This window comes from Hippichthys cyanospilos, chromosome 20 (genome assembly GCF_059441005.1).
Source record: "Hippichthys cyanospilos isolate Australia breed blue-spotted pipefish chromosome 20, RoL_Hcya_1.0, whole genome shotgun sequence".
NCBI classification, from domain to species: Eukaryota; Metazoa; Chordata; class Actinopteri; order Syngnathiformes; family Syngnathidae; genus Hippichthys; species Hippichthys cyanospilos.
In genome coordinates this window covers 15,433,709-15,555,604 of record NC_142388.1, presented here as the reverse complement: position 1 = coordinate 15,555,604, position 121,896 = coordinate 15,433,709, and the positions used below count along the sequence as shown (strand labels likewise).

General features: G+C 41.2%; 6 protein-coding genes and 1 long non-coding RNA gene across 16 annotated transcripts in view; 4 read left to right on the top strand and 3 right to left on the bottom strand.

Moving 5' to 3' along the window:
* Positions 1–448: 448 nt before the first annotated feature.
* lbr (lamin B receptor) lies at positions 449–45,944 on the top strand. 4 transcript variants are annotated; one of them, XR_015863733.1, is made up of 16 exons: positions 449–589; positions 11,198–11,365; positions 12,602–12,820; positions 14,322–14,405; positions 24,600–24,741; positions 24,831–25,027; positions 25,899–25,953; positions 28,156–28,350; positions 28,425–28,528; positions 31,169–31,198; positions 39,589–39,714; positions 39,803–39,971; positions 40,063–40,143; positions 40,843–40,965; positions 43,961–44,218; positions 44,505–44,638. XR_015863733.1 is itself a non-coding variant. In XM_088402657.1 (15 exons), exons 2-15 carry the CDS (start codon positions 11,201–11,203, stop codon positions 44,663–44,665), a joined length of 1,851 nt encoding a protein of 616 aa, XP_088258783.1. In that variant the 5' UTR covers positions 449–589; positions 11,198–11,200; the 3' UTR covers positions 44,666–45,944. The 4 variants fall into 4 exon arrangements, 3 of the variants coding, with proteins under 3 accessions (XP_088258783.1, XP_088258785.1, XP_088258784.1); XM_088402657.1 differs by lacking the exon at positions 43,961–44,218 and having other exon boundaries at positions 44,505–45,944; XM_088402658.1 differs by lacking the exons at positions 449–589; positions 43,961–44,218 and adding an exon at positions 699–1,007 and having other exon boundaries at positions 44,505–45,944.
* Positions 44,715–56,535, bottom strand: slirp (SRA stem-loop interacting RNA binding protein). The gene is made up of 4 exons (XM_088402669.1): positions 56,390–56,535; positions 47,478–47,536; positions 47,280–47,387; positions 44,715–46,650 (listed from the first exon to the last, which is right to left on the bottom strand). The coding sequence occupies exons 1-4, from the start codon at positions 56,454–56,456 to the stop codon at positions 46,585–46,587; spliced, it is 300 nt and encodes a 99-aa protein (XP_088258795.1). The 5' UTR covers positions 56,457–56,535; the 3' UTR covers positions 44,715–46,584.
* Positions 55,900–61,270, top strand: alkbh1 (alkB homolog 1, histone H2A dioxygenase). Of its 5 annotated transcripts, none has more exons than XM_088402666.1 (6): positions 55,900–56,045; positions 57,192–57,296; positions 57,442–57,563; positions 59,721–59,811; positions 60,470–60,663; positions 60,786–61,270. In XM_088402666.1, exons 2-6 carry the CDS (start codon positions 57,231–57,233, stop codon positions 61,180–61,182), a joined length of 870 nt encoding a protein of 289 aa, XP_088258792.1. In that variant the 5' UTR covers positions 55,900–56,045; positions 57,192–57,230; the 3' UTR covers positions 61,183–61,270. The 5 variants fall into 5 exon arrangements, with proteins under 5 accessions (XP_088258792.1, XP_088258791.1, XP_088258790.1 ...); XM_088402665.1 differs by lacking the exon at positions 55,900–56,045 and adding an exon at positions 56,721–56,864; XM_088402664.1 differs by lacking the exon at positions 55,900–56,045 and adding an exon at positions 56,730–56,864 and having other exon boundaries at positions 57,188–57,296.
* A 2,848-nt stretch (positions 61,271–64,118) lies between these two features.
* Positions 64,119–73,137, bottom strand: LOC148407535 (uncharacterized). Its single transcript, XR_015863737.1, has 3 exons — positions 72,551–73,137; positions 72,381–72,420; positions 64,119–64,570 (listed from the first exon to the last, which is right to left on the bottom strand). It is a non-coding gene; the product is annotated as an uncharacterized LOC148407535 (long non-coding RNA).
* gopc (golgi-associated PDZ and coiled-coil motif containing) lies at positions 72,322–107,770 on the top strand. Of its 3 annotated transcripts, none has more exons than XM_088402660.1 (9): positions 72,322–72,861; positions 74,674–74,838; positions 81,098–81,121; positions 92,455–92,630; positions 103,779–103,944; positions 104,023–104,118; positions 105,324–105,488; positions 105,554–105,725; positions 106,779–107,770. In XM_088402660.1, the coding sequence occupies exons 1-9, from the start codon at positions 72,601–72,603 to the stop codon at positions 106,895–106,897; spliced, it is 1,344 nt and encodes a 447-aa protein (XP_088258786.1). In that variant the 5' UTR covers positions 72,322–72,600; the 3' UTR covers positions 106,898–107,770. The 3 variants fall into 3 exon arrangements, with proteins under 3 accessions (XP_088258786.1, XP_088258787.1, XP_088258788.1); XM_088402661.1 differs by having other exon boundaries at positions 72,324–72,861; positions 106,782–107,770; XM_088402662.1 differs by lacking the exon at positions 81,098–81,121 and having other exon boundaries at positions 72,343–72,861.
* Positions 107,771–113,415: 5,645 nt separating this feature from the next.
* The window catches only part of rad51 (RAD51 recombinase), an 88,773-nt gene continuing 80,292 nt past the window's right edge, over positions 113,416–121,896 (bottom strand). Inside the window, exons 11-13 of the transcript XR_015863887.1 lie at positions 114,844–114,968; positions 114,686–114,769; positions 113,416–114,424 (exon numbers count right to left, since the gene is read on the bottom strand). The gene's annotated coding sequence lies outside the window, so the exon portion shown is untranslated. The remainder of the gene's footprint in view (positions 114,425–114,685; positions 114,770–114,843; positions 114,969–121,896) is intronic.
* ube2j1 (ubiquitin-conjugating enzyme E2, J1) overlaps positions 121,125–121,896 on the top strand; it is a 33,282-nt gene continuing 32,510 nt past the window's right edge. The window contains exon 1 of the mRNA XM_088403982.1: positions 121,125–121,423. Coding sequence (XP_088260108.1) covers positions 121,393–121,423 — 31 coding nt within the window. The 5' untranslated portion in view covers positions 121,125–121,392. The remainder of the gene's footprint in view (positions 121,424–121,896) is intronic.

Here is a 121,896-nt window from a genome sequence, read left to right as displayed (position 1 = left end):
TGCAGTAATGATTATCAGTGCCAAGTATGAAAGGAAGCTTCCTGCATTTTATTGGTTGTACAATGTTTCTCTGCTTGAGGGTGTGATTTACCGAGGATTGGCTGTGCATCTGCAGTTCATTTGAGTGATCACTGATTATTGTAATTTATGACTGACTTTCGATTCATTATAAACAATACGAAACTGCTGCATGATCTAAATTGTTCTTTCAAATTGTTTCTTGTAACCCAACGATTGTTGTATTTGGCGCATCATTTTCTTTTAACAATACACGCAAACATTATGTCATCAGTGCAATGCATTTTATTTGCGTGTTTGCGCGCGCGTCTCATTGCAGTTAAAATCTCGTGACAACCAATGAGATCATGCAGAACATTTGAAATGATGCGCAGCCGGCCAATCAGAGGCCTTCGCGCCATCCAGATCACCAGTGGCATTTGTTGCGAGGGAGGGAGATACACGACTATGTCAGACGTTAGCGGACTTGCGATTTCTAAATACTATATTAAGATTGATTTTGTCGCTCGTAACTTTGTTGCGGGAAGTTTTTAACCCGTTTTGCCACTTTTTGGATTTATCGCAGCAATTGGTAAGTGCATCCCTCTCTTACACACGCTTGTGACGCTTAAAATTAACTCACTTCCCGTTTCTTTTTGTTTGACTGTTGGCTTGGGTTGCAGCTAGCTTTGTGCGGAGGATAACTTAGAGGTTTAGAGACTCCGACTAGTTCCTGGAACGTTGACTTGTTTCTCGCAAGTATAACTGATGTATTCCAAGACTCCTGATTCTATTTGATGTACTGCATGGCGCTCTAGAGAGTTCTTGGTTCTCGTTGCGTTGTAACAACTTTATAACGTCACGTTAGAGTAGCGGCAACGTTTATAGACTACGTTCAGGCTATAGACACATACCATTAACAGTCACGATTATTAAAACGTTCAAATTTCGACTTGAAAAGTTCCCGCGAGTCGCCACCTACTTGGCATTGGTTTTGCTTCGACCCACACGTAAGGTTGCGTGAGAATAACATTTATTTTCACTCCCACTGTAATAATGGGTGGCTTCACAGACGAATGTTTATTTATTTATTTGTTAATTTTCGTCAGAAAATGTTAATGCATGACATTTTCCCTTCCTTGTAAGCCGAGCGGGACTACGTCTTGTTGTTATTGTTATTCTCTCGTTGAATTTCTTTGCGGTTACGAGATGTATTATAAACCATAAATGAAGTACGGATTAAACAACTCGTTTAACACGTTAAACTCGAATCAGTGGTGTATAAATGGATCTTTGTTCATGGAAGCATTTGTGTGTGTGTGTGTGTGTGTGTGTGTGTATATATATATATATATATATATATATATATATATATATATATATATATATATATATATATATATATATATATATATATATATATATATATGCACACACACAAAATTGTTATTACTATGTGGTTAAATTTGTTTGAAGTTATGAGGTGTGTTACATAGCAGCTGAAACTGACATTTTGGCTTTATCAAGTTTGAAAGTCTTGTACTGCTGCATATCCTCATGAAGTAAAGATTAACGATGCAATCTAACAATGCAATGATCAATATTCTTATTGAGTCATTCTTTAATTAACAAAAGGCTGTTGAAAAAAGTTGAAAAACAAAAACATAGCCCCTAAACATCAACACACACACAAAATAAGACAACAATGGTACATGGCTAGGGTTGTGAGTGGAATGATGGAAGCAGACAACAACAAAAATAGATGTTTCAAAATAAATTCCTCAGGAGGATATTATAATTAAAGTGGCAAGATTATGTAACTAATGCTGAAGTCTTAGAACATGCTGCTTTTGAGAGCCTAAGTGATGATATAAGTAAAAGACGTCTTGAGGAAAGAGGAAGAAAATGGCAGCATTGACGTGGGCACGAGATGGCAAAAGGAAGCATGGAAGACCAAAGACAACCTGGAGAAAAACTGTCACAAAGCAGAGGGACACGTTGGCATAGCAAACGTGGAGATAGCACAAAATGGTAGATGTCTAGATGACTAGGTTTTTTTATTTATTTATATTATTATTATTATTTAAATCTCCTTCTCACCCCTATGGGGTGGAATCCATGTCATCGCGAAGCCAGAGGCCTGAGAGTTTGAGGGTTCTGTGCAGTATCTTCGATGTTCCTAGGACTGCACTCTTCTGGACTGAGGCTTCAGATGTTGTTCCCGGGATTTGCTGGAGCCAGTCATCCAGTTTGGAGGTTACTGCCCCAAGTGCCCCCACTACCACGTAGGGCTGCACGATTTTGGCCAAAATAATAATCACAATTATTTTGGTCAATATTGCGATCACGATTATTAATCACGATTATTGATCATGTTTGGTCAAGCATGTCTATTTATTGCACTTTTTTTAATAAACATAGCTTCAAGATGAAAACAAATACAAATAATAATAAACTAAAGTAAATAATAAATATGGTAAAAATTATGGCAAAAACACAGTTCATTTACTTGCTGAGTGCAAACCAATGAAAAATATTAAGCCTACTTAGAACCAAGCACAAACTACAACCGACATGTAACAACATCTACAACAGCCTTAGTTTTTTGCAAGAAAAACAAAACAGTACAAAAGTACCAGAATCACTTGAATGGAGTATGGATTTAGCAGTCAAAAAATGACATTTTTGGTCAATTCAAACCCAATTTATTCCAATTTTTGCCAGTCATTCTCACACTGGTGCTGATGAGAGGCTGCAAAATGACCAGAATCACTCAAAGTGAGTATGGAGTGGGTCTCAATTCACAGCTAGTACGGTATACATGTATATCAAAATCCCAGCTTTCCTCACAGTCGAACAATATTTCTCCCATACAGGTAAGTGGACTCAACCAGCATTCACCCCCCCCCCCCCCCCCCCCCCCACACACACACACACACACACACACCCTCCTTTTTTTTTCGCCCCACACTGCTCACCTCTGTGATTGCCAGGAGTTGTTTACGATAGTCACCGGAGAACTCCACGATTTTTTCTGCCCGAAACATAATGAAGTCCCTTGCGTTTGGCCCCTGGTGGCAGGATGACTGAAAGTGCTTGATTTGACATACTGTACAGTACTACGTAGCCGGCTTTTTAAATGTTAATATCGCCGATTATCATCTTAAATAATCGTGGCAGCCAATATTGCGATCACAATTAAAATTCAGTTAATCATGCAGCCCTAAAACCACGGGGACCACGTCACCCATGACCTTTCACATCTGTTACAGCTGCTCTTTCAACTTTTGATACTTTCCAAGTTCCTCATGTTCCTTCTTTCTGATGTTGGCGTCAGCTGGGATCGCCACAACTATCACCACTACTCTCTGCTGTTCTTTGTCCACTGCTTTGTTCTTTGACCTGTTTGTCAGTCTGGAAGCTGAAGTCTGTGGTATGGCCCATCGGGATGTAGATACTTCTATTCCATACAGGTGTGTGTGTGGTTGTGTGTAGATTAATCCGTTCTGTGGGTGGGCTCGAAAGGCGACTTCACCTTATAGCGGGCAATCAAAACCTACGTATATATATATGATATACAGTCGGCCCCCGGTTTACAAACACCCTCTTTTACGAACATTTCGACTTACGAGCGAGTTTTTTTCCCCCACTTACACACAGACCATTCGCCTTACGAGCAAACTGACATGCCGGCCATTGTATTTGTTCATATATTTTCGCCTTACCACGTCATCAAAATCAGTAGAAAATGCTTTTCACGGCAACGAAGAACGATATTGCTCTTACAATGTCACAGTCACTGTTTCAGTCACGGTGTCAGTCACGGTCTCACTCACGGAGATGCTATTGGCCGGCGTCACGTCAATCACAGAAATGCCGATATGCTATTGACCGAACGCCTTTATCTAGCTTGATGGCACAGCTGGTCGGGACGGAAGGAAGGAGAGAAAATGAGTCAAACACGGAAGGAAGGAATGTTGTGAAGACTTTGCAAACTTTATCTGTTAAACATGACTTCTAAAATTGTAAGTGGCGGTAAAGGAAGAAGTAAGAGGATGATGACAATAGAAACCAAGCAGGAGATAATAAAAAAATACGAAGGAGGCGCGTGCATCGTTAACCTTGCTTGTGAGTATGGACGGAACCACTCGGCAATCTTCTAAGGGCAAGACTTTCCTTGCCTGGGGACGGACCTCGCTCGACAACAAAACGGAGAGGCTTCTTCTATTATGGATTAAAGAGAAGGCAATCTCCAGTGATATGTTTTAGTTTGAGAAAAGTTCTTGTTTAAGAAAATAAATAAATAAATTCTGCGGGTTGGTCTCTGCTCACCTCCGTCTCCATTCAGCTCAAGTCACGTCGCCCCAGAGGAAATTGTCATTTATACTTTGTTTATCCATGCTTGTTATATTAACTGTACAGTAGATTATGGAACTAAATTTAAATATGTGTGTAAATTAGTGATGGTTTTAACTATGAATTCGCCAAGCGTTGCCAGTCAATGTGTACGTACAATTGACCTCGCTTTGCTACATTAACGAAAGCATATGCTCATGCATGGCACGGTAACGCTGATATGCTATTGCTCTTACAATGTCACAGTCACTGTTTCAGTCACGATCTCATTCACGGAGATGCTATTGGCCGGCGTCACGTCAATCACAGAAATGCGAATATGCTATTGGCCGAACGCCTTTATCTAGCTTGATGGCACAGCTGGTCGGGACGGAAGGAAGGAGACAAAATGAGTCAAAAACGGAAGGAAGGAATGTTGTTAAGACTTTGCAAACTTTATCTGTTAGACAAGGCTTCTAAAATTGCTAGTGGCGGTAAAGGAAGAAGTAAGACGATGATGACAATAGAAACCAAGCAGGAGATAATAAAAAAAAAAAAAAATACGAAGGAGGCGCACGCATGGCTCGTAAGGAAATCACCGGTGATATGTTCTAGTTTTGAGAAAAGTTCCCGTTTAAGAAAATAAATCAATAAATTCTGCGGGTTGGTCTCTGCTTCCCTCCGCCTCCACCCAGCTCAAGTCACGTCGCCCCAAAGGTAAATGTCATTTTTCCTTTGTATATTTATGTTATTTAATTTAACTGTACATTAGGTTATGTTACTCATTTTTAATATGTGTATAAAGTCGTGATGTTTTTACCTGAGGTTTTTGCACGCGTTGCACGCATTCACGATTTAACATAGGTTTGGATTGCCCGTCATACGAGCAGTTTGAGTTACGAGCGTATCCGCTTAACGGATTAAGTTCGTAACACGGGGGCCCACTGTACATGTAAGCAATCAGAAAACATCATAAATAAAAAATAGAAAAATAATTTATTTACCTTTGAGTGGCGCTTGTTATGGCCATGTTCCCTAGTAAGGTTAGCCTAGGCTAGCTTCGTATTTCTTGATTATCCCCAGCTTCGTTTCCATATAAATCATCTTCTCTCTTTAACATCAGTAGCAATTTTGGGACCCATGGTTAACCCATTCAAGTTTAAATTAAGCAGTAAAATGCACTATAAATACGGTTTTGTAACCACTCACGATAGAACAAAGCTTTACCATTACGCCATTTTGAAACGAGTGAGGCAGACCAGCATCTCTGTGAAGAGACGCCGACCAATAGCAGACCAGCATTGTAGTGATGCGTTGCATGGAGGCATTGACCTCAACAGAAAATAAGTGCAATTACCTACAAACGCCTGCAGATGTAGACAAAACAACACAAATACAGCCAACCCCCTGGGGTCATGACGGTTGTTTTTGTTGCAAAGCGAGGGAAATTCCGTAAAGAGGAGACAAAAAAAACTCAGTATTCCCCAACATAGAAAAAACGTAAGCCAGGGACTGTAACACGGAGGTCCACTGTATACATACATATATACATACATGTGTCTGTGTGTGTGTGTGTGTGTGTATATTTTTTTTGTGTATAGATGGATGGATGGATGGATGGATGGATGGATTAATGGATGGATGGATGGATGGATGATGGATGGATGGATGGATGGATGGATGGATGGATGGATGGATGGATGGATGGAGTGGGCCCACGCGTTACGAGATTAATCCGTTCCGCAGTTGGGCTCGTAAGGCGAATTCACCGCATGGCGGGCAATCCAAACCTATGTTAAATATCCAATGTGTTTAGAACCCCAGGTAAAACTAAAAATGTACATACATATTAAAAATTATTACCAAAATAGCATAGTAAATGCTACGTATGTATAATATACATGTATACAATCAGAAAACAAACAAAAAAAAACAAAAAAAGATGCTATTGAAGTATTGATTTTGAATTGAACTTGAACTGCTATTTAACTAACAGAAATCCATTTTCTATAAATATGTTGGGGCTAAACATGCAGGCATGTTCAGTCTGTTAAAGAGATGATGTTGCTGTTGGCAGACAATTACAAAAAGCTTAAACTACTAAAAAAAAAAAAAAAAAAAAATCATCTTCATATACCATCTTTTTGCATAAAGATCTGATGTTATTACCTGCGACTTTTAGTCACTTAGTCGCTTATCCGTGACAAAAAGCGTTTTTTTGGGGGGTTTTTTTGCTCATATTTTGCTCCTACGGTTTCTATACCGGTGCACCTTATCGTCCGGAAAATACGGTACATATTTTTTCATTTTATTTATTTTTTTAACTGAAACACTTTTTTAAAATTTAATCCACAAAAAGCTAAAGGCACAAAAGACTAAAAAGACAGTTGTTAGGGTTATGGGTCTTTTATCAGATCAGATGTGAGATTTTCCAATATGATTCACATGCTGCTTTTTAAAGAAGCATACCAGGTGAAGCTTAGTACACAGGGACTGTGACTGCTGTAATACACACACACACACACACACACACACACACACACACACACACACACACACACACACACACACACACACACCTGGCCTCTGAGCCGTCTGATGGGAAAATACATTCCAAATCCTCGTGTGCCATTCCATATGGACTAGGATACAAGCCACTAGTAGGATCACAGGGACTAACTTTGGGTGAGTTCTGTTCTCTGAATTTTAGTTTGGTTAGAGCGTGTTTGTGTTTACCTGCCTGACTCTAATAATCCTGGTGGGCCAATATGTGAATATTTGTGTAAAATCTGCTCTACACTTGTGAGAGTGGTTCCATTGCTTCTGTGTCTTGGATTTCGATGCACTGTATGTAATTGTTTAACATTATTCTGAATAAAGAGGGCACTTATTGAAGGTTTCCTACCTTAGTGCATTCCTTCTATATATTTTTGTCTCACATTTGCTTTTTCCAACATCAAATTCATCCCACTGAATATAATTAAAAAAAAAAATCAATAGGTTTGAGGTTAAGTGGTTGTTTAGGGAAAGAGTCATTCGTGAAATAGATTAGCCTTAATATTGTCATTTAATGGTCCAAGGTAAAACATAATGTGGATAGTGGCTGTAAAAGCGTTGTTTCCCAGAAGTGGCTGGATAGTCCTTCCCTGAATGACACATGGCTCTGGTTAAACCTAGCAGGGACAGACCTGTCAGCAGTTCTGCACTTGTGTTGGTTTTCAACTCACTGAGCTTCACTGGTCACTAATGATTCATTATGCTGACCTTGCTTGGGCCCATCTTATTGTACCCATTGGGATATACCGTATACTATAGTGCAGGGGTCTCAAACTTTTTGGAGTCAGGGACTCCTTTTAGAAAGCAAATTTTCCAAGGACCCCTATTGCAAATGTTTGCCAAAACAAAACAACAAAAAATCTTTCAAGGCAAAGATAAGGGCCCTCTTTCTTCAGAAACATTAAATTTGACAAGAAGTATACCGTATTTTCCGCACTATAAGGCGCAATGGATTATAATGTGCACCCTCAATTAATGACATATTTTAAAACTTTTTCAATCACAATATAGTAATACTGTACTCAAAGTAATACCAATAATAACTCTAACCTCTCAAGAGCATAATAACACAATGTCAATATGACCAACCTTGTTCAACTGTAAACACACAAAAGAAACAGTAAAAGCATACTTTATCAGTTCATTCCGCCTCTACGAATCCCGATCTCAATATTGATCCATATATAAAGGCGCACCTGATTATAAGGCGCATCATCGGCCTTTTTTTTGTAAAGGAGTTTAGGTGCGCCTTATAGTGCGGAAAATACGGTATTTGTTACTTTTCAGCTATACTGAAGTTTAGAAAATAAAAATTGCATATTACACTCCTTATAACAAATCGGGTGAAATTTCCCTCAAAAAGGCTGCTGCCAATTATTTAGTCAAAAACAAAATTCTAAAGTAGAATGTCGCTTTAGCGTTGTTGGCTTCATCGCCTCGTTAGCAAGCAATTGTAGACACGAAACACATTTTGACAAATTTCAAAATGATAACATTTTAAAAAATATATTTAACTGGTTGAATTGATTGCTTTATTGAAGAGTCCTGAATACTTTCACAATGGAAAATAAAATTAGGTTAACACAAATATATATACAGTGTGCCCTTGGTTTACGAACTCCCTGTTTTACGAACTTTTCATCTTACGAACGTGGACTGCGGCGTTTTTTGTCCCCCTCTTTCGCACAAACCTTTCATGTTACGAACAATCTAACATGCCGGTAAGTGTGTCCGCACTATTTTATTCGCTTTGGTGCGTCAACAAATTAACTATTCTCGCATGACACGGAAACGCCGATATGCTATTGGTCTTATAAAGTCACAGTCACGGTCTCAGTCACGGAGATGCCGATATGCTATTGGTCGATTAAGGTTACAGTCACGATCTCAGTCACGGAGATTCCGATATGCTATTGGTCAATTAAGGTCACAGTCCCGGTCTCACTCACGGAGATGCTATTGGCTGGCGTCACGTCAATCACAGAAATGCCAATATGCTATTGGCCGAACGGCTTCATCTAGCTTGATGGCACAGCTGGTCGGTGTGTTGTGAAGACTTTGCAAACTTTATCTGTTAGACATGGCTTCTAAAATTGCAAGTGGCGGTAAAGGAAGAAGTAAGAGGATGATGACAATAGAAACCAAGCAGGAGATAATAAAAAAATACGAAGGAGGCGCACGCATAGTTAACCTTGCTCGTGAGTATGGCCGTAACCGCTCGGCAATCTTCTAAGGGCAAGACTTTCCTTGCCGGGGGACGAACCTCGGTCGACAACAAAATGGAGCGGCTTCTTCTATTATGGATTAAAGAAAAGGAAATCGCCGGTGATAGGTTCTCCTTTGAGAAAAGTTCTCGTTTAAGAAAATAAATAATAAATTCTGCGGGTTCTGCTCCCCTCCGCCTCCACCCAGCTCAAGTCACGTCGCCCCAAAGGTAAATGTAATTTTTCCTTTGTATATTTATGTTATTTAATTTAACTGTACAGTAGATTATGTTACTAATTTTTAATATGTGTATAAAGTCGTGATGTTTTTACCTAAGGTTTTTGCACGCGTTGCACGCATTCACTAATTAACATAGGTTTGGATTGCCCGTCATACGAGCAATTCGAGTTAGGAGCATAGCCGCTGAACGGATTAAGTTCGTAACACGGGGGCCCACTGTACTTTTATTAATAACCCAAATTATTTCACGGAACCCCTGCAGTCAGGCCACGGAACCCACTTTGACAACCATTGCCATAGTGGGATTTTATTACTAATAACTATATTCATACAAACCAGATTCGGTTGAAGTTGGGAAATTGTGTAAAATGTAACTAAAAACAAAATACAACAATTTGAAAATCCATCTCAGCCCATATTCAATTGAATATACTACAAAGACAACATATTTAATGGAGCATTTATGGAGCAGCCTCTAGTGGTTTTCATGGTAAATGAGGTAGTACTACAGGTTACTCGAATTCAGTTGCATATCGGCTGTCAAATCAGAATTTTTATGTGCAAGTCAGAACTGGTCATTGCTTATAGTCATCGGAGAGGAAAGTTAGAATGGCACTCAGGTCTCCTTGCATGTGACATATCTACATGGGGTCTGCACATGTGTGAAAAACACCTAAAACCTATATTAACTTTATTGGTAAGTGTTGCGTATGTATGGGGAATATCTGGCTATAATTTAACTGTTAAGCATTCAGTCAGTAGAGCCCCTCTAGACAGACTGAAAGAACTGGAAGTGCGTTGTAAGGCATATGGATATTTTTTTATTTCTAATTCTCTTTCTCTTTTACTATTTCTCTGGAGGTTGATGTAAATTATATTGTAATGCTCAAGAAAGAACTCACTTAAAAAGTAGTTTCAAACCTTGTTTGGCATCAGGTGAAAGCAATTGGGGGGGCAGCAAACAATGTTTAAAACAGGGGTGTCAAAACACATTTTCATCATGGGCCGCATTGAGGTTATAGTTTCGATGGGAGGGCTGGTATGACTGAAGTTAAAGACATTTTAATTACAGTATGATCTTTGAGCATTTACCTTGACTTAAAATCAGAGGCCTGTAAAAAAAAAAATGTTCAAAAGGGGGATTGGTAACAAAATTTGCTCGCACCCCCTTCCCCAAATGATGACTACTTGCAAATTTGCTATTTTAGTCAGAAACCTGAAGTCATAAAGTCAGAAAATGTTGTGGCAGGCCGTATCTGGCCCCCAGGCCTTGAGTTTGGCACCTGTGCATTACATGCTTGTTCAAGCTCGGGTTTCAATATTATACACCAGCGGTGTCAAAGACATTGTAATTGTGGGCCAAATTGTACTTCCAGTTTCTGTAGGAGGGCCGTTATGAATGTGATGTCAAATAAATTTCAAGTGTGGTCATCACACATTTACCTAATTTTGAAATATGAGGCCTGTAAAAACTGTTCAACGAGGGGATTGGTAATAAAAAATGCTTTTTGTTTCCTTTAAAAAAAGGTGAATACAACTGAAGTTGAATACAACTTGCAAATTAGATATTTTAATCAGAAACTTGGAAGTCATGATTAGCATTTTGTGGACCACATAAAATGATGTGGCGGGCCGGATTTGCCCCCTGGGCCTTCAATTTGACACTTGTGGTTGAAACAATGCATTTCAAGAGCCATTTGCTCCGTAAGGAAATGGTTAAAAGAGAAGGAATGAGCTTATATTTGTACAAAAAAAATATTGACAATCAACCATACATGTATTCTACTACTTGTTTAGTATGAGTTTAACTCTTCCTATGTGCTTGTTTGATATTTCTTCTCTATTATATTTCTTGTTGTCAAAGACAATGCCAAGTCTGAAGTACCACAGCGGGGACATTGTGATGGGCCGCTGGCCTGGCAGCAAACTGTACTATGAAGTGAAAGTACTTGGTTTTGAAGCTAAAAGTCAACTGTACACGGTCATCTACAAGGATGGTACTGAGCTTGAGCTGAAGGAGCATGAAATCAAGGTAAGACTACATCTTACAGTGTATTTTAAAATTTACACTGGGATGTTCCAGTGCTATTTTTTGTGTTATGGAACAAATTAAAACCAATATCAGTCATTTCAAAGGAGTTCCCATCATTCATGCGAACCCTATCCTGAACACCTTAATTCAGGGGTGTCAAATGGCCAAGGGGACCAAATTAAAAAAATACCTACAAGCCAAGGGCCTGACTGATTGAATTTTCATCAAAACAAATGAAAAAGACCACCCATAGTCCAGTGCATAGGTGTCGTACTCCAGTACTCAATGGACGCGGTATCCTTTGTTTTCTGGTTTTCTCCCCCAACAAACTTGCTTCAAATTATTAGCTTATTAGCAAGCTCTACAGGAGCTTGTAAATGATCTTAATCATTTGAATCAGGTGTGTTTGAGAGAGAAGATTCGAAAACATGCAGGATACTGGCTCTCGAGGACTGGAGTTTGACACATGCTCTAGTTCGATACCTTGAAATGAGACCTGGTATTAGCTCGTTACATACTCGCCTATCCCTACAAAAATGCTTTGCTGGTTAGAGGTCTTAAACAACATTTTCAGAGGGGTTTCATTGAAAAAGCTTGGCTTGGGTGCTAGAGTTGATGTCTTAACCTGTGGGTTTGTTCCTAAACCCTCAAGTGTTTTTTTTTTATTTTTTTTTTAATCTTTTTTTATAATCTAGTCAAATCTACTCATAACCTTCTTGTAAATTTGATTTGAATTTTTGGGTGAAAAAAGAATCTTTTTTTTAACCCAAATAACTGTTCATCAATTTTTTACTGTCTACTTTGACTTGCAAGTTGAATTAGTTCCGTGACCAAGCTTGGTGCTCAATGTCTTTGGATGTCATTATTTAATTTCAGCTGCCAAAACCCTGCTGTTTTTAATGAAGAAAAACGACACTGTCAATTTTTTCAATATTTGAACTCAATAAAGAGACTGTTAAGAAATAAACTGGTTTTATCAAGTCTAATTAAGCCGAAAATCACACACATTCGTGCTGATGTGTGCCGTTAAAGGGCCAGACCTAGTAAGTGATGTCTGGAGCTGGGTTCAGTTGGGTTGGCCACTTACAGTATCACGTTTGATATAAACGTATGCATCCCCACATGTTCCTTGCGACTGTTTTTTTTTTTGTTTGTTTTTTTATATACAATATGCGTCTGTTTCGTACAGTTTTTTTAAGCACTAAAATCGCTTTTTCTTTCCACTGTTGCATCCAGAGTTCTTTTAGTTTCCAGCCGCGGTCTCGCTCCCGCTCTCGCTCCCAATCACCAGGCCGCCGTCGCAGTCGCTCCCGTTCCCCGGCGAGGACCACCCGGCGTTCTAACCCACGCACCGCGGCATCAGCTGCTGCTGCTGCATCAATGACAGAGAGTCTACCATTATCAGGCAGGGATTCAAAGTTGAAGGAAATGGTTGAAGTTCGACTGAGTCCTCTGGTAAGAAGCCAAGCTGCTTACATTCTCTTTTTCACTAGATCAATCAACATGGTATTTAAATTACAACATTAAAAGGGACAATAACACGAATACCATATTTTCCGGACTGTAAGGCGCACCTGTATATAAGCTGCAGCAGCAAAAATTGACCAAAAAAAAAACATTTTTTGCCACGGATAAGCTGCACTGGAACTATGAGCTGCAGGTCATAACATCAGATATTTATGCAAAATGATGCTATATGAAAGTTTAAATTTGTTCTTTTTGTTTATTTTTCAAATCGTCTGGAACAACTGCAACATCCTCTCTTTAACAGCATTCTGTCTCCCATTGTTTAATTGATAGATTCATTTAGTGAACATTGCACACACTGCACATAAATAATATATACAATCAGAATATTATAAATACAATCATATATACTGTATACTGTGTATCAAACACAAACTTTTATACAAGATCTCTATGCCGTCCTCACTCCGAAGCATCGGGTTTTTCGCTAGCTTGACGGCTGGATAACGACGTTTCAAACAACCATACTGTCTTTCCTTTTGCTCTGCTTTATTTGAACAATGGCCATTGACCATTACCCTCTTTAGGTCGCCGTAAAACTAGAAAAATATAACACGTAATCAGCTAATGATACATCGCACCTCTCCTGCTAACAAACAAGTTGCACGATCAAATAATACTCTTACAGTATTTCCAATGTCTCTAACGATAAACAAAACAGATGATCGGTGTCATCATTTTGACAACTTGTTAACTTACAAACAACTCTCGTCAAAGTCAAAACAAAATAAAATCAGGAATCCTCGAACGTTAACCTGTCTACGTTAACCTGTCTCTTTGCGTGCTGCTATATTGGAGAACTGACGTCTACTGAGAAGAACAATAATTCGAAGTAACCAGAAGAGGGTGCTCTAAGTCTATGTACACATCTAAAACGTCAAAGGTGGTACTGCACTTCTGAAGGGCAGAATAATCATATTCAATTTAGACGTTTTTTAAAAATAATTTTAATAATGTATTTTAAAAATATAGTTTAACAATATATTTTAAAAAGCCATTGATTCACATCTTTGCAGTTCTATTTCACAGTTGTTTCATAAACTTACTCCTTGAGCAGATACACACATTTGCTTGACCGGTAGGGAAAAAACAGCAGATAAGCCACACTGGACTATAAGCTGCAGGGCTCAAATCATGAGGAAAAAGTCGCGGTTTGTAGTCCGAAAAATACGGTATATTTGTTGTAGTCCTCACTGTATCATATCGAGAGCATCCAGTTCAGTACAGTATAGCCAGTACAGCCTCTTAGCATGATATAGTGTTTTCCTAAACTGCTGTTATAAAGGCATGTATTTTGCATGATTATAGTTATACTCAATCATTTAAACTTTGTGTTTCAGTGATTCAGATTTTTGTTCATGCTTCTATTGTCCACATTTGTCTTTTTTGTCCCTGTGCATCTCCAATACTCTCCCTTCTTTTACAACAGAAACGCACAATGGCTGCTGAAAACAATAGCAACAATAAGCATGAAAACAAAGAGGAGAAACACACGTCAAACAAAGTAAATGAGGTGAGTTTAGTGTTATCACAAAAGCAGGGTATTTGATAGTTTAATGATCCTTTTGTCTTCTGGTATATTCAGTATTCAAATTTCTCCATGGCAAATGACCACATCACTTGGGACATTAGTTGGCAGTGTGTTCGCATCAGACATGTCCCAAGACATGTGAAGATACACGCTGTGATGGTTTCTTGCATGCCAGACAGACGACGTAACTATAAATGCACTTGCCACGGGCCCTCCTCGGACGTGGAACTACTGCAGTACACATATTTAATTAATTCTTAACTGATTAAACATTATACACTGTATAGTAAGGAAACAGTTAGCCTTTGAAGTCTCGCGCAGCTGCGGTCATATTAGCAGCAGCCCGGAAGTTGAATTAAAGTCAAATCTGGACATGATCAAACATGATAACAATGGAGAGTTTACACTTGATTGACTACCATATCATAAAAGAAATCTAGGTAAGATATTTCTGGTAAATGTCTGCTCCATTGTGTCTCTGCCTCGACAAAGTATGTGTGTACGTGTGCCTACTGCCTCAACAATGTGTGTGCCTTTACTGTGGGTGCATTTGATGAGTGTAAAAGCGGGAGTAGATTACAACTCCACAGGGACGTGTTGTGTCAATCGTGAAAGGCACCCTGGCACACATTGTTGTCAACAGGCACTAGGAAGAGGCAGGATGAGTAAAGAGGACATTCACAAGAAAAATGTGACTTGTAATCGGAGAAGTACTCTAATCCAGTGTTTCTCAACTATATTTTGCCAGGCCCCCCCCCTATTATTATTATTATTATATTATTATTATTGATGAAAATTGTTTAAGTATACCTACACATGTATCCTTTTTAACATTTACAACAACTGTGAATTATTTTTATTGAGTTTATACGGGTTACAGCATAGTCTAAAATGGAAAAAAAAGAAGCAAGTGCACCAAAGTGCCTGAAACTAAAAGGAAATGATGAAAATGATACTTTATTGCAGTTACATTCCACATGACCAAAAAAAAAGCCTTTTTCCTGGGATCACCCACATCCCCACTGGCATCACCTCGTAGTTATATTCAAAGAGGTGGTTTTTTGAGTAAATCATATACTGCTTTGTTATATACCCACTTTGTTGTGTTAAGCAAAAAATAAAAGCACTGGTTATAGACAGTATTAGCGGTGATTGAAACTTGGACTTTTTAACACGACAGTAAACTGTCAACGCAGTTATCGCACTATGCCTAGTACTGAGTAAAGTATAAGGAGCAAATAGTTGTACTGCCTAACATTTTCTCTATGTTGGAGATTACAACTATTTGCTCCTTATACTGTAAGTGGAAACTAATACATAAACATTTGAACAATCTTGATGACAAACTAGAATATGTGCAATTCCTGAAGAAATTGCGTGTGAAGGTGAAACACCTGAAGGGAGAGGTGTTGAATGATGTGGAATGGCGGGAATTGGGGGAATCAATTAAAGTTGGAACAGTCGAAATCGGATGAAGAATGGCAAGGATATAAGGGAAAAACTGAAAAAGTGGAATTGTGGGTAATTTTTGAATTCTGGGAAGAAGAAAATGGATACCACCATGGAATGCCGGGACTTGGGGGAATCGATTAAAGTTGGAACCGTCGGAATCGGATGAAGACTGGCAAAGATATAAGGGAAAAACTGAAAAAGTGGAATTGTGGGTAATTTTTGAATTGTGGGTAAAAATGGATGGGCGGGCATTGGGGGAACTGATTAAAGTTGGAACCGTCGGAATCGGATGAAGACTGGAAAAGATATAAGGGAAAAACTGAAAAAGTGGAATTGTGGGTAATTTTTGATTTGTGTGTAAAAATGAAATAGTGGGCATCGGGGGAATCGATTAAATTTGGAACGGTCGGAATTGGACGAAGACTGGCAAAGATAGAAGGGAAAAACTGAATGAGATGTCTGATCAGATATCCAAGATGGCCGCACCTGAGGGTTGATGGGAAATGGAGTCTCAGTGTATGTAGTCAAGTGTCCAAGATGCCCTGCCTGACGACCCGATGGGAAATGGAGTACTTTGTCTACCGAAACAGTAGTCCACGAAGGCCAAGCGCCCACACAATGAATGATCTTGTTGAAAATGAATTGGTTCATTAAAGGTACAGTATGTGGAATTATGGGAAAATTTTTAATTCTGGTAAGAGGTAAATGAATACACCAATGAATTGGCGGGGATGAATGGAATCGATTAAAGTTGGAACGGTAGGAATCGGATGAAGAATGGCGAAGACAGAAGGTTACAATGTTTTGGCAAAAACAATTAACTGAGGAATTATGGGTAAAAAAATGGGAAAAACTTGAAATTGTTGGTGCGAGGATGTTCTTGGCAATCTAACCCATAATGGGAAACACCTAAAGTTGGAACGATAAGTATAGGTCGGACGCAAATGGAGATATCACAAGAGGAAACATAAAAAAATCAGATTTTTTGCGAGTTTTAGGGGGCTATTACTTATGCAAAAAAGATGCATTATGGGTAAATGACACCCGGAGGTCATAGGCAGGGTCAAGATGAACGGTTAAACGCTGAATCGGACAAACACCTGTCGTCATTAAGTGAAAAAAACAACAATTTTTTGAATTTTGTTAAATATCACAAAATTTCAAAAAGTGAGAAAAAAGTACACTTAAAGTTCACATTCTGAATTTTGGGGGATTATATTTAAAAGTTTGGATGTTCAACATTAGGAGAGTGTTGTTTTTATTGTTCTGAGTTAACCAAGATGGCCGCCATCCTGGATGGAAGTCTGGCTGAGCCCTCATGAGACGTCTGATCAGATATCCAAGATGCAAGATCCAAAAAACTTTAAGAGGTAAATGAATACACCAATGAATTGGCGGGGATGAATGGAATCGTATAAAGTTGGAACGGTGGGAGTCGGATGAAGAATGGCGAAGACAGAAGGTTACAACAATTTGGCAAGAACAATTAACTAAGGAATTATGGGTAAAAAAAATGGGAAAAACTTGAAATTTTTGGTGCAAGGGTGTTCTTGGCAATCTAACCCATAATGGGAAACACCTAAATTTGGAACGATAAGTTTAGGTTGGACGCAAATGGAGATATCACAAGAGGAAACATAAAAAATCAGATTTTTCGCGAGTTTTAGGGGGCTGTTACTTATGCAAAAAGATGCATTATGGGTAAATGATAACCGGAGGTCATAGGCAGGGTCAAGATCAGGGGTGGGCAATTCCAGGCCTCGGGGGCCGGTGTCCTGCATGTTTTCCTGTTTTCTCTCTCAAACACACCTGATTCAAATGATTAGGATTATTCTCAAGCTCCAGCAGAGCTTGTTGATGAGCTAATGGTTTAAATCAAGTGTGTTAGGGAGAGAAAACTGGAAAACATGCAGGACACCGGCCCTCGAGGGCTGGAGTTGCCCACCCCTGGTCAAGATGAATAGTTAAACGCTGAATCGGACTGAATCGGACAAACACCTGTAGTCGTTGAGTGAAAAAAACAACAATTTTTTGAATTTTGTTAAATATCACTAAATTTCAAAAAGTAAGAAAAAAGTACACTTAAAGTTCAAATTCTGAATTTTGGGGGATTATATTTAATAGTTTGGATGTTCAACATTTGGAGAGAGTCGTTTTTATTGTTCTGAGTTAAACAAGATGGCCGCCATCCTGGGTGAAAGTTGGGCTGAGCGCTCATGAGATGTCTGATCAGATATCCAAGATGGCCGCCCCTGAGGGTTGATGGGAAATGGAGTCTCAGTGTATGTGGGCAAGTGTCCAAGATGGCCGCTTGACGACCCCATGGGAAATGGAGTACTTTGTCTACCTAAACAGTAGTCCACAAAGGCCAAACGCCCACACAATGAATGACCTAATTGAAAATGAATTGGTTCATTAAAGGTACAGTATGTGGAATTGTGGGAAACCTTTGAATTCTGGTAAGAGGTAAATGAATACACCAATGAATTGGCGGGGATGAATGGAATCATTTTGAGTTTAAAAGGTCGGAATCGGATGAAGAATGGCAAAGACAGAAGGTTTCAAAGTTTTGCCAAGAACAATTAACTGAGGAATTATGGGTAAAAAAAAAATGGGAAAAAACTTGAAATTTTTGGTCCGAGGGTGTTCTTGGCAATCTACCCAATTACGGGAAACACCTTAAGTTGGAACAACCAGTATAGGTCTAACACAAATGGAGAAAACGCAAGAAGTAATCTAAAATAGCTTATATTATACAGGTTAAGTGGGCGGCCATTATCGGACTTCGGAAAATGGGCTCTATTCGCTTATCGGAATGTCGGATCGTCGCGGCGTTATCATTAAAAATCCACAACGATGGTCCATGAGTTAGGTGGTTCCGCTCATTTCCACGTGAGGGTTTCCAAAAAACATTTTTTTTCCCACTTTTTTCCACTTTTGCCCATACAAAGTGAATGGGCTGGGGCGAGAGCTTGTCAAATGTCCAAGACGGCCGCCTTACAGGGGTGTATGGGAGCTGTAGTATTTGGTGTAGGTCAGAGTTCATCCAAGATGGCCACTGGGTGGGGGTACCATGGCAGAGTACAACGTGTACCTGTACCTGAACAGTAGTCCAAGAAGGTCACATGCTCACATTATGAATGACCTCATAGAAAATGAATGGATTTTTTGTGACTACAGAATGAGGAATTATGGGTAAAATTTTAAGTTCTGGGAAGCAAAAAGTGGCTACTCCTTTGGAATGCCGGGATTTGGGGGAATTCATTAAAGTTGGAACGGTGTTAATCGGAGCAGGAATGGCCAAGATAGAAGGTTACAAAGTTTTGGTGTGGAAAATGGGAATGAGGAATTATGGGTAAAATTATTATAATAGTTATGAATAACTGGAAGGTTTGAATATGTGTAATATTGAGAATGTGACATGTATTAACTGAATGATGTGAGTGTGAAGTGGAGAAGCTTCAATGAAGAAAAGTTAAATCCGCCACTGGAATTGAATTATGAGTTGTTATAGGTGAAAAATATGGAATTATGGGAAAATTTGAACAATTATGAACTATTGGAATGATGGGAATGAGCCATAAGGCAGAATGAATGAGTTAAATGTTATGAATATAATTAGGAAAGCTCAAAATGTGAAATGTTTAATCTCCCATTGGGAATGAATGGGAAGCCCTCCCATTTGAAATGAATTATGAATATTTAAAGTAGGGAAAATATGGAATTATGGGAAAATATTGAAATATATAATATTATATATATATATATATATATATATATATATATATATATATATATATATATATATATATATATATATATATATATATGTATAGCAGCTCAGTATCAGATTACATCCCGATGCATACATGATTAATCTTAACTTTTGTGCCTGGTCCTATCTGACAAAAAAGTAGTATGACTAACTTCAAATTCGTTTATTCATAGATTTGTGAAACAGCCATGTAGGGTACAAGTGAAGGATTTAATTAAATTATATTCTATTACAGCGGGCCCCCAGTTTACCAGATTAACCAGTTCTGTGGTTGGGATCGTAACGCGAATTCGCCATATGGCAGGCAATCTAAACCTATTTTAAACAGCAAATGCGTGTAAAACCCCAGGTAAAAACATAAAAATTGTATATACATATTCAATATTGGTATCAAAATAGTATAGTGCATAGGTGTCAAACTCAAGGCCCGGGGGCCAGATCCGGCCCGCCGCATCAATTTATGTGGACCGTGAATCCTGGGCAAACTTCAAATTTCTGGTTAAAATACTAAATTTGCAAGTTGTCCTCAACATTTAAAAATTTGGGGGTAAAAATAACAAACATTTTTTGTTCCCAATATCTCTTTTGAACAGTTTTTACCGGGCTCTTATTTCAAAACTAGTTAGAAGTGTGACAAACACACCTAAAATTGATTTGATTTCACAATTATACCGGCCCTCTGACAAAAATTATAACTACAATGCGGCCCCCGATAAATATGAGTTAGACATCCCTCGTATAGTGAGTGCTACTTATATACAGTGGTACCTCGGTACTCGACCATAATCCGTTCTGAGGTGGTGGTCGAGCACCGATTTGTTCGAACACCGAAAGCAATTTTCCCATAAGAAATAATGGAAAGTATGTGTGCACAAGTAAATGTGCACAAGCAGTACATGATAAAGATAAAGATAAATAAAGCATTATAAACCATTTTGTATAATTTACTTACGTTTTGGAGAGTGGTTGATGGCATACAGGAATGGATGTGGAGAGGACGGGAGGGAGGGTTACTCCTTCCATGATGATGCTAGCTAACTGCGACGCGAGGTCGGACACTCGTACACCACATTCATATTTTGCTATAATTTCCTTCTTCAATTCAATAGTGGTCCTCATTGTTTTCCTCTTTGCCTTCCCCTTATCACTGTCTTTCTTTGGACCCATTATTAAGGGCTAGAGCAACACGAAAAAGTTTAAATCCGGGAAGAAATACTCGAACAAACGTCTTACTCCGCTGGCGGTCTGAGTTGAACTGGTGCTTACCCGCTGGCCGAGAAGGGCCGAGGAGCGCGTTCGAGAACCGAAAATCTGTTCGAGGTCCGATGCATTATCTACTTGAATTTTTTGGTCGAGCACCGATTTGGTCGAGTATAGAGGCGGTCGAGTACCGAGGTACCACTGTATAATATACATGTATACAATTAAATAACATCATAAATAAAAAATATAGATAGGATTTATTTACCTTTGAGGTGATGTGAAAGCTTGTTATGATCATATTCCATAGTGAGAGTAGCTTAGCTTAGCCTTTCTTGATTATCGCCAGATTCGTTTTCATGTAAATAATTTTCTTACTACTCTCTTTATCACTAGCAATCTTGGGACTCATGGATAACCAATTCAAGTTTGAATTAAGCACTAAAATGCATGATAAATTCGATATTGAAAGCACTGTCACATGAAATCAAGTCTTTAGGCAGCCATCGTTGTGACCTCGTTCATCGACCAATAGCTGACCCGCATCTTCGTGACCCCATCACGCTGACCAATAGTAGACCAGTAGCTTAGGGAGTCGAGATGCCGACCAATAGCAGACCAGCATTTTGGTGACACGTAGCAGCGGAGGCAGTTTGACGCCAAGAGCAAATAAGAGCAATTACTTAAAAATGCCTCAAGAGGGAGGCAAAACAACAAACACAACCAACCCCACATTGGGATAAATGCCTGAAAGTGGGGACAAAAAAATCTCAGTATTCCACATTGTAATGTGAAAAAAATGTAAGCCAGGGACGTCGTAACCCAGGGGTCCACTGTAAATTCAAACAATACTAATATTACTACTAATAATAATACTAACAATACTATAATCTTCCAAGTGTTTTTAAACAGACTCCTCATCTCTCCCCAACGTGGTGCTTGCCAGGAGTTGTTTAAGGTTATTGAGATCATGGTATTCCTTTTCAGACGAAGGTGTTCACTGTTTTTACCAGTGAACTTCCATAAGCAATGGTTTGTCCGCCATGTTTTCCGCTCGTAAAAAAATTCCAGAAGGTACGTGCTGCAGAAAATCTTTTCACGGTGGAGCTCGTGAACGCGTCAAGCTTAATCCAAGCATAACACTTGATGATAGGATTAAAGTAATAATGATGAAAGATGGATGAAGCAAAGTGAAAGACATTATGTAAGAAATGAATGTAAGAATGAAAACAAATGCTTATTGTAGATTTGGCAATTTCTTTCTTTTTTCAATGTTGAATGGTTTTGTTTACAACTTCAGTCAGATTGTCGATTGCACAACCCGTGTTTTATGTTTACGTCCGAGGTTTTCTATTGTGAAAAGTCCCCTCTGTTGTGAAGAATTTCTGGCTGCAAATATGATTTTGTTGGAGAAAAGTTCTACTGTATGTAAAAAAATGATGCGTCTGATGGACACACGTTGATTTGACGAAGTATGCATTCCTGTCAACAATTATGCATCTGGCAAACGAGACCAAGGATTTATTAAAAATATTGGTTCACCAGAGTTCACATCTTTTATTCCCTAACTATATAAAACAAATTACTTAATCAAAATACAGTGTTCCCTTCTTTTTCGTGCTTAATGGGGACCGAAAAACCCTTGCGAAAAGTGAAATCTGCGAAGTAGGACGACCCCACTGCACACCCCAGGTACGGCAAATTCGCGTTACGATCCCAACTGCAGAATGGATTAATCTCGTAAACTGGGGGCCCACTGTACTAGGATTCTCTACCTCTGTTATACAGTACTGTTGTTTGTATGCTGTAGAGTCCATTTACTGCCACCTATAATATGGGAGAATATCGTCTGACTGCAGGGGAAAGTCGCTCCGAGTATTAAGCGCTGCAAAACGTGTGCCAGCACATCAAGTATAAACCAAGCTAAACATTTGACAACTTCGTCGCCCATGTTTGTTTTGATCTCACCCAAAAAAACCAAAAACAAAACTATCAATCGAGGAAAAAGGAACACAGCATTGATTATGTCGACTGCTATTCAGGATCAAGTAGTAGATTGTTGTCACGGCCTTGCTTCCCTGAGCAGCTTCAAAATAAAAGCCTCCAATCTGTTTAACCTTAGACATACTTAATCCTTTGTCTTTTTTTTTTTTTGCTCCATATTTGGGACTTCAAATGTTCCTGTTGGGACCCATAGCTTTTTGGTATTACAAGTCCCTGGCATCCAACGATTTCCAGAGGTAAAGGAAATCATTGATAAACACACCATGCAAACAATCCTAATGGCATATAGTGGAAAACGTTCATGAGCTACATGTGTGGCGGTTGGCAAAGAAATACCGTGCATTCGCCGGAAGAGGGCAGTTGTATTGAAACATAACCTAATTTTGTTCTGTTCGATTTCTATATTTTGTATTTCGGTTGAAATGGCTCCATATTATTTCTAAGTCCACTGGAGCAATAGTGTTAATTTATGGATGATTTTCAATCCGTCAGCTAGCAGAGTTTATTTAGGGTCGCGAAAGGGGCTTCCGGGAAAATCATTCACGCTGCTGTCATCAAGTCAGACGCGACGGCACGCGTATATCCGAAGACGTAAAGTGTTCCAGCTTTGTCTATGTTTAGCGGCCCAAAGTGGTATGTATGAGTTTGGTTTATGTTAAAATGCATATTATGTTGTCCGTAGCTGACATCTCTTTTGTATGTGTCAGTTCTACGGTGTGAACTGTTGCAAACAAGTGCAGTCAGTAAAGCATCAGTACGAAGAACCTTGGTGTCTCTCCCTTTTTTTGGACAAAGCCGGCATAACATGACTAAGGACTCCTACAAAGGCTCACTGAAATCTGGAGTCAGCCAATTGATGGTGCGTCAGTGTGATCAAATTTGAGATATTGTTGAAATCTGTAGTTTCGCTTATGATTTTTATAACTTCATGCTAAAAAAGAATGATAAAAAATTTGTCTCCCTATTGTGAATTTGTGCCTGTTGTATGGATCCCCTATCGGTTGATGAGAATGCATACCATCAAAAAAAGTCATATATGGCACCGGGGACATACAGTATATAAGGCAATGTCACCCGTAGTCTGTCCCTCAGAACCTGCGTGAGCAACGCAGAGACAAGGATTCTGAGTGACGAGAAACTCTGGCGGTCATCCAGGGCTCATAGACCCGCTATTACATTCATAATAGTGATGTGTCGTTTGCGAACGAACCGTCTCTTAGAGCCGGCTCTTTTAGGTAGAGGTAGGTAGGTTTAGACGGGAGCCGGCTCCTAATGGGGAGCCGCTCCTAATAGGAGCCGACTTTGTTTTTTCACCTGTTTTTTTCCCCCCTTCTGTTAAAGCCCCACGTGATTGGTCACGATCCGTGGTAGAAGAAGGAGGGAAGGGTTACACGCACACGTGCTGCAGTGAGGAGAATGGGGGGGGTTAGAGACACACACAGCCGCACATTATGAGCAGCACACGAACAGGGAGACAAGACGAGAGAGAGCTTGATAGCGCTACAGAGAATGCCAATCTTCACTAAAAACTAGCTAAAACTTTAACCTGGACGCTGCTTCTTTTACAAATTTTAATTTATAATTTGTTGTGTGGTAATTAAAGCTGAGCCAAAAGAACCGGCTCTCTATAAAGAGACAGAATTCCCAATAACTAATACGTAATTGTTGTTCTATTTCGCCCTTCCAAAACGGCAAAGGCGGTACAAAAAGCACGAAATAAGCTTTTGCGGTTCACTGTATTACAGAAAACAGAGCCTGAGAGGAACCAGAGCCGTTACAATTTGCGACGCAGGAAGGATGATAAAGAGACCAAAACGCAACAGATGAAGGATACCAGAGTGGTTACGCCAGCTGTGACCACCCAACTTGACTTTGGGGGCAAGATTGGTAGGTTCTCGGGTACACTTTTTCAAATGTATTTATTTATTTATTTTATCTCTTTATTTGTATTTTATATATTTACTCTGGTGTTACAGGGGCAATTTTCTGGCTGCTCTTCTTGCCATCCTGGGTTCTTTTTGTAATACTTCAAGTCAACTTGAAGGACCCCAGCGTAGCCAACTTGCCACCCCCTCTACCTCCTCTTACAAATTTTTGGGATGCTCAGGCCTTAGGCTTTGTCATCCTGTGGATCTTATTTCAGGCCTTCCTTTACATTCTGCCTGTGGGAAAGGTTAGTAAATAGAGATTAACCACATGAGAGCAATAGAATTTTTTTTTTTGTATATGACTCTTTGATAGACTGTAGAAGCACATGTGAACTTCTCAACTCTAAGATGCTGTCTTATTTACTGATTCATGACGGACACACGTGAATGGGCTCATGAATTTTCCCTTAATTTGGTTTAAAAGCAGGAGCAAAGAATTAAATTATAGGTCATGGGAGCAATAGTAGTAGCATTACAAGGGAAAAGGAAAACTTCTGTTCATTTTGGCCTAGAGCATTGTAGCTTTCATCTTGGCATTGATTTTCAATTAAGATTTCTTACTTGAAAGGCAAAACTCTCGAAGTACATCATTGCCAGTAGTAAACTAGTAAACATAACTTGATAGAAGTCTGAGTCGAGAATTAAAGGCAGCATTAGCCACAGTAGTCTATTTTTCACCATCAAGCTTCATTTATGTTTTTTTTTTTTTAATCCTCCGTTTTTACTTTGGATTAGTTTTAGCATTAGGTTTAGTAACATATGTCATATTTGTGAAATGCAATATAAAAAAAACGTCACTAATTGTGAAACAAAGTGTAATGGCGGTTTGACCTTCCTTTTTCTGTAGGAACATACAGCAGTACGGAAATAATTAAAGTGAAAATGAACCCCGAAATTTCATGTATGACAAAGGCAAAAATGAAGAACATTTTTACATATTTTGGAGTTAGTTTTATTATTGTGAAATACTGTTTTAGTTAGCCTTCATAATTTTATAATTGGTTTATTAAGAAAGTGTTTTTTTTTCTTCTCTAATCATTATAAAAAGTAAAAACTGCCTCTAAAATTGATGAAAGCTATCAATCCCCCCCCCCCCTATTGTTTTATACTATGCAGCTGAGTGAGGGTGTGCCACTGAGGTCTGGTGGAAAGCTGAAGTACAGAACCAATGGTGAGTATCTGTGGATTTTTATAGTGCAATGAGCTTTCACATTTGAACAAAAGGTCCGCTGTACCAATGTGGACACTTCTATTTACCAAAATACAAGCAAGTGTATTTGTATTTTGTTATTTCACTACAAAGTACCGCACTTTCCGTGCTATAAGGCGCACCCAAAAGCCTTGTTTTTTTTTTTTTTTAAAGCTGATTGTGCGCCTTATAATCCGGTGCGCCTTATATATGGATCATACCATTTGCTGACTGCATAAACTATAGTTTATGCCTACAAAATCCAATTCGAACTGACCTGGCCCGAGTGTATTACTTTAGTGCGGCCCAGCCCGATTAATTAACTTGATTTACAGGCCCAACCCGATTTTTTTATTTTATTTTATTTTATTTTATTTTTTTGAGGACTCAAGAGTGTGTGGCACCACACTCATGCTTGTCATTTCAATTTCCCTGTCTTTCATTTATTCATAACTTTTTGCTGCTCCATATCGGAATAGCAGGTCAAAAATATGTAATGCATGCCGAGGGAAAATTAAAAAGACGGCGGCACCGCGCGTTCCCCTGCGCTTGACTCTTCACTCATACCATTTCATGTTTGTTGTTTAAATATCCCCGTCTTTCATTTATTTCGAACTTCTTGCTGCTCCATATCGGAATAGCAGGTCAAAAATATGTAATGCATGCCGAGGAAAAAATTAAAAAGACAGCGGCGCCACGCATTTACCTGCGCTTGGCTCCTCACTCATACCGTTGAATGTTTGTTGTTTAAATTTCCCTGACATTCATTTATTCATAACTTCTTTGTGCTCCATATCGAAATAGCGGGTCAAAAATATATAATGCATGCCGAGGGGAAAATCAAAAGGATTTTCTGCGCCGCGCGTTCACAAGTGCATGGCCTGGATCTATTCTGCGCTCTGAAGCTCCTGTTTAGTAGTTAAATAGCAATTACCCATAACACATTTTCTGTTTTATCTGAATTTTTTTAATAACAAATATTCCTTAGTGTAATATCCATACAACGCTTATATTGTATAAATAAAATTTACAAGTAATCCCTCGTTTATCGCGGGGGTTACGTCCCAAAAATAACACGCACAAAGTGAAATCCGTGAAGTAGCCAGCTTTATTTATTTTTTATTATTTTACAATGCAGTACTAAACTAGAATAAAACCAAAAATCAAAGCCTGTTTTAAATCCCCAAATTTGTTTAAAACAATCATTTTATTATAGTAATACAAAGTTGGAAACATTTTCACTCACGTATTTCACAGTCCCATCTATGCCTCTTCGTCCTGAACCCACACATTGTTATGAGTAGTAGATGAGCTCTTTCTTTTTATGAGCAAGAAGATTTTTATAAACGGATATTTTTCTGAGCAAGAAAATTTTTATAAACGGATATGCCTGGACATCGAATTAAAGTAAAGCCTCGTATATCATAACAATACACTTGAAATTTCAATTTATTACAAAAGAAATCTAGGTAAAAGTCAGATTTCCAAAGCTGCGCATTTTTCCGTTGCTGTCTCTGTGTCTACATAGTGTGTGCTTTTGCTCTCGGCACACCTACGAGTCACGTGATTGGCTCCCAGAGACCAAGCTGTCAATCAATGTGCTTACTAGCAGGAGCTTTATTTATTTTTTACAGGAGAGACAAAAGCAAGCTTTTGGATCCTCTTGCTTTTTGTAATAAATAGACAAGTGAAAAAACAATACAGTACAGCGTCAATATTTTATTTCAAGACAACAGTAAAGCCCCTTAAGCCAATCAGGATTCAAACCACAATGCACTGTAAAAAATATCCACACTGTAAAAAAATCTATGAAGCAGCGACCCCGTGAAAGATGAACCGCGATACAGCGAGGGATTACTGTATACTCTATATACTCTCTTTGCTGATTGTTTTTAATACATTCCCTTGAGTGAAGCACCATCTAGTGGCTGCATAACACAACTCGATCTAGTAAATGCATAATGCAACCCCAGCCAGTACTATGGTTTCAACTCTATGTGTGCTTTATAATCTGGAGCGCCTTATGTTTGACATTTTTTAGAAATTTGACCATTCATTGATGGTACGCCTTATAATTCTGTGCGCTTTATAGTGCAGAAAAAGTAATTGTGATGGAATGGGTGCATGTAAAGATAAAACTGCTGTCATGTCATACCTTATTACTGTTTTTCTGTTCCCTATTAGGTTTCTTTGCCATTACGATGAGTGCTGTGGTGGTTGCGGCAGCCATCCATCATGGAATTGACCTAACTTACATTCATAGCCACTTCCTGCAACTTGCTGTGGCTACCTTCCTCGTTTCCGTCCTGCTCAGTATCTACCTGTACATCCGTTCCTGCTACGCTCCCAGAGACCAGCATTCACTTGGCGGAAGCTCAGGTAAGGCCAAGTCAAAGAAAAGCACACACTACATTGTCTCCTATTTGCCTATCCTAATTTTCATTTATTTCCAGGCAATGTGATTTATGACTTCTTCAAGGGACGTGAGCTTAATCCCCGCATTCGAAATTTTGATTTGAAATTCTTCTTTGAGATGCGTCCAGGACTAATTGGCTGGGTGAGTGAACGCGGAATCTATTTAATACATTTACTCTCATGTGAAATGTCAGTTCCTAAAATAGCCTTTTTACTATGATGTCACACCCACTTCTACAGTAAGTAGGGAGAAAATTAAAAATGTCATGATAATGGCAACACTACTCAAAAGATCCTTTGAAAAATGTTCTTTGACAAGGGTTTTGTCATCGTTTCTACATGACTTTAGAATATCAGTTATGAAAACTTACCATTTTAAGTTACCATTTTTATATTAATATTAATGTTTTCAGCTATATCAACTCAGAATGTTTAGTTTGTGTAACTACGTTTCCAGCAATATCAACTAAATGTTTAGTTTTCATCTATTATCTGTAGCTGCTTATCCTCACTAGGGTTGCTGGCTTGCTGGTTCCTATCACAGCAGTCTTTGGGCATTAGGCGGGGGACACCCTGAACTAACCAATCGCAGGACACACAGTGACAAGCAACCATTCACACCTAAGGACAATTTAGCATATCCCATGCATCTTCTATGCATGTCTTTTTTGGGATGTGGGAGGTAGCCTGCCTAAACCCATGCGGGCTCAGGGAGAACATGCAAACTCCACAAAGGAAGGCCCGAGAAAGCTGGATTTCAACTGTGACGCTGAGTTGAACGACTCCGCTACCAAGCTGCCCTTTTTTAGATTTCAATAGTAACTAAAACTTTGAAAATGAAGTTAACAGACCTTTTCTCCCATATTCCCCTGTTCTCAATGTTGTTGGTTTCGTATGTTTGTAATATTGCTTGTCATTGTATGCCCTGCGATTGGTTGGTTCAAGGTGTCCCCCGCCTGAACAGTTATGATTGTTTTTTTTTTTGTTTTGTTTTTTTTACATCGAGAAGCATTTTAGTCAGCGCTAATTTTTCTTATATATATATATATATATATATATATATATATATATATATACACACACACACACACACACAGTATATATATGAGTTAGGATACACCTGCACATCTAATAAACACTACTCAGCCCACTTGACAGGTTTACTTCAATCTTGACGTCTACATTGGTTCCTATTTATATATTTTCTTATACAGTGGGCCCCCGTGTTACGAACTTAATCTGTTCAGCGGCTACGCTCGTAACTCGAATTGCTCGTATGACGGGCAATCCAAACCTATAACATATATATAACATAAATAAACAAAGGAAAAATGACATTTACCTTTGGGGCGACGTGACTTGAGCTGGATGGAGGCAGAGGGGAGCAGAGACCAACCCGCAGAATTTATTGATTTATTTTCTTAAACGAGAACATATCACTGGCGATTTCCTAATCCATAATAGAAGAAGCCTCTCCATTTTGTTGTCGAACGAGGTCTGTCCCCCGGCAAGGAAAGTCTTGCCCTTAGAAGATTGCCGAGCGGTTACGGCCATACTCACGAGCAAGGTTAACTATGCGTGCGCCTCCTTCGTATTTTTTTATTAACTCCTGCTTGGTTTCTATTGTCATCATCCTCTTACTTCTTCCTTTACCGCCACTTGCAATTTTAGAAGCCATGTCTAACAGATAAAGTTTGCAAAGTCTTCACTACACACCGACCAGCTGTGCCATCAAGCTAGATGAAGCCGTTCGGCCAATAGCATATCGGCATTTCTGTGATTGACGTGACACCGGCAAATAGCATATCCGCATCTCCTTGAGTGAGACCGGGACTGTGACCTTAATCGACCAATAGCATATCGGTATCTCCGTGACTGACTCCGTGACATCGTGACTGAGACAGTGACTGTGACATTGTAAGAGCAATAGCGTTCAGCGTTCCCGTGACCAGCGTGAACATTTGATTTCGTTGATGCAGCAAAGCGAAAATAATTGTACGAACACATTGACCGGCATGTCGGATTGTTCGTAAGACGAAAGGTTAGTCCGTAAGAGGTGGACAAAAAAACGCTGCGGTCCACGCTCGTAAGTCGAAAAGTTCGTAAAAGAGGGAGTTCGTAAACCAGGGGCCCACTGTATAAGGTTATGTGCTTTTACATCATCGCTGATCACACTATGACCTTATTAACAGGAAACGTGCAGTAATTTTGAAGCAACAGAGATAAGTGGCCATATTAATTTTTAATATCTAATTAAATTAAGGTGTACTAAAGTTATGCTTTTAAGTTCAGCTTGCTTCAAACACAAATTGTTGAAATAAAAAAAGTACGAGTTAAAGTTACTCAAAAGTATGAACAAGTTGCACATACTCAATTCTAATATGTTAGTAGAAGTTTTGTTTGTTTGTTTTTTTAACTTTGAGTTTACACTACTCAATCTAATAAATTATTTTGAACATTCGTGTTTACAGTGTATACAAACATGCCACCCATTAAAAAAACATTCTCCTTTCAGCAGGAGATCTTTTTCCGTTTTATTTTTCATTTATTTTCAATCGGCATTAGAATACAAGTTTTGTGAAAATTTGTATTTCTGTTGGCCTTTGAGAAAATAACATAACACTCCAAAAAAATAGCTTTTGATTGCAAAATAATTTATTTGCACACAACACAAAACTTAACTGAACAGAATTGAACTGAACTACAGATTCAAAAGTTTTTTTGTCAAAGGCATAGTAATAACACGCAATGAAATTCTTATTCTGTTCACTTCCCCAGGTAGACTGCATTCCATAATCGAGCAAATAATAAGGTAGGCAATTAAATGAAAACTAAAAAACAGTAACAGAGCATAAGAGCAGTAATAATGAATAAATGACTTGAATTACATTCTGAGCATATTTCGGGGTAGATTAAGTGGAAGAACTGTGTACTGTGTACATATGAGAAAGATATGCAAAATGTGCAAAATATCATGTAGTGCAAAATATTATGTATTTAGCAGCTTTTCTGCACTGTGTGGGTAAGAGGCAGATTAGTGCGTGGGGGATTTGTTAAGAATCCAGAAGGCCTGTGGGTAGAAGCTGTTTGCCAGACTGACAGTCCTGGCCCTCAGGCTCCTGCCTGATGGCAGCAGTTCAAACAGGTTGTGTTGTGGCTGAATATTATCCCTGATGAGGTGGTGTGTCCTCCGCAGAGCCCTGGTGTGGTAAATATCCTGCAGTTAGGGGAAGGCTGCTCCACAAATATGCTGTGAAGTCTTGATCACACGCTGGAGAGCCTTCCTGTCTTGTGCTGTACAGTTGCCGTACCACTGTGAGGTGGAAAGGACACGTTGGATTGTATATCTGTGGAAATTGTTGAGAATCTTTGCTGACGTGCCAAATTTCGTTAGTCTCTGCGAATGTACAGTCTGTGTTGGGACTTCTTGATGATCTGTCGAGTGTTGTGGGACCAGGTGAGATCCCTGCTGATGTAGGTGCGAGGAATTTGAAGACTTTCCCCCTCTCCACCTCAGTCCCATTGATGAATAGTGGTGGTTTGTGTGGCTCCACCTGTCACCTTAGGTCTATGATCAGTTCTTTGGTTTTGTCCGTGTTGGGGTAGAGATTGTTGCTGCGACACCAGGCCACAGCGTCTGCCACTTCTTTCCTGTATGCTGTCTCAGCCCCACCAGTGATCAGCCCGAAGACTGTAGTGTAATCTATTTTTTTTGAGGAGGTGACACAGTCATAGGTGAAGAGTATGTAAAGGAAGGGGTTCAGCACACAGCCCTGGGGTGTCCCTGTGCTGAATGTGCAGTTGTGAACTCTGACTAATTGGGGTTAATTGTTATTAATATGCAAATATTAGAGGGTTCACAGTGTCTAGAATGGACTTTTTGATATGAGTCATGACAATTCTGTCAAAGGACTTCATTTTGATTGAGGTATAGCGCTATAGGACGGCCACAGCTTCCGTCCACATCTGAGTTTTCCTCTACCAGATGAGCCTGTAATTTACAGAAAAATGTGCGATTACAAAATATACAAATAATACAAAATATGATTATAGTTGCCACATTGTTGATTTTCCCCATCCCACACACATCACATTTGCAACTTAATTGTACTGTATATGATTGGTCGGCGATTGTTCAAGCTAATTCTTACTTCTCTGTTGTGGGGGGGACGTCTCTCGACAGCTGTCAGTGGTAGATTGTTCCCAATTATTGGACAACTCCGCATCAGGATCTGTCTCACATTTGTCATCCTTTTCGTGGTCACCAGCGTTTTTCTCTTGAGAGAGCATGAGATCCGCCAAACTTGGAATGCCCCGCGCATCGCAGAGCTAACCGGGCTGATAGTTTTGCCTCTGAGGTGCCCGGGCCACTGTTGTTTTACACTTTTTTCACCACTTGTCTCGTCATCCGAGACTCTTTTGATTCCTTTGTGAACGTTTGCTTCATGAAGCATTCCTTTAGTGTTATTTTTACTGTTTTTGGTCATTATTTTTCTCAGCTTTCTAGCTATTCCCTCTTCCTCTTAATTCTGTTCTCTTCTTTGTGTTTGCTGTCATGAGCTTTGTTGATCTCTTACCAAATGCGCTTTTGGTCACTGTTTTTATAGCTTTAAAAAGGCTTGGTGCTTTGGATGGGAGCTGCATTAAAACCCAGAGATAACTCTCATGCTAAAAAAAAAAAAAAGTATACTCTGTGGTTATACAAGAATGCATGCCAAGAAGATACTAAAAAAAAAAAAACACCTACAATTGCCATCTAATTATGGGGTCACCAATGCCACCTCTGCAAGCGCTAACCAAACTGCACCGCACTTCCATGAATGTCTCCTTGAACAAATCCTCTTAAAAATTAACGTGATAAATTTTCAAAATAACTTTAAATGTTATTCACCTGTAACCCTTAAAACTATACGGAGAGCATGTTTTTTTTTGACCAACATGAGCATAAATTTGTGTTTTGGTCAAAAATTAGCATGTACTGTATGTTTGTTATTTTTGAAGTCGTGTTTTAAAAGTCTTCTTGTGAGACCTAAAAGGGGCCCTAACCTTCCTAAGTGGCTTAAGTTGATTTCGATTGCTAAACTTTGGTCAATCATCTCCCAGATGTGGGCGACATCATCAAAACCATCTTTATTTATTCAAACACGTAAGCATGACGTTCTCCAGCCTTCTGCTTAGGTCTAAGGCACAGGTGTCAAACTCAAGGCCCGGGGGCCAAATCCGGCCCGCCACGTCATTTTATGTGGCCCGCGAGAGCAAATCATGTAGGTTTCCATGACCCTTGCTAAACTCTAGCTTGTTGTGTATAATGAAAACTAAAGTTGAGATTTTTTGGTTTGTTCTGTTACAGTAATATAAACAATAAATGAACAAACTAGAATGCTTTACTTCTGATTTCAAAACAACTAAGCCATCAATTTGTTGTGTACAGTAATAATACTATGAGATCATTTAATGACGACTTGGTTTCCTCAACATATCGGCCCAATGAAGGAAGTTCTCGCTACAAAGTGGCCCGCGACAAAAATGAGTTTGACACCCCTGGTCTAAGGGTAAACAGAAAACCCTCTTTATCCTCCATTCGTGCCAAAAAGGTTATTTAAAAAAAAAAAAAACAAGACTTTTTTTTTAGTCAACTCTGCAAGCAGTCAACCTTATTTTGCTCAGTTAAACCACCCCTTTACAAGCACATTTTTGGAGTGTGGGGGGGGGGGGGGGGGGGGAGTGACAACAGAGGGGGCTATTTAATGAAAAATACAAAATAACTGAATACATTCCTTTGATTATCTTTTTCTTTAGGCAAAAAGAGAAACGTGCTCATTACTGTTTAGACAGTACAGGGGACCCCCAGTCTATGACGTCCCTGCCTTACGGTTAATTCAACTTACGACGAGACCCACAACGTTTTTTTTGTCCCCTCTTTATGCCATTTCTTTTGCCTTGCGACACATCCAAGATGGCAGTCGGTGTGCGTACGTGACCACCATTTTGGATGTGTCCGTGCTCATACGTCTATAAACGCGTCATTACTTACTTCACTACAATGCTGGTATTCTATTGGTCGGTGTCACTGTCAAAATGGCCGCATGCTAAAAACTGGATCTTGTCTTGACTGCTCAGAATAACGTATTTATTTTGCATTTTAACGTACATTTCAGTGCTTAATTCAAACTTGAATTGGTTAACCATGGGTCCCAAGATTGCTAGTGATGTTAAAGAGAAAAGTAAGGAGATGATTAGGATTGAAAACAAAGCTGCGGATATAATGAAGAAATATGAAGAAGGTTAAGCTAGGCTATGCTATCCTCACTAGGGTATATGGCTATAACAAGCTGTTACATCATTTTGAAGGTAAATAATTTAATTGTACATGTATATATGTTATACATGTATATTATATATAAGTAGCACTTACTATACTATTTTATCCCCATTTTTAATATGTATATACAATTTTGATATATTTACCTGGGGTTTTACACGCATTAGTTGATTAACATAGGTTTGGATTGCCCGCCATGTGGCGAATTTGTGTTACGATCCCAACCGCGGAACGAATTAATTTTGTAAGCAGCGGGTCTACTGTATTAGTGGTTATTGAAACTTTGACTTAAGACAAACCGTCAACCCGGTTATTGGCTCATGCCAATTTAAGACTAGTAAGTAGGCATGGGACAAGATATAAATCCCACAAGATGAAATATCTCACAAGATTGAGTCCACAAGAACAAGATCTGACGAGATTTTTGCAACATTTTTAAAATAAAAAAAATGCAAATTTAAACTTTTCAATTTTAAAATGAATCATTTTTATTGAGCAGGCTGCAATAAATTAAAGTTTTTCTATATGCTGTTATAACAACAAAAAAAACTATCTCAGAGTAAGTAAAAATCAACTAAATAAAACACTCTTTTCACACACTGCTTCAAGAAAAGTTGCAGGTGAAGCCTTTCATAGTTGAACATGAAAAAAAATGTTTAAAGTGCCAAACATTAAGCAAAAAAACACTAATGCCAACTGAGGTCGCAGAAATGGAAAGCATGCAAAGGAATCAGTTGTGATGGCAAAGTTTCTTCATGGCATCAATGACCTCCACTTTGGTTTTCTTGTAAAGTGTTGGAACTACTGTATGATTAAAGTGATGTCAAGGAGATAAGTGGCGAGTGGTTTGATCGTTTAGGGTGTATACCGGGTACAGGTTGGTGTATCAGTAAGAATGCAGGTATAGGGATGGGTTGAGAGACTCTTCACTCAGGCAGTTTAAAGATGGTGAAATGATGACAGATGATATAGATAGACATAGGCAGATGATAGATGCAAACATACGCAGAAGATACTACTGCAGAAGATAAGATGCAGCGTCTGAAATATCAAAATAACAATAAGTATAGGCCATATTATGTAAATTATACTGTGCATATAAGTGAAATGAATAACATTAAAGCATTAACATGCCGCTGAAAACCATATGAATGAAATACATGACTGAAATGCCACTAACTTCAATAGATGGAAGTCACACTGTCACAATCAGTATTGAGATTACACTTGTGCCCACATTGAAGGCCTATTTGGCTACACTAAAATATTCCATATTTTTCGGATTATAAGTCGCTCCGGAGTAAAGTCACACCAGCCAAAAAATGCATAATTAAGAAGGAAAAAACATATATGTCGCATTGGAGTAGAAGTCACATTTTGGGGGAAAAATGTATTTGATAAAATCCAACACCAAAAACATACATGTCATCTTGAAAGGCAATTTAAAATAAAAATAAAATAGAGAACAACAGGCTGAATAAGTGTACGGTATACTAAGATTACATGACTGACATGCCCGGTAATGTAAGTCACGACGTAACATATGAGTTATTCAGATAACTAGCATAAAGAATATGCTAACAAGTTTACCAAACTATCAGTTTCACTCCAAATCACTAAATCCAATGAAATCTTCATCCTCTGTGTCACTTTTAAACAACCCCCCCAACTCTTGAGGTAGACGATGCGCCGCTTCCTCTTCTACGTCGCTTCTCCGTCAGACTCATCGGTGCCATTTTAGTTCAGCCCTTCTCGGTTGTTTTTATAAATTACCGGCAATGTTGAAATTATCAACACAGGCCTAGAGCGCCCTCTTGAAGTTTATTGTGAAAATAACATGTGAAAGATGTAATAATGTGTTAATAATTTCACGCATAAGTCACACCAGGGTCACACCACCCCCAACCAAACTATGAAAAAAAAACATGATTTATAATCCGAAAAATACGGTTTATATGGTTTATGGGGAACACCTAGGGGCCAACAATAATAGCACAAATCTCAACGTTAATGAATGCCTAATCCCGCAATTCTCTTCCAAAAATAAGGCCAATTTCACACAAATACAACAGATAACATGAAAGACTTACCTTTTGGTCATGATACCACACTTAAATTGAATTTAGGGACGTGTATGATTTGACGAGCAAACCACACGGCGAACATACACTCAATTGCACGACACTGATTTTCTGCATACACGAACATACGCAGGCATGTGACACGGAAGGCACGGCGATTGAATTGTATCTCTGATTATGCAAATAACTAAACAACACTTGTCACTCTGCTGAACAAGAACATACAACATTTTGAGCCTTTTATACAAGCCTAGTTGCCCTCCATTGCACTTCTGACTCAATGCCTCAAAAAAACTGAAAAGGAAATTAATCTCGTGGCATTCAATCTCGCGAGATCTCGTCGCATCCCTACTAATCAGTCAATTTTCATGTGAGTGAAGGTGCAGAATTCTGCTTGTTCATGCAATCATAAACATACCCATCACGTATAATCATTGAGCATTTGCCACAAACCTTTCTGACTCTTGAAATATGGGTAATGACATAAGATTCACATTCGTGGTTTTATAGTAAAATATCCAAATGGGTTTACTAGCTTACAGCCTATCAAATGTTATCAACAGCTCACACCATTTTGCATCTTAAATCTGTCAAAAACTGCTCACTGATTAGTGACTTGAAATTCATTCAATATCTAAGAAGCATGTTTTTCATGCAGAAGACAGCTTAAAAAAATCACAGCAATTGCTTAAGAATTTGTGAACAAAAATACATAATTTGCGAAGCTTTTATTACTTTTATTAAAGGGATAGTTTTTCATTAAAAAAGAATCAATTAAATGATTGTAAATTTCAAAAACTTGCAAATGAATGTGTTCTTAATGACCAACAGTATGTTTTAAAAATAATCATAGGTCTAGTTATCAATAAATTATATTACATGGGGGGTGGCGCTTCTCTGGAGGCGGCCATGTATATTATATCTACGGGCAATGGTAAATGTAGCACCTGCAGCACCTCCTGCTGCCCGTAATGAAAACTGTCTAAATCTTACACACAATCCCTTTAAGCTCCCATATTTGGAAATACATATTTACATATTTACTCAATGTTATATACTTTAGTACAATTTTTCCTTCACCTGGAGGGAACATCGAATAATAATTAAGATGGAAGACAAAAACAGCAACAAAAAAATACTTCCATTATATTGTAAATAATAATAATATGGCAACTGTTTATTATTGAATGAACCAGATCAACAAACCTTATGAAATTTTCATGAGCATAACATGCAGAGAAGCAAAAGATGCTATATATTCTAATCATTTTCATACAGACCTTTAATACACTTTGTTGAGAATGAATAGTTATTAGTTCATAGAATTTCCCCCCAAAAATGCGTTTGTCCATGATTTCAAAAACATTCAAAAATGACCTTAAAAAAATCATCACCCATGACCAGTTACAAAAAACACAGAAAAACTGTTAATAAAGGGATACAGATCATCCGTTGTACATTGCATCCATAACAATGGAAGACGACAGGTTAAAAAAAAAAAGAAAAAAACGGGGGGGGGGGGGGGGGGTTTAATTGTTTGAAATAGATGATACTACAGTTATCCCTTGTTTTTCGTGGTTAATGGGGACTGGAAACGCCCCGCAAAAAGTAAAACTTGCAAAGTAGCGCCCCCACTTTTCAAATTTAAAAAAATCTTCATGATATACATATTATTTAAGACAAATATTACTGCAGTACACAGATTTACTTAAATCTTAAATTATTAAACCTTACACAGTAACTGAACACTTCCCCTTTCCATCCTTTGACGTCTCTCACGTCATATTAGTGGCATATTAGAAGTCGAATTAAAGTCAAAGTGCAGATAACCAAACATGACGGAAATGAGAGTTTACACTTGAAATACCGTTTTATTATAAAATAAATCTAGGTAAGAGGTCTCCTAACGGTCCGGTGTTCGTCTTGTCTCCTCATGGTTGCCTTGGTCTAAAGCGGAAGTTGGGGCAGTAGATGACAACTCCTGCCAATCGCGTGTGTAAGTGCCTATCACCCTCTCGGCTCCGGTGCGACCATCGACCAATGAGGGCAGTAGGCAAGGCAAACAGCTAGGTGGCAAATTTCAATCTGAAAACACGCACACACACGTAGGCAGTGACAGGCAGAGGAGACAGACGAACACCAGGCCATTGAGAAACCTCTTACCTATATTTTTTTATAATAAACGGTATTTCAAATGTAAAGTCACATTGCTGTCGTGTTTGTCTACACTTTGACTTTAATTCGACTTCTAATATGCCACTAATATGATCGCGGCTGCGCAAGAGACGTCAAAGGATGGAAGGGGGGAAGTGTTTAGTTACTGTATAAGGTTTAATAATCTAAGATTTAAGTAAATGTAAAAGTAAAGTAAGTAAGTAAAAGTAAATGTACTGCAGTAGTTTGACATCCCTGGCAAGTGCATTTATAGTTATCTCATCTGTCTGGCATGCAGGAAACTAACACAGCGCATCTTTCTGCGATATAGCTTCTTCTTTTTTTCTCCCAAAAAAATCTGCAAAAGACCGATGGCGCGAAAATCAAAGTGCAAAGTAGCAAGGGACCTCTGTACTCGCTGTAAAAAGTATCAAGCCTGGGGCTTTGTGCAGTTTTCTAATTCTTTCAACCATACTCCCAAGTGACATAAATATAGAACTATGTTAGTGTCTGAATATTTGGCATTGAAACGGTTTGGTTTGACATTGCTGGCGTTCATATTATGTTGACATTAGAGCAATATGAAGTCCCCACCTGTAAACCGGTGTATATTTGTGTGCTAATGATGGTGGTTGTGTCTTTCAGTGCCTGATCAACTTCGCATTTGCACTGGCAGAGATGAAGCAGCAGAATTTGGAAACTCCATCCTATGCCATGATTCTTGTGAATGTCTTCCAGTTGTTCTATGTCGTCGATGGCCTTTGGAATGAGGTACATAGAAGGCTAATTGTTTACAGGCTTGCTAAAGTCCTTGCATTGATCATGAGTTGAATAACCTGTATAAACCTACCCTTTTCAGGAGGCCATCTTGACCACCATGGACTTGATGCATGATGGCTTTGGCTTCATGTTGGCCTTTGGAGATTTGGTGTGGGTGCCTTTTACCTATACTTTACAGGCCTATTATCTGGTCAGCCACCCAAATGTTTTGAGCCTCCCTGCCGTCGCTGCCATCGTCTTGCTCAAACGTAGGAAGATTCCTCTATTTGTCAATTTCCTGAGTTCAATATTGTAGGAATCCCACCCATCACATTTTCTTCATTGCATTTCTCTTTTCAGTTATTGGTTTTTACATCTTTCGAAAATCCAACTCTGAGAAAAATGCATTTAGGAGAAACCCATCAGACCCCAAACTGTCATGTGAGTATATCTTGTGTTGGGTTTACACTCTCTGATAGCAACTCATGCTGTGAGAAAACTCATGTCATTAAAATAAACACATCATAAATGGCACATTTGGCAGATTATGAATTAGAAATGTACTGTAGATCTTAGGATCTTGAGAAACTGGCAGTGAGCCTGACTGTGATTTACATTTTTTAGCAAATGATTGACATTCCCTTAAAAGTGATTGTAATGACCTGTATTGGTAGTTTAAACCTTAAACATAACTACAAACTAGATGCCGTAACACTTTAGTGGAATTTCAAACACTTAAAAACATAAAAAGAACCAGAAAGTTTTATAAAAGCCAAATGCTAACAAACCATGTAAACCACAATAGACAGATTCATAGCCACAGTGATGCAGTGTTATAAACCCTTTAAGGAAAAAAACATTGGAAAACAAACAGTGGAGCAACACAAGGAAGACATGTGGTGTAATGCTGACCGGCATGACTTCTTTACTTAAGACGAACCTAACTGTAACTCACTGTGACCGTCATCTTTTATATGTATGGCTGTTTGTATTATAGCACACCACTAACGACCAAGGCATATACACCGGGAGTCTTGCACTCACAAGGACTTAATGATGACAGAAACTGTTAACATTTATTAATATGTGCTGTTCTGTTTTCTTTTTCTTCTTCTTCTTCTTCAAAAAAAAAAACGCCAGATCTGAGAAGAATTCCCACAGCAACAGGAAAGAGTCTGCTGGTGTCGGGTTGGTGGGGGGTTGTCCGTCACCCCAACTACTTAGGAGATCTCATCATGGCTCTGGCATGGTCACTACCCTGTGGTAAGTAGTGCTCATTTTACCTATGAAAACTGTTGGGTCCTTGGGACTCGCAATACTTAAAAAAAACTATGGGTCTCGGCAGAAATGTTTGGAGTCCCAAAACTTGCACAATAAAAGGACAAAGTAAATCCAAGGTTCAAACTGCATTTACAAGACGTGAGCAAAAACCAGCAACAGATATTAACAAATGTCAAGATAAAACTTATTAAACTAGAATGAACTACTTGTAGCATCCGTCATCATCTTCTTCATACGGCAACCACTGATGAACAGTCTACTTTGGTAGAAAAGTCCAATATTTAGTTTGGATGGTAGGTTGTTTAGTTTTCAGTGTGCCTGATTTTTTTCCCCTCTAATCAGGCTTCTGAAGCATTTTGTTTTCGCTTCTTTACTTTCTTGCTCATTGTTACCTGATTGTGTATTACAGTGATCCCTCACAACTTCACACCCACCCTATTGCGCCCTCAGTGCATTGCGAATTTTTTTTTTTTTTTTTTTAATAAAAACCCTATATTGCGGAGAGATGTGCTGTAGAGGTTCCCTGCATGCCAGACAGACAAGTTTACTATAAATGCACTTGCCACAGGCACTCCTTCGATGTTCAACTGCTGCAGTACACATATTTACTTAAATCTTAAATTATTAAACATTTTACAGTACAGTAACTGTACTGTTGTCCCTTCCCGTTCTCATCTGTTTGGCTGTAGTCTCACGGAGATCCACGGTTTTATTAGTGGCGCCCGGAAATCTGATTAGAGTGACTAAACATGATAGCAATCAGAGTTTACACTTGAAATTCTAATTTATTACAAAATGGACTTGGTAAATGGACTTTCACTTATATAGCGCTTTTCTACCTTGGGTACTCAAAGTGCTTTACACTAACTAGTCATGTACCTACTGATGACGCAGCATCAGGAGCAATTAGGGGTTCAGTGTCTTGCTCAAGGACACTTCGACATTTTCATGATAGTCAGGGGATCAATCCCACAGCCTCTCGATTGGGAGACGACCATTCTACAACCGAGCCATGCCTCCCCTTATGCGCAATATTCACATACAGTGGAACCTCTACATACGAATTTCATATATTCCAGAGTGCCGTTTGCATCCTTAATCATTCTTTTTGTGAATCACATTTTACATGTAAATTGCTTAATTCGTTCGAAGCCTGAAAATAACACCACATTAAATTATATATTTGACCTTACCTATCAAGTGATGCAATGTTCAGAAGATGTCAGGCAAAAAACCACTGTAAACAGTAACTTTTAACTTCACTTCAACTTTAATTTTTAAAAAGAAATTGAAAACATTGAAATTCTCATTTTTATCAGATTTTTTTTCCATTCTCTGTTTTTTCAGATCACTTTGATTTTTATCTTGACTTGCACTTGGCCTCTGTGTAAAATAGTGAGCTAGGGAAGTTTGTTTCTGCCTATTTTTCAATATGCTCCTGAAATGACTCATGCAAATGTCATTAAACTGCGTAAGAAAATGACCAGTGTAAACCTTTTCGGGATGTTTCCTTTATATGAATTCTGCCAGGTTGTCATATGCAGCAATAATTTTCTTGATTTCTGAGGTTTTCAAAGCTGTGTCCTCCTCCTCCTCTTCAGCACCGAACTGTTCCTGAGTGATGGTTAGTTGCATGTCCTCCAAATCCTTAAGGTCTTCCGTTGAAAGCTCATCATTTTGTTCCTCAAGAAGCTCACCAATGTCCTCCTTGACAAAGACCAGCCCCATTGAATTCCCGAGTGAAACAATTTCCTCAACACAAGGTCAGGAACATCTTTAGGAACTGCTTCTGCAAAGTCTCTTGCAGGCCTCAGCTTCTTCCACGTTGACCTCAAAGTGCATCTAGAAACCTCCTGCCAAGCTTGACTGACGAGCCCAGTGCATTATATACAATGTCAAAATGGCCCTTCCAATATTCACGGAGGGTGAGGTTGGTGGTGTCAGTGATTTCAAAACATCTTTGGAAGACATGGTTTGTGTACAGCTTCTTGAAATTTGAAATCACTTGCTGATCCATGGGCTAGATGAGAGGGGTGGTATTAGGTGGAAGGAAGAGCACTTTGATGAAGGAAAATTCTGGGAGAATATCATCCTCAAGGCTTGGAGGGTGTGCAGGAGCGTTGTCCAACAGCAGAAGACATTTCAGGTGGAGGTATTGGTTCTCCTCAAGACATTTTTTCCACAGTTGGACCAAAAGTGAGATCAACCCACTCCACAAAAAACTGCCTTGTTACCCAGGCTTATGCATTGGCCCTCCACATCACCGGAAGGTTCTCTTTTAGCACTCTATGGAATTTAAAAGCTCAAGGATTGTTTGAATGGTACATGAGCTGGGGCTTCACCTTACAATCTCCACTAGCATTTCCATAGAAAGCAAGGGTGAGCCTGTCTTTCATAGGCTTATTAATACCCAGGCAACTTTTTCCCAAAAAGTCCTGTTTCATCGCAATTGAAAATTTGCTGTGGCATATAGTTTTCTCGGCGAATCAACTCGTCAAACTTTTTTACAAAGTGTTGAGCAGCACGGACATCGGCACTGGCAGCCTCCCAATGTCGCACCACAAAGTGAATACAAGCCCTCCTCTTAAATTTATTGACCCACCCCATGAAGCCCTGAAATCTAGAGGTTTGTCTCCCTGTTGGGATGTCCCTTCACCTGCGTAGTCTTCGGCTCTCGCACTCACATGATCGCGAAAAATAGCGCTGGCCTTTTGGCAGATGATCCTCTCAGTAATTGTTTCTCCAGCGATTTCTTTTTGTTTAATCCAGATGATAAGTCTCTCCATCTTGTCGTGAATGTCGCTCCTTTTGTTTGAAATGATAGTCATGGCTTTACACGCTGTTGTTGCTTTTATGGTTTCTTTTTGTCTAAGAATGGTGCATATTGTTGATGGGTTTCAGCCACAGTGTCTTGCAGTATCGGCCACCAGCATGCCACTCTCACGCTTTTTAATTATTTCCTGCTTCACTTCCATAGAAATCATTTTCTTCTTCCCTTGAAAATTCTTGGGACCCATGGATGCACTATTGTAGCACTAACACGGAAACCGAACTGAACTGAACGACGAGGAAATTGTAAACGAGCCAACTGTACTGTACAGCACAGCCAATAGGAGAGCAAGACAATGAACGTGTAGGATTCTGACCAGTTGGGGAGCAGGATACAGGTGCGGTGTTATGGAGAGTTTACTGTGAGCAGGAATTTAAACTTTTCAACCAGGACCTCTTGGAACATGTGAGTTATTGCTTGTATATCAAATTTTTCCTCATATAAAGAGGCAAAAATCGGGCTGAATTTTTTTCCTTTTAAAGGGAATATTTCGTGTACGGAAGCATTATCTCGAGATTCCACTGTATTTCTTTACCAAATAATTCCATAAAATTTTTAAATAATAAAAAGAAAACACTTGACTTTGAATGTCTTCCGCATTTGGGCTAGTATTGTACTATAGACTTACGCTAAGGTCCACACACTATAGAGCTGTGATTGCAATAAAATATGAATTCATTCCGACTTTTAGGCTTCAGTCACCTGCTGCCGTGGTACTACATGATCTACTTCATCATCCTGCTGGTACACCGGGACTCTCGGGATTTGAGCAACTGCAGAAGGAAGTACGGCTCAGCCTGGGACCAATACTGCCAAACAGTTCGCTACCGGATCATTCCACGTGTCTACTGAGGGGAAACTTCATCTGGACACTTTTTGAACCAGTATTACAGCCAGAAAAATCTTCACACACACCAATACCTTTTTTTTTCCACAATTTCTGTTATTGGTTGGATAAAAAGATAAAAACATCAAAAAAAATTGTGCTTTCATACATTTCAAGACGGGTTTTACAAAGAAACTAAAAAGGACTTTTGTTGACATAGTTTGAAACAATTGCAAAAGAATGAGGGAGAAATTTAATATTTTGCAATTTGATGCAAAGATGATGCCTTTGCAAGTAATGTAAATTTTTGTATATAGCCTTTTGTTTTTATACTTCAAAATCACTTTTATTTTTAGCTACATTTAGGACTTATTTTCATGAGTGTATTAGTAGTCTTTCCTTATGAAAAATGGAAACTAAATAAGCTGAATGCTGCATCTACAATCCTTGGGGAAAAAAATTATGGACTCACCTGTCTCAGTTTAAAAGAACAGATCACAGCACAAAACAAAAATCATTTCAAATGGCAACTTTCTGGCAAAAGGAAACACTCAAATAAGGAAACTTAGTCAGTAACACTGGTTTGATCTAAAATTGTTTGTAACCTAAATAAACATCTCCTGAGACTGGTGATTCCATTATTTTTGACAGGGTTTGTTTCACATTTTTTTTCTCAGGACCCCTAAGTATTCTAGAAATTTTCATAATAGGTTTTCCTGTACAGTCTTGAATTTTGTAGTTGCCTAGTTGTTTGAGTTGTTATCCCGCAATTTCCTTACATAATGGATTTGACAAGATTTAGAACCTCATGGTGACATGCCAAGTGTTGGAGGGGACAACCAATGTTATGATCATGACGATAAGTGTCATGTCTTAGTTCACCTGCAAATCAGAAATTTTTTTGATTTAGGCTTTAACACCATGTCACGTTCATACTGTGATAACGCTTAGACATGAGTTGCATCGCGATCATTATTTGCAGCTGGTGGTCACAACTGAAGTAGTGATGTTTTAATTTGAAGAACCTGAAAATATTTTTACTTTTTTGCTTCATGGGGAGCAAAACATGATAGACATTCTTTATGAATATTTAATGTTGCAGTTTTTTATAATGTAATCTAGGCCATTTTGTTTATAGTTAGATATGCCATAGCTAACATATTTAGCTCAGTTTATTATTATAAATGGACATTTTTATTTGTGGAAGGGGGAAAAAAGTATCTTTGCATCCGCATCACAATAACTGGTTAAAGTATCTGTATATATGTTTGCAGCCCAAATAAAGATTTGCATAATGTGTCTTAATTTCATTCCCCGTCTGTTTTATTTTTTTTAGTCATTAACTTAGGCAAGCTGACATTTGCCCTTTACATTCTGACTTCCTAATGACAAACTGAGAAAAAGATTCTTAGAGCATAATGGCTGCTAAGGCAGTGGTTCTCAACCTTTTTTCAGTGATGTAACCCCTGTGAAATATGTTTTCAGCCAAGTACCCCTTAACCAGTGCAGCGCATTTTGGGGTTAAAAATAAAAAACTTCAATATGCCATCAGTGTCTGATTTCATAAACTTGAGACTTTCAAACTTCGTTTGTCCTGGTCCACAAAAAAAATCAATCATCCTAAAGTGCTGTCTTTTGGATCATAGAAATCTGTTAACAAAAAACGTATATTTTTCCACAAATAATAGTGTCAGACCTGTTCTCAGAAATAAATATTTGTCCACAGGAAAAAATATGAACTATAAAGCATCCCCTTTTGGGATTCATTTTGCCAATGTACATAGGAAAAATGAAAAAAAAAAAAAAAAAAACATTGTTAAGAGTTTCAAAACTAGTTTACTGATTTTAGAGATGTTCATGGTCACATAGGATCAGTACAATACACAAATGTTAACACACACAAAAATTATTTTTTTCAGGTGATCTCTTGGACTCAATTGGAGCTTCAGTCATTTTCATTTCTATTTAATTTTCGTCCAGAAAATGGTCGCCGGTTCTTCTGAACTTGAAGCTGTGAAAACACAGTTTTCAGGTTAAAAAAAATAAAATAAAAATTAACTGCAAAATAGAAGTTCAGAAGAATAAGAGAGCATACAGTGTCGAAGAGAGACACAATTTTTCATCAGTGCTACTGGATTTGATTTGTAAAGCCAAAATTAAACATGGACAAAACATGCATCTGTTACTCTTTTTTTTTTTAATTGAACCAATCTACATCATAGCATCTTAATATATTTCATTTTCCAAAATATATTTCTGTATGCATGCATAAAAGATCCATCCAGCCTTTAACAACAAAGGGTTTGAACAATTCATAAATACTGTACTGGGATATTTTTTTTTCCACCATTAAGGAATCCCAAACATAAAAATGACCAATGGCGCAGAACTGCTGAAGAAGAAAACGCGCCACCGCCAGTTGCCCAACCCTGCCTAGGATTATTAAACAGTCTGTTTTATGCCGTTTGTGGAATCATTTTCTGTCGCCGTTTCTCCTCACACGGCTCGCAGGCTTGCTGGTGCCTATCCCAGCTGGCTTTGGGCAGTAGGCGGGGGACACCCTCAACTGGTTGCCAGCCAATCGCAAGGCATATGCATAGATTTTAGCTGCACTAAAGTATTTTATATGACGCAATCTACCTTAGCTCCCTCTAGAAAGTGCAGCTCTTTCTGCAGTGCGTTGTTCAGTCCTTCTTCTGTACTGAATCCAACCCAACAGAATCCTCTGTGGAAGCCACTTTCTTTATCCTGAAACAAAAAAAGGAGATCACATAGAACAAATAATGCTGAAACAGTAAAAAAATGAAGGGGGCTTCTTGAGATTGCAGAGTTACTTACAAAGGGAAGTAGGCACTTTTTGACTTGTCCAAACTGTCCAAAGTATTCCCTCATCTCCTCTGAAAGACAAGTCAAATGCATACATAATGATTATCGAACCATTACATTTGGATCAGGCAACAGCATGAGTGCACTTTTAATAGAATGTGACATTTCGAAAGGAGAGGTTGAAGTCAGTGAATACGTATAACAAGTCATCTCTGTGCTTAAGTTAGTTTCAAATTGTAACCCGTGACAAAATAAATGAAAGACATTTTTGTTCATATGTTAGGAAACTGATACAATGTGTTAACCCTTTAAGGTCCGCACTAAGAAAAAAACTAGAAAAGTTATCTCTCTGCATTTTTTATTTCCTTGGGGCAATAACAACAATATCCCCCAAAAAATAATTTAACAGACCACACAATTTATCAATTATAAGCCTCTACCAAACATTTGAGATGGTTCTTCATGGTAAAAGTCAGAATACATTTGAAAATATCAAAAACATTTTGAAAAGTAAAATAAAATGCCATTCTTTAGCAGAAATAAATCCTAATTGGCCATCTGTGTGGTGGAGCAAACACTCAAATGTGTTTTTTGGGAATTTTACCCACTTTACTTTTCATGGTATGCTATCAAGCACTGTTGGTTTGCGTTCAAACACAGGAAAACATTGCATTTCTGGCATTTCCATCTTGACACCCCCTTTGGACAGAGGTTACACAGTTTGTCACAGTGAAGTGGCAAATGTCCACAGTTGTCAAAAGTCACATCCAGTTGCGGTTGTGAGGGTCTTGGGGTGTAGCGTTTCTTCTGCGATGACGTGGGGTGGAGAGAGGATGGTGGTCGGCCAACTTTGGATGCTGGCTTGACTTTCTTCAGACTGTGGGCAACTGCCAGTCGGAACCTTTTCAGAGGCATTGTTTTATCTTTCAATAGGTCACAGTCCCTCTTGTAGACCAGCCAGGCATTTGAGATGCAGAGATTAAGGATGTATCCAAACAGGGGACAGTACCATCGCATTGACTTGGCTGGGGACTTGTACAAGTATACCAGCATGTCAGAAAGATCAACGCCTCCCATATTTTGATTATATGCAGGAATCAGTGATGAGTGTCATCAGTGAAGAGTGTCTTGAAATACTGGAAGGGTGTCTTCGCACCTTCAGGGGGTTCAAATCTTGCATCAGGCACTTGGGTTGCCTCAATGTCTTCATGCTTTCAGATTCTCCTAGTGCCTTTTTTGGGCCTGAGGGTGGACTAGTGTCAGGAGTGTCCTCTGGCTCTTCCAAGGAAACAGTTTTTAGGCTGTTTTTACCTTTTCTCCTCTTGTTATGGAGTGGCGGTTTAGAGGATAAAGTTGTTGAGGGAACCTCCTCCTCATCCATAGATTCAAAAGATGTGCCCCACTGTCTTCTGCTTGTATTGGCTGATAATCAGGATCATCAATTTGGTCATCGTCATCACTCATATCAGCATCAGAGTCTTGAGGATTTTCTGGTACAAGGGCCAGAAGCGTGTGTGACCTTGCACCATAAAATGTTTAAGTATCCATCTATTATTTTTAAAACAGAAAGGAAAAATCAAAATTATTAATTATGTACAGCTCTAATGCTATTAATATGTTAGTATAACAACATACAGTGGGGCAAATAAGTATTTAGTCAACCACTAATTGTGCAAGTTCTCCAACTTGGAAAGATTAGAGAGGCCTGATATTGTCAACATAGGTAAACCTCAACCATGAGAGACAGAATGTGGAAAAAAAACAGAAAGTCACATTGTTTGATTTTTAAAGAATTTATTTGCAAATTGTGGTGGAAAATAAGTATTTAGTCACCAACAAACAAGCAAGATTTATGGCTGTCAAAGAGGTCTAACTTCTTCTAATGAGGTCTAACAAGGTCTAATGATGCTTCACTCGTAACCTGTATTAATGGCACCTGTTTTAACTCATTATCGGTATAAAAGACACGTGTCCACAACCTAAGTCAGTCACACTCCAAACTCCACTATGGCCAAGACCAAAGAGCTGTCGAAGGACACCAGAGACAAAATTGTGGACCTGCACCAGTCTGGGAAGACTGAATCTGCAATAGGTAAAACGCTTGGTGTAAAAAAATCAACTGTGGGAGCAATTATTAGAAAATGGAAGACATACAAGACCACTGATAATCTCCCTCGATCTGGCGCTCCATGCAATATCTCACCCTGTGGTGTCAAAATGATAACAAGAACGGTGAGCAAAAATCCCAGAGCCACGCGGGGGGACCTAGTGAGTGACCTACAGAGAGCTTGGACCACAGGAACAAAGGCTACTATCAGTAACACAAGGCACCACCAGGGACTCAAATCCTGCACTGCCAGACGTGTCCCCCTGCTTAAGCCAGTACACGTCCAGGACCATCTGCGGTTCACTAGAGAGCATTTGGATGATCCAGAAGAGGACTGAGAGAATGTGTTACGGTCAGATGAAACCAAAATAGAACTTTTTGGTAGAAATGCAGGTTCTCGTGTTTGGAGGAGAAAGAATACGGAATTGCATCCCAAGAACACCATACCCACTGTGAAGCATGGGGGTGGAAACATCATGCTTTGGGGTTGTTTTTTTGCAAAGGGACCAGGACGGTTGATCTGTGTAAAGGGTAGAATGAATGGGGCCATGTATCGAGAGATTTTGAGTGAAAATCTCCTTCCATCAGCAAAGGCATTGAAGATGAGACGTGGCTGGGTCTTTCAGCATGACAATGATCCCAAACACACAGCCAGGGCAACAAAGGAGTGGCTTCATAAGAAGCATTTCAAGGTCCTGGAGTGGCCTAGCCAGTCTCCAGATCTCAACCCTATAGAAAATCTGTGGAGGGAGTTCAAAGTCTGTGTTGCCCAACGACAGCTCCAAAACATCACTGCTCTTTGAGGAGATCTGCATGGAGGAATGGGCCAAAATACCAGGAACAGTGTGTGAAAACCTTGTGAAGAGTTACAGAAAACGTTTGGCCTCCGTTATTGCCAACAAAGGTTACATAAAGTATTGAGATGAACTTTTGGTATTGACCAAATACTTATTTTCCACCACAATTTGCAAATAAATTCTTTAAAAATCAAACAATGTGACTTTCTGGGTTTTTTTTCCACATTCTCTCTCTCATGGTTGAGGTTTACCCATGTTGACAATTTCAGGCCTCTCTAATCTTTCCAAGTTGGAGAACTTGCACAATTAGTGGTTGACTAAATACTTAATTTGCCCCAGTGTACAGCAATTTGTTAACATGAAATTAACAGTATGAAAAGTACTAGTAATACATCCGCGTATTCTCGAAAGTTATATTTATGGAACTATGAAAACATCTAAAAAATTGTGAAAAATTATACTAATATAATTTTTTCATCAAATATATAATGCAGTAATATTAAATGTATGCCATTAACAAGAGTGACTGTTCATCAGGCTTTTTATTACAAAGAAATTGTACATTTTCTATCTTGGTGATAGCATTATCACTAAATGACAATTGAACTGTTTGGTCAAGCATGCTTTTAGACAATAAATACTAAATATAAATATATACTAAATAATAAATATAAATAATGGAATAACTGTGGGTGAGTGCCATATTACAACTGTGCCATATTACCAACAATAAATAATCGGAATTATTTTTTATTTCATAGCAAATTCTCAATTTTCATTGCATTAGCTTAGCTTCGGTACCTTTACCATGAAATGCTAAATCAACCATTTGGAAGAGCAAGTTTTTTAAAAAAAATTTGACCCTCATTACACTTTTTTTTTGTTGCAACAAGTTACATAATTCTGTTCACTAGAACCTTTGGTACCATAATATGTAAAAAAAAAAAAATATATGCTTACCTTCGAAATTTTCACCAAAAAGAGGCCACATGTCAGGAGTGATTTTGTAGTTGATGACTTCCCGTCAGAAAGAGAAATGTAAAGGCATACTGTTTAAAGACACAGTGACACCTAGGGGATTTTTTAGCATTACACACGTAATCCGAGCAGTAGAGTTGGCTCAATCAGGTTGAGTTAAATACAACACATTTTTCAATGAGATACGGGGACTCAAAATGTGCTCTACCAAATGGTAGACACATCAGACATCACTAAAAGATCGTGTGTGAAATAATGTTCTCAAATATGCATTATATGAGAAATTTCAATGCTTCATTTCGAACACAAAGGCAAGCTATGTTTCTGCTAATCAATGCATCACCACAGGACCTAATTTGGGCAATTTCTTATCAATTCATTAAAAAAAAAAATTATAGGACCGCAGAATTTCTTGAAAAAAAATATCTAGTATTAAGACACACTTGTTGATAGGAAAAGTCAAAGATATTAGATCACAAGTGTCTATCGTTTTTTTCCATTAACAATCATTGAATTAAAGGTACTTGAGGTGTTTTTTGGCATCATAAAAAGCCATCAATCTATGCAACCATTTTCTTAAACGCTTGTCCTCACAAGACTCCCGGGCTTGCTGGTGCCTATCCCAGCTGTATTTAAGCAGCAGGTGCAGTACACCCTGAAGTGGTTGCCAGCCAATTGCAGGGACGGAACAACCATTCACTCACCCAATCACAACTAAGGACAATTTAGAATGTCCAATACCCCTGCCATGAATGTTTTTGGAATAAGGGAGGAAACCGGAGTATCCGGAGAAAACCCATGTGGCACGGGGATACAGTGGCTGATGAAATGTTTATTTAATAGACTTAAAGGGACAGTGTGTAAGATTTAGACCGTTTTTCATTAAAAAATAATTGATTGTAAATTTCAAAAACTTGCTAATTAATGTATTCTTAGAGACCAACAGTATGTTTTAAATATAACCATAGGTCTAGTTATCATTAAATTACATGGTGGTTGCACTTCCCGAGAGGCGGCCATGTTTGTTATAGCTAAGGACAATGGTAAATGCAGCACCTGCAGCACCTCCTGAAGTCCATAATGAAAAACGGTCTAACTCTTACACACTATCCCTTGACCTAATTTTTTAATTAAAAACTATTGTTTTTGTTTTTTTACATTTTTATTTACACAAACAACAAATACAACAATGACAGACTCATATAAAAAAAGTATCAAAGTCTCATGCATCAAAGTCTCACACTTACAGACTACAAACTGCAAGCTAACAGCTTACAATGCTGGAGTATATCACAATATATAACATGTTTCACGAACAAACAGAAGAATAACAATATAAGAATAGGATCACAAAGTTAACAATAACCCAGTTAAAAGAAAAAAAAAGACAAACAAAAACAAGAGGTTTTTGATAGGTTAAGTTCCACTAAATATGTACAGAATTGATTTGCTTGGGTATTATTTGTTTTAAACATTTTATTTTAAAGGAAAATTCGTTCTTAAGATTGAGCCACGGTGGGGTAGATTTGTCATATCGACACTTGTGTATGAAAACTTTTGGAATAATACTTGTATTATTAACAAAAACTGTTTAAGGTTTCTAACGGTTGCATACGTTTTGGTATTAAGGTTACTCAGGATGTTGGTTATGGAGCTTGGTGTGACGTGGCCAAAAATAATGACTTCAGTTTTACTGTCATTGAGGTTGAGAAAATTAGCCTGCATCCTGGCTTTGAGCTCGAACAGTCAAATGAAGACTGCAACGTGCCCTGGGTGGCGGTTCTTATGGGCAGATAGATTTTTACAGCATCTGCAAAACAGTGGAAGGGAATGTTGTGCTTGGAAAAAATAGAGCCAAGTGGTAAGAAGTACAGCAAGAAAGAGGGGGCAAAGAATAGAACCTTGGGGAACTCCGCAAGTAAGAGGGGCTGGAGAGGAGGAGAAAGCCCCTAAGTTGACTGAAACTGATCTGCCTTGACAGGTAGGATTTAAACCATGTAAGAGCAGTGCCTGTAAATGTGAAAGGAATCATATACAGTCGGCCCCCGGTTTACGAACACCCTCTTTTACGAACATTTCGACTTACGAGCGTGGACCACGGAGTTTTTTGTCCCCCACTTACGTGCAAACCTTTCGTCTTACGAACAATCTGACATACCGGCCATTGTATTAGTTCAGATATTTTCGCTCTGCTGCGTCAACAAAATCAATAGACGACGCTAGTCACGGCAACGTTGAACGCTATTGCTCTTACAATGTCACAGTCACTGTCTCAGTCACGGTGTCAGTCACGGAGTCAGTCACGGAGATGCCGATATGCTATTGGTCGATTAAGGTCACGGTCGGTCTGACTCACTGAGATGCTATTGGCCGGTGTCATGTCAATCACAGAAATGCCGATATGCTATTGGCCGAACGCCTTTATCTAGCTTGATGGCACAGCTGGTCAGGATGGAAGGAAGGAGAGAAAATGAGTGAAAAACGGAAGGAAGGAATGTTGTGAAGACTTTGCAAACTTTATCTGTTAGACATGGCTTCTAAAATTGCAAGTGGCGGTAAAGGAAGAAGTAAGAGGATGATGACAATAGAAACCAAGCAGGAGATAATAAAAAAATACGAAGGAGGCACACGCATAGTTAACCTTGCTCGTGAGTATGGACGGAACCGCTCGGCAATCTTCTAAGGGCAAGACTTTCCTTGCCGGGGGACGGACCTCGCTCGACAACAAAACGGAGAGGCTTCTTCTATTATGGATTAAAGAGAAGGAAATCGCCAGTGATATGTTTTAGTTTGAGAAAAGTTCCCGTTTAAGAAAATAAATAAATTCTGCGGGTTGGTCTCCTCTCCCCTCCGCCTCCACCCAGCTCAAGTCACGTCGCCCCAAAGGTAAATGTCATTTTTCCTTTGTATATGTTATTTAATTTAACTGTACGGTAGATTGTTACTCATTTTTAATATGTGTATAAAGTCGTGATGTTTTTACCTAAGGTTTTTGCACGCGTTGCACGCATTCACTAATTAACATAGGTTTGGATTGCCCGTCATACGAGCAGTTCAAGTTACGAGCGTAGCCGCTGAACAGATTAAGTTCGTAACACGGGGGCCCACTGTATAATGTTTTTTATCATTATGTATTTATTTCTTGTCTAGAATAGGGTGCATTGCTATCCATCTATGCAGTAGTAGTTTATGTCGCCCCAGTCCTTAGATAAAGCTGTTGACACAGGAAAGTGTAAATTGGGACCTTGGCCCAGCTGTTGGCGGTGCCCGGCTGCCGCTTTTTGTCATGTCTTGTAATGTGCAATGCTTTGCTGAATGAATGAATGAACAAAAAGCAGGTTGGGCTTTGAACGGTGTGAGTGAAAGCCAAGCCTTCCCTTTGCTGGCAAAGAAAAGTCAATCTTGGTTGGTCTGAGTTACCATTTTGCTGCTTAGCAGCTCGGCATGTCTTAAGTCTTCTTTTTAAAATAACTGACAGAAATGCAAACATGGTTTTCAACCCTTGCTAGCAGGATGGTATGTGTCACAGTGTCAAAAGCAGCTGTTAAATCAAGGAGGACTAGAACAGCGAACCTGCCAGAGTCAACAATTAACAAAAGGTCATTCAAAACTCTAAGAAGTGCAAATTCAGTGCTATGGCTCGGTCTGAAGCCAGACTGAAATGTATCATGGATGCCATGTTCAGTTAAAAAGTCCTGTAACTGGTTATACACAAGTTTCTCTCAAACCTTGGGTAAAAAGAACTCATGTTTTGGTATGTTTTGGTACTAAGGGGACTCAGGATGTTGGTTATGGAGCTTGGTGTAACATGGCCAAAAATAATGACTTCAGTTTTACTGTCAATGAGGTCGGGATAATTGGCCTTCATCCAGGCTTTGAGGTGACAACGACACATAACTAGTGTCGATGGCTTTCAGTATGGCGGCAGTAAAGTGTCGCAATCATTTTCCTGAGTCCTAGCTTTCACTTTATTCTCCGTGTGTAATTTCTGGAGAATTTGCTGGGATTATCTTTCTGTCCTGTTTGTTGCTGCTAGCGTTAGATCTCTCAATCGGCGCTGTATAGTCATGCTCGCTGTTTTTATGACTAAGCAGGAGACAATTCGCTGCTGAAGCTCTAATGCTCTCGGGTTTTTTCATGTTGGGCCGAGTTTCCCTACTTAGCTTTTCAATAAAGTGGCATATTAAAGGAAATACATGTTTTTAATTCCAATGTATCAATAAAATAGAGGGTTCATGGAACTGTGTTATTCTAACAAAGATTGAGACAACGTAATGTCAGTATGAAGCAGATATAATCTTGGCCCAGGAGAAATCAAGACAAGTCATCACCTCCAAAAGGGCCAAAATCTTGGCCCAGGAGAAATCAAGACAAGTCATCACCTCCAAAAGGAACAAATGGCATCGACACAACATTTCACGGAACAAAAGGTGAAATGGTTTATGGTGCTCAGACTTCCTCCCTCTTCCAAAGAACAAAGACTTTTGAAGATACCATCTCCACGCGCGCGCGCGTCACACACACACACACGCGCGGATACGTTCCACAGTGGGACTACATGCCCGAAAGAGGTATAAGAACTGAATGTGGAAGGTGAAACGTTGCCATTTTCTGCTCCGACCTGTGGCAGGACTAGCCGGAGGCCTCGTGTACTTACCCACTCTGTCTGGATTAAATCAGTAGTTTCATTATGTTGTGGTATGTGCGATCTTTCAACAAAACGAACACGCTAGGAACTAGTTTGATGCGATACGTTTTTCTACGTTCCTTCAATATATGGCTTCAGATCGTGTTACACTTTGTTGACTTTGTTGCGGAGCTCAGACGGATGCGACTGCTTCGGACTCCACCCGACCTGAACTATTTTTTAGTTATCAGGCATTAACTTCAATTCCAGCGAAAGTAGCGCGTGGTAGCTCATAGAGGTGACTGCCTGATCGACAAAGGCCGATGAACGCACAAAACGTTTATTGATCGGACATGCATTCTCAACTGACATATTAAAACAACATATATTTAATATACAAGTTAATATTACTCACTGCCAGCGACTGTCCATGGAATTTTTGACACAAACAATTCAAACACTTTCCGGGACGGCGCCGCCATGTTTCGACATGAATTTACACTTTGACCATTGAAGCATTACACGACTTCCGGTCGTTTTTCCTTTTTCCTTTTTGTTTTTGTTTTTAATAAATAATTTTAAAATCAAAGCATCGGTTTCATATTGATACAAATTAATATTTAGACTATTGTCTTTGCTTTTGTCCGTTTATAAAAACTGTAACAAATGCGTGTTAGTCCAGAACCATAGCACCTCCTTAACAGTTGATGGCAGTCTTCTAGTAAAATGTGACGTAGAATTCAAACTGAAACATAGCCAAAATGGCGGCGTCCATGGTGGAAGCCGGAGAAGATGCTTTTAGAAAAATATTCAAGATGTATAAACGCAGAAGCCCTCCTCCAGATTTTAGTGATGTTGTTGATTTTTCCAAAATTGTGACGAATGACAAGGTAAAGTAAATAAATATAAATCAATCAGGAAAATAGTGACGTTAAAGCCCCACGCGAGACATTTGTCTAAAAGTACCGTACTTTTAAGTTTTCCGAATTTATAACGAAATTATAACTGGCTATTGGTCTTATCAAACATAATTTTATAGAGTATCATCAGCCAATAGTAAAAGCATTCCAAACATTTGGACCAACGTGTCTTCCGTAAATTAAAATGTGATGAATAGACGAACTATTGACGAATCGATGAATAAATCTAGGTTTTATTTATGCATATAAAAATTATTATTAAAAAAAACTCATTTTGTGTCTAAATGTGCCAGATAGTTCGGGTGAAACTAGATCCAGCTGCCGTGAGTGATAGTGATGCTGCCAAAGTTGGATTACGTCCTGTCAAAGACTGGAGAGCTTTCAACTTGCAGGGGTACCCAGGTAAATTGTAGAAGATCAGGACTATAACACTGCGATTGTGGCCGACTGAGTGGTCAGCTCAAACTTCAGTACATTTTTTGGGGGGGATCATTTGTGTTTTTCAGGATTTATCTTCATCACTAACCCCTTCCTCTGCGGTTCCCAGCCTTTCTGGATTCGGCAGTGTTTGAAAATTTACCCCCAGAAGCCAAATGTCTGCAACCTGGACATGCACATGTCTCCCACAGACACTAAAGACATCTGGGCCAAAAGTGTACCCAACCTCAGGTAAGGCAAGTGTGCCTGGCTGACTGTATCTCTTCACAGCAAAACTAAAACTAGAGGTTGCAGAGATAGAGATAGACCTCGCCATAAATAAACAGCAACATGACCCTTTCAGTTTAGCCTTGAGGCGCTTGAGACCCAAAACTACCAAATAAAATTTAGAAATAAGTTTTCTTTCAAGTTGGAGTGCAAATTCATCATGTTCCCAACTGTTGTTGGGAATCTAGAGTCTAGATCACAGGTGTCGAACTCCAGTCATCGAGGGCCGGTATCCTACATGTATTCAAACCTTTTCCATCAAAAACACCTGATTCAAATGTTTGGGATCATTTTGGAGCTCCTGCAGAGCTTGCTAATGAACTAATCATTTGAATCAGGTGTGTTTGGGAAAGAAAACCGGAAAACATGCTGGATGCCGGCCCTCGAGGACTGGAGTTCGACACCTATGGTGTCGAATAGGATCTAGACTCTAGATCCTATTTGTTTCAATACATCTTATTTCAAATCATGTCTGTAATTAATATACATGTTCATGCAAGCAGGGCTAGCAGCTACTTTGACTTAGGTCTTTTATGCAGCATGATAAAATTTAAGACTAACTATTACTAAGCAAATATTGTGTATTACTTATTTATTCTCACAAGCAAATTTTAGAGACTGTTTAGAGATGTTCTGCAAGAGATCAGTGATGGACAAGATGAAAGCAAAATGGTGTCATTTGAGACAGCAATTTCAAGACCATGTTTCCGTTTTGTGCTGAATCCAGTGAACAATTTAGAATGTTTTAAAATAATCATCTGCATTTTAGAATGTTTCACACTGGCATAGTTAAAGTATATCCAGATCCGGAGGTTGTTCTCAAGCCAAGGTAACAAATAGTAGAATCTATAAAACCACAATTACAGCGTGTATCAGTGTACATGTGCTTCAGTTGAGAGACATCTCCGATTATCGCATACACAGATTATAAAATGATAAAATGTGTTTTCAGTTTTGAAGGGAGCACTTTTTCACCAATAATGAATGAACAACAGATGGATTTCTGTACATTTTTAGAAAAGAGTAAATCTCACATCCTTGACTTGCGTAATACCGACTCATGTTTGTGGTTGGGAGCATAGTTCCTATTTGCTAACTCAGAGGACAATGAAGTCAGACACGTTCACATAACTGAGATAACTCAAAACAATTGTAGCCAGAGTGCAGTCAATGTTTAGTGAATACAGTTTTTCACAAGTATAGAAAAGAAGCTCAGGGAGCTATTTTTTGGAATGTAGGAGGATTTCTGCAGGTTGTTGTCCCTTCTTGCCAGTACAGTACATTAAATCACATTCAAGTATTCCCATATAAATCAATAAGTCGGTAGGTAAATAGGTAAGCACCTCCCTACATACAGTACCTGCACACACAAGCTAGGCCAATAAATTACAATTCTACATGAGAAACAGTATAATATTCTGAATATAATTGGTGAGTACAGTGGATACATCAATAAACAAAAATATCTGGAATACTAGCTTAGAGGAAAAAAGATATTTCTCTCAGCCAAATAGCTAAAGAGAATGACACTAATGAAAATGACATGAATAATTGTATTCAAAGGCATGTATAATGGAATGTCATTGCCAAGAGTACCAGTTTGGAAACACCTTTAAATTCAAATGGTCTCAAACACCTATCCCATTGAAGGGTTAGGGTTAGCAGATGTGCATTCACGAAAGGGTTTCATCAATTTTCATCAATATTCTTTCAATGTTTTAAGTTTTGTTTTGTTTTTTTGCAAGGAAAGTTTGACCATAACAGGAACACTACAAACGAGTGTTTGGTAAACGTTTGTGACTTTAATCAAACCAAGAATGCAACATCCGCTACCTTCGCTGACACATGCAAAAGTTTGCCACTTGTGGGATAGGGACTTTAGGTATTACTCTACAACAGGAAATATGTTAAAATGAAAAAATACTGAATCATGGGGTGTTTCTAGACTTTTGACTGGCACTGTATAATAATGATAATAATAATAATAATGTTTGCCAGTCAGCTTCAAGATTTCATATCTTGAAATTTAGAGTAATTAATGACTGTATAGCTTTAGACCACAATAGGTGTACATTGCTTGATCCAGTATGTAACGTGGCTTTTTAAAAAATGTTCCTTCAGTAGTCCTTCTGTTGGAAAGAGAGAGCCCAGAACTCTTCTGGAGAGGCTGCGCTGGGTCACCTTAGGCTACCATTACAACTGGAATAGCAAGGTAAGGAAAATTTCTAACTCATTCAATCACAAAGACGAATTTTCTAGTACAGATATTCACTCCCAGGTTTTTGATTTGTATTTTTGGAGGGGGCTAAAGGAGGGTCTAAAATGACTTCTACTAAATGATTTGTGGATTGCTTATTTGGACTTTGGACTTGGACTCCATTGCTACATTTAGATACAAAAGTACAAAAGTAATCAGTTACGTTAGGTGATTAAGTACCAAAATAATGACTTAAGGTAATTAAAGTAATTGCTTACTTGTACTTTGGATTTGGAATTGTTTACTTAAGGTGCTAAAGTAATAGAATACATAGTAATCTATTAGTTAGTTTTCCAGGATAATTGATTACCTTAATGCTGTAATACCTTAAGTAAATGATTATTTATTAGTTAATTCATTTAGCACCAGAGACTCTTTTAGCCAAAAAATGTGAAAATAACAGCAAAACAAATATAACTATGTATCTGAGATTCAATGTCTGGACTCTTGAATAACGTAAACATATGCCTTTGGGATTAAATAAATTAATTAGATCAATAATGAAAGTGTGATTTTTTTTTTTCTTCATTCAACTTTGACATAGACAAGTAACAGTGGTAATATTAAATCTATATTTATATTTCATGTGTGACACTATTGGTTGTCTTTTCAGTCTTACTCTGCAAATCATCACACTCCATTCCCAAGTGACCTCCACCTCCTGTCTTACCAAATTGCAGCTGCCTGCGGCTTCATAAGCTTCAATGCTGAGGCTGGAATCCTCAACTACTACAGGTTGGATTCCTCATTAGGAATCCACATGGATACATCTGAATTAGATCATAGCCATCCGCTACTGTCCTTCAGGTAGGAAAATAAAGTTAAATGAACACACGACAACATTTTCTTTGTAGCATTTTATTTATTTTTTTGCTGCTACAGTAAAGACACTTATTCACATTCACAATATAACAGTGTTTCTTTATCAGTTTTGGCCAGTCAGCAATCTTCCTCCTGGGTGGAACTCACAAACAGGACACTCCCACCGCCATGTACATGCACAGCGGAGATGTGATGGTCATGTCGGGGCAGAGCCGGCTACTTTACCATGCTGTGCCTCGCATTGTTCCAGCACACTGGGAAATGGCGCCTCTCAAGAGCGAGCGATGTAACTGGCAGGGTGATGCTGTTGTGCAGCCGGTCTGCAAGGAGGACTGGGCGGTGTGCACCAAGTATATCCTCAGCTCCAGAATCAACATGACTGTCAGACAGGTTTTGGGAGAGGGGCAGAGTTTCCCTGAGCCACCTCCTCTGCAGCAACCAGAAAATGAAAAAGATATGAATAGACGACGTTATAGTGACTCACCTGACACTGACGAGACATGATAAAGACCAACTAAGGACAATTATTTATATTGTTTACAAAAAGTTTACCCTGAATGTTTATGAAAATAAACTAATATTATTTTGCGTCTTTTATTATTATTATTTATTATTATTTTAATATTATTTTTCCAAAGACAAACTATTGTTTCTAATATATAAAATTATTAGAGGTACGAAATACTGTACGTGATTCTCAACTAAATTTTGCATACTTAAAACTGTATCCTTCACATTAAAACAAAGCAATATAAATCAACTTAAATGTTTTACAGCATTTATACACATTACAGTTTAAATAGAGAAAAATAACCAAATCCATCAAAGTGACGGTAATGTAAAAAAAGGATGCCAATCCTTATTTGATAAATTACACTTCACTGAAACAAAACAAAGCCTTTTCCCTGGGGTCATCTGCACTCTTGGGAACCCGCCCTACTATTTGAGAAGGACTGCACTAAATATTTTAATATGCTGTGTACTATAGCAGTGTGTTACCATATGTAGGAAAAAAGAATATATTTAATGAGATTACTTCCATGAGAAAAATACATGCAGTATATTGAAGTTAAAAACAGAATGGTTTGTGTTAAAAAAATGTGACATGCATATTTGATTTTTTGTTTTTATTCAACAATGGCTTGCGATAGGCTTTGCTGGTGCACATCTGAGCTGGCTTCAGGCAGTAGGTGGGGGACTCCCTGAACTGGTTGCCAGCCAAAAGCAGAGCACACAAGAGACAAACAACCATTCACGCACCCAATCACACCTAAGGACAATTTAGAATGTCTATTACACCCGCTATGGATGTTTTTGGAGTGTGGGAGGAAGCTGGAGTGCCCCGAGAGAACCCACTCAGGCTTGGGGAGAACATGCAAATTTCACACAGGAAGGTCGTAGCCAGGTCGATTTGAAATCGGGTCCCTTTAACTGTGAGACCGATGTGCTATTCACTGCACCACTGAGCCGAGCATGGTATTATGTTGACCCAATTGGGGCTTTTATGTGCGTGATATCAAAGGAAAACTATTAAAAAAAAACACTAGGAGACTAAAATACTGCATAGATTGTCAAAACAAGTCGTCTGCCATCCCTTCTAAATGATTGCAAATGGGAGGTTGAGAGGTACACCCTGCAAATGTCAAATTTAGCCCATGTCAGGCTCATTTACTGCCATTAAAAATATTGGCAATTTTAGACTTATTGAAAACTCGGTTTTATCATGCATTTCCCCCAATTTTCTATTCATCCTTTCAATGGCAACTGGCAAACGGTGCAATATAAGATTTTGTGTTGAGACCCCCAAACCACAGGGGGGCGCTAGCGAACAACTTTTGACATTTGTAAGCCATTCAGACTTCATTGATTGGCTTAACCTGACTCCCATTAGTTTGTGCTATGCATTGTGGTACTTTTCAACAAAAGGCTTCGATCCAAGAACTAAATGTTGCAGGAAAGCTTTTATTTTGCTGCAGGGAAGCAATTTATTTTATTATATCTACATATTCCCATCTGCAAAATCTGCAGTATTGGATAACTTTTTTTCTTACAAAATGAACATTCAAAGGGCTGATGCCACTGAACATTGAGGCGTTGAAAGTAAAAATATATTTATACTTGACATTATGACCAGTGTTGTGGAGGGTATACGGTGGTATACGGCGTATATCCACTTTACTTTGAGTAAGCGTTGCGTATACCCACTTCTAACCTCCCCCGATGCGCACCTTTCAATAATATCCAACAGCCCAATTCCCTCAAGAATGGCTCGTCACCATTTGAAGAAAATTGCTCTGTCAGCCACATAAGCAGAGTTTTGATGCACAGATGCGATTTTTTTTTTTATATATATATCGGCCGCATACTTACAATTACCATAATGGGACGAGCTACAGTAGGGGGACGTCAGTTAGCTGTTAGCATCAAGTACCAGCTAACACGAGCTGATGTTAGCTGAGGCTGAACTGGTGTTATTTTCAATAAAAGAAGCAGGCAGACTTCACCAACGTCCGAGTCCATCCATGTTCACACATAGAAATATTACTAAAACCGAGAGGATCATGTCAAAGTTATGATGTCCAGCTGATCCGAGAGGATCATGTCAAAGTTATGATGGCCAGCTGATCCAATTAATAGTGCACCAGTTAGAGCACACGGAATGGTATACCTTTTGAGTAGTTTAAGTGCAGTCTTTTCGCAGATGCTATACACACAAGCATAAATTTGGTGAAACACGGATGCTACTTAACTTTGGGTATTTATGGTGAAATGAACCGTGAAAAGGAAACGTTTCAAGCGCATTCAACACTACACTGGTGAGACGTTCACTGACTGCTCACAATGTGGGAAATCTGAAAATAATTTAACACGAAACGCACATCTAACACACGGATATGAACGGAAGAAAATATAAAGAGTTTTCAATAGATGATATTAATTCTGTTTTGCTATATTTTTGACATTGTTTCCCAAGTGTTGGTGCATCTTATACATGGTAATAAAGAAAATACCAGAATTTGACCCCAAAATGAACTAATTCGCTGCCATCCCAGCTTAAATGGACATCTACAGCTGTCATTGGCAATGAATGAGTTACAATGTTCTTTTCCGTGAAATGACAGATTAAATTAGTCATTTGCAGCAACTTTTGCAATTTTCTTCTGCTATACATGCAAACAACATATAGTAGAATAATTAATTTAATGCCAGCCCAGGAAAAATGGATGTCTATAACAGTCATTGGCAATGAAAGTTACAATATTTTTCTACCAAATGGTAATTTCAATCATGTATTAGGAGCAAGTAATACATTGTTATTCTTCTATAAATACCAGTGACGTATAGGTAGATAATTAACTCATTCACTGCCAGCCCAGGATTGTTACGTTGTAACACCAAGAACTCAACAGTTGGACCACCACAGACCAGACACAGATGAGTACAAAGCTCAATATCAGGGTTTTATTAAACGAAGGGAACACGCAACGCATCAAAGGGAAAAACATAAACTGGGGAAAAGTGGCAACTCAAATATTGCGAAATGAACACGCATGTCAAAGTCCAAATAAAAGTGACATAGAAACACCTATGTAGTAGATGGCTTGACGCTGGAAGTCCGACAAGGGGGGAAGGCAGTCACCTGGAGGAAGCCGTTGAAACGGAAAGTAACAAACAAAAATAGATACGAGCAAAACGCACTTACAAAGTAGCAACAGAAATACTCACAACACCAGGTGCAATAGCATACGAGGGAACTTCAGAACTAGACAGATTAACAGTATAATCCAACGGCTTCCTCCAGCTCCAGTCGCGCTTAAATAACCCGGTGGTTGCTGATGGTACTTAGGTGCGCGGCTGGTGGCTCTGCCCTCCCGTCAGGGACACACCTGCTCTAGAAGAGAGAGAGTGAGGTGGAGAAGCAAGAACGTAACAAGGATAAATGGACGTCTTAGCAGTCATTGTCAATGAATGAGTTACGGGTGTGTCTTAAACACAGGTGCGTCTTATATTTGGGGAATTATGATATTTCATTCACTAATTTAATGTAAACTTCATCTTGCTGAAAATATTTCCACTTGGTGATGCAGATTGTTAAGTGAAAGGAGGCCCATGTCTTGCTGATGACGTGTGATCACAGTGGTGTGTGTGTGTGAGAGAGCGAGAGACAGGGAGATGCATCATTTTTGTTTTGTTATGTAGAAATCAATTATAAATGGCCAGACCTGTGGAGTGCAAAACAAATGGGAGAATTCTAAAAAATGTCTAAAAAAATAACCAAAACACATTTGCCTCATAATTAATACATTTTACAAACATCCCTTCTGCCTGTGTGACCAGTAATACTGTAAGTACAAACTGATCCCAATTAAGCCATGATAATTTTAGAATAGTTAACAGAAATGACAAATTTTTGGTTAGAGTTGTCATATATCACTGGTTCTGAAACTGTACTTTTTTTTCCTTTAATACTTAAAAAAGGGTGACATTTTGAGTACAGTAATCCCTCGCTGTATCGTGGTTCATCTTTCACAGGTTCGCTGCTTCACGGATTTTTTACAGTGTGGATATTTTTTACAGTGCATTGTGCTCTGAATCCTGATAGGCTCAGGGGCTTTACTGTTGACTAGAAATAAAAATATTGATGCTGTACTATATTGGTTTTTCACTTGTCAATTTATTACAAAAGGCAAGAGGATCCAAAAGCTTGCTTTCGTCTCTCCTGTAACCGCCGTGTGCGAACGTGCTAGTAAGCACATTGATTGACAGCTTGGTCTCTGGGAGCCGATCACGTGTCTCGTAGGCATGCCGAGAGCAAACGCACACACTAGGCACACAAACAGCAACGGAGAAAGCTTTGGAAATCTGACCTTTACCTAGATTTCTTCTGTAATAAATTGGAATTTCAAGTGTATTGTTATGATATAAGAGGCTTCACTTTAATTCAATGTCCGGGCATATCCGTTTATAAAAATCTTCTTGCTCAGAAAAAGAAAGAGCACCAACACCTACCCCTAACATTGTGCATAAATAGGATAAAGAGACACAGTTGGGATACGCAAGTGACAATCTTTCCAACCTTGTATTACTATATTTACTTATTACTAATTACTAATTACTTACTTATTAATTACTAATTTTGGGCTTTAAAACTGGTTTTGATTTTTGGTTTTATTCGATAGTTCAGTATTTCATTGTTAAATAATAAAAAAAGTAAAGCTGACTACTTCATGGATTTCACTTTGCGCGTGTTATTTTTGGAACATAACCCCAGGGATAAACGAGGGATGACTGTATACTCACTTCTCAAGGGACCACTACACCACTGGTTATGACCAGGGGTGTCACTAGACCTAATACTGTACTGGGGCACAAAAAAGTCATGAGAGCGTGCAAAGTGTGCGCCAAAAACCCTTCAGCACTTCCATCTATCCATCCATTATCTGTAGCCGCTTATTCTCACAAGCGTCGTGGCTTGCTGGTGCTTATCCCAGCTGTGTACGGCCAGTAGGTGGGGGATACCCTGGACTGGTTGCCAGCCAATTGCAGGGCACAGAGAGACTAACAACCACTCACACAACCATTTACCCCTACGGACAATTTATAGTGTCCAGTACATCTACCAAGCAAGTTTTTGGAGTGTGGCAGGAAGAGAACCCACACGGGCTCGAGGAGAACATGCAAACTCCAGACAGGAAGGCCTGAGCCAGTTGGTTTTGAACTCTGAGACTCTGAGGCGGACGGGCTAACCACTCTGCCATGGAGCTGCCATAGTAAAAAATAAATAAATAAAGAGCTGTTGTGTGTGTCTCTTCAGGGCATCATTTTTTTGGGAAGTAACCTGTAACATCTTGTTTTCAGTTTTGCAAAGTGGTCGATGACTTTGCTGTGGCTTAACTTGGAAAGTTCCTCGCTCTCCATTGACATGATTGCGAGATGGTGAAGCCTATCCTGCCCCGTTGTGCTTCTCAGCCAAGTGTGGAGCTAACCAGTCAACCAGGTCTCACTTCTGTTTCTACTCTATGAGGCTCATCAACTTCCATCTCTCCACCTCTACACTCCTCTTCACTTAGTCTGAGGCAACATGGAAATATTACTGTTTATTGTTGTACAAATATGAACATAATTCAGTCTCCAATCTGCATTTTTATGGTCTTCAGTTTTTATATGTGATTATAAGAATAGCAATAAGGTTTTGTTTTCAAAGTTTTCCCACCCTTCTTTATAACAATAAGTTACCTGACCAAAAAACATTCTGTAAGAAACTGACAGATTTTGTTGTTGTTGTTTTAAAAAAAAAAAGTTGTTTGCTTTTTTTCCTCTTAGGGGAGGGTTTGTAAATTGCCATTAATATTGAAATTGACTCAACAGGATTGAGGCAACATGAAAATATTACAGTTTTTTGTTGTACAAATATGAACATAATTCAGTCTCCAATATGCATTTTTATGGTCTTCAGTTTTTACATGTGATTATAAGAATAGCAATAAGCTTTTGTTTTCAAAGTTTTCCCACCCTTCTTTATGACAAAAAACACTACCTGAACAAAAAAACATTCTGTAAAAAACTGACAGATTTTGTTGTTGTTTAAAAAAAAATAAAATAGTTGTTTGCTTTTTTCCTCTTAGGGGAGGGTTTGTAAATTGCCGTTAATATTGAAATTGACTCAACAGGATTGAGACATCATTCATTTACAGTCAACTACGAGAATGCTGTTCATAGACTTCAGCTCAGTGTTCAACACCATAATAACACAACAACTCACCTGCAAACTGGACAAACTGGGCCTCAGCACCTCACTCTGCAACTGGCTGCTGGATTTCCTCAGCCAGAGGCCTCAGGTGGTGCGTGTTGGCAACAACATCTCAGGCAGGATCACCCTGAGCAGGGGCCCCACAAGGCTGTGTGCACAGCCCCCTTCTCTTCACCCTACTGACACACGACTGCACAGCAACCCATAGCTCCAACCACCTCGTGAAGTTTGATGACGACACAACACTGGTGGGCCTCATCTCCAACGGCGACAAGACCCACTACAGGAAAGAAGTGGAGCTTCTGACCAGATGGCGCAAAGACAACAACCTCCTGCTCAACATCAGCAAGACCAAAGAGATGGTCGTCAGCTTCCACAGAGGCCGCACCCAACACCCCCCACTGACCATCGATGGTGCTGCAGTGGGTGAGCAGCACTAAGTTCCTGGGGGTGCACATCAGCGATGACCTCTCCTGGACCACCAACACTGCATCTCTGGCCAAGAAAGCACAGCGCCGTCTCTACTTCCTGCACAAACTGAAGCGGGCAAGTGCCGCGCCACCCATCATGACCACATTCTACAGAGGAACCATCGAAAGCATCCTCACCAGCTGCATCACCGTGTGGGGCGGGAGCTGCACTGACTACAACAGGAAGGCTCTGCAGCGCATCGCGAGGACAGCTGAGAGGATTATTGCTCAACTCCCCTCGCTGCAAGAGCTGTACACCACCCACCTCAGCCGCAAAGCTGTCACGATTGTCACCGATACAAGCCACCCTGCACACAGTCTGTTCAGCCTCCTGCCCTCCAGAAAGAGGTACAGGAGCCTCCGCTCCCGCACCACCCGACTCAGGAACAGCTTCATCCACCAGGCCGTGAGACTGCTGAACTCTCCCCCCTTCCCACCCGTGAAACTGCTGAACTCTCTCTCTCTCCCCTCCTCCCTCCCACATTCAGCCCCAGCCAGAAGAAACACCTAGCTGGCCCCCCACCTAAACTCAAACTTTGCTCATGCACTTGCAAAATTTGCACAGACTTGCTGCTGCTATATTTATTTATAATTGTACTTCTATTGCACAAGTGATTACACTTAGAACTGTAACAACTACCTCAAATGCACACAATTGGGACAACCACAGTCAAGAGTTGTCTTGCTTTGTCTCGTACTGTTGGACTGTCTTGTCATATGCTGCTACTTATGTCTTGTCTTGGGGGAATCTTGCCATACCTGTTTTTTCGTACTTAGTTTTTAGTTTTAGTTATTAGTTTAGCAACACTAGGCAAAGTAGATCAAGTATACTGCACTTTACATTATTACTATAGATAAGAATCTAGTTGTTAGGATTGTCTCGTCTTGCGCACCTGCACTTTGTTATTGTACATGTAAAACACAGAGGATTGTGAGAAACGCAATTTCGATGCCTTTGTATGTCAAGCACATGTGAAGAAATTGACAATAAACTTGACTTTGACTTTGAACTCACTTCTGCTCTTGCTCATCAACTTTAATCTCTCCCTCACATTTTTCAGGACTCTCTTCTACTTGGTCTGACAGACATGGAAATATATGTAAAGAATATAAATGGGACAACAAAATCTGACATTTTACCATGTCTCTGGTGACAATTACATAAATTTTACTCTATTTTCTGGCAACAAAACCATACAGTATATGCTTTCACTGAAACCACAGTGACAAAGCAAGATAATTTTAGTCAAAGACAAACTTGAAATCCCCCCCACAAATGTACAGCATTTAACATGGTTTTCTTGATACAAAGAATAACTAGCTAAATTTGAATAAACTTGAGATAGACTTATGTTAGATAGAACTTCACTAACCTCTTTTAACCCTTGCTTTTTTATCCCTGCTATGGGCGAAAAACTTTCTGAGACATTGGAACTTCCTAAGATGCTCTTTCCCGCGTGCTCCTTTTTCTCCCTGACAAGGAAGTTCTGATGATAAAGCTGATACTTGCACGTAAATAAATTACGATATCAATTTGCCATGTGTACGTTGCTTATGTGGAGAGTCGTGACACATCAATACAGTAGGAATTATTTATCATAGAAAGTAGAATGTGCGTTTTAAAGTGATTTTATTTTTTTGTGTTGATGATTTTTTTTTTTTTTTTTACCGGGGCACAGCAGCTCAATACTCCCAGTAAGAGCAGGCTCTTTTTGTGGCAGCGGCATGCAGTGTGGCGACTGTGTGGCAGCTGCCACCGAGAGCCACGGGTAGCCACATTTGATGCCACTAGTAGCCACTCTTTCCGAGGCATTTCCATGTTCGTCTGTGGCTGCTGCCACCGGTAGCCACACTTGATGCCACCAGTAGCCACTCTTTCCGAGGCATTTCCATGTTCGTCTGTGGCTGCTGCAACCGGTAGCCACACTTGATGCCACCAGTAGCCACTCTTTCCGAGGCATTTCCATGTTCGTCTGTGGCTGCTGCAACCGGTAGCCACACTTGTTGCCACTCTTTCTGAGGCATTTCCTTGTTCCCTCTGTGGCTTGGCTTCACCTCCACGTTATTCTTTTTCGTGTTAGACTTGCAATGTATTGTTGTTGGTTTGTATAGTTGCTTTTATTTCACCCATTATTGTGTGGATTCCTCTTTCGTCGTTGCTGCCATTGCATTTTCCTCGGTCTTTTTTTTTTTTATAAATGTTTCTCTTATTTTCATTTCATGTTTGTTTTTTAGATGTACTGGTATTGTATCTTATTTAGTGTGGACTGTGTTTTCATTTATTCACATTTGTATTATGTTCTATCACGCAATGACCGGAAGAGGCGTCTCCAGAGTTACTACGAGCGATGCAAACGAGTAGTCACGGTCGATGCAAATGAGTAGTCACGGTCGATGCAAATGAGTAGTCACGGTCGATGCAAATGAGTAGTCACGATCGATGCAAATGAGAAGCCACGAGCTATCCAATGAGCTGCAAGCAATGGCCGACATTTCACCGGCTATCCAATGCGCGGCAGGTAATGGCTGACTGGGCGTCGCTATATTGTAATACGGGGACTCCCCGTCGCCCAGCTGTCCAGTGAGCTGCAAGCAATGGCGGACGGGGCGTCTCCCGACGTGTCTTGAGCATGCAAATGAGTAGGCTGTTACCAGTATGTTGCTCAGTTTGTAAGTTTTTGGTTTGTTTCCCCCTGGCGTTGTTGTTGTTTTTGTTAATTTTTGCATTGTATTGCGTTCTTTTATATTAATAATAATAATTAATTGTGAATGCGTGTTGCTAAACGTCTTAGTTTCAATTAATATGACATTTTGCTATGTCGGCCATTGCTTGCAGCTCATTGGATAGCTCGTGGCGTCTCATTTGCATCGATCGTGACTACTCATTTGCATCGACCGTGACTACTCATTTGCATGGATCGTGACTACTCGTTTGCATCCATCGCGACTCTTTTTTATTATTATTATTAATATAAAAGAATGCAATACAATGCAAAAATTAACAAAAAAAACAACAACGCTAGGGGGACACAACCAAAAACCTTAAAACTGAGCAACATACTGGTAACAGCCTACTCATTTGCATGTTCAAGACACGTCGGGAGACGCCCCGTCCGCCATTGCTTGCAGCTCACTGGACAGCTGGGCGACGGGGAGTCCCCGTATTACAATATAGCGACGCCCAGTCAGCCATTACCTGCCGCGCATTGGATAGCCGGTGAAATGTCGGCCATTGCTTGCAGCTCATTGGATAGCTCGTGGCTTCTCATTTGCATCGATCGTGACTACTCATTTGCATCGACCGTGACTACTCATTTGCATCGACCGTGACTACTCATTTGCATCGACCGTGACTACTCGTTTGCATCGCTCGTAGTAACTCTGGAGACGCCTCTTCCGGTCATTGCGTGATAGAACATAATACAAATGTGAATAAATGAAAACACAGTCCACACTAAATAAGATACAATACCAGTACATCTAAAAAACATACATGAAATGAAAATAAGAGAAACATATTTATTAAAAAAAAAAAGACCGAGGAAAATGCAATGGCAGCAACGACGAAAGAGGAATCCACACAATAATGGGTGAAATAAAAGCAACTATACAAACCAACAACAATACATTGCAAGTCTAACACGAAAAAGAATAACGTGGAGGTGAAGCCAAGCCACAGAGGGAACAAGGAAATGCCTCAGAAAGAGTGGCAACAAGTGTGGCTACCGGTTGCAGCAGCCACAGACGAACATGGAAATGCCTCGGAAAGAGTGGCTACTGGTGGCATCAAGTGTGGCTACCGGTGGCAGCAGCCACAGACGAACATGGAAATGCCTCGGAAAGAGTGGCTACTGGTGGCATCAAGTGTGGCTACCGGTGGCAGCAGCCACAGACGAACATGGAAATGCCTCGGAAAGAGTGGCTACTAGTGGCATCAAGTGTGGCTACCCGTGGCTCTCGGTGGCAGCTGCCACACAGTCGCCACACTGCATGCCGCTGCCACAAAAAGAGCCTGCTCTTTCTCCAATACTGGGCACGTGCCCCAGAAAAATATGTCGGGTGACGCCGGTGCTTATGACCCTTTTAAAGTCAGTCCAAGTTGGCTGATAATAAAGCCAGTTTAGTGAAAAATCCCTGGACACCCAGCGGTGGAAAATAAACTTTCTGATCCTTCTGCAAAACTGACTTGGTAACGCATGCGTATTACCGACCTACTGTATGTACCCTGATTTCAGACAAGTGAACCATACCAGCACGAGGAGGTACAAATTTCTGCAGACTGCAGCTCCTAAACAGAACAGTGTATCAAAAACTGTAATATGGATACAATACTAAGTATTTCAATTTAGTCATCAGAAAATGGCATGCAAGTTATCTTAAATATCAATTTTCAGAGCCGTATGTGATCGACGGACGATCTATTGTTTGGCCTGGGATTTAGCCAGGCGGCCTAGACCTAAGTAGTCGCTTTGCATACATACACACATGATGAGCAACTTCCTGGTCAGCGGCGACTTCCATCTGAAAAAGACAGCATTCGATGTATCCCGATTTTGAATTGACAATTCACTTCTTCTTTGGAATTGTATTCTCATTCAATACTCCAAGAAAAACGAGGTTCTGTAAGGATTCGTCGTCAGTGGAGTCTTACGTTGTTGCGTGGCTAGTGACCCTAGCGTCAACGTTTGCTGTGTTTTAGCCATGTCCGCTTCTGCTGGATGTTCTCCTGCGGGCCACAACTCTGCCCTCGGCCACACTATGTCAATGTTTCGCTGGCTCGAGGTGCTCGAGAAGGAGTTTGACAAAGCCTTTGTGGATGTGGATCTTTTGCTCGGGGAAATAGATCCAGACCAAGTGGACATTACCTACGAGGGTCGGCAGAAGATGACAAGCCTTAGCTCCTGTTTCGCTCAGCTGTGCCACAAATCCCAAACTGTTTTTCAACTGAACCACAAACTTGAGGTAAGTAGCTGACCATTCGTCTGTTGAACACTCAACAGTGTTTTTTTATGGCCACGATACGCCACAGTTACACTGAGATTATTCCCTTTGAACTTTACCGATGCTCACTCTGTAGTGTAAATGATAACATTTAGGGATAGGGTTAGCACGAAATAAAACTTTCCAGTGACACAAAATTTACTGAAGTAGATTATGAAGTGTTAAAGCCTATTTATTAATGTTATAAATGCAATTTGACGGCTATACGGATGACATCTTTTACCGAGTGCCATAGGATACCCCATTCCAAAATGTCTAATGTTCGTGATGCTAAAAGGGATTTCGTGAATCCCCCTATATGACGTTTCTTGGAAAAGCCCTTGATCAATCTCCTTTTGGAATGCAGTTTTGAAAACTATGGGTGCATGTTTTTGAACTTTCTGCTCTTAAAATGATTGTAGGTTGTAAGTAAGACTTTACCAAAATGCTTTGAGAAAGTGTTCATTCATGGACTGAGGTAGGTACAGTTGTAATCAGAGTTATTCAACCCCCACTGCTGTACAGCCATTTTGGGCTTTCAGCGTTCATTTGTAATTGTGTTCATAATAACACCATACTAGGTCTTGTTAACAAACCAAGTGCAACTAAAATAACATTGTATTTGTCATTAAGGATTAAATAGCTTTTATATGCTCACACCATCAGTTTTATTCAACACCCAAGGACAATTTCTTTTTAGTACTTAGTACAATATCCTTTAGCAGTTATTACATCTTGCAAGCATGAAGCATAGGTTGACACAAGTTTCTTGCAGTGACCGATGGCTATCTTGGCCCATTTTTCATGGACACAAGCCTCCAGTTCAGTCACATTCTAAGGCTTGGACGCTCCAACAGCCTTCTTCAGGACCCACCAGAGGTTCTCAATCAGATTTAGGTCTGGTGACTGCAATGGCCACTGTAATATGTTCCTGCCCTTCATCTTCAACCATGCTCTAGTGGACATGGATGTGTGCTTTGGATCACTGTCCCGTTGAAAGGTCCAACGTTGCCCAAGTCGCAGGTTTGTGACAGACTCTATTACATTTTTTATCAAGAGTCTCCTGATACTGAAGGCAATTCATGGTACCCTGTACACATTGAAGCTTCCCTGTACCACTAGCAGCAAAACAGCTCTAAATCATTATTGACCCCCACCATGCTTCACAGTAGGCATAGGTGTTTTTTTTTCTTCAAACGCCTGGTTCTTCCTCCTCCAGACATAGTGCTGGTCCTTAAGCCCAAACAATTCCAATTTAGTTTCATAAGACCACAGAACATGGTCCCACAACCTTTGTGACTTGTCCATGTAACCTTTGGCATACAACAGTCTACTTTTCTTGTTCTTTGGAGTCAGCAAGGAGGTGGGCCTGGGAGGTCTGGCATGGAGGTCTTCATTCCAGAGTGTGCGCCTTATTTTATTTGCTGAAACTTGAGTGCCCACATCTGACAGATCTTTTTTCAGTTGCTCAGCAGTCACACGGGAACTTTTCTCTACCTGGCGCTTCAAGTAGCGCATTGCAGTTGCTGTCAGGATCTTCTTCCTGCCACAACCAGGCAGTGTTTCCACTGTGCCCTTGTCTTGAATTTGGCTATGATGCTTCCGATAGTGTCTCTTGGAATATTTTTACATTATAGCTATGTTCTTATACCCATTTCCTTTCTTGTGAAGTGAATATTAATGGCACTGTAAATTATGTGCATCCCTAGATACAGAGATTGATTGTACGTTGTTTGGGATTCTGTAGTTCACGATGCAAGGCTTCACCCTTTTCCCTGACCTTCATCCATCCAGGCTCAACTGGTAGATCTTCGCTCTGAGCTAACTGAGGCCAAGGCAGAGCGGGCAGTATTGGAGAGAGAAGTCCATGACCAATTACTGCAGCTTCATGCTCTCCAGCTGCAGCTCCATGCCAAGGAAGGCCAAGCTGAAGACTCAGACTCCATCAAAGACAGACTAGTAAGTGGATGGCTGAAAACCAAGGGGTTCATGATTTAAGGTTTATCATCATGAAGAGTATAATCACACCCATTACAAGAGTTACTGGCCTTTTGTGAAATGGATCATTTGGATCATTGATGGATACCCAATTTAAAGACACAACACAACAATGTACTACACTGAGTGTAGTGACTCTTCACACTAGTTTGTTACATTCTCTGTTTCATTACATTTTTATAACTATAGTTTTACAGTGCTTTTTTAAAAAAAAAAAAATCATAATAAAGGCTCCATCCAGGCCTCAGAAGAACAAATGGCATTTCTGTTTATTTCAAAAAGAGTTGAGTGTAGAAATGAACGTGATCATGTATGGAATTATATTTGTGCCACAATCGGGAGCGAGCAATAAAAGATTTTGAGCGAGCAAACAAATTTTGAGCACAGAAAAAATATTGAGCAAACGAAAAAAGATTTTGAGCAAAGAAAAAAGTGATTGAGTGTGCAATGGCTCGCGCTGACTTTTTTGTAGGGCTCGAGGTCCTACATAAGGCTAAAAATTTCTAGGTCAAATGGGTCGGGAGTAAGAGCCTATTTTCCACTCATAAGGCCATTTTGGGGCCAATTACAGCCACTTTTTTCGTTTTGGCGAGACATCTGACTTTGTGGTGGCGTGCAGAGCACGCCCAGTATCGAAAAGTCGTACAATTTTAAAACCTTAATATTCCATGTCTTAATGGTGTTCTGACCAATTTTCAGTTATTTTACTCAGACTGCGCACAATACATGAAAATGTAAAAAATGACATTTTTATCAACCACTAGGCGGCACTAGCAGCTATTTGAAAAAAAAAATTCAAAGGTGTTAAAGGCGTAAGTCTTCATGTGTCTATGAAGTTTTAGTTTTTTTAAGTTTGTACATCAGAGTTAAGGTTTTTGTCACGCTTGGCCAAGGAAAAATTGAACACATAATTTGAAGCCCCGCCCCCATCATATATGTCGGCGGATCTGCACCAAATTTTGCCCAGTTGTGCCCCTATGTCTGATAATGCACCACAGCAAATTTTAAGGCGATGGGGTAAAGCATTTCTGGGAAACAAGGAACAGTTTGGGACCTGCAAACGTGCAAAAATGAGCCAAAAATGCACATTCAAATATATCATAACTCTTTTTCTGTACATCTGAGCACATGGCTCGCGCTGACTATTTTGTAGGTCTCTAGGTCCTATAAATGCCTAAAAATTTTCGTAGGTCTAGGTCAAACGGGCCGGGACCAGCTGCACTTTTTCAACCTAAGGTGGTGCTGCAGAGCCATTTTTTTTTTTTGCATTGTTTAAGAAATCACTAAAATATCTAATTTTTCACCAGGCCTGACAACTGTGCAAAATTTGGTGACTTTTTGTGCATGTTTAGGCCCTCAAAAATGGAAAAGTTCTGCAGAGTAAATAATAATAATTTTCATGGTTTGTTGGATTTTGGGTTGTGGGTTTATTTTGAAGGGTTCTGTTCCTTTCTGTTTTCATATATAGTTCCTGCTCCTGCTCCTCTCGTGTCTCCCTGCGTTAGTTTTTATTTAGTCCACCTGTCCGCGTTACCTGCCCCTCGTGTCCTCCAATCCGCTCCCTTTGACTATTGTCCCTGCCCAGCTGCCGTGCGTTTGTCTGATTAGAGTGTCAATGTATTTAAACCTAGTTTTCGTTACAGCCCGTGTCGGATCATTGTCTCTGTCGCGTTTTTGTAGTCGTATTGTCGTCTCGCCCATCGTCCCTCAGCTCCGTGTTTTCCTGCCAGCCTGCCCGTAGTGTTTTTCTGTTTTGCCAGCCTGCCTGCGCCCTTAGTTCGAGTTTTTGCCGTCCTGTTTTTTCCCGCTTTTGTTCCCGTGCTTCGAGTTAATAAATAAGGATTTCATGAACTCCCTGTCTCGACGCCCTCCTTGCTTTTGGGTCATCCTCCTCCGTAACCACGCCGGCCTTCCTACCCGCCGAGCACCCCGTGACAAATAATAATCTGGAGAAAAACAAGAGGGCTCTCGCAGCGGTAGCTGCTCGGGCCCTAATAATCTGGAGAAGAACAAGAGGGCTCTCGCAGCTGTAGCTGCTCGGGCCCTAATAATCCGGAGAAAAACAAGAGGGCTCTCCCAGCGGAAGCTGCTCGGGCCCTAATAATCCGGAGAAAAACAAGAGGGCTCTCGTAGCGGTAGCTGCTCGGGCCCTAATAATAATAATCTGGAGAAAAACAAAAGGGCTCTCGCAGCGGTGGCTGCTCGGGCCCTAATAATAATAATAATCCGGAGAAAAACGAGGGCTCTCACAGCAGTAGCTGCTCGGGCCCTAATAATAATAATAATAGTCTGGAGAGGAACAATAGGGACCTCGCAGCGGTCGCTGCTCGGGCCCTAATAATAATAATCTGGAGAAAAACAAGAGGGCTCTCGCAGCGGTAGCTGCTCGGGCCCTAATAATAATCTGGAGAAAAACAAGAGGGCTCTCGCAGCGGTAGCTGCTCGGGCCCTAATAATCATAATAATCTGGAGAAAAACAAGAGGGCTCTCACAGCGGTAGCTGCTCGGGCCTTTACTAGAATTGCGAGCAGTTATTACGGGCCCTTGCAGTGGTTCTATGTCCGCGTTCGTCACGGCATAAGCAGTGAACAGTAGAAGGCAATGTTTCAGAAAAGGTCAAAGTTTCATTAGCATTTGTTTACAATTGGTGCAATATTTTTTTTAAAGTAGATGCAAGCAGAAGGAGATTGTAAATAAGTAAAAATATTGTATTTAGCACAGAAAAGAGAAGTTTATTCGAAAGTACATGAAAAGAAGATATTGTGTGAGTGTATGTACAGTATGTGTAATGTGTCTGTGTATTCTAGTTGCTGTCTGTTGGGGATTGGTCGTTGACGTCATCATGTTGAATTTTGTGTGCTTGGTTGTAGATGTAATTAAGTTGATTTTTGTGTGCTTCTTCCTCTGTTTGGGTTGATGCATCTGGTAGGAATGTAATTAAAAAAAGTATAATCAGGAGATGTTGATGTGGTTATGAGGAGATGTTTTTTTGGTGAAGTGAATGTAAAACAGTAGTTGAAAAGAACCATTAGAGTGAAAAGTATTGTGTGTGTGAGTTGTATTTGTTGGTGTTTGTGTAATCTCTTACCGTCAAATGATTACCGAAAAATGATTTGCCTATGTCTGATATTTTCAGTTTTGCCTGCACTTCTGCTAGCTGCTGCTCTTTGAAGGCTAGTTTTGTTGCACCACTCAAAGTTGACGTGTCAAGTGGACCAAGTGTTTCATAACACGTGAATTGACAGTTATGCTGGGTTAGTACAGTCTGCAGCGATCAAATGCAGTATCGTTGCATGCGTACTGTAAAGACAAAGCAAGTTGACATGAACAGCTTAGTGGGGTGGGAAAAAAATTAGCAAGGAGGAGATGATAAGTAGCAATTCAAAGTAGTATTAGAATGTTGTGAGGTAGTGTGTTGTGAGTAATTGGAGCAGCAATAACAAAGATGTTTGCTATTGATGTGAGCAGTTTGCATATAGAAGAGAACAAACATCATGAGCAGAAGTGATGGCTTAGTCTTAATTAGATCCCTCAATCAGACACAACTCAGTTTTATATAAAGTTCAACAATGGTGCGTAGCAGGCAAAAATCCTGATGAAATACACATTTATTACAGGTGGTGCCGGTAAGGGGAAAAAGTCACCTAATTAAAGCAATTCAATATGAAGCAACAAGGTTGTTGTCAACTATTTGTCACCATCCTGACAGCATTAGTGTTTTAATAATTCCTCCTATAGGAATTGCTGCATACAATTTACATGCATCAACTATTCACCACACTTTTGGTATTAGTAAAGACTTACACACCACTGGGTGAAGAAAAGTTGAATTTATTGCGTGCTAATTATAGCAATTTGCAGATTCTGATAATTGATGAAATATCTATGGTAGATCACAAATTGTTGACATATATTGATCGTAGATTGAGACTGATTTAACAAACCGGTCACTCAAAGACCTTTGGTAAATGGAATGGTAAATGGAATGGTAAATGGAATGTAAGTGTGTTGACGTCTGTAGGAATGGACTTTCATTCAATGTGTAAAAGCACGACAAGATGAGATCATCTGGGTCAAATTACATCATAAAGAGCACTGCTGTGTAGGCCACGGCCATTATGTCAGAAAAAAATCCCTCAACAGGCTCAACAAAGTACATAATAAAATGTAGCTATATTTTTGTTTTGTCGCCAATTCAATGGGATAAACAGAGTAAATAGAAATGTATAAATGATGTTCGCCTTGACTTTGTGTTAATATTTGTGTTTATAAATCTATCTTTTTGGACTTAGAATCATTCAGAGAAATTATGAGGAACAATCTGACAACCCACAAAAAAATCAAAACCGCTACAACATAAACATGCCTCTGTGTGGATTGTGGCACAGAGACAAATTTAGCTATTGTGGTAAGACTAAGAAACCACACATTGCTGGTCTGGTGTACATCTTCACTCTTCGCATGCTACCACAAAACTGTTACAACACTGTCCTAATCAAAGACAAGGCCAACAGGTTCAAAGCATCAAAGGTCATTGCAACATGGCTACTGGGTCCTAGTGCCTGCCACACTATAAAGAGACTATGTATTTATTGAAACACTGCCCCCTAATGGAGGGAGGACTATTCTTCACTCCCCCAAGTCCAGTAAGCCATAAAAGGGTCTAGTTTAGTAGGTGTATTCTACATTGGACTCCCATCAACTATATGAAATTTTGAAAAAGAAAAGACCATCTGGGTCCAATTACAGCAACTTTGTTCGTATTGACGAGACACCGGACTTTGAGGCGACATACTGACCGCGACCATCGGGGAAAAGTCGTAAAATTTGAGAACAGTCATGTTCCATGCCTCAATACTGTTCTGGCAAATTTCAGTGAATTAGCTCAAACAGGATTAGCACAGTGCATAAATTGAGTTTCTAAGGTTTTTGTCACGGCAAAGGAAATTTGAAACACGTATTTGGAAGCCCCGCCCCCATCATATATGTGAGTCGATCTTTACGAAATTTTGCCCAGTTGTGCCCCTATGTCAGATAATGGAGCACGCCAAATGTGAAGGTGATCGGGTCAAGGGTTTCGGTACCGAAAAATTTACAAAAACAAGCCAAATGGCACATTCAGAAGTTGATAGCACTGGTCTGTACATCCTAGCATAAGGCGTGCTATGTTGCTTTTGTCTTGAGGTCCTACATATGCCTACAAAAAAATGTAGCTCAGGTCAAACTGAACTGTCAAAAACTGGCTGCAGTTTTAGGATCATCTGGGTTCAATTACAGCAACTTTTTCCGATTTGGGGAAACATCCGACTTTGAGGTGGCACAGACCACTCCCTTCATCACAACGTCGTAAAATTAAGTAACCTTCATCTTCCATGTCTTGATGCTATTCTGACAAATTTTCAGTTCATTTGCTCTTACGGGCTTAGCACAAAACATGAAAGTGTAAAAAATGACACTTTGTCTGTAACTACGTGGCGCTATAATTTGAAAATTCATCATGCAGATGATTTAAGGCAATGACACGTACATTTTCTGTAAAGTTTCAGATTTTTCGAAGTGATTCCAAACTGGGTCTTTTCATACAGCTACATTTTATGGCACTCTATGGACTGTTTGATTGTGCTTCTTGCATCCTTTTGACTTGTGTGTCTTTTCTGCCTCTTCTGCATTGGAATTATGAACTCTGATCTATTCTCCAGTACTGATAAAAGCTCCAAATTTGACTCACTCTGACAATTTCATTAAATAGTATTAACTGCTGCCGCTTGAATCGATCATTGTGAAGGGAATCATATATTAGGTTGTTATCATTATGAGCTTAGTTCATTGTTACCCATTTATGCAATCCTAGTTCATCTTGACCCTGTCCTTAGATAGAACTGTTGACGCACGAAAGTGTGAGCCGGGACCTTGGCCCAGCTGCCGGTGGCGCCCGGCTGGCTCTTTTGTTGTGTCTTGTAATCTGCTATGCTTCTATTCAATAAAAGCCAGGGGGGAACGGCTGGGCAGTGGAAAAACTAGCGTTGGAAGACCCACGAGTTACATTTGCCCAAGCTTTTTTCCCTATGCCGGCATAGAAAAGTCAATCTTGGCTGGTCTGAGTTACTCTTTTTGCTGTTTAAGCAGCTAGGCTTGTCCTAGTCTTCTTTTCTGAGATTTCTCTGACAATCATTAATCTGTAACTTCTTTCTCCTCTCTTTCTGCCTCTTTCCCAATAAAGCCTGCCCCAACATACAAACAGATGGTAAGTTTATATGCATGTGTTTGTTGTTGTAGTAGTCGTAGTAGTAATAGTATTAGCAGTTGATAGATAGATAGATAGATAGATAGATAGATACAGTAGATACAGTAGATACAGTAGATAGATAGATAGATTGATGGATATCTTTATTGTCATTGTACAAAGTACAACGAAATTGAAAGAGCAATCAACGATGGAGTAGAATAAAGTAAAGGTATAGCTAAAACAGTGGAAAAATTTAATAAAAACTAGGGCCAGGTTGTTTTTTGTGCACCACACAGACAGGTGCTCCACCTTGCTCCGGTACGCAGACTCATCCCCTCCCGAGATGAACCCCACCACAGTGGTGTCATCAGCGAATTTGTGATGATTGTGTTTGTAACCCTGGTTAAGATGGACCTTCCAAAGTAAAAGTTTATTAATTAAATAGTCATAAATTACTTTCCTGGCAAACACAAAATAGATTAGCATGACTGAAAAGCATGTTAAAAGATTGAACACATTCCAAATATAATTTGGTATTATTAGTTTCATGGTCAATTTAAATGATTAAATGACCCTTATTTTTTATTTTGAAAGTCACGTAGCAGGATGGCGCACGTGACCATGATGGCGCACTTGACTTTCTATCTTCGTTCTGGCTGTTGAAGTCGCGTGTGTATATCACAGTAAGAACTTTTTTGAGCAATCACAGAGAAAAGTCAATGGAAATCTTTTAATTCTTTTTGCCACGACGAAGGATTTTTGTACTGTTCACAACTTGTCTTCCACATCTTTAAATCGGTTCAGAACCCACTGAACGATGTATTCTTTGACGGTTGACTTCCAAGTTGTGCGATTCAAAATGGCGAGCTACCCTTGAGCTCCGTGGATTGTGCCTCGTGCGGGAGCAACAGAACACTTGGACAAAACTGAACATTTCTACGAACCTGGTAGGATCTATCCAATTTTTTCCTTCATCACTGTGGAATACAGCCATAAGGATTGACTATTCAGGACGCCAGAAGAACTATAAATCGGGATTTAATCTTAGAACTACTGTATAGACATTGAACGTTTGAAGTTACGTATTCGCGAATTGTTGGACTTGAACGTTGTCACTTGTATTTCCCATTGTAATGCTGTGAAGTATTATTCTTTTGTAAAACAACAAAACTACTAAATGGTTGAAATTAGAGTGTACTCAAAATTGATTAAAGACATAAAATTTAAATTTAATAATATAACAACCCGAGTTGAGAAAGAAGTCAATTTAAACTAAGTAAGTTAAAAGAAACAAGATAGATAACCAAAATCAACAGAAGAGGGAAATAGTACTGTATTTTCTCATATTCATGTTGAATTCTATATTTATCTGTGTGTATGTTGCTGTATGTTAATTGTGTGTTTTTCTATTCAACTAAAATAAGACGGCTGTTCAACTTATTTTCCCTGGTCCGTGATAATTTATTTGGTTTTTATTTAATCACTTCTCTAGTAAACGAACTTAGCACTAGTCCAATTATCAGAAATTACTGTAAGCACTTGGAAAGTGTTACATGTTGCTGGAGTGGATGGGAGTGCAATCGTGGGTGTAGAAGAGCGGGCTCAGCACACAGCACTGAGGGGAGCCGGTGCTGAGGTTGAGGCTTGAAAACATGTGTCGGCCTACTCTCACCGTCTGAGGAAGGACAGGAAGTCCTAAATCCACAGACAGATGGAGTGAGACATTCCCAGGTCTGCTAGTTTGGTCACCAGTCTTTTCTTGGAGGATAGTGTTTAACGCTAAAGTCCACAAAAAGCAGCCGTGCGTAGCTCCCCTGCTACTCCAGATGGCACAAGCCAAGAGTGGAGAGCTGTGGCAATGCTGTCCTCTTGTGGACCTGTTTGCACTGTAGGCGAACTAATGAGGGTCAAAGCCGGGTGGGAGTGTTGAGACGACAGTGAACCCTCGCTACTTCACGGTTCCACTAACGTGGATTCGGCACATTGCGGATTTTTTTTGGCCATAATGCGGATTCACCACTTTGCTCTGTAGGCATTCCTCAATCATTATGCTGTAGGCAGCCTTGGCCTCCCTGCTGCCTCTGCTTAGGTCAGCTCTGGCGGCACTGTACACTGTACAGAGCCTGGTCACCAGACTTCAAAGCTGTATTCCTCTCTCTGAGAAGGCACTGTGGACCTTTTTTGTCATCCAGGGTTTTGTGCTGGGAAAGACTTGGATGGTCTTGTCCACAGTGACAGTGTCCATGCAGTGCTTGATGTATCTCGCTGTCTACTGCTCCAGGTCCTGATGTTCAAAGACCGTCTAGTCCAGCGGTGTCAAACTCATTCTTATCGAGGGCCACGTTGCAGTTACAGTTTCTGTCAGAGGGCCGGGATGACTGTGATAAAATACATTTTGGGTGTATCTGTCACACTTCCAACTAGTTTTGAAATCAGAGAGAGGGTGAGGGCAAAAAGTGCTTGCTTTTTCCCCTAAACAATTTCAAATTGACTTACAAATGTGATATTTTGACCGGAAACTTGAATTAGAATGGGCGTTTTGCAGGTTCGCGTGATTTGATGTGGCAGGCCGGATCTGGCCCCCGGGCCTTGAGTTTGAAACTTGTGGTCTAGTCTGTTGACTTGAAGCAGTCCTGCAGCCGTTGTAAAATACCTTCAGGCCAGGTTTTTAACAGTACTGTTTGTGATAGGAGCTCGCTTCCTCAGGGGAATGTATGCTGGAATCAAGTGCACGGTCGTGTGGTCTGACTGACCCAGATGTGGTAGTGGCCTAGCCCTAAAGCCCTGCCTGATATTGAAGTAGTCCTTGTCCAGTGTATTTTCACCCCTGCTGGCACACCTAACGTGTTGGTATAATTTAGGGAGCACCTTCAGGTTACCCTGCAATGATGTGGACAGCCTCAGGATATGTGCTCTTTTGACTGCTAATGGTATATAACTGTCCAAGGGCCGTGCTAGTGTTAGCATTAGATGGAATATACACAGCCGTTAACATAACAACAGAATGTTCTCTAGCTAGGTATGTGGACCTGAATTTAACAGTCAGATATTAATTGTCCGGGTGGCAGCAGCTGCTTACCATCTTGGTGTTTTTGATCCATTTGTTGTTTAGGTAAACACACAAGCCCCTCCTCTACTTTTGCCAGAGTCGCCAGTTCTGTCACGACAATATAACGTGCGACCTTAGCTCAATAGCCGTATCCGGAATAGATGGTCTGAGCCAGGTTTCTGTGACGAGCAGTACGCAGCTGTCCTTCACGATACTGTTTGTTGCCACCCGTAGACTTATTTCATCCATTTTGTTGGTGAATGATCTCGCATTGGTGAGAAAGACGCTAGGTAGTGGTGGCGGCTTGTGTGGCTGCCTCATAGCCTGGCTAGCGCACCAGCCCTACAGTCTCATTACTGCCGTCTCTCCCGACGACGCTTGCACCTTGCCGGTGTGACGATCCACGTAGAGTCGGGGATTCTGGCTATGTCCACTGGTATGTTATGAGTGCGGATGATCTCGGCTGTAATCGCCCGCTCTGTAAGTAATCCGATTTGCAGAAGATCGTGCCGTCCATAGATGTAAGTCGCCTGACAGGTTTGTTGAGAATTTTGTTCTCTGTACTGGTTATTGGATTCCTATTGACCGCCACCAAGGGCTCTGGTCAGAGAGCACATCAGTCTTCACAAGTTGAACTCAGAATTTATTTCGGCTCATTTATGGTGTGTGGTGTAGTATCTGAAGGATAACAAAGCAACAACATTCTTAACGTCAATGAACTACATGTAGCCTCTAACCAAACGTTATTGTATGAACATACTGTAATTTTAGCCTACATTAGCGAGTTAGCAATTACCACTAATTGTAAAATGCAACATCAACAGGAACGATTTCCTCAACAGTATAAACTTTCCTATCTTACTAAACAAGGGCAGTAGCATTCATTATCAGCATAGATGATGATAAACTATAAATATGCGCTCACATTGTCATTTACTGCGTCACCGTCACGAGCCGAATGACGCACGACGAACGTAAAACCGGAAACGGAAATCCAGCGCAACCCGCCAAATCAAAAGCATATATTTCAAAATAGAACAACGAAACGTCACAAACTCGAACGCTTGAAGAATTCACAACAGCCGCCCCCACATTTGCCTGGCGAATGTGAAACCCACAAAGATTCTTCAATTGTCTTTAGTATCGTCCGGGAGGAGCGGAAGTTCAATCAGACGGGCAACTGGTCTGGTGTAAATCTTGCCCCTAACCGCAACCTCCGCTGTTCTGACATGTCCATCCTGGCTTGCGAATGTCTTGACCACTCTCCCAACAGGCCACTGAGCCCTCGGAAGCATCGGGTCAACGAACAGTACCACTGCATCTACAGTCATATTTCCGACCGACTTCCTCCACTTCTGTCGCGTCTGTAGATCAGGAAGATAGTTTCTTGTGAATTGGCGCCAGAACTGATCCATCAGTGTTTGACAGTGACGCCATCTACGCCGGCCTATACTTGCTGGAGCATAGACCGCCTGAGGTAGAGCTGCATCCCGCCGCCCCATGAGGAGAAGGTTTGGTGTGATCGGGTCAGGGTCAGCCACATCCGCTGACACATAACCCAGAGGTTTGGAATTTAAAATCCCTTCTATTTCCACCAAGATTGTGTCGAGGACGTCCTCGGTGGCTGACTGGCAGCCCACAGCTACTTGAAGACCAGCCTTAATGGAGCGCACCTCCCTTTCCCATACACCTCCAAAGTGAGGAGCACTGGGTGGATTGAGCTTGAACTCAATCTGGTAGTCCAGTAACTGCTCTTCCAGTTGGGGTTCCATAGCTGCTAAGGCCTCCCGTAACTCTCGCTCAGAACCACGAAAGTTAGTACCACAGTCAGAAAGCAATTCTTTGGGTCTGCCTCGTCGGGCCATGAAACGGCGAAGAGCAAGTAGGAAAGCGTCCGCATCCAAGGAATTCAAGAGTTCCATATGAACTGCCCTCATGGTGAGACATTTGAATAGGACACCCCAACGCTTCTCTGTCCTCCTGCCAATTTTCACATTGTATGGCCCAAAACAGTCAACACCTGTTGAGTAAAAGGGTGGACAAAAAAGTCTCAGGCGTTGAGGTGGTAAGTCTGCCATCTGCGGCAACTTTGGTTGGGCTCTCCAATGCTGACACGTTGGGCAGTTAAGTTGATGATGTCGGACAGCCTGTCGTCCACGCAGGATCCAGAACTGTCTTCGTATTTCGGCATAGACTCGTTCTGAACCTGGGTGTAACAAACGCTCGCCTATGTCCTTGATGAGAAGCTTTACTGCTGGGTGCTTCGAATCGAGTACAATGGGATGAATCTCTCCTACACTCGGGTCTTGTACTCTCCTCAACCGTCCACCAACACGAATAAGTGATGTTTCTGCATCCCATTCTGGAGAGAGGCTAACCAATCGACTATGATTGTGCACTGATTTCTGTGATTTTAACGCAGCAAACTCTTCTGGGAAGCTCTGCATCTGGCACCTTCGCAACAGTAAAACCTCTGCCTCTCGATGGCTGATAGGCTCCGAGTTCCCTGCCGCCGCATGCGTTCGTTGCGCCGCATGCGTTCGTTGCGTCGCATCCACTAACTCTTTCCATGAGTTGAACTGGGTGGCGTCGGGAATGTGTTCATTAAGCTCAACTGAGACTAGCCAGCAAAAGGTGATGGGTTTCAATTCAGATGGACTTTCCTTCACGGCTTGCACGGGTCTCTTGGGCCAGTACTCCACCTTTTGTGTGAGGAACTGAGGTCCTTGTTTCCAACGACTGGATCCTGTTAGGTCCAGCAGTGATTTCCCTTTAGTGACGTCATCGGCAGGGTTGTTTTGACTGTCAACATACCGCCAGGCCTGACGGTCTGTTAACTCCTGAATTTCTGACACACGGGTTCCGACGAACACCTTAAATCGGCAGGAGTCCGATTGCAGCCACTCCAGGACAGTGGTGGAATCAGACCACAGGATTGTTTGCTGAATAGAAAGAGTCATCTCTGTCTCGAGGAGCTTGGCTAGTTGTGCGAGAGCCGCGCACAGTTCAAGGCGAGGTATGGACTGTTGTCTCTTGGGGGCAACTCTAGACCGGGCCATTACAAATGAAGTGTGTATGAGGTCATTCCCCTTGGCTGTGAGGTATGCAACTGCTCCATATGCTCGTTCTGAAGCATCGCAGAAAACGTGGAGGGTGTAGTTCAGTTAGCCGCCGTCTGTAGGAACTGGACAATAACATCGGGGAATGTGCACGCTGTTGAGATGTTTCAGCTCCTCCTCCCAAGTTTCCCAGGCTCGTCGAAGGTGAATGGGCAACTCCGGGTCATCCCAATCTCTTTGTTTTGACCACAACTGCAGGATTATGACTTTGGCACGGGTGGTATATGGCACTATAAACCCCAAAGGGTCATACTGGATCGCCAACACCTTGTAGGCCGTCCTCACCGCCAATGTCGAGCGTTCAATGTTTCGGTACTCGTAACCGAGTGTATCAGCTGCACAGTTCCATCGCAGGCCTAGAGTGGGTTCAAGTGCCTCAGTGTGCCTCTGGCTAAGCCATTGTTCCGTAGACAGTGATCTGGCTTCGGTGGGAAGATGTGCAATCACTGCAGGCTTGTTACTCGCCCACTGTCGGAGATCAAAGCCTCCTTCTGCCAGAACCTCACGCAGTTGGTCTACTCTCTGGGTAGCTGTAGAGATGGTCGAGAAACTTTCAAGACAATTGTCCACATAGAAACTCTGTTGAACTGACTGTAGGACGGCGGGGTGGCTCTCCTGATAATTGCGGGCGTGTTGTTGAAGCGCAAAGATAGCGCAGCAAGGGCTACTCGTTGTACCAAAGTGTAACACTTGCCATTCATACACGTCTGGGGGTTCATCATAACGCATATCACGCCAGATAAACCGCAAGAGTGGTCTGTCTTCTGGCAGTAGGCGAACTTGATGAAACATTGCACGGATGTCACCACTCACTGCCACTTGGTGCTGCCTGAATCGGATGAGGACACCGACTAGGGATGGGCTCAGCATGGGCCCAGGTAGCAGTTGTACATTCAGGGAGACCCCTTCATGTCGAAACGAACAGTTGAATACCAGTCGTGGTTTATTGTTGTGACAAACAAGGTGATGTGGAAGGTACCAAGCTTCTGCCGACTGGTTTGATTCTTCTGGTGGCTCAAGCAATTTTGTATATACAGCTTTCGCAAGATTGCAGATCTCAGCTGAATATAGAGCTGCCTTTTCTGGATCACTTTTCAGGCGTTTTTCTGTGGCTCTTAAAAGAGCCATAACTGCAGGTGGAGAACTATGTAGCTTGGGGGCTCCTATCTTCCTCAATAGTGGAGTAGCATATCGGCTTACTCCTTCGACCTGCAGACGCTGTGTTTTCGTTTCGAGCAGATTCATGGCTTCCTGATCCTCGCGTGAACGGATGACCACTTTCTCATTGCGAAATGGCAAAACGTCAAGTTGCCATAGTCTCGCTACATTCTGGTACAGAAGATCATTCGAACTTGTGACTGAAGTGAAAAGGCATTGCTGTACTGAGTTCTGTTCATTAAAGCATCCCTGTGCACCTTGCAGTGCCCAACCAAGAGCAGTTCGCACAGCAACGGGACCACCGTTGGTTCCTCGACGAGTTGGCTCTGTAGCAGTGATTAGATGTACTTGATCTGAGGAAGGGTCTCTGGCTCACCCTTCAACCGAAGCTGCTTGACTGCTGATGTTAATATCGTAGTCCGTTGCGCTCCATCATCCAACACAGCAAAGGTTTCCAGTGGTGCAGAATGACAGGGACCACCTTCAAAAGCACCTGAGCTGACCTTACACTGGGTGTCAAGTACACACGGCCCTTTGAGGCCTCTACTGGTGAGTCAGCAGAATAGTATTGCGCGATGTTGTGAAGTACTTGTAGATGAATATTTCCACAGTCACTACAGGGTTTCTTTAAGTTGCAGGACTCTGGAAGATGATGACGTGCACACTTCCAGCAGCGCTTGCCTTCAACAATCCACTTGTTTATGTCTGTGGCGGCTTGCTCCTTTATTTTAGAGCATCGACTGATGTAATGTTCTTTGCTGTCACAGAAAAGGCAATGTACAGAAACTTGTTTGTGGCCATGAGACGACTTGGCTGGATTGGAGGCGCTTGGTCGATGCGGCTCCGTGCCGTGGTACACAACTGTGCTGCGGCGATTACCCTTCGTTGAGGTCTTTCCTTTCCCGTCGTTCGCTAATTTCTCCACCTGGTAGTGTTCAACCAATCGACTGGAAAGCCGCTGTTGCTGAGCTTTGCCTTGAAGCCACCCGTTTAAGTCTTGTAGGTTGTATGGGTTGAGACTCGTTGTGTTGAGCTTCCCATTCTGTTGGAGACACTCGATGAACCCATCTCTGTGGTACTTTGGTAGCTTACTCAGCAAGCGATCAACATGCGAACAACAGTTCAATTCCATCCCTTGAGGTCCCTCCAAAGAGAGTAACATGCTGACTAGCAGGTGGACTCTGAGGGCAAAGTTCTGAAACGTTTGTGCATCGCCGGACTTCACGTTTGGCATAGTCAGAATAGCAGCTATTTCACTTTGAGCTAGCTGGTGGGGCTGACCATATTGGAGCTGTAGTGCACGCATGGTTGCGGAGTACGGCAACGGATCATGACGGCATGATTGACCAATCATCTGAGCTTCTGGGAGTAATAGATGTTCGAGTAGCACATGGTATTTATAGTTTTCAGTCAACTCAGGATAAGGCTCGAGTAGATTGCCAAGAGCTAACTTGAGATTTGCGAACTCCTTTTCACTATCTGTAGTGAAATCAGGAATTTGGGGTTTTGGTACGCCAAATAATGAGCATGGTTGTGGATCAAAATTTTGTGGAGTCATAATCTGTCTTATCGATTGTTGTGGCTGGGCCAGTAAAGGGAATTGGTAGCACTGATTGCGTGGGTGCAGGTGCATTCCTAGGCGTATTGTATGTCGGAAAAACATGAGGTGGATGATAACTCAATCCCGGTGGATAGCTGGGGTAGTAAGCCATGGGTTGAGAAAGTTGCGGCAACTGATGTGTGGGGACGAATTCCACGTTGCTGTGATGTTGCTCTGTCACCCCAGGCTGTAATTGGTCTGACCTGAACTGCTGTTGTTGAGCCAGTACTGGTGTCATCATACCAGATGACATGATTGAGGAAGGAGAAGTAGGAGTCACTGGAACGGCTGTCTGTTTCATGGCTGGTGCTGTAGGAGCTGTCGGGTGAGCTGGGAAACAAAGCGATGACTGTATTTGTGGTTGTTGAAGCATCGTGTTTATCACAGAAGGGTCATCTACTTCCGCTTCTCCCTGAAGGTAAGCTGTAATGTGTTCTAACAGCTCTTGGCGGCGATGTTGTTTTACCTCGTATTGCTCGAGTCGGTTGGTGAGCTGATTTATTTCCATCCTATCCTCCCTTTCACTCTTGGACATCGATTCCACGAGTTGCCTTAATGCTGTGGTGCTTAATGAGTCGTCTGAACGGAGGACGGGTGAAGTTCTGCTGCTACCAGAGTGAAGACTCACATCTGCTTGTCCTCCATCTGCTGAGGTCGCTGCTCCTCTCTGCTCCTCATGACCCCTCTGGTCGGGGTGGGAGGAAAGTGCAGACCTCTGTGGATGGTAGGAAAGGACGTAATCTTCCGAATGCTTAGGTGTGTGCAGCTGTCTCCCATGTCGCTCCGAGACATCAGGATCAGGCTGGGACGATGTGTTCTTCGATGAAGACATATTCAGTGACAGTCAATTGATTCGGCTCAGAGGACCTTATGATGAGAATTTTGTTCTCTGTACTGGTTATTGGATTCCTATTGACCGCCACCAAGGGCTCCGGTCAGAGAGCACATCAGTCTTCACAAGTTGAACTCAGAATTTATTTTGGCTCATATATGGTGTGTGGTGTAGTATCTGGAGGATAACAAAGCAACAACATTCTTAACGTCAATGAACTACATGTAGCCTCTTACCAAACGTTATTGTATAACATACTGTAATTTTAGCCTACATTAGCGAGTTAGCAATTACCACTAATTGTAAAATGCAACATCAACACGAACGATTTCCTCAACAGTATAAACGTTCCTATCTTACTAAACATGGGCAGTAGCATTCATTATCAGCATGGATGATAATAAACTATAAATATGCGCTTACATTGTCATTTACTGCGTCACCGTCACGAGCCGAATGACGCACGACGAACGTAAAACTGGAAACGGAAATCCAGCGTAACCCGCCATACATTTCAAAATAGAACAACGAAACGTCACAAACTCGAACGCTTGAAGAATTCACAACAAGGTTACTGTTGAAAACAGTGACAATACTCGCATAACAAATAAATTGCACCTAAAAGGAGAGCCCTGAGCCTCTGCGACTACACGCCACGCCATATTGCTTCTCAGAATCTTTGGAGTCAGAGACCCCTTTTTGGAAAGCAAATTTTCCAAGGATCCCCATTTAAAAAAAAAAAAATCTTTAAGCTAAACATAAGTGCCCTACTTATTCATCAACATATTCAACTTGACAAGTATCAATGTGATACTTTTCAGTCTGACTGAAGGTTACAAAATATTCTCAAATTTCATACTTCACCACAAACTGGGTCAGTTTTCCCCAATTGCTGCCAAATATTTAGTGACTAAATAATCAAGCGTGTTGATGATGACGTGGATTTCGTGGGCAATCCATTTGACAAATTTCAAAATTACTAAATTTTAAAAAATGTGTTAAACTGGGTGACTTTATTGGTCATGATTACATTCACGATTTAATATAAAATGAAATTAATCACGATTTAATATAAAATAAAATAAAATTAACACCAGTATATATGTTTTTTTTTTTTTTAATAACCCAAATCATTTCACGAACCCTCTACAGTTAGACCATGGACCCCAGTGGATCCGCAAACCCCAGTTTGAGAACCACTGCTCTCCACCATTAGTCAAAACACATACGCATATCATGTGGAATATGAATTAAGTAGCAAAATGCACACATTTTTATCCATCTCATTCGGTGGTCATTTTATTACTTGCTGTCAACTGAAAATTACATCACCTTTACACAGGTAAAAACCTATATGACATTTGCCAGCAGGGCCTCAAAGTTTAGCTGTTCTATATTACTCTAAAAAGGTACCAATATTGTACTGTGGAATTGTCAAATATGGTCAGATGAGCTCTACAGCAACATTAAGAGTTATCGAACCTTCAGATCTCACTTTTTTCATCACAAATCCTGGCATTTTTACACAAATGGAAAACAGAAGACTCCAGCCAGTTCATAAAACACTTACAATACTTCATTTCTGCATTGTAGCAACAGGAGCTGGAGGCCAGCAAGAAGGACAAATTGGCAGTGGCGAGGCTTGAGGCTGACATGAGACTTCATAAGAAAGAAAATGAGGCTCTCCGTCGACACATGGCAGTACTACAGGCTGAGGTGTACGGGGCACGACTGGCTGCCAAATACTTGGACAAGGAACTTGCTGGCAGGTAACTCAACTTTATTTATGGAGCACTCCCATAGTTGCTGACAAAGTGCTGTACACAAAGTAAAAATCAGACACAAATACCAGATAGAGAAAAAGATAAAATCTCTATACCTTAAACCAATAAAACAATTACGAGCCTCATGCTGAGTGGAAAGCCAAAGAATAAAAATGTTTTTGAGTTTTAAAAATGGTCAGAAAGGGGGTTGTCTTAATGTTTAGCGGGAGGTCATTCGAAAGAGAGGTACTGATCATGGAAAATGCTCAAGGAGTATTATTTGGTGAATTTATTTTGAAGGGAGTTTTATTTCACCCCTCCAGGTGATAAAAGCACTGAATAAGCATAAGCGCAAGACGAGAATGCATTTAATCAAAAACGTCATGTATAATACACCCGGGACATATACAGTGGTACGAAAAAGTATCTGTACCTTTTGGAATTTCTCACATTTCTGAATGAAATTACCATCAAATGTGATCTGATATTTGTTAAAATCACACAGATGAAACAACAGTGTCTGCTTTAACTAAAACCACCCAAACATTTATAGGTTTTCATCTTTTAATGAGGATAGCATGCAAACGATGACAGAAGGGGGCGGAATAAGTAAATGAACCCTCTTCCCAAGGATACTGAAAGAGCAATCGAAACCAATTTTTACCAAACAATTTAAGCCAGGTGTGTGCTCAATCACTGATGAGTGGCTTAAAGTGTCCCTGCCCACTATAAAACACAGACCTGGTAAGAATTGTCTTGATGAGAAACATTGTCTGATGTGCACCATGGTTCGCTCAAAGGAGCTGTCTGAAGACCTGCGATCAAGAATTGTTGGTTTGTATAAAGCTGGCAAAGGATACAAAACCATCTCTAAAAGTCTGGATGTTCGTCAGTCGACAGTCAGAGAAGTTGTCTACAAATGGAGAGAATTTGGCACTGCTGCTTCTCTCCCAAGGAGTGGCCGTCCACCAAAGATGATGCCAAGAGTTCAGCGCAGAATACTCAGAGAGGTAAAAACAAACCCTTGAGTGTCTGCTAAAGACTTACATAAATCACTGGCACAGTCCAATATCTCTGCACGCATCAACTATATGTAAAATATTGTCCAAGAATGGTGTTCATGGGAGTACTCCGCGGAGGAAGCCACTGCTGTCTAAAAAAAACATTGTTGCTCGTTTAATGTTCTCCAAAAGGGACTTGGGCACTCCAGAAGTTTTTGCAAAATATTTTGTGGGCTGATGAAACCAAAGTTGAATTGTTTGGGAGGAACACACAACGTCATGTGTGGAGGAAAAATGGAACAGTTCACCAACATCAACACGTCACCCCCCCATGAAGCATGTTGGAGGGTGCATCATGGTTTGGGTCTGTTTTGCTACCTCAGGGCCTGGACAACCCTGCAATCATTAGTGGAAAAATGAATTCAAAATTTTATCAGGATGTTTTGCAGGAAAACATGAGGCCGTCTGTCAGTTGACGCTAAAAGAGGATGGATGCAGCAACAAGACAATGATCCAAAACATACAGGTAAATCAACTTCAGAATGGTTTCAGAAGAACAAGATACATGTTCTGCAGTGGCCAAGTCAAAGTCCAGACTTGAACCCCATTGAGATGCTGTGGCATGACCTCAAGACAGCGATTCATGCCAGACATCCCAGGAATCTGAAGTACAGCAGTTTTGTAAAGAATGGGTCAAGATTAGTTCTGATCAATGTGCCAGACTGATCTGCAGCTACAGGATGCATCTAGTTGAAGTTACTGCTGCCAAAGGGGGGGGGGCACAAAATATTAAATGTGATGGTTCAGTGACTTATTCCTCCCCCTTCTGTCATTGTTTGCATGTTATCTTCATTAAAAGATGAAAACCTAGAAATGTTGGTTTATCTTCGTTTGGTTTGCGCAACGCTTGCTGTGGCTTTGCTTCACGGGGTGAGTTTCGTTCTTTTATTTGCGTGCTATCGCTTTCTGGTGTTTTTTTCTTTTGTGATTTTCGCCGTTTTTTTGTTGTTTACTACTTCGCCGTTGATACCTGGTTGCGCGTGCCTTTCATGGTGTTCACGGCCTGACATGTGCATGTGCAGGCCCTCTGCCTGTGAGAGGCAATGATGAGAGGTTTAGCAGATTTTTCTCACTTAACCGGTGGATGGCTAGTTTCTGTAGAGAGCAGGGTTTCCAGTTTGTAGATAAGTGGCCCTCTTTCTGGGGCTGGCCCGACCTGCTAAAGATGGATGGCCTTCACCCTAACTGGGAAGGCGCCATCACTCTTTCTAGAAACATAGATTACTGTTTGAGCCTTCCATGACTTCTCACATTAGAGTATGTCGGGTCGCAGGCGAGTAGCGAGCCTGCTAGAGCGGGTGTGGAGTCGTGAAGGCTAGAGTTAACCGGCACTAGACTGGACTGCTACAACACACATAGCATAGTTAGGTCACTGCAATCCACACACTGTTTCAATACCTAATGATGAATGCCCTAATGATAAGATTTCTGCTGAGGTGGTGTTGATTAAGGAAAATAGCCGTGCCTCCTTAATCGGTAAGACTAGTGACATTGTACCTAGGCGGAATATTAATATTAATGTGTGCGCTGTAGCCGTCAACAATCGAATTCCTATTTTACCAACATTGCGACGAGGTTTTAATTACTCAAAATACAAACCAAGCTCCAGCCATAAAAATCTTGTTAGTATTAGTACTACCAACATGAAGACTCAGAATAGTCCAGGAAAAATTTCCCAGTTTAAATTTGGCTTCATAAATATTAGGTCACTCCCCTCAAAAGCCCTTCTTGTAAATGATCTTATTACAGATCACTATCTTAAAGTGCTTGGTCTCTGCGAAACCTGGCTAAAACCAAATGAATTCTCATCATTAAATGAGGCCTCACCCCCAAACTTTGTGGGCTCACATGTTGCCCGTCCTTGTAAAAAAGGAGGAGGTGTCGCCCTAATTTCAGAATCTGATCTTAAACTTAGCACGAGCACTAATCACACCTTCAAGACATTTGAGGCTCTCGTTATGCGATCGAGCACCTCACCACCATTCTATGTGGTAGTTATTTACCGTCCTCCCGGTCCATACTCTGGATTCTTAGATGAATTCCCTGAACTTATGGCTGACTTAATAACTCACACAGATAATATATGAATTATGGGTGACTTCAATATTCATATGAACTCCCCATTGGAGCCACTTACTGTAGCATTTCAAGCAATAATCGATGCATTTGGTTTTACACAAATAATAAAAGCAGCGACACACCGGAATGGTAATATCTTAGACTTAGTGTTAACCCGTGGCCTAACTGCCTCAAATGTCACAATTTTGCCGTATACCAACGCTATGTCTGATCATTATCTTATAACATTTGAAGTCCTGGCTCAGTGTGGTCTTATTGTCCACAACCTAGGCTTTAAGAGCCGTGATATTAACTCATCAACCACTGCTGCACTTTCTAAATTACTGCCTTCCGCAACAGCTGCCTTTCCGTCTTTCACTGGTTCAGTCGATAAGCTCGCAAATGATTTTAATACGGTTCTTTTAAATTCCCTAAACTCTATTGCGCCGCTGAAACTTAAAACTCGTCCGAAGCGGCACACTCCATGGTATACGGATGAAACGCATATGTGTAAAGTTAAGTCAAAGTCAAAGTCAAGTTTATTGTCAATTTCTTCACATGTGCTTAACATACAAAGGAATCGAAATAGCGTTTCTCACTATCCTCTGCGTTTTACATGTACACAAGACAACGCATTGTCGGGAGAGCGAGTGGCCGCTCCGTATACACGCGCCGCCATCTTATGTAAGTGGTAGTACTGAATAATTAGCCAACAAAGGCGTAGAAGCAGGTCGCGGCACCAGACAGGATGCCGGCGAGGCCAAACGGAGCAGATCCGCCGGTCACAAAATCTTTTTCAACATTGCTGCCGTTGCTTTGATTCAGGAAGTACACAACTTGAGCGCAAATGGCGAACAACTAAACTCTAGGTTTTCCATCAGGCCCGGTGCGATAGCTTGCTGAAATATAAAGAGGCTCTTAGGTTAGCAAAAACAAATTACTTTTCCAAAATGATTAGTCTTGATAAAAACAACCCAAAATATTTATTTGACACAGCTAACGCAACAGCAGCAGATTAATCATAGTTCCCTCCATTCAGCACACGAGTTCAGACAGTCAGGTTCAAGAAAGTCTGGTTACCCTGTCCCAGTTTGATTTAGTATCCCTGGAGTGTCTTACACACCTGGTTAATGCAGCAAAGCCGACGTCCTGCATGCTCGACCTGCTTCCAGGCAAACTCGTGAAAGACTTATTCCCGGTTTTAGGGTCATCTGTCTTGAATATTATCAACCTGTCACTCTCCTCTGGCTTAGCGATTTTATGATAGACAACAATAGATTTGAACTTCAGTCAGGTTTTAGGGCCAACTACTCAACTGAGACAGCCCTTGTAAAAGTGACGAATGATCTTCTCTTAGCCATGGATTCAAACATCTCATCAATATTATTATTGCTTGATCTTAGTGCCGCATTTGACACTATTGATCATCATATTCTTATAGAATATCTTAAATCATGTGTTGGTATCTCGGGATCAGCACTTTCTTTGTTCAAATCTTACATCCTGGGAAGGACGCATAGTGTCTCTTATGCTTATCTATATGCCCTTAGAAATAACAGATCCGTGCAAGTGCAGTAAACTGGAGGCCTGCCTTGCCGAGATTAAACAATGGATGTCTTCCAATTTTCTGCTTCTCAACCCTAGTAAAACAGAGATGTAAATTATTAGCCCTGCTCATCATCAGCACTTGATTAATACCACGTTGAACCTGGAAAACTGTATTATTTCCCAATGTATTTCTGCAAAAAATCTCTGCGTGATATTTGACTCAACTCTCTCCTTTCGAACACATATTAATAACATGACAAGAACGGCGTTTTTTGACCTCCGCAATATAGTTAAAATTCGCCCTATTCTTTCTCTTAGCGATGCAGAAACATTAATTCATGCATTTGTTACGTTGCACCTAGACTATTGTAACGTTTTGTTTTCTGGACTTCCCATGTCCTACATTAAAAGCCTGCATTCTGTACAGAATGCAGCAGCGAGACTATTGACAAGGACGAGAAAGTTCGATTATATTACTCCGATTCCAGCTGACCAGCATTGGCTTCCAATACACGTGACATTTGATTTTAAGGTGCTGTTAATTACTTATAAAATTTTACACGGTTTAGCTCCTTCCTATCTCGTCGACTTAGTATCATCATATGTTCCGTCCCGACAACTTGGATCACAAAATGCCGGTTTCCTATCGACCCCACGGGCTAAAAAGAAGTCCGCGGGATCAAGGGCATTTTCCATTCGCGCGCCAGTACTATGGAATGCCCTACCTATGGAAGTTTGCGCAGCCACCTCAGTAGAAATCTTCAAATCCCGACAAAACACATTTATCAACAAAAGCATTTCGTTAATTGAGCCTGTCTGCAGCTTTCTTCTTTTTTCCTTTTACCTGCCCCCCTCTTCCGCCTCGGAGAGGGGGCTAGCTAGATGGTGGGGGTTGACCTGACCCCTCCATTTGTCTCCTGCGCTGATCGACTATCGTGGGTTAGGAGATCGGCCGTCTGTGGTCCACTTGGTTGGAATGTGGGATGGTTCCTGCCCAATGGCTTTGCCTGCTGTCAAAACATCACTGCACTATATAGCACAATATGTTTTCTGTAATCTACATTGTTTATGTGTATGTCTGTATTTGGTACATGTAGCATCCACTTCAACCTGTGGGCCTGGAAGGGGGCTCCTCCCACCTGTGGTTCCTTCTGGAGGTTTCTGATTTTCCCCTAATTGGGGTTTTTGAGTTTTTCCTTCCCCTTCTGGGAGCTTTGACAGGGGATGCTGTTATGTAACTTACACTGAAAAGATGTTTCTGTATGACTTTTTTTCTATAGAGGTCTCAATATGACCCCTTTTGATGTGGCAGCTGCATCTGTCATCCGTCCTCGCCCCATTCCTGTGCCACGTCGCTTGCGCTTTGAACACGATCTCGATGTGACCGGTTCTATGGAGTTCAACAAGCTACAAGGCTATGACCATTTCCCCTCCTGTTGAGTTGGCAGTCTCCTTGCCGCCTGTTCGCAGACGAGGCGTGAAACACCGCTCTGCCTAGCTACCTCCGCCTGCTTCCTCCTCTAATCGGGGTTACGATGTAGGCCAGCAGTAGGTGTCAGAGAAATCTCAGAAAAAAAGACTAGGACAAGCCTAGCTGCTTAAACAGCAAAAAGAGTAACTCAGACCAGCCAAGAGCATAGGGAAAAAAGCTTGGGCAAATGAACTCGTGGGTCTTCCAACGCTAATTTCACTGCCCAGCCGTCCCCCCCTGGCTTTTATTGAGCAAAAGCATAGCAGATTACAGGACACAACAAGACACAACAAAAGAGCCAGCCGGGCGCCACCGGCAGCTGGGCCAAGGTCCTGGCTCACACTTTCGTGCGTCAACAGCTCTATCTAAGGACAGGGTCAAAATGAACTAGGATTGCATAAATGGGTAACAATGAAATAAGCACATAATGATAACAACCTAATTTATGATTCCCTTCACAGTAGGCCATTGACTTTTTGTGTTCCCAATTGGAAGGGATGTCTGCACTGTTGAAGGAGCGCCTCCATCTGAGTGCCTTGGCTTCCGGTGAGCAGTCCTCTTTTCAAGGCGCTGTTGCACCGGACCTGAACAAGGATGTTAATGCCATTTCTTTGTCTGCTTCAGATTCATGCTTCCGTGAGTTTGATTGATTCTCCTCCTCCTGAGGGCAGCTTGTCGCTCACCGAATTGGGTGATTCAGATTCACTTGTGTCCCTTTTACGCTCTGCCTTGCGGGAGCTTCAGGTGGACATTCCTTGTCCCCAGTCTCCCCAGACAAATCCCTTTTTCGGGCGTGGCCACCCTTCTGCTGCCTTCACTGTCCCACAGTGTGGGCATTTTTCCCGCTTTACTTCTGAGGGCGTACATTGGCGCCGTTGCAGGATGATAACATTGGGTTGGTCTGCATGCCTGTTGTGGAGGAGGATGTCGCTTCCTTGCTCTTGTCGCCAGACGAACTTGCTCGGCGTACGCGGTGTCGTCCTAACGTACAATGTTGCATTGCGGATGACCTCGTTACAAGGGCCTGTAATGTTTGTGCGTGCTCGGCTTGCATTGGCAACTCTGTCTCGCACCTGTTATTCGCTGCCATGCCTGTGGTGCGGAAAGGAGATACTGAGTCGGTTTTGTAGTTTGGTGAGGCCTGTCTACATGCTTTTGCTCTTATGACAAGGGACCACGGGCGGGCGATGTCCTACTTGGTGCGTTCGCACCGTCTTCTGTGGTTGTCTTAGTCCTCCTTAACTGAGTCCTCCAAGTGTACTTTGCTGGACTTCCCGGTAGTCCTTGGGACGTTTTTCGGTCGCTCGGGGTCGTAAGGCCCGTGTGCAGCTCCCCGAGCAGCTTCAAAAGCTTCGGCCATTTCTGGTCCTCCTCAGTTTCCCGCCTCTGGCCACTCGCCCTTCGGCCCGCGTGCCTGCTGTGAGAGCCGTTTGCCCCACTGGTGGATTTCGCTCTGTTTTTCAGCTGCTTAGCGGTAGACCCTGGGTGGTTGCCCCTCCACCTCGCCCCGCAACTCTGTCGGTCGCAGGACTGAGGTGTTGGGGCTGGCCATCGGGAGTTTTTCCCCTCAGCGGCTCAGGCTGTGGTATGCTTTGCGGTCGGACCTGGTACAGATTGCAGTTATGGTGCCGGCCCCCCATACAATGTTGGGTCCGGGAGACCATTATCGCCAAAGACCTTGGCCCTTCGGTCAGAGGCTCACTACTCTCCTGGCCAAAGGGGCCATCAAGCCTGTTTTCCTTCCAAGTCTGACTAGGGTTTTTTTTTTAATTCCCCTTTCTTCCTAATCCCAAAGAAAACAGGTGGTGTTCACCCCATTTTGGACTTGAGAGAGAGGTCAATCGTTACCTCAAGAGACTACCATTTCGCATGCAAACAATGTCCGATGTTTTGTGGTCAGTTGGGTCTCGGCGAATGGTTTGCGTCAGTCGATCTGACAGACGCTTACTTTCATGTCCCCATTGTGCCTCGTTACAGGCGTTTTCTGCGCTTTGCTTACAGGGGTGCCCACTGGAAGTTCCATGTGCTTCCGCTCGGCCTGTCACTCTCACCAAGGGTGTTCACTCATTTCGTGAAGGGGGCCCTTGTTTCCCTGCAGGTCATGAAAGTTCTCTCGTACCTGGATGATCTGGATGATCCCTTTGCTGGGGTGTCACTGGACTCCGTGGCCATGCTGGCCCGCCCTTCACTTCAGCGAGTGAATGACGTTTTGCCTGACCTGGGGGATTGTCGCCTAAACAGGCGCCTTCCTTTCGGAAATTTTTTACGCCTGCTGGGCAAGTTAACTTCTCTCACTGCGATGGTTCCTCTGGGGCTCCAACACGTTTGTTCCCCACAGATGTGGTTGATGGATGCCAAGAGACATTGGCACCGATGCCCAGGGGGGTGTCTCGTTGCTGTCTTCTCGCATTGGCCCCGTGGCGCCATTGTGATTTTGTGGTCGCAGGCGTTCGGCTAGAAGTGGTGCCGGGAAGTTGTATCCACGGATGCCAGTTTCTCTATCTGGTATGCCGATTGGCAGCACAGGTTCGCTCAGGGACTTTGATGTGGTCTGCGGTATCCGCTGAAGACCAATGTCCTGGAACTTGGGGCTCTGCATCTGGCGCTCATCCACTTTCTGCCATTCCTTAGGGGTCGGCACGTTCTTTTGCGGTTGGAGAATACCTTGACAGTTTTCCATAGCAATCATCAGGGGGGTACCAAGTCCATCAGACTGCTGTTGGTCGATCGAGCCCCTCTTTAAAGGGCTCCGGCCCACCTAGCCAGTCTGCGGACAGCCTACTTTCCGTGTGTCCTAAATCAGGTAGCGGACTCATTGTCTGGCGCCAGGGGAGTAGCATCTGCACCTGGAGATTGCGTCGACCTTTTTGCCACGCATGAGTCAACTCACTGTCCCCTTTATTTCTCTCTGATGGAAGCCAGCAGTCCACTGGGACAAGATGCCCTGACGCACCCTTGGCCGTTTTGTCTCCTATACCAGTGGTCTTCAACCCCCGGTCCGCGGACCGGTACCGGTCCGTGGATCAACTGGTACCGGGCCGCGTGGGCTGCACACAAAATAATGTTTTGGAGATGATTTAGTTTAACGGTACGCGTGCACCGAACACGAACCAGGCGAACAAGCGGACCGTTTTGTATTGTAGTCAATGGAGTTCGCGTGACTGGGCGCGAATGCACGTCGGGCGTCGTGATGGACGCGAATGGAGCGACGCAAATGGCCGCGCGCGGTCACGAGAAGCGCCTTTCGAGTGAAGTTATTTTTTATTTACTTTTTCCGCGTTTTGAGTCGACACAGCCAATCAACTTTGGGAACATTCAACGGCTCACGCAGGGGGCAGGAATGAATCATGGCGGCCACTTTGCGGTCACCGGGAGCGATCCAACACAGCCAGCTGAGCTTTCAATACAAAACAGAGCCAAGCAAGAGCCCTCACCTGGCTTGTTGAAAGGCGGAAGCGAGAACTTGGGACAACTGGTATGTGCAGCGTTTGCTTCACTTAACAGCTGTTGAACCGTAGTTACTGTGGTAAGCTAACGATAGTTAGCACAATATTTAGCACAGTCTCTGCCACTCGATTGCGACATTGAAACTTTTATTTTTTGGCAGGCGAGTATTGCCGCAAAGAAAGGTGCTGTCGGTGAAAATATTGGCTCTGTCACATCCGAGAAAAGTGAAAGTTCTCAGCAATGCTCTTTTTTCTGGATCTACCGTGAAGTGCACAGCAAGCTTGCTCCCCTCCCCTCTCCTCTCACAATGAAAGGGGCCCGGTGTCTCCGGCCCTACAGTGCGCCATGTGGCCCTGCCTGGGGACCTGGGACCTGTATGTGGTGCTTGCCTCCTTGTGCCGGCCTCCTTTTGAACCCCTGTTTGAGGTGCCTCTCAGGTCTGTTTCTCTGAAGGCTGTATTTGGCTCTCCGTTGTCTCGGCCAAACAAGTTGGGGAATGGCATGCCCTGTCTGTCAGCCCTTCCTGCATCAAGTGGCACCCTAATGGAGCAGTGGTCATTCTGTGGCCGAATGCCGCTTTCAGACCTAAGCGCATAGCTCGTTTTGTGCTCCAGGAACCTCTTCCGACGTCTTGTCCCTGTGCAGGCACTGCGTTTTTATGTGGATGCTGCTGCGTCGTTTTGTAAGTTGTCTCAGCTTTTCGTTTCGTACGGGGGACCTTCCAAGGGCTCCCCTCTTTCCAAACAACATTTCTCTTACTCAATCGTTAATGTGATCACGCATGCGTGCGGGACTTTGGAGCATTTGCCTTTGGGAGTTTGCGCCCATTCTACTAGGAGTGTAGCGACTTCTTGGGATGTACTGAAAGGGGTTCCCTTGGTGGATGTTTGTGCTGCTGCTTCCTGGTCATCGCCTGGCATTTTTGCCTGGTCTTACTGTGTGGATGTCTCTGCCCTCCATCCTCTGTCTATAGTCCTAGGCTCCTTTTGGGCGGCTATGTGAGGTTGAGGTGAGTGCCTGGGTCTTCTCGTGACCTCGCTGTTATTCGTCATTCCATGCTTTTAGCATCGCCTCTGGCCGTCTGGATGGGCGAAATAGAACGGCAGTTAACGTATGTAGCAGCAGTTCTATGAGCCCCGGATGACTGCCAGAGTTATTTGTCACTCAGATTCCTTGTCTCTGCATTGTTCGCACGAGTAGGTTCTGAGGGACAGACTACCGGGTGACGCTGCCTTATATATGTCCCCGGTGTCATAGACATTATGTTCTTGATAGTATACATTCTCGTCTTGGGTTGCTTTTAGCACCGCATCTGGTGGTCATCCGGTGCTAATAGAACCACTGTTACATACGTAACTGTTGGTTCATAGGGGCGGAGGAACTCAAGCCACAAAAAGTGAAGCAAAACCATTAAAAATTTTAAAAACAAGTGAAGTTATCTTTAATCGACTTTTAAGAGGTGAGGGATCCAGTCAAGTAATGCCAGAATTGGGTTTACGGGCTTCTTCCTCCAAGCCCCAATTCGGCATCATTTACATGAAGAACACAATTGGGTGTTTTCTCACCTAGGGTTCAACAAATCCAGCTATTGGGCCGTGACATGAAAGGGCCAGCACATGACAAGTTGTGGAACCAACTGGAGGCTGAGATCCACCTTCACCGCCACAAAACTGTCATCCGAGCATGCAAGGGGCGTAATGATCCCAAGAAGCCACTTCCGTCACCAGTTGGGCATGTGGGTGTCAAAATACAACCTTCTGTTTTGATGCTAATTTGAATTGCAATTCAGTTGCTCATTTCTTTATTGTCATAGGATCCAGACATGCTGAAGAAAACTCAAGGAGTTGGTCCGATCAGGAAAGTGTCACTGGTCAAAGAGGACCATGAGGGTTTGGGCATCTCTATCACGGTGAGCACTCAGAATCAAATCATTTGAATTGTATTACAATTAGTTCTCCCACTAAATGAAATAAAAGAATGTTGTTTTCTGTTCTAATCGTTTTGAACGTGGAAAAAGGAATTGTTCAGAAAGTATTCACATTGATTTACCGTAGTTTTCCAAGGACAAATCGAGGTTTTATTTTTCCTCATTTTCAACCCCCATATTGGGAAGCACCACATAACTCAAAACACCCAAGTTTTTCCACACCTGTGTTTTAACATTAAATCAAATGCAAAATGCGTAATATGTCATTTACAACTGTTTCAACATACCCCTAATTCGATATTGTGTATATCTATCCGTTTTAGTGTATTTGCACACGGACATCGCGAAAATACACTTTTCTCAAACGCCACCTAATTGGATCTTTGTTGTCAACAAGGCTGCGTGGAAAATATATTTTTTGGCAGACTTTGACGCTAATGTAAAGGAAGATATAGAAGAGTAACAAGCATGTCCGGAGAGATGATGATGAGGAAAAAAACACCCGCCATATGTTGAAATGGGAGGAGCTATTTGGTGTTTCAGATAGTCATGGTCACTTTTTGAAAACACAGCCATGAATGAAGAATGATACCAGAATGTTCTCAGAGAGCAACTCCTCCCAACTGTCCTTGGATAGTTTGGTGATGAAGAATGCCTTTTCCAGCATGATGGAGCACCTTGCCATAAAGCAAAAGGCATAACAAATTGGCTCAGGGAACAGAACATGAAGATTTTGGGCCCTTGACCAGGAAACTCCCCGGATCTTAATCCCATTAAGAACTTGCGTTCAATCAAGAGGCAGGTGGAAAATCAAAAACCCACAAATTCTGACAAACTCCAAGCTTTGATTATGCAAGAATGCCGTCAGCCAGGATTTGGTACAGAAGTTGTGACAGCAGCCAGGAAGAATTGCAGAAGTCTTGAAAAAGAAGGGGCAGCACTCCAAATATTGATTTAGTGCAGGAATTCTGTGTAATTCTCAATAAAAGCTTTTGATACTTATGAAATGCTTCTAACTGTATTTCATTATATCATAGAAACACGTGACTTTGTGAAAATTAATCGTCGTTGTCATTCTCAAAACTGTTGACCATGACTGTACAAAGTGTTATGCTCTTGTAGAATGCCGCTTCCTAGTGTTTTTTTGGATGAATTCTATTGCTGAGCAAATACATGTGTGTTCACAGGGAGGAAAGGAGCATGGTGTTCCTATTCTCATCTCAGAGATACACCCAAGTCAGCCTGCCGACAGATGTGGAGGCTTACATGTTGGAGACGCCATTTTGGCCGTCAACAGCATCAATTTGCGTGATGCTAAACACAAGGAAGCTGTCACGATTCTATCCCAACAGGTACTTGATGCATGTACGCAGCCACCTCTGTACAATGCTGTAAGTGTCTTCCTTGTTCATACCAGTCAGGACAGATAGAGTTTGAAGTTGTGTACGTGGCCCCAGAGGTGGACAGCGACGACGAGAACGTAGAATATGAAGACGACAACGGACATCGTTACAGACTCTACCTGGATGAGCTGGAGGAGAACAGTGCACCGCCACCCAGTGGCAACTCAACAGTTGCATCTTTACAGGGTATGTTTCCAATCAGTTACCGTAAATCTCTTAATATAGTACACTTTTTTTCCCAAAAATGGAAGCCAAAAATATGGGTGGGTCTTTTAAATGGTAACCTAAAGATTAGAAATTGTTTTTGATGGCATAAACTGAGTTATGATGCACAGATGTGCATTTCTCTATCTGATGTATTCTTACTTATTGTAATTACGGGGGTGTGTGCAAAAAAATCGAATTTAATCATTATTGCGAATTGAATTGTTACAATTGTGACTGATAATGCTCCCGACATTTTCCCCTTACCTTACCGCTCTATCCACTTAGCTGCTCACTTGAAAAAGTTCATTTATATATCTTGTTTATCATAAATGGTAAATATCTGTAGTTTTCATTTGGGTAACAGTTTGAAAATATGATAATATTAATGAATATATTAATAAAATAATATTTTTTGAATATGAAATGACAGTATATCTTGTTCTTTTTTTTCATCTTATTTTATACTATAAAAGCTATAGTTTATAGTTAGCTTAAAAATAGCAGTGGTCAACATGCTATTTTTGTGGACAAATCCTTACAAATCAAAACTTAAAAAAAATACCCTCCCTTTTATCTCCCTTTGTTATTATGTCTTGCAAAAATTACCCACATAGTAGGATACTTTGTAATTATGCAGATTGAACCAGAAATAATTAAGTAATCGAAACGAATAATTTTGAATCAAATCATTGAGAATTTAAATTTGATTCTGAGTCGAATCGGCGACCCCAAAATCGTAATCGAATCGTGAGACAGCCAAAGATTCCCACCCCTAGTAATTACACTAATGGGACGAGCTAGGCTAAAGGCAGTCTGTGGTAGTTAGCATCCTGTGCGTTACTTGCAGCTAACAGGCAACTCGTGTTAGCCGAGGTTGTTAGCACATTATTTTTAATGAAAGAAGAAAGGAAGCTATCTTAAGGTGCTCTTAAGATATCTAAGGTGTAAGTATTTCAAAATAATTGTAAGATGGATGTGGAATTATAAGGATCATCTACAAGTGATTATGTGATTCCTTGTTGTACTCTCCAGCAGGTCTGGAGAATATGTCACTGAACAATGGGTCCGAAAATGGGGATCCTGGACTCACCAGTGAAGCGCCATCAGAAGAAGCACCCTCCAAGCCTTCCGACACTCATGGTTCTTTTTAAGATCATTTTGCCGCACTAATCAAAATTTTGTTGTGCAAGTCCTTTTTCCAATACCAAATGTCTGACAAAATGTTTTTTTTTTCCCTTTTTTTTTTCTTGTACATCTTCTATTACTGAGATCCGGTGTTATTGAGTGGGCTCATGGCAATGATTTGGTGGTAAGAGCAAGAGGAGGAAAATGTTGTCAATAGTAACATATGCTAACTTATTTACAGTCTGCAAGTTTTGGACTCAATTTTCCAGCTTGTGAACTTGGCCAATGGTGTTTTGAGCTGGATTTGCACTCATTGAAAAAGTTTTGCAGTATGGAGGTGTGCAACCATGCAAACTTTTATTGGTGGACTGAGTAGTGGCTAAAGGAATAAACAAACATGTGTCCTCATGCTGTAGTATTGAAGGACAGGCTTTTAAAGGGACAGTGTGTAAGATTTAGCATCATCTAGTGGCGGACAATTTTTTTTTTAAAAACACACAGCCAAGCTCAATGACATGCAAAAAAATGTCAATTTTTTTTAAATAATCGTAGTTCTTGTAATCGATATCCTACACAGGTTGCGCTTGCGCCTGCAATAGATACCTGAAAGAGAAGCACTTTGTGTAGTGATGATTCTTTTTTCTCGTAGTGTGCGTGCTTCAATATCTTTGCATTCTGTTTAGTTCACCAGTAGATGGAACTAAATTCTACACAGTGTCACTTGGAAATGTTCCATTCTTGTTGTCCAAATCACTTTCTATCAAGCCCTTTTATGACGGAACCACCAAATATTATCTTCCTCCAGAAACCTGTTAGAGCTTTGCTTTCCTTTGCCAGCCCTGACAGTACCACATTTCCTGTTAAAATCTTATATTAAAGTGACAAAGATTTAAATTATTCTTCCGGTGGGCTTACTACTTTGTGACTGTTTCATAAACTTTGGAGATGTAATGAACCTTCACAACAAGCCTTCGTACGAGGTAATGTATTTTGGGTGTACAGTGGAATTAAGCAGAGGTGGGCAACTAATATTTTTTTGCCGGTCGTTGGTGCCAAGCTCCCCTTACGTCATCGTCAGTCTGACATTTTTTTTTCACGCTGAAAAGTGATTGTCGTTCCGTCAGCAGCGTCTGCCGCCCCGTCAACTTTTCAACTTTCGTTCACCCTCCACAGTTGCCAACTTCATCGACAATATTGTCGATGGACCATGTTTCGCGCTTCCATTGTCGAGGCGGCTGATCAGAGTTGTGGCCTTAAGGTGGTCGGTGCCTGTCGTGGCGGCAATCCCCGAACCCGCTGGTGGACACCAGCGGTAAGGGATGCCGTCAAGCTGAAGGAGGAGTACTGAGAGGTACTGGCTGGCCAAGCGAAGTGCAGCTTTGGCGGTCGCCAAGACAAAAACTCGGGTGTGGGAGGAATTCGGTCAGGCCATGGAAAGTGCCTTCCGAATGGCTTCGAAGAAATTCTGGTCCACCATCCGGCGTTTCAGAAGGGGGAAGCAGTGACACTGTATACAGTGGAGATGGGGCACTGCTGATCTCAACTCAGGACGTTGTGAACCAGTGGGCAGAATACTTCGAAGATGTCCTTAATCCCACCGACACGTCTTCCTCTGAGGAAGCAGAGTCTTCGGGCTCAGAGGTGTGCTCTCCCATCTCTGGGGCTGAAGTCAGTAAGGTGGTCAAAAAACTTGGTGGCAAGGCCCCGGGGGTGGATGAGATCCACCCGGAGTTCCTGAAGGCTTTGGACGCTGTAGGGGTGTCTTGGCTGAGGCGCCTCTGCAACATCGCATGGACATCGGTGACAGTGGCCCTGGATTGGCAGACTGGGGTGGTGGTTCCGCTTTATGTGGAACAGTGGACCAGCTCTACACCCACGGCAGGGTCCTCGAGGGTGCATGGGAGTTCCGCTCAACCAGTCTACATGTGCTTTGTGAACTTGGAGAAGGCGTTCGACCGTGTCCCTTGGGGATCTCTGTGGGGGGTGCTTCGGGAGTATGGGGTACTGGACGCCCTGATAGGGGCTGTTTGATTCCTGCACGACCAATGTCAGAGCTTGGTCCACATTTCCGGCAGTAAGTCGAATTTGTTTCCAGTGAGGGTTGGACTTCGCCAAGGCTGCCCTTTGTCACCGATTCTGTTCATTACCTTCATGGACAGAATTTCTAGGCGCAGCCGAAGCGTTGAGGGGGTCCGGTTTGGGAGCCTCAGCATTGCATTTTCGCGGATGATGTGGTGGTGTTGGCTTCTTCAGGCCGTGACCTTAGCTCTCACTGGAGCGGTTCGCAGCCAAGTGTGAACTGGCTGGGATGAAGATCAGCACCTCCAAATCTGAGACCATAGTCCTCTGTCGGAAAAGGGTGGAATGCCCTCTCCGGGTCGGGGATGAGGTCCTACCCCAAGTGGAGGAGTTCAAGTATCTTGGGGTCCTGTTCACGAGTGAGGGTAGGATGGAACGCGAGATCGCCAGACTGATCGGTGTGGCGTGTGGTGTCATGCGGACTCTGCACTGGTCTGTCCTGGTGAAGAAAGAGCTGAGCCGAAAGGCAAAGCTCTCTGTTTACCACTCTGTTTACCACTCTACGTTCCTGCCCTCACCTATGGCCACGAGCCTTAAGGTCCTGACTGAAAGAACAAGATCCCGGATACAAGCGGCCGAAATGAGTTTCCTCCAGGGTGTCCGGGCTCTCCCTTAGAGATAGGGTGAGAAGCTCGGTCATCCGGGAGGAGCTCCTCCACATTAAGAGGAGCCAGCTGAGGTGGTTCGGGCATCTGGTTAGGATGCCCCCCAGATGCCTCCCCGGTGAGGTGTTTTGGGCATGTCCCACTGGAAGGAGGCCCCGGGGACGACCCAGGACACAATGGAGGGACTATGTCTCTCAGCTGGCCTGGGAGCGCCTGGGGATCCTTCCGGATGAGCTGGATGAAGTGGCCGGGTAGAGAGAAGTCTGGGCTTCCTTGCTCAAGCTGCTGCCCCCGCGACCTGACCCCGGAAGACAGCGGTAGAAGATGGATGGATGCATAGTTGTCAGAATGTCATTTTCAGTCATTTCAAACATATATTGAGAATCAGTTGATAAACTCAATGTCATTTCACACTGGTAACTCATATAAGAGCGTGAGAAAAGTATAAGGCTTCGTTCATGCAAACGTGGGAAACATTGCCCCGTGGTGGTGGGATGACAAAGTACTTGATTTGATATGTAAATCGGGCTTTTTAAATGTTAACATGGCAGAGTATCCTTCATTGTGGCAGCCAATATCGTGATTGCAATGAAAATTTGATTAATTGTGCAGCCTTAGATGGCAGTAATCATTACAGCCATTTAGGAAAATAACTATTTGAAATAATTAAAAGTGGTCACATCAATTGTCAAGCAATTCAAAAGCAATTCAAAGAGGACATATGAAAGTTACTATTTAAGGACTTACACAGTATACAAATAATTGAATATCAAGAGTATCTGCTCAATGAAGCTGAAACAACCAAGAAAATTGTCAAGTTCACATTTGTGAGAAACAAAACACAAGAAGAAAAGGCAACCGTTTCTGCTCATGCATGAGAAGAATGGAAAAGAGCTGCACGAATACAATTCTGCTTTATTCTGAAGCAGTCTCTCCAAACCCTTTCTTTTTATTTGGTTCAGTGGTCCCTTGGTTACATGAAGGTTCCGGCCCTAAAAGAGCAAAAGTGCAGAGGGGGAAAAATCGTGGCCGGGACCCAGTGTATTTTTTCATCTGTGTGCATGTGTAGGTGGAAGGTAAGTACATGTACTGTATGTCAATATTTTATGGCGCAAGACATTCTGCAATATATTTTTAATAAGTGAAGCAAATGTAACAAATGGATAATCACTACATTTACAATTATTCCAACAGAAATGTTTTATTTGCCTGTTTCTGATGAAGTGCATTTGCACGCACACAATCCATTTGCAGTGTTCAGGTGTTCCGGTTTGTCTTGTCTTGTTTATTTAACCGCAATGGGTTACAACCTCAGATAAATAACAAATAGTTGTTTCAGGAACGGCATCTGATATAAAACCTCTGCCAAATCAAGTATTGAAATCAAACCTATGACTTCCATACCGGATTGGTCGAAGCCTGGGGTTATGACGACTGTCTCTGGTGCTGTTCACCTATAGGGTGCCGATGGAAATTTGCTTGCTTTTTCATGGAAGGAAAGAAGTGTGTGGCTGCTGGAAGGGAGAGAAGAGGAACACAGCCAAGAGCTTAAAGTAGGGTCCTTGAATGTGTGCACTATGACACTAAAAGGTAGAGAGTTGGTTGACATGATGTAACCTTCTGCGTGTTTAGAAGCCTGGTGGAAAGGCAGCAACAATTGAAGAGCAGGACCAAGGTTTTGTTATTATCTTATGGTCTTTATGAGAAGAGCAATGGAGGAGGAATCATCTTGATGGATCCTATAGAGTGATTAGTCTAAAGTTAGAAATAGAGGGTGTGATGTTAAATTTTGTTAGTGGGGATGTCCCACAGGTAGGATGTGAGTTGAAGGAGAATATTTGTGGCTGGACCCTGATGAAGTGATCCAAAGCATCCCAAGAAATGAGAAAGTTGGAATTGTTGCAGTCTGTAATGGACATGTTGGAGAAGGAAACAGGTAATGAAGAGGTGATGGACTGGTTTGGTATTCAGGAGAGCGATGCAGAAGGTCAGATGGTGGTTGGATATTCAAAAAGGATGGCTGCAGTGAATATTTTCTTCCAGATTAGGCATTAACATCGGGTGACCTATAAAAGTAGAGGTATGAGTACACAGAGAGACTACATTGTGTGTAAATGATGCAATATTGAGATCAGTGACTGCAAAGTAGTGGTAGGTGAAAGTGTAGCCAGATAGCATAGGATGGTGGTGTGTAGGATGGCCCTGATGATGAAGAAGATGAAGAAGGCAGAGAGAGAGAGACGAGGACAAAATGGAGGAAGGTTAAAAAAGAAGAGTGATTGTCAGGTTCACCAAATAGACATTTATAATAACTAGGCAATAAAGAGAGAAAAGGCACTCAGTTTCATATTCTTCTTGAGTGGGATCGAGAGAGAGAGAAGGAGTGTAGCGTTTATTTGTTCACTGCACATTCGTTCTCCAACGCTACTTCTAACACCCCCCCATTTTATATGATAGAGGCATCTGATTACATGTAAAATTGGCAGACAGTATAATTGTTTATGTGTTAATATTAGCAAGAATCCTTTATCAATCTTCACATTCTTTGGTAGTGCGTGTGAGCCCAGGGGTCCTGACGTCACCACCTAGGGGCTCTGTCGTCGATGTCTCCTTATCAGCTGTCGTCCTCTTGTAGCCACACCCAAGCTGAAAACACTCATTTATGCTGCAAATATATACTATTAAATGTATAATAAGTACTCAAAATGATTCCTAGAGTGATGTATGACCTTTAGGAAGAAATTAAAACAGGCTCTGAATGGCCAAGAGCTGCTTCCAATTGACTAGCTGCACAACTACATCTAATGTGATCAGAGAGTCAGGTAGGAGAGTAATTGATGTGTTAGCTGGAAGGAAAATAGATAAGGAGACGTGATGGTGGAATGAGGATAAGGAGACGTGATGGTGGATGAGGAGAGTGCATACAGAGAAAGGTTAGCTATGAAGAAGTGGGTCATTGAGACAACGGAGATACAAGATGAAAGTATACAGTAGGTAGCAAAGGCCAAACAAAGGCCTTACAATCCCTTATATGCTAGGTTGGACAGTAAGGAGGGAGAGAGTGACCTATCCAGGTTGGCAAGACAGACAGAGATAGGAAGGACATGCAGGCAGTCAGTGTGATCAAAGATAAAGATTGAAACTTCCTGACTGATGCCAGTAGTGTGATGGGAAGATGGAAAGAACACGCAGGCGGTTAGGGTGATCAGGGATAGATCAGCAAACGTTTTGACTGATCGTGTGATGGGAGGATGGAAAGATTACTTTGAAGATTTGATGAATGAGGAAAATGAGAGAGAATGAAGAGCAGAAGAAGTGACTGTGGTGGAACATTAAGTAGCAAACATTAGTAAGGATGATGCAAGGAGGGTATTGAAGAAGATGAAGAATGAAAAGGCACTTGGCCCTGATGATATACCTGTAGTGGTATGAAAGTGCCTTGGAGAGGTAGCAGTAGGGTTTCTGACTGGGTTGTTTAACAGGATCTTATGCCACGTTCAGATGGAACACGACAACGCGTGTAGTTTACGCTCGACGGGAAGCATTTCGTCGCGAGGTCAAGATGTTCACTTTTGTCACACGAGACATTGTCACGCTAGGGGAGGGGCTTCGCTGACGCAACAATCAAGCCAGGGCCGCCAGTCATATTGCAAAAAACAATTATGGAGGACGACGTTGTTGATACCTTTGCGCTATACTGGCTTTGGCAGAAACGTGCCAAACGCCGTCGTGTGTGGATTCATAAAACCAACCAGATGCGGGAACAACTCGGGGAATACCATCGTCTGGTCCTTAAATTGCGTCTGGATGGCTACCGTTTCCAGCGCTATATGAGGTTGACTGTTGCCCAATTCCACGACCTGTTGGCTCGCATTTGTTCAAGAGTCACCCGCATGGACATCAATTTCAGGCGTCCCATTTGCGCTGCGGAACGCCTGTCCATTTGTCTCTGGTGAGTGGCAAGTTGTTTTTTGTGGAGTCGGACCAATCCTGTTTACAGCGTTAGCTAAACTATGTTGAAACGCATATACACCATGATGCTATGATGAACAAACAAAAGTCAGTGAAACGGGCTAAATATTTTATCGAACAATTACGTCATGGTGATAAAATAATTAAGTCAACAAACGGTGATAGTTGTCAACTTCAATGTAAGTGGTACATTTACTGTTTTATGTATTGCAGATATCTTGCCACAAGTGACTCCTACAGGACCATTGTCAACAGTTTCCGTGTAGGGGTTTCTACTGTGTCCATGATTGTCCCTGATTTGGCAACAGCAATTTGCGACTGCCGTGTTGGTGAAATCATGGCTGTTCCCACTACAGAGGAGTGGAGGTCCATTGCAGAAAGATTTGAGGAGCGATAAATAATGATAATGATAAATGCTGAAATTAATGACTACCTGAGCTTAGAACATGACTAGAATATCAATTGAGGCATAAAGTTAACCGCGCACACATGCATAATGATATTACATCAACTATTTTAATGTAAAGAACAAAAGAAAACTAATAGCAAAAATATATATACAGTATATGTTGTATTTATACAGTATATGTTGTCCTGTCGACATTGAACCCTCATTCTTGTCCTGAAAAGATTGCCACCCAGAGTATTAACTGTGGAATTTGTTCTAAATGTAAACCTTTGTGCATCGTATATTAATTTGTGGATTTGCAATTTAATTGATTGTTTACGGTCTTGTGGCAATCTTTTCAAGGCAGGAACCAGACTTCTCATGAAGAGCTCGTCTTCATCATTGGATGGGGGTGGAGATGGAGCGGGAAGAAAATTAACTCTCTGCTTCAAATATTGAAGCATTAATGTCTTGTTCAGTTCTTCCGGTGGATCTTTTCCTTTTCTTTCCTGAATACAAACAACATATAAGGGGTTTGTAACATTTGTATCAAATTACAAACATAAAAGCATATAATGTGCAATAGTCACAATGACAAGTAAAAAACAATTGTGTACAGTATACACGAATGCTATTTACAGTAGCTTTATTTTGTGGATGTGTACATATGTTGCACCTGCTTAATAAAATGCGTCAAACACATCAGAATATTTGGAGGAAAGAGTGGAAAATATGCCTTAGCACGTCCGCATCTTGTGGAACATAATTACCGTACATACGTCCTCGCATCAACTCTTGACTACAGGCAAGAGAGTCAGAAGTTCCCTCCTGTTCCAACTGTGGTTGTGGATCATCTGTAATAATTTGAAATAGGAATAAATGCAGTATGCGTGTGTAAAATCGCAGTTGTGTGGGCACAGTGACGTACCTGCCCTCCCACTTGATTTTGGCGATGGTGCAGCGGAACAGAAATCACTAGCGACAGCTGTATCTCTGTACTCTGCGGTTCTATCTTAGTCACCAATGACTTCCATTTCTTTCGGCATTGGTCTGCTGATGAGAAAAACAATTTCAACATCGAAATAAAGTTGTCCATTCTACCTACTCAACCTGTGCTACCGTAGCTGTTCTACCGTAGCTACGATATGTGCCTAAAAATTGTGCTAAAATGATAATTCAGTACATACCAGGTATACCAGTCTCCTCGCTGACCACACGCTAAGTCTGCACCCGCTTGCTTCGGTCTCTGTACAGCTGGCTTAATGTATTGTACAGCTCTGCGTGCTCCGAGACGGCTATTACCAGCTTCTCCTCCATTTTGTTTCGTTTTGAGGAGGGAGCTGAATGCGTGACGTAGGACTGTCCCGAAGCCAATTGGCTGTCGCGACGCGCCAAAAGCTCAGATTTTTTAACTTCACGCGAAATTACGCGCTGCGCCCGACGCATCATCGCGCCAACTCCATTGACTACAATACAAAACTGTACGCTTTTTCGCCTCCATCGCGCTCCATCTAACGCAGCAAAAGGCCGCTGCCGATTCTTGTTTTGGATTCAAGCAATTTGTTGAGGATATGGAAAGCTTGGAAAGAGGACTTTACACTTTGCGTGGAACTGAAAATGCCGGACTCAAAGGAATCCACAAAATGTAAACTCTTTTTAATACCTCGTTGGGGAAGACGGGAGGGAACTATTAAACACGGTGATACGTTAGACACGTTAGATAATACTGGCACTTCGACAAGAACGAGCGTGAGAGCTGATGAGAAAGTTTGATGAACACTGTAGCCCTAAATTATACGACACTGTAGAGAGATACAGTACATATTCTTCAAGAGAGCTCAAACAGCAGGAGAAACTAGACAAGTACGTTACTAAGTTGAGAATGTTGGCAAACACCTGCAATTTTGAGCACTCACTGATAAAAGATTTATTTGTGGCACAAATGACAATGGACTCAAGACTACTCAGAGAAGATAATCTGACATTAGAAAGATGTCCGCAGATTTTTCGAGCGACACAGCTGTCAAAACAAAACTGTAAAACACCGCAGGGGAAGGCAGTGGAGGAAGTTTGTTGTAACTTGTGCCAAAACGCATATAAGAGAAACAAAAACAAAGACCCTGCTTTTGGAAAAAAAAAATTAAAAATGTGAGACAGAATCATTTGGTGCTATGTGCAAGTCAAGAAATTTCACAAAGTGAAAGATTGTGCTGCTCTGAAAGAACGAGAGACGGAAGAATATGAAGGCATTATGATGATAACACATGAAAAAGACAAAAATGAAAGTGAACCTAATAGAAGACCAAAGTATTTCAGAAAAACAACTCTTCGCTGGGATGCTAATTAATGGGACACAAATAAAGTTTAAAATAGACTGTGGACCTGGTTGTAATGTCATCCCTATGCATCACATAAACCCTGATGTTAAATTGGAACATTCAGACAAAGTGCTGGTGATGTACAATAAAACAAAAATGAGCCCATTGGGCCAGTGCAGAGTCATGATCAGAAACCCAAGGAATATCAAACTAAATTCTGTTTCAAGTGGTTGATGTGAAAGATGCCATTCCAGTCTTGGGCAGAAAAGTGAGTGAACAGATGGAATTGTTAAAAATACAATTTGAGAACACCATGAGTGTGGACACCATTGTAACAATAGAATTGATATCTACACCAGAGGAGAAACTTTGCACCCAGGCTATGTCGATGTAAAAGATAGAAACGGAATTCCCAAATGTTTTTACTGGTGAGGGCTGTATGGAAGGCGTACAGAGTTGAAATAGACAATAGTATATCACCAGTAAAACTGCCAAAACGCAGAGTCCCAGTTGCAGTGATGAAGCCACTCAAGGAAGAAATCGATGACCTCCTAAAAGAAGTAATTTCTCCAGTGCAACATAGTACAGACTAGATTAGCATCATGGTTTCAGGTAGAAAACCTACTGGGAGGTTGAGGATCTGCATAGACCCCAAACCCTTAAACTGTGCATTAAAATGAAGCCATTTCCCTCTCCCAACAACGGTCAAATGGTAACGCTCAATTAGAGAAAGAATGCCTTACAATTGTGTTTGGAATGGAGACATTTCACCAATACACTGAGGGCAGAGAGGTGGCAGTCCAGAGTGACCACAAGCCCTTAGAAAATATTAAAATAAAGCCCGTGCTCAGTGCACCAAAGAGACTGCAACGAATGTACTCAGGTTGCAAAAGTACAATATTCCTGTGACTTATGTACCGGGATGTGACATGTTGCTAGCCGATCCCCTGAGCAGAGTGTATTTACCTGACAGCTGAAAAGTGAGCTTTGGGTCAGAGGTGGAGACTGTTAATATGATAGATCACTTACCCATCTCGAATGAGTGACTCAGTTCAATCTGATTAGCAACAAAAGAATACATAAAATTACAACAACTGATAAGTGTGATATAGAACGGGATAGCAAAAAAGTCATTCCATCAGAGATAGTACACTTTTATTCATTAAAGGATGAATTGAGCCATCAGGATGGAATTGTTTTCAAAGGAGAGTATGGAGGAAGATCGCAGTCAAAAAGACATATATGTGTTTCACCATCCGTATCCGTCGCCGTCAAATACATATACGCGTGTTTCACCGTTCGTATCCTTGTTTGAGTATGACTCTCGTGAGACATGCGTGTTTCACCATTCGTCTGAGTACAACTCTCGCGAGATACGACTTTACGTTTGGATTCATGAGTCTGATTCTGTGCATCCTTCACATTACAGTGATCCCTCATTTCCCGCGATAAGAAAAACTCGCAAAGTGGTGGACTGGTATGTCTTCTCTTTTCATGTCTTGACTGTCACGCTGAGCTGCGGCCCATTGCTTGTATGTCCAAAATAAAGTAAGTAGCTGACCACACCTGATTAAAAAGCAAGAGTTTTCACTTAACCCTTTCATGCATGACCCATGATATACTGAGTTTTAAAAAAAAAGTGTTATGTGTTTTTAGACTTAAAATAAGATGATTTGGTTCTGTTTTTATACACCAAATTTTCAAGGAGTTATGAACATGTCCACATAGGTGGACAGCATGCGTTTGTGGATTTTAACTAAAATATAAAAAAAAATCAAAGATCAAGTGATATAACTGTTCATGTTTATTGAATTATGCAAAAACTATAACTACTTTTCAAAATATTTTGCTCCCTTCAATACACCATTCTGGGCTTTTCTTTTTCACAGAAAAAATAACTAAAGTGTTTTAATTGCAAAACTAAGCAACTGTCAGTGCTTCAATTGACAAAACGAGACAAACTATAGTGCATCAACTGACAACCTCACAAGGTTAGGGCTAGGCCACAAGTGAGGTGCTAAAATCCTGCTACAACACTGCATGCTTACAGTATGTACTTCCAGTACTAGATCAGTTAACCATCTTGTGTGAAAATTTGCCATGCACCCAGGGCACATAGCCACATTGCAACACATGCAGCTGTACTTCGTTTTTTGTGTGCATGCTTGGCATCTTTGGGCATTTTTTTATGTTGTTCATCTGGGGCCAGTGGTTTCCAGGACTAAGCCTGACCTCCCGGGGTACCTTAGATGCAAAAGGCCTGTCAATGGTGATGATCTTTTTATCTTTCTTGTACCGTCTCTGTGCAACATCTGTCGAGTGCTTGCCAAGACAGGAAGAGGCCATGTGAATAAGTGAAGTGTCAAGCCAACATGTGACAGTGACATCTTCACCATTGGTGACAACAGAGATAGCTCCTCTTCCTCCTTTGAGTTCTGTTGCACACCTGAGTTTCGTTTGTGCCCCCTGAAGCCCGTTGACCCGGCATGTGCCAGTGCCATAGATGCCCTGGTCCTTCAAGACAGTAGTCAGTGGAATGCCACAAAAATACTCAAAAAACACCTTGTGGTTCTTGAATTGGATGTCATCTAAGAGGCGCAAGATGACGTCTGCAGGCATTCCCAATTCGCTGACTGCACCTCTGCTGGCTTCACCCCTGTACACTTCAAAGAGGTACAGGTATCCTGAAGCCGTATCCTGATCTTGCCCAAATTTTAGCACCCCAGGGTTTTGTTTTTTTGGTGATGTATTGCTTGATAGAAAATTTGCCTTTAAAGGGCATGATCATCTCATCTATGGCTTGAAATTCCTCAGGATCCACAGCAGAGAGGAAATTTGCTTGAACTGGTTTTATTTGGAACAGTTTATCGTGTCCTGCATCCGCTGAGGAGAAGTCTGTAAGGTGAAGGTGTCACAGAATGTTCTCAAAACGGTTCACTGCCATGGCATCAGCAATTAAAGGTAAACGGAGTCCTTGTTCAGATGACCAATACGTCCGTGGGGGCTCAGTAGCATTAACATTTAGACTCCACTTCCCCAAGAAGTCAGGTAACACACCCTCACATGAACTGTCCTTTACTTTCCAGATGTATTGTTTTTGTTGTGTTTTCTTTGCTGTGGCAAGTGGTGCTGGTGTGTCAACAGGTCTCTCTACTTTCAAATCAGGTTCTGCTGCTATCTCATCAGAGCTTTCGTCCTCCATATTTTCTGCATCTGGTCCTTCCTTCTTAGATGCACTTTCACATTGATCTAAAGTTTTTTTTTTTTTTCTACTGGGCAACTACTCTTCACTACTGTCACTGTACTGTGAATTTTCCGAATCAGACGGCAGTTCCTTCACAATTCCTGAAAAGTGGAGACAAGGTGAGAATGCAGCCATTTGATCTGCATGGAGTCTGGAATAAGGTATGAGTCATAAAGCCTGTGGATTACAGAGCACATCCGCCATGCTGTCTAAAAGTTCGCCAAGAGGGAACACGACCCCCAGTACACTGACAAGACAAAAGTCATCACAAGATCAGGCCGTCAAGTTTTTAGGCCCAAGTTATTATTAGGCCCAAATATTTGCGGGATTGCATGCCATTGGTGCAATAATTATAAGTTGTGGGACACCAGCTAATCTATTTTGATAATGAAACGTTTATGCTTGAGACTATGTGGAATCACTCTTGGTATTTTGATGTTATGCAATTGGTTATTCTGTAAATGCAATAAGTGACATTTTATGTTGTTACAATTTTGACCCCCCCAGCGACACGTCAACGTCAGTCAGATAGTCATTCTGAAGAAGTTATATGTAACGATAAGATTGTATGTTGTATTGTTCATAAAAGAAAAAAAGAGAAACGATTTTCTTTGGGTGCGTGGTGTACTAATGATGCACGACACACTTATAGCTTGTTTATGTGCTTACTGCTGCATGTTGGGAGGTTGGCACCCTAACATAAAGTGCAGTTAGACCAAACATCCAATAGATGGTATTACAATACCACCCATAACAGATGTAACAATTTATCGTTAACTGAGTTGATGTTGCTATTGGGACGGATTAGAATGTGGAACGTTAAGAGAATGTACCGTGCTTGATGGAGTTATAATAAACGTGGAGTTATAATAAAAGTTCAAGTAAGCAAGTAACTGCTTTAATTGTCCAGTCTGTATGGTTAAGAGACGGAACAGAGTGAAACAAAAGTACAGAAGTTGCATTCTGAGTAATTGTCAGGTTCATTTGTCAGACATTTGTAAGAAACTGTACACAAAAAGGAGACAAGGGAATCTTCCCAACTCATGCATGAGGGGAGCGGAGGAACTGGCCATTGACAATTGTGCGCTCTGCCAGTCTCTCCGACCCCTCTCGCCATAATTTGATATAGAGATCTCGAACTACATGAAGGTCCCGGCTCTCAAGGGGCAGGAAAAAATGCAAGTCTATGGCCGGACTGTACTTGCCCTTCTATGTGTGAGCATGTGGGTGAGAAACTAATGCATGTATGATAAAATATTATACGTAGCAAGATAAAATATTATGCATAGCGTGACATCAATAAGAGTCACAGCTGCGGGAGCGCTCCAACTGGCAGGCTTGAGCGGCCTTCCTTCTACTGGAGACAAATCAATACCAAGTTTTTATCACACTCATTCTCACAGCATACCTTTTCTTGTTTGCAAGCAGTTATATTTTGTAGCAGATTTATAGTCACTATAACCCTATACCACAATCATTCACACAGCAAAGCATTTCTTCAATGCACAAGCATTTATATTTTTTTAGCAAATGTGTAATCATTAAATTTACAATTATTCAAATTTTAGACGCGAAGACGACGACGAAGAAGAAGCAGCAGCAGAAGAAGAAGTAGTAGAGGAAGAAAGAGAAGAAGAAGAAGAAGAAGAAGAAGAAGAACAAGAAGAAGAACCCGCTGACGTTTGGTTCGAATCACGGAAAAACGATCAAGGAGGTCGATTGTGAAAAGGGCTACGGCTAATTTAACCTGCGTGCTTGTTTACAAGAAAAGAGGAGAGGGGCGATTGGACCAGGCTAGAACTCTCCCCAATGCTTGCCGAAAACCCTAATTTGGCTAAGCCATACGTAGTTGGTCGATCTATAGAGAGAATTAACAATTCAACTGCGACGGTCTTTGTTCAAGTGCTTGAAAATAATGGAGAGTAAATATAACCTCAAGAGCCCAGGTGAGTTGCATAATATTTCACGTTTAGATGTACGACTCTGCTCTAACCTCACGGTTGAAATTTCAGCCAACGTGTTTGTATCTCAATTCTTTCGATCGTCGACATTAGTGGGTGTGTGTCTTTCTAACGTCTTTCTAACGCGTCCTTGCCAATTACCTTGATATTTTCAAGAAATACATGTTAAAAGAAAAACGAATCGCGATCCTGTCCATATTTACATAACAGCAAATGCGTATAATGGCGTAGGATGCGAGTCCGGTTAACAAATTAAAGATCGTATTTGTAATATGCAATTAGACACGTCAGCATGTGGGATATTCCCTTAAGGCCCTCTACACTTCAAGCCAACGTCAGGGGTCGGGACTTGTCGTACGATGTCATCTTGGTGTGGCGGAACACCGTCGGATCATGGGAGTTCGTCGCGACGAGTCGGGAAGGGGGTTCCGGCCGATTCTGCATGTTGCATTGGGTCG

Coding starts and splice junctions, on each gene's coding strand:
- lbr (XM_088402657.1), top strand. CDS start 11,201: ATGCCAAGTCTGAAGTACCACAGCGGGGACATTGTGATGGGCCGCTGG. Junction 11,366..12,601: donor TGAAGGAGCATGAAATCAAG/GTAAGACTACAT, acceptor TGTTGCATCCAG/AGTTCTTTTAGTTTCCAGCC. Junction 25,954..28,155: donor GCTGAAGTACAGAACCAATG/GTGAGTATCTGT, acceptor GTTCCCTATTAG/GTTTCTTTGCCATTACGATG.
- slirp (XM_088402669.1), bottom strand. CDS start 56,456: ATGGCGGCGCCGTCCCGGAAAGTGTTTGAATTGTTTGTGTCAAAAATT. Junction 47,537..56,389: donor TCCATGGACAGTCGCTGGCA/GTGAGTAATATT, acceptor CTTGTCTTTCAG/AGGAGATGAGGGAATACTTT. Junction 47,388..47,477: donor AAAAGTGCCTACTTCCCTTT/GTAAGTAACTCT, acceptor TTTTTGTTTCAG/GATAAAGAAAGTGGCTTCCA.
- alkbh1 (XM_088402667.1), top strand. CDS start 56,736: ATGGCGGCGTCCATGGTGGAAGCCGGAGAAGATGCTTTTAGAAAAATA. Junction 56,865..57,187: donor AAATTGTGACGAATGACAAG/GTAAAGTAAATA, acceptor TAAATGTGCCAG/ATAGTTCGGGTGAAACTAGA. Junction 59,812..60,469: donor ATTACAACTGGAATAGCAAG/GTAAGGAAAATT, acceptor TTGTCTTTTCAG/TCTTACTCTGCAAATCATCA.
- gopc (XM_088402660.1), top strand. CDS start 72,601: ATGTCCGCTTCTGCTGGATGTTCTCCTGCGGGCCACAACTCTGCCCTC. Junction 74,839..81,097: donor ACTCCATCAAAGACAGACTA/GTAAGTGGATGG, acceptor TTCCCAATAAAG/CCTGCCCCAACATACAAACA. Junction 105,726..106,778: donor AACAGTTGCATCTTTACAGG/GTATGTTTCCAA, acceptor TGTACTCTCCAG/CAGGTCTGGAGAATATGTCA.